Here is a 144,179-nt window from a genome sequence, read left to right on the forward strand (position 1 = left end):
TTTCCTTGAACATTCATGGAAATTTCAATAAAATAAGAAAAAGATTGTTAATCTGCATAAAGTAAAAGTGTAAGAATGCAGAAGATTGAATATTAATGTTGTCAACCATGATTTGGAAGATGGCGGGGGTGCTGGATAAAAGAAAGAAAGAAAAACTGTTGTATCCCATGTCCTTGAACATTCATGGAAATTTCAATAAAATAATAAAAATATTGTTAATCTGCATAAAGAAAAATAGTAAGAATGCAGAAGATAGAATATTAATGTTGTCAACCATGATTTCGAAGCTGGGGGCGCTGGAGGATAAAAGAAAGAAAGAAAAACTTTTTTATCCCATTTCCTTGAACATTCATGGAAATTTCAATACAATAATAAAAAGATTGTTAATCTGCATAAACAAAAAGGGTAAGAATGCAGAAGATAGAATATTAATGTTGTCAACCATGATTTGTAAACTGGGGGGGAGTGGGGGATAAAAGAAAGAAAGAAAAACAGTTGTATCCCATTTCCTTGAACATTCATTGAAATTTCAATAAAATAATAATTAGATTGTTAATCTGCATAAAGAAAAAGTGTAAGAATGCAGAAGATAGAATATTAATGTTTTCAACCATGATTTGGAAGTTGGGGGGGAGTGGGGGATAAAAGTAAGAAAGAAAAACAGTTGTATACCATTTCCTTGAACATTCATGGAATTTCACTAAAATAATGACAAGATTGTGAATCTGCATAAAGAAAAAGAGTAAGAATGCAGAAGATAGAATATTAATGTTGTCAACCATGATTTGGAAGCTGGGGTCGCTGGAGGATAAAAGAAAGAAAGAAAAACTGCTGTATCCCATTTACTGGAACATTCATGGAAATTCCAATAAAATAAAAAAAAGATTGTTAATCTGCATAAAGAAAAAGAGTAAGAATGCAGAAGATAGAATATTAATGTTGTCAACCATAATTTGTAAACTGGGGGGGAGTGGGGGATAAAAGTAAGAAAGAAAAACAGTTGTATACCATTTCCTTGAACATTCATGGAAAGTTCAATAAAATAATAAAAAGATTGGTAACCTGCATAAAGAAAAAGAATAAGAATGCAGAAGATAGAATATTAATGTTGTCAACCATGATTTGGAAGCTTGGAGCGTGGGGGATAAAAGAAAGAAAGAGAAATTGTTGTATCCCATTTCCTTGAACATTCATGGAATTTCACTAAAATAATGACAAGATTGTGAATCTGCATAAAGTAAAAGAGTATGAAGGCAGAAGATACAATATTATGTTGTCAAGCATGATTTGGAAGCTGGGGGGGTGGGGGATGAAAGAAAGAAAGAAAAACTGTTGTATCCCATTTCCTTGAACATTCATGGAAATTTCAATACAATAATAAAAAGATTGTTAATCTGCATAAAGAAAAAGAGTAAGAATGCAGAAGATAGAAAATTAACGTTGTCAACCATGTTTTGCAAGCTGGGGGGTTGTGGGGGATAAAAGAAAGAAAGAAAAACAGTTGTATTCCATTTCCTTGAACATTCATGGAAATTTCATTAAAATAATAAAAAGATTGTTCATCTGCATAAAGAAAAAGTGTAAGAATGCCGAAGATTGAATATTAATGTTGTCAACCACGATTTGGAAGCTGGGGGCGTGGCGGATAAAAGAAAGAAAGAAAAAATGTTGTATCCCATTTCCTTAAACATTCATGGAAATTTCAATAAAATAATAAATAGATTGTTATTTGCATAAAGAAAAAGTGCAAGAATACAGAAGATTGAATATTAATGTTGTCAACCATGATTTGGAAGGTGGTGGGTGGTGGGGAATTAAAGAAAGAAAGAAAAACTGTTGTATACCATTTCCTTGAACATTCATGGAAATTTCAATAATATAATAAAAAGATTGTTAATCTGCATAAAGAAAAAGAATAAGAATGCAGAAGATAGAATATTAATGTTGTCAACCATGATTTGGAAGCTTGGAGCGTGGGGGATAAAAGAAAGAAAGAGAAATTGTTGTATCCCATTTCCTTGACCATTCATGGAATTTCAATAAAATAATGACTAGATTGTGAATCTGCATAAAGTAAAAGAGTATGAAGGCAGAAGATACAATATTATGTTGTCAACCATGATTTGGAAGCTGGGGGGGTGGGGGATGAAAGAAAGAAAGAAAAACTGTTGTATCCCATTTCCTTGAACATTCATGGAAATTTCAATACAATAATAAAAAGATTGTTAATCTGCATAAAGAAAAAGAGTAAGAATGCAGAAGATAGAAAATTAATGTTGTCAACCATGTTTTGGAAGCTGGGGGGTTGTGGGGGATAAAAGAAAGAAAGAAAAACTGTTGTATCTCATTTCCTTGAACATTCATGGAAATTTCAATAAAATAAGAAAAAGATTGTTAATCTGCATAAAGTAAAAGTGTAAGAATGCAGAAGATTGAATATTAATGTTGTCAACCATGATTTGGAAGATGGCGGGGGTGCTGGATAAAAGAAAGAAAGAAAAACTGTTGTATCCCATGTCCTTGAACATTCATGGAAATTTCAATAAAATAATAAAAAGATTGTTAATCTGCATAAAGAAAAATAGTAAGAATGCAGAAGATAGAATATTAATGTTGTCAACCATGATTTGGAAGCTGGGGGCGCTGGAGGATAAAAGAAAGAAAGAAAAACTTTTTTATCCCATTTCCTTGAACATTCATGGAAATTTCAATACAATAATAAAAAGATTGTTAATCTGCATAAACAAAAAGGATAAGAATGCAGAAGATAGAATATTAATGTTGTCAACCATGATTTGTAAACTGGGGGGGAGTGGGGGATAAAAGAAAGAAAGAAAAACAGTTGTATCCCATTTCCTTGAACATTCATTGAAATTTCAATAATATAATAAATAGATTGTTAATCTGCATAAAGAAAAAGTGTAAGAATGCAGAAGATAGAATATTAATGTTTTCAACCATGATTTGGAAGATGGGGGGGAGTGGGGGGTAAAAGAAAGAAAGAAAAACTGCTGTATACCATTTCCTTGAACAATCATGGAAATTTCAGTAAAATAATAAAAAGATTGTTAATCTGCATAAAGAAAAAGAGTAAGAATGCAGAAGATAGAATATTAATGTTGTCAACCATGATTTGGAAGCTGGGGTCGCTGGAGGATAAAAGAAAGAAAGAAAAACTGCTGTATCCCATTTACTGGAACATTCATGGAAATTCCAATAAAATAAAAAAAAGATTGTTAATCTGCATAAAGAAAAAGAGTAAGAATGCAGAAGATAGAATATTAATGTTGTCAACCATGATTTGTAAACTGGGGGGGAGTGAGGGATAAAAGTAAGAAAGAAAAACAGTTGTATACCATTTCCTTGAACATTCATGGAAAGTTCAATAAAATAATAAAAAGATTGGTAACCTGCATAAAGAAAAAGAATAAGAATGCAGAAGATAGAATATTAATGTTGTCAACCATGATTTGGAAGCTTGGAGCGTGGGGGATAAAAGAAAGAAAGAGAAATTGTTGTATCCCATTTCCTTGAACATTCATGGAATTTCAATAAAATAATGACAAGATTGTGAATCTGCATAAAGTAAAAGAGTATGAAGGCAGAAGATACAATATTATGTTGCCAACCATGATTTGGAAGCTGGGGGGGTGGGGGATGAAAGAAAGAAAGAAAAACTGTTGTATCCCATTTCCTTGAACATTCATGGAAATTTCAATACAATAATAAAAAGATTGTTAATCTGCATAAAGAAAAAGAGTAAGAATGCAGAAGATAGAAAATTAATGTTGTCAACCATGTTTTGGAAGCTGGGGGGTTGTGGGGGATAAAAGAAAGAAAGAAAAACTGTTGTATCTCATTTCCTTGAACATTCATGGAAATTTCAATAAAATAAGAAAAAGATTGTTAATCTGCATAAAGTAAAAGTGTAAGAATGCAGAAGATTGAATATTAATGTTGTCAACCATGATTTGGAAGATGGCGGGGGTGCTGGATAAAAGAAAGAAAGAAAAACTGTTGTATCCCATGTCCTTGAACATTCATGGAAATTTCAATAAAATAATAAAAATATTGTTAATCTGCATAAAGAAAAATAGTAAGAATGCAGAAGATAGAATATTAATGTTGTCAACCATGATTTGGAAGCTGGGGGCGCTGGAGGATAAAAGAAAGAAAGAAAAACTTTTTTATCCCATTTCCTTGAACATTCATGGAAATTTCAATACAATAATAAAAAGATTGTTAATCTGCATAAACAAAAAGGGTAAGAATGCAGAAGATAGAATATTAATGTTGTCAACCATGATTTGTAAACTGGGGGGGAGTGGGGGATAAAAGAAAGAAAGAAAAACAGTTGTATCCCATTTCCTTGAACATTCATTGAAATTTCAATAAAATAATAATTAGATTGTTAATCTGCATAAAGAAAAAGTGTAAGAATGCAGAAGATAGAATATTAATGTTTTCAACCATGATTTGGAAGTTGGGGGGGAGTGGGGGGTAAAAGAAAGAAAGAAAAACTGTTGTATACCATTTCCTTGAACATTCATGGAAATTTCAGTAAAATAATAAAAAGATTGTTAATCTGCATAAAGAAAAAGAGTAAGAATGCAGAAGATAGAATATTAATGTTGTCAACCATGATTTGGAAGCTGGGGTCGCTGAAGGATAAAAGAAAGAAAGAGAAAATGTTGTATCCCATTTCCTTGAACATTCATGAAATTTCAATAAAATAATGACAAGATTGTTAAATGCATAAAGAAAAAGAGTGTGAAGGCAGAAGATAGAATATTATGTTGTCAACCATGATTTTGACGCTGGGGGGGTGGGGGATAAAAGAAAGAAAGAAAAACTGTTGCCTCCCATTTCCTTGAACATTCATGGAAATTTCAATAAAATAATAAAAAGATTGCTAATCTGCATAAAGAAAAAGTGTAAGAATGCAGAAGATGGAATATTAATGTTGTCAACCATGATTTGGAAGCCGGGGGTGTGGGGGATAAAAGAAAGAAAGAAAAACTGTTGTATCCCATTTCCTTGAACACTCATGGAAATTTCAATAAAGTAATAAAAAGATTGTTAATCTGCATAGAGAAAAAGTGTAAGAATGCAGAAGATGGAATATTAATGTTGTCAACCATGATTTGGAAGCTGGGGGGGTAGGGGGATGAAAGAAAGAAAGAAAAACTGTTGTATCATTTCCTTGAACATTCAAGGAAATTTCAATACAATAATAAAAAGATTGTTAATCTGCATAAAGAAAAAGAGTAAGAATGCAGAAGATAGAAAATTAATGTTGTCAACCATGTTTTGGAAGCTGGGGGGTTCTGGGGGATAAAGGAAAGAAAGAAAAACTGTTGTATCCGATTTCCTTGAACATTCATGGAAATTTCAATAAAATAAGAAAAAGATTGTTAATCTGCATAAAGTAAAAGTGTAAGAATGCTGAAGATTGAATATTAATGTTGTCAACCATGATTTGGAAGATGGCGGGGATGCTGGATAAAAGAAAGAAAGAAAAACTGTTGTATCCCATGTCCTTGAACATTCATGGAAATTTCAATAAAATAATAAAAAGATTGTTAATCTGTATAAAGAAAAAGTGTAAGAATGCAGAAGATAGAATATTAATGTTTTCAACCATGATTCGGAAGCTGGGGGGGAGTGGGAGATAAAAGAAAGAAAGAAAAACAGTTCTATACCATTTCCTTGAACATTCATGGAAAGTTCAATAAAATAATAAAAAGATTGGTAATCTGCATAAAGAAAAAGAGTAAGAATGCAGAAGATAGAATATTAATGTTGTCAACCATGATTTTGACGCTGGGGGGGGTGGGGGATAAAAGAAAGAAAGAAAAACTGTTGCCTCCTATTTCCTTGAACATTCATGGAAATTTCAATAAAATAATAAAAAGATTGCTAATCTGCATAAAGAAAAAGAGTAAGAATGCAGAAGATGGAATATTAATGTTGTCAACCATGATTTGGAAGATGGCAGGGGTGCTGGATAAAAGAAAGAAAGAAAAACTGTTGTATCCCATTTCCTTGAACATTCATGGAAATTTCAATAAAATAATAAAAAGATTGTTAATCTGCATAAAGAAAAAGAGTAAGAATGCAGAAGATAGAATATTAATGTTGTCAACCATGAATTGGAAGCGGGGGTCGCTAGAGGATAAAAGAAAGAAAGAAAAACTGCTGTATCCCATTTACTGGAACATTCATGGAAATTTCAATAAAATAATAAAAAGACTGTTAGTCTGCATAAAGAAAAAGAGTAAGAATTCAGAAGATAGAATATTAATGTTGTCAACCATGATTTGGAAGCTTGGGGAGTGGCGGATAAAAGAAAGAAAGAGAAAATGTTGTATCCCATTTCCTTGAACATTCATGAAATTTCAATAAAATAATGACAAGATTGTTAAATGCATAAAGAAAAAGAGTGTGAAGGCAGAAGATAGAATATTATGTTGTCAACAATGATTTTTACGCTGGGGGGGTGGGGGATAAAGAAAGAAAGAAAAACTGTTGCCTCCCATTTCCTTGAACATTCATGGAAATTTCAATAAAATAATAAAAAGATTGCTAATCTGCATAAAGAAAAAGTGTAAGAATGCAGAAGATGGAATATTAATGTTGTCAACCATGATTTGGAAGCCGGGGGGGTGGGGGATAAAAGAAAGAAAGAAAAACTGTTGTATCCCATTTCCTTGAACACTCATGGAAATTTCAATAAAGTAATAAAAAGATTGTTAATCTGCATAGAGAAAAAGTGTAAGAATGCAGAAGATGGAATATTAATGTTGTCAACCATGATTTGGAAGCTGGGGGGGTAGGGGGAAGAAAGAAAGAAAGAAAAACTGTTGTATCATTTCCTTGAACATTCATGGAAATTTAAATAAAATAATAAAAAGATTGTTAATCTGCATAAATAAAAAGTGTAAGAATGCAGAACATTGAATATTAATATTGTCAACCACGATTTGGAAGCTGGGGGCGTGGGGGATGACAGAAAGAAAGAAATAATGTTGTATCACATTTCCTTGAACATTCATGGAAATTTCAATAAAATAATAAAAAGATTGTTAGTCTGCATAAAGAAAAAGTGTAAGAATGCAGAAGATAGAATATGAATGTTGTCAACCATGATTTGGAAGCTCGGGGGGGTGGGGGATAAAAGAAAGTAAGAAAAAGTGTTGTAACCCATTTCCTTGAACATTCATGGAAATTTCAATAAAATAATAAAAAGATTGTTAATCTGCATAAAGAAAAAGTGCAAGAATGCAGAAGATAGAATATTAATGTTGTCAACCATGATTTAGAAGCTGCGGGCCAGTGGGGGATAAAAGAAAGAAAGAAAAACCGTTGTATCCCATTTCCTTGAACATTCATGGAAATTTTAATAAAATAATAAAAAGATTGTTAATCTGCATAATGTAAAATTGTAAGAATGCAGAAGATTGAATATTACTGTTGCCAACCATGATTTGGATGGTGGGAGGTGGTGGGGGAAAAAAGAAAGAAAGAAAAACTGTTGTATTCCATTTCCTTGAACATTCATGGAAATTTCATTAAAATAATAAAAAGATTGTTCATCTGCATAAAGAAAAAGTGTAAGAATGCCGAAGATTGAATATTAATGTTGTCAACCACGATTTGGAAGCTGGGGGCGTGGCGGATAAAAGAAAGAAAGAAAAAATGTTGTATCCCATTTCCTTAGACATTCATGGAAATTTCAATAAAATAATAAATAGATTGTTATTTGCATAAAGAAAAAGTGCAAGAATACAGAAGATTGAATATTAATGTTGTCAACCATGATTTGGAAGGTGGTGGGTGCTGGGGGATTAAAGAAAGAAAGAAAAACTGTTGTATACCATTTCCTTGAACATTCATGGAAATTTCAATAAAATAATAAAAAGATTGTTAATCTGCATAAAGAAAAAGAATAAGAATGCAGAAGATAGAATATTAATGTTGTCAACCATGATTTGGAAGCTTGGAGCGTGGGGGATAAAAGAAAGAAAGAGAAATTGTTGTATCCCATTTCCTTGACCATTCATGGAATTTCAATAAAATAATGACAAGATTGTGAATCTGCATAAAGTAAAAGAGTATGAAGGCAGAAGATACAATATTATGTTGTCAACCATGATTTGGAAGCTGGGGGGGTGGGGGATGAAAGAAAGAAAGAAAAACTGTTGTATCCCATTTCCTTGAACATTCATGGAAATTTCAATACAATAATAAAAAGATTGTTAATCTGCATAAAGAAAAAGAGTAAGAATGCAGAAGATAGAAAATTAATGTTGTCAACCATGTTTTGGAAGCTGGGGGGTTGTGGGGGATAAAAGAAAGAAAGAAAAACTGTTGTATCTCATTTCCTTGAACATTCATGGAAATTTCAATAAAATAAGAAAAAGATTGTTAATCTGCATAAAGTAAAAGTGTAAGAATGCAGAAGATTGAATATTAATTTTGTCAACCACGATTTGGAAGCTGGGGGCGTGGGGGATAAAAGAAAGAAAGAAAAAATGTTGTATCCCATTTCCTTAGACATTCATGGAAATTTCAATAAAATAATAAATAGATTGTTATTTCAATAAAGAAAAAGTGTAAGAATACAGAAGATTGAATATTAATGTTGTCAACCATGATTTGGAAGGTGGGGGGTGGTGGGGGATAAAAGAAAAAAGAAAAACTGTTGTATACAATTTCCTTGAACATTCATGGAAATTTCAATAAAATAATGAAAAGATTGTTAATCTGCATAAAGAAAAAGAGTAAGAATGCAGAAGATAGAATATTAATGTTGTCAACCATGATTTGGAAGCATGGGGAGTGGGGGATAAAAGAAAGAAAGAGAAAATGTTGTATCCCATTTCCTTGAACATTCATGAAATTTCAATAAAATAATGACAAGATTGTTAAATGCATAAAGAAAAAGAGTATGAAGGCAGAAGATAGAATATTATGTTGTCAACCATGATTTGGAAGCTGGGGGGGTGGGGGATGAAAGAAAGAAAGAAAAACTGTTGTATCCCATTTCCTTGAACATTCATGGAAATTTCAATAAAATAATAAAAAGATTGTTAATCTGCATAAAGAAAAAGAGTAAGAATGCAGAAGATAGAATATGAATGTTGTCAACCATGATTTGGAAGCTGGGGGCGCTGGAGGATAAAAGAAAGAAAGAAAAACTGTTGTATCCCATTTACTGGAACATTCATGGAAATTTCAATACAATAATAAAAAGATTGTTAATCTGCATAAAGTAAAAGTGTAAGAATGCAGACGATTGAATATTAATGTTGTCAACCATGATTTGGAAGATGGCAAGGGTGCTGCATAAAAGAAAGAAAGAAAAACTGTTGTATCCCATTTCCTTGAACATTCATGGAAATTTCAATAAAATAATAAAAAGATTGTTAATCTGCATAAAGAAAAAGAGTAAGAATGCAGAAGATAGAATATTAATGTTGTCAACCATGAATTGGAAGCTGGGGTCGCTGGAGGATAAAAGAAAGAAAGGAAAACTGCTGTATCCCATTTACTGGAACATTCATGGAAATTTCAATAAAATAATAAAAAGACTGTTAGTCTGCATAAAGAAAAAGAGTAAGAATGCAGAAGATAGAATATTAATGTTGCAACCATGATTTGTAAACTGGGGGGGAGTGGGGGATAAAAGAAAGAAAGAAAAACAGTTGTATACCATTTCCTTGAACATTCATGGAAAGTTCAATAAAATAATAAAAAGATTGGTAATCTGCATAAAGAAAAAGAATAAGAATGCAGAAGATAGAATATTAATGTTGACAACCATGATTTGGAAGGTGGGGGGTGGTGGGGGATAAAAGAAAGAAAGAAAAACTGTTGTATCCCATTTCCTTGAACATTCATGGAAATTTCAATAAAATAATAAAAAGATTGGTAATCTGCATAAAGAAAAAGAGTAAGAATTCAGAAGATAGAATATTAATGTTGTCAACCATGATTTGGAAGCTTGGGGAGTGGCGGATAAAAGAAAGAAAGAGAAAATGTTGTATCCCATTTCCTTGAACATTCATGAAATTTCAATAAAATAATGACAAGATTGTTAAATGCATAAAGAAAAAGAGTGTGAAGGCAGAAGATAGAATATTATGTTGTCAACAATGATTTTTACGCTGGGGGGGTGGGGGATAAAAGAAAGAAAGAAAAACTGTTGCCTCCCATTTCCTTGAACATTCATGGAAATTTCAATAAAATAATAAAAAGATTGCTAATCTGCATAAAGAAAAAGTGTAAGAATGCAGAAGATGGCATATTAATGTTGTCAACCATGATTTGGAAGCCGGGGGTGTGGGGGATAAAAGAAAGAAAGAAAAACTGTTGTATCCCATTTCCTTGAACACTCATGGAAATTTCAATAAAGTAATAAAAAGATTGTTAATCTGCATAGAGAAAAAGTGTAAGAATGCAGAAGATGGAATATTAATGTTGTCAACCATGATTTGGAAGCTGGGGGGGTAGGGGGAAGAAAGAAAGAAAGAAAAACTGTTGTATCATTTCCTTGAACATTCATGGAAATTTAAATAAAATAATAAAAAGATTGTTAATCTGCATAAAGAAAAAGTGTAAGAATGCAGAACATTGAATATTAATATTGTCAACCACGATTTGGAAGCTGGGGGCGTGGGGGATGACAGAAAGAAAGAAATAAAGTTGTATCACATTTCCTTGAACATTCATGGAAATTTCAATTAAATAATAAAAAGATTGTTAGTCTGCATAAAGAAAAAGTGTAAGAATGCAGAAGATAGAATATGAATGTTGTCAACCATGATTTGGAAGCTCGGGGGGGTGGGGGATAAAAGAAAGTAAGAAAAACTGTTGTAACCCATTTCCTTGAACATTCATGGAAATTTCAATAAAATAATAAAAAGATTGTTAATCTGCATAAAGAAAAAGTGCAAGAATGCAGAAGATAGAATATTAATGTTGTCAACCATGATTTAGAAGCTGCGGGCCAGTGGGGGATAAAAGAAAGAAAGAAAAACCGTTGTATCCAATTTCCTTGAACATTCATGGAAATTTTAATAAAATAATAAAAAGATTGTTAATCTGCATAATGTAAAAGTGTAAGAATGCAGAAGATTGAATATTACTGTTGCCAACCATGATTTGGATGGTGGGAGGTGGTGGGGGAAAAAAGAAAGAAAGAAAAACTGTTGTATTCCATTTCCTTGAACATTCATGGAAATTTCATTAAAATAATAAAAAGATTATTCATCTGCATAAAGAAAAAGTGTAAGAATGCCGAAGATTGAATATTAATGTTGTCAACCACGATTTGGAAGCTGGGGGCGTGGCGGATAAAAGAAAGAAAGAAAAAATGTTGTATCCCATTTCCTTAGACATTCACGGAAATTTCAATAAAATAATAAATAGATTGTTATTTGCATAAAGAAAAAGTGCAAGAATACAGAAGATTGAATATTAATGTTGTCAACCATGATTTGGAAGGTGGTGGGTGGTGGGGGATTAAAGAAAGAAAGAAAAACTGTTGTATACCATTTCCTTGAACATTCATGGAAATTTCAATAAAATAATAAAAAGATTGTTAATCTGCATAAAGAAAAAGAATAAGAATGCAGAAGATAGAATATTAATGTTGTCAACCATGATTTGGAAGCTTGGAGCGTGGGGGATAAAAGAAAGAAAGAGAAATTGTTGTATCCCATTTCCTTGACCATTCATGGAATTTCAATAAAATAATGACAAGATTGTGAATCTGCATAAAGTAAAAGAGTATGAAGGCAGAAGATACAATATTATGTTGTCAACCATGATTTGGAAGCTGGGGGGGTGGGGGATGAAAGAAAGAAAGAAAAACTGTTGTATCCCATTTCCTTGAACATTCATGGAAATTTCAATACAATAATAAAAAGATTGTTAATCTGCATAAAGAAAAAGAGTAAGAATGCAGAAGATAGAAAATTAATGTTGTCAACCATGTTTTGGAAGCTGGTGGGTTGTGGGGGATAAAAGAAAGAAAGAAAAACTGTTGTATCCCATGTCCTTGAACATTCATGGAAATTTCAATAAAATAATAAAAAGATTGTTAATCTGCATAAAGAAAAATAGTAAGAATGCAGAAGATAGAATATTAATGTTGTCAACCATGATTTGGAAGCTGGGGGCGCTGGAGGATAAAAGAAAGAAAGAAAAACTTTTTTATCCCATTTCCTTGAACATTCATGGAAATTTCAATACAATAATAAAAAGATTGTTAATCTGCATAAACAAAAAGGATAAGAATGCAGAAGATAGAATATTAATGTTGTCAACCATGATTTGTAAACTGGGGGGGAGTGGGGGATAAAAGAAAGAAAGAAAAACAGTTGTATCCCATTTCCTTGAACATTCATTGAAATTTCAATAATATAATAAATAGATTGTTAATCTGCATAAAGAAAAAGTGTAAGAATGCAGAAGATAGAATATTAATGTTTTCAACCATGATTTGGAAGGCTGGGGGGAGTGGGGGGTAAAAGAAAGAAAGAAAAACTGCTGTATACCATTTCCTTGAACAATCATGGAAATTTCAGTAAAATAATAAAAAGATTGTTAATCTGCATAAAGAAAAAGAGTAAGAATGCAGAAGATAGAATATTAATGTTGTCAACCATGATTTGTAAACTGGGGGGGAGTGGGGGATAAAAGTAAGAAAGAAAAACAGTTGTATACCATTTCCTTGAACATTCATGGAAAGTTCAATAAAATAATAAAAAGATTGGTAACCTGCATAAAGAAAAAGAATAAGAATGCAGAAGATAGAATATTAATGTTGTCAACCATGATTTGGAAGCTTGGAGCGTGGGGGATAAAAGAAAGAAAGAGAAATTGTTGTATCCCATTTCCTTGAACATTCATGGAATTTCAATAAAATAATGACAAGATTGTGAATCTGCATAAAGTAAAAGAGTATGAAGGCAGAAGATACAATATTATGTTGTCAACCATGATTTGGAAGCTGGGGGGGTGGGGGATGAAAGAAAGAAAGAAAAACTGTTGTATCCCATTTCCTTGAACATTCATGGAAATTTCAATACAATAATAAAAAGATTGTTAATCTGCATAAAGAAAAAGAGTAAGAATGCAGAAGATAGAAAATTAATGTTGTCAACCATGTTTTGGAAGCCGGGGGTTTGTGGGGGATAAAAGAAAGAAAGAAAAACTGTTGTATCTCATTTCCTTGAACATTCATGGAAATTTCAATAAAATAAGAAAAAGATTGTTAATCTGCATAAAGTAAAAGTGTAAGAATGCAGAAGATTGAATATTAATGTTGTCAACCATGATTTGGAAGATGGCGGGGGTGCTGGATAAAAGAAAGAAAGAAAAACTGTTGTATCCCATGTCCTTGAACATTCATGGAAATTTCAATAAAATAATAAAAATATTGTTAATCTGCATAAAGAAAAATAGTAAGAATGCAGAAGATAGAATATTAATGTTGTCAACCATGATTTCGAAGCTGGGGGCGCTGGAGGATAAAAGAAAGAAAGAAAAACTTTTTTATCCCATTTCCTTGAACATTCATGGAAATTTCAATACAATAATAAAAAGATTGTTAATCTGCATAAACAAAAAGGGTAAGAATGCAGAAGATAGAATATTAATGTTGTCAACCATGATTTGTAAACTGGGGGGGAGTGGGGGATAAAAGAAAGAAAGAAAAACAGTTGTATCCCATTTCCTTGAACATTCATTGAAATTTCAATAAAATAATAATTAGATTGTTAATCTGCATAAAGAAAAAGTGTAAGAATGCAGAAGATAGAATATTAATGTTTTCAACCATGATTTCGAAGTTGGGGGGGAGTGGGGGATAAAAGTAAGAAAGAAAAACAGTTGTATACCATTTCCTTGAACATTCATGGAATTTCACTAAAATAATGACAAGATTGTGAATCTGCATAAAGAAAAAGAGTAAGAATGCAGAAGATAGAATATTAATGTTGTCAACCATGATTTGGAAGCTGGGGTCGCTGGAGGATAAAAGAAAGAAAGAAAAACTGCTGTATCCCATTTACTGGAACATTCATGGAAATTCCAATAAAATAAAAAAAAGATTGTTAATCTGCATAAAGAAAAAGAGTAAGAATGCAGAAGATAGAATATTAATGTTGTCAACCATAATTTGTAAACTGGGGGGGAGTGGGGGATAAAAGTAAGAAAGAAAAACAGTTGTATACCATTTCCTTGAACATTCATGGAAAGTTCAATAAAATAATAAAAAGATTGGTAACCTGCATAAAGAAAAAGAATAAGAATGCAGAAGATAGAATATTAATGTTGTCAACCATGATTTGGAAGCTTGGAGCGTGGGGGATAAAAGAAAGAAAGAGAAATTGTTGTATCCCATTTCCTTGAACATTCATGGAATTTCACTAAAATAATGACAAGATTGTGAATCTGCATAAAGTAAAAGAGTATGAAGGCAGAAGATACAATATTATGTTGTCAAGCATGATTTGGAAGCTGGGGGGGTGGGGGATGAAAGAAAGAAAGAAAAACTGTTGTATCCCATTTCCTTGAACATTCATGGAAATTTCAATACAATAATAAAAAGATTGTTAATCTGCATAAAGAAAAAGAGTAAGAATGCAGAAGATAGAAAATTAACGTTGTCAACCATGTTTTGCAAGCTGGGGGGTTGTGGGGGATAAAAGAAAGAAAGAAAAACAGTTGTATTCCATTTCCTTGAACATTCATGGAAATTTCATTAAAATAATAAAAAGATTGTTCATCTGCATAAAGAAAAAGTGTAAGAATGCCGAAGATTGAATATTAATGTTGTCAACCACGATTTGGAAGCTGGGGGCGTGGCGGATAAAAGAAAGAAAGAAAAAATGTTGTATCCCATTTCCTTAAACATTCATGGAAATTTCAATAAAATAATAAATAGATTGTTATTTGCATAAAGAAAAAGTGCAAGAATACAGAAGATTGAATATTAATGTTGTCAACCATGATTTGGAAGGTGGTGGGTGGTGGGGAATTAAAGAAAGAAAGAAAAACTGTTGTATACCATTTCCTTGAACATTCATGGAAATTTCAATAATATAATAAAAAGATTGTTAATCTGCATAAAGAAAAAGAATAAGAATGCAGAAGATAGAATATTAATGTTGTCAACCATGATTTGGAAGCTTGGAGCGTGGGGGATAAAAGAAAGAAAGAGAAATTGTTGTATCCCATTTCCTTGACCATTCATGGAATTTCAATAAAATAATGACTAGATTGTGAATCTGCATAAAGTAAAAGAGTATGAAGGCAGAAGATACAATATTATGTTGTCAACCATGATTTGGAAGCTGGGGGGGTGGGGGATGAAAGAAAGAAAGAAAAACTGTTGTATCCCATTTCCTTGAACATTCATGGAAATTTCAATACAATAATAAAAAGATTGTTAATCTGCATAAAGAAAAAGAGTAAGAATGCAGAAGATAGAAAATTAATGTTGTCAACCATGTTTTGGAAGCTGGGGGGTTGTGGGGGATAAAAGAAAGAAAGAAAAACTGTTGTATCTCATTTCCTTGAACATTCATGGAAATTTCAATAAAATAAGAAAAAGATTGTTAATCTGCATAAAGTAAAAGTGTAAGAATGCAGAAGATTGAATATTAATGTTGTCAACCATGATTTGGAAGATGGCGGGGGTGCTGGATAAAAGAAAGAAAGAAAAACTGTTGTATCCCATGTCCTTGAACATTCATGGAAATTTCAATAAAATAATAAAAAGATTGTTAATCTGCATAAAGAAAAATAGTAAGAATGCAGAAGATAGAATATTAATGTTGTCAACCATGATTTGGAAGCTGGGGGCGCTGGAGGATAAAAGAAAGAAAGAAAAACTTTTTTATCCCATTTCCTTGAACATTCATGGAAATTTCAATACAATAATAAAAAGATTGTTAATCTGCATAAACAAAAAGGATAAGAATGCAGAAGATAGAATATTAATGTTGTCAACCATGATTTGTAAACTGGGGGGGAGTGGGGGATAAAAGAAAGAAAGAAAAACTGTTGTATCCCATTTCCTTGAACATTCATTGAAATTTCAATAATATAATAAATAGATTGTTAATCTGCATAAAGAAAAAGTGTAAGAATGCAGAAGATAGAATATTAATGTTTTCAACCATGATTTGGAAGATGGGGGGGAGTGGGGGGTAAAAGAAAGAAAGAAAAACTGCTGTATACCATTTCCTTGAACAATCATGGAAATTTCAGTAAAATAATAAAAAGATTGTTAATCTGCATAAAGAAAAAGAGTAAGAATGCAGAAGATAGAATATTAATGTTGTCAACCATGATTTGGAAGCTGGGGTCGCTGGAGGATAAAAGAAAGAAAGAAAAACTGCTGTATCCCATTTACTGGAACATTCATGGAAATTCCAATAAAATAAAAAAAAGATTGTTAATCTGCATAAAGAAAAAGAGTAAGAATGCAGAAGATAGAATATTAATGTTGTCAACCATGATTTGTAAACTGGGGGGGAGTGAGGGATAAAAGTAAGAAAGAAAAACAGTTGTATACCATTTCCTTGAACATTCATGGAAAGTTCAATAAAATAATAAAAAGATTGGTAACCTGCATAAAGAAAAAGAATAAGAATGCAGAAGATAGAATATTAATGTTGTCAACCATGATTTGGAAGCTTGGAGCGTGGGGGATAAAAGAAAGAAAGAGAAATTGTTGTATCCCATTTCCTTGAACATTCATGGAATTTCAATAAAATAATGACAAGATTGTGAATCTGCATAAAGTAAAAGAGTATGAAGGCAGAAGATACAATATTATGTTGTCAACCATGATTTGGAAGCTGGGGGGGTGGGGGATGAAAGAAAGAAAGAAAAACTGTTGTATCCCATTTCCTTGAACATTGATGGAAATTTCAATACAATAATAAAAAGATTGTTAATCTGCATAAAGAAAAAGAGTAAGAATGCAGAAGATAGAAAATTAATGTTGTCAACCATGTTTTGGAAGCTGGGGGGTTGTGGGGGATAAAAGAAAGAAAGAAAAACTGTTGTATCTCATTTCCTTGAACATTCATGGAAATTTCAATAAAATAAGAAAAAGATTGTTAATCTGCATAAAGTAAAAGTGTAAGAATGCAGAAGATTGAATATTAATGTTGTCAACCATGATTTGGAAGATGGCGGGGGTGCTGGATAAAAGAAAGAAAGAAAAACTGTTGTATCCCATGTCCTTGAACATTCATGGAAATTTCAATAAAATAATAAAAATATTGTTAATCTGCATAAAGAAAAATAGTAAGAATGCAGAAGATAGAATATTAATGTTGTCAACCATGATTTGGAAGCTGGGGGCGCTGGAGGATAAAAGAAAGAAAGAAAAACTTTTTTATCCCATTTCCTTGAACATTCATGGAAATTTCAATACAATAATAAAAAGATTGTTAATCTGCATAAACAAAAAGGGTAAGAATGCAGAAGATAGAATATTAATGTTGTCAACCATGATTTGTAAACTGGGGGGGAGTGGGGGATAAAAGAAAGAAAGAAAAACAGTTGTATCCCATTTCCTTGAACATTCATTGAAATTTCAATAAAATAATAATTAGATTGTTAATCTGCATAAAGAAAAAGTGTAAGAATGCAGAAGATAGAATATTAATGTTTTCAACCATGATTTGGAAGTTGGGGGGGAGTGGGGGGTAAAAGAAAGAAAGAAAAACTGTTGTATACCATTTCCTTGAACATTCATGGAAATTTCAGTAAAATAATAAAAAGATTGTTAATCTGCATAAAGAAAAAGAGTAAGAATGCAGAAGATAGAATATTAATGTTGTCAACCATGATTTGGAAGCTGGGGTCGCTGGAGGATAAAAGAAAGAAAGAAAAACTGCTGTATCCCATTTACTGGAACATTCATGGAAATTCCAATAAAATAAAAAAAAGATTGTTAATCTGCATAAAGAAAAAGAGTAAGAATGCAGAAGATAGAATATTAATGTTGTCAACCATAATTTGTAAACTGGGGGGGAGTGGGGGATAAAAGTAAGAAAGAAAAACAGTTGTATACCATTTCCTTGAACATTCATGGAAAGTTCAATAAAATAATAAAAAGATTGGTAAGCTGCATAAAGAAAAAGAATAAGAATGCAGAAGATAGAATATTAATGTTGTCAACCATGATTTGGAAGCTTGGAGCGTGGGGGATAAAAGAAAGAAAGAGAAATTGTTGTATCCCATTTCCTTGAACATTCATGGAATTTCACTAAAATAATGACAAGATTGTGAATCTGCATAAAGTAAAAGAGTATGAAGGCAGAAGATACAATATTATGTTGTCAAGCATGATTTGGAAGCTGGGGGGGTGGGGGATGAAAGAAAGAAAGAAAAACTGTTGTATCCCATTTCCTTGAACATTCATGGAAATTTCAATACAATAATAAAAAGATTGTTAATCTGCATAAAGAAAAAGAGTAAGAATGCAGAAGATAGAAAATTAACGTTGTCAACCATGTTTTGCAAGCTGGGGGGTTGTGGGGGATAAAAGAAAGAAAGAAAAACTGTTGTATCCCATTTCCTTGAACATTCATGGAAATTTCAATAAAATAAGAAAAAGATTGTTAATCTGCATAAAGTAAAAGTGTAAGAATGCAGAAGATTGAATATTAATGTTGTCAACCATGATTTGGAAGATGGCGGGGGTGCTGGATAAAAGAAAGAAAGAAAAACTGTTGTATCCCATGTCCTTGAACATTCATGGAAATTTCAATAAAATAATAAAAAGATTGTTAATCTGCATAAAGAAAAATAGTAAGAATGCAGAAGATAGAATATTAATGTTGTCAAAAATGATTTGGAAGCTGGGGGCACTGGAGGATAAAAGAAAGAAAGAAAAACTTTTTTATCCCATTTCCTTAAACATTCATGGATATTTCAATAAAATAATAAAAAGATTGTTAATCTGTATAAAGAAAAACTGTAAGAATGCAGAAGATAGAATATTAATGTTTTCAACCATGATTTGGAAGCTGGGGGGGAGTGGGGGATAAAAGAAAGAAAGAAAAACTGTTGTATCCCATGTCCTTGAACATTCATGGAAATTTCAATAAAATAATAAAAAGATTGTTAATCTGCATAAAGAAAAATAGTAAGAATGCAGAAGATAGAATATTAATGTTGTCAACCATGATTTGGAAGCTGGGGGCGCTGGAGGATAAAAGAAAGAAAGAAAAACTTTTTTATCCCATTTCCTTGAACATTCATGGAAATTTCAATACAATAATAAAAAGATTGTTAATCTGCATAAACAAAAAGGGTAAGAATGCAGAAGATAGAATATTAATGTTGTCAACCATGATTTGTAAACTGGGGCGGAGTGGGGGATAAAAGAAAGAAAGAAAAACTGTTGTATCCCATTTCCTTGAGCATTCATTGAAATTTCAATAAAATAATAAATAGATTGTTAATCTGCATAAAGAAAAAGTGTAAGAATGCAGAAGATAGAATATTAATGTTTTCAACCATGATTTGGAAGCTGGGGGGGAGTGGGGGGTAAAAGAAAGAAAGAAAAACTGTTGTATACCATTTCCTTGAACATTCATGGAAATTTCAGTAAAATAATAAAAAGATTGTTAATCTGCATAAAGAAAAAGAGTAAGAATGCAGAAGATAGAATATTAATGTTGTCAACCATGATTTAGAATCTGCGGGCCATGGGGTATAAAAGAAAGAAAGAAAAACCGTTGTATCCAATTTCCTTGAACATTCATGGAAATTTTAATAAAATAATAAAAAGATTGTTAATCTGCATAAAGTAAAGTGTAAGAATGCAGAAGATTGAATATTAATTTTGTCAACCATGATTTGGAAGCTGGGGGAGGTGGGGGATAAAAGAAAGAAAGAAAAAATGTTGTATCCCATTTCCTTAGACATTCATGGAAATTTCAATAAAATAATAAATAGATTGTTATTTCAATAAAGAAAAAGTGTAAGAATACAGAAGATTGAATATTAATGTTGTCAACCATGATTTGGAAGGTGGGGGGTGGTGGGGGATAAAAGAAAGAAAGAAAAACTGTTGTATACCATTTCCTTGAACATTCATGGAAATTTCAATAAAATAATGAAAAGATTGTTAATCTGCATAAAGAAAAAGAGTAAGAATGTAGAAGATAGAATATTAATGTTGTCAACCATGATTTGGAAGCTGGGGGCGCTGGAGGATAAAAGAAAGAAAGAAAAACTGTTGTATCCCATTTACTGGAACATTCATGGAAATTTCAATAAAATAAGAAAAAGATTGTTAATCTGCATAAAGTAAAAGTGTAAGAATGCAGACTATTGAATATTAATGTTGTCAACCATGATTTGGAAGATGGCAGGGGTGCTGGATAAAAGAAAGAAAGAAAAACTGTTGTATCCCATTTCCTTGAACATTCATGGAAATTTCAATAAAATAATAAAAATATTGTTAATCTGCATAAAGAAAAAGAGTAAGAATGCAGAAGATAGTATATTAATGTTGTCAACCATGATTTGAAAGCTGAGGTCGCTGGAGGATAAAAGAAAGAAAGAAAAACTGCTGTATCCCATTTACTGGAACATTCATGGAAATTTCAATACAATAATAAAAAGATTGTTAGTCTGCATAAAGAAAAAGAGTAAGAATGCAGAAGATAGAATATTAATGTTGTCAACCATGATTTGTAAACTGGGGGGGAGTGGGGGATAAAAGAAAGAAAGAAAAACAGTTGTATACCATTTCCTTGAACATTCATGGAAAGTTCAATAAAATAATAAAAAGATTGGTAATCTGCATAAAGAAAAAGATTAAGAATGCAGAAGATAGAATATTAATGTTGTCAACCATGATTTGGAATCTGGGGGGTGGTGGGGGATAAAAGAAAGAAAGAAAAACTGTTGTATACCATTTCCTTGAACATTCATGGAAATTTCAATAAAATAATAAAAAGATTGGTAATCTGCATAAAGAAAAAGAGTAAGAATTCAGAAGATAGAATATTAATGTTGTCAACCATGATTTGGAAGCTTGGGGAGTGGGGGATAAAAGAAAGAAAGAGAAAATGTTGTATCCCATTTCCTTGAACATTCATGAAATTTCAATAAAATAATGACAAGATTGTTAAATGCATAAAGAAAAAGAGTGTGAAGGCAGAAGATAGAATATTATGTTGTCAACCATGATTTGGAAGCTGGGGGGTGGGGGATGAAAGAAAGAAAGAAAAACTGTTGTATCCCATTTCCTTGAACATTCATGGAAATTTCAATAAAATAATAAAAAGATTGTTAATCTGCATAAAGAAAAAGAGTAAGAATGCAGAAGATAGAATATTAATGTTGTCAACCATGATTTGGGAGCTGGGGGCGCTGGAGGATAAAAGAAAGAAAGAAAAACTGTTGTATCCCATTTACTGGAACATTCATGGAAATTTCAATAAAATAAGAAAAAGATTGTTAATCTGCATAAAGTAAAAGTGTAAGAATGCAGAAGATTGAATATTAATGTAGTCAACCATGATTTGGAAGATGGCAGGGGTGCTGGATAAAAGAAAGAAAGAAAAACTGTTGTATCCCATTTCCTTGAACATTCATGGAAATTTCAATAAAATAATAAAAAGATTGTTAATCTGCATAAAGAAAAAGAGTAAGAATGCAGAAGATAGAATATTAATGTTGTCAACCATGATTTGGAAGCTGGGGTCGCTGGAGGATAAAAGAAAGAAAGAAAAACTGCTGTATCCCATTTACGGGAACATTCATAGAAATTTCAATAAAATAATAAAAAGATTGTTAGTCTGCATAAAGAAAAAGTGTAAGAATGCAGAAGATAGAAAATTAATGTTGTCAAACATGATTTGTAAACTGGGGGTAGTGGGGGATAAAAGAAAGAAAGAGAAACAGTTGTATACCATTTCCTTGAACATTCATGGAAATTTCAATAAAATAATAAAAAGATTGGTAATCTGCATAAAGAAAAAGAGTAAGAATTCAGAAGATAGAATATTAATGTTGTCAACCATGATTTGGAAGCTTGGGGAGTGGGGGATAAAAGAAAGAAAGAGAAAATGTTGTATCCCATTTCCTTGAACATTCATGAAATTTCAATAAAATAATGGCAAGATTGTTAAATGCATAAAGAAAAAGAGTGTGAAGGCAGAAGATAGAATATTATGTTGTCAACCATGATTTGGAAGCTGGGGCGGGTGGGGATGAAAGAAAGAAAGAAAAACTGTTGTTTCCCATTTCCTTCAACATTCATTGAAATTTCAATAAAATAATAAATAGATTGTTAATCTGCATAAAGAAAAAGTGTAAGAATGCAGAAGATAGAATATTAATCTTGTCAAGCATGATTTGGAAGCTTGGGGGGTGGGGGATAAAAGAAAGAAAGAGAAATTGTTGTCTCCCAATTCCTTGAACATTCATAAAATTTCAATAAAATAATAAAAAGACTGTCTATCTGCATAAAGAAAAAGAGTAAGAATGTAGAAGATAGAATATTAATGTTTTCAACCATGATTTGGAAGCTGGGTGTTGGAGGATGATAGAAAGAAAGAAAAAGTGTCGTATCCCATTTCCTTGAACATTCATGGAAATTACAATAAAATAACAAAAAGATTGTTAACCTGCGTAAAGAAAGAGTTAGAATGCAGAAGATAGAATATTAATGTTGGCAACCATGATTTGGAAGTTGGGGGGGGTGGGGGATGAAAGAAAGAATGAAAAACTGTTGTATCCCATTTCCTTGAACATTCATGGAAATTTCAATAAAATAATAAAAAGATTGTTAATCTGAATAAAGGAAAAGAATAAGAATGCAGAAGATAGAATATTAATGTTGTTAACCATGATTTGGAAGCTGGGGGCGCTGGAGGATAAAAGAAAGAAAGAAAAACTGTTGTATCCCAATTACTGGAATATTCATGGAAATTTCAATAAAATAAGAAAAAGATTGTTAATCTGCATAAAGTAAAAGTGTAAGAATGCAGAAGATTGAATATTAATGTTGTCAACCATGATTTGGAAGATGGCGGGGGTGCTGGATAAAAGAAAGAAAGAAAAACTGTTGTATACCATTTCCTTGAACATTCATGGAAATTTCAATAACATAATAAAAAGATTGTTCATCTGCATAAAGAAAAAGTGTAAGAATGCAGAAGATAGAATATTAATGTTGTCAACCATGATTTGGAAGCTGGGGGAGGTGGGGGATAAAAGAAAGGAAGAAAAACTGTTGTATCCCATTTCCTTGAACATTCATGGAAATTTCAATAAAATAATAAAAAGATTGTTAATATGCATAAAGAAAAAGTGTAAGAATGCAGAAGATAGACTATTAGTGTTGTGAACCATGATTTGGAAGCTTGGGGGGTGGGGGATAAAAGAAAGAAAGAAAAACTCTTGTGTCACATTTCTATGAACATTCATTGAAATTTCAATAAAATAATAAAGAGATTCTTAATCTGCATAGAGAAAAAGTGTAAGAATGCAGAAGATAGAATATTAATGTTGTCAACCATGATTTTGAAGCTGACGGGGGTGGGGGATAAAAGAAAGAAAGAATCACTGTTGTATCCCATTTCCTTGAACATTAATGGAAAGTTCAATAAAATAATAAAAAGATTGTTAATCTGCATAAAGAAAAAGAGTAAGAATGCAGAAGATAGAATATTAATGTTGTCAACCATGATTTGTAAACTGGGGGGGAGTGAGGGATAAAAGAATGAAAGAAAAACTGTTGTATACCATTTCCTTGAACATTCATGGAAATTTCAGTAAAATAATAAAAAGATTGTTATTCTGCATAAAGAAAAAGTGTAAGAATGCAGAAGATAGACTATTAATCTTGTCAACCATGATTTGGAAGCTTGGGGGGGGTGGGGGATAAAAGAATGAAAGAAAAACTGTTGTATACCATTTCCTTGAACATTCATGGAAAGTTCAATAAAATAATAAAAAGATTGGTAATCTGCATAAAGAAAAAGTGTAAGAATTCAGGAGATAGAATGTTAATGTTGTCAACCATGATTTGGAAGCTGGCGGGGGTGGGGGATAAAAGAAAGAAAGAAAAACTTTTTTATCCCATTTCCTTGAACATTCATGGAAATTTCAATAAAATAATAAAAAGATTGTTAATCTGCATAAACAAAAAGGTTAAGAATGCAGAAGATAGAATATTAATGTTGTCAACCATGATTTGGAAGCTGGGGTCGCTGGAGGATAAAAGAAAGAAAGAAAAACTGCTGTATCCCATTTACTGGAACATTCATGGAAATTTCAATAAAATAATAAAAAGATTGTTAATCTGCATAAAGAAAAAGAGTAAGAATGCAGAAGATAGAATATTAATGTTGTCAACCATGATTTGTAAACTGGGGGGGAGTGGGGGATAAAAGTAAGAAAGAAAAACAGTTGTATACAATTTCCTTGAACATTCATGGAAAGTTCAATAAAATAATAAAAAGATTGGTAACCTGCATAAAATAAAAGAATAAGAATGCAGAAGATAGAATATTATTGTTGTCAACCATGATTTGGAAGCTTGGAGCGTGGGGGATAAAAGAAAGAAAGAAAAAATGTTGTATCCCATTTCCTTAGACATTCATGGAAATTTCAATAAAATAATAAATAGATTGTTATTTCAATAAAGAAAAAGTGTAAGAATACAGAAGATTGAATATTAATGTTGTCAACCATGGTTTGGAAGGTGGGGGGTGGTGGGGGATAAAAGAAAAAAGAAAAACTGTTGTATACAATTTCCTTGAACATTCATGGAAATTTCAATAAAATAATGAAAAGATTGTTAATCTGCATAAAGAAAAAGAGTAAGAATGCAGAAGATAGAATATTAATGTTGTCAACCATGATTTGGAAGCATGGGGAGTGGGGGATAAAAGAAAGAAAGAGAAAATGTTGTATCCCATTTCCTTGAACATTCATGAAATTTCAATAAAATAATGACAAGATTGTTAAATGCATAAAGAAAAAGAGTATGAAGGCAGAAGATAGAATATTATGTTGTCAACCATGATTTGGAAGCTGGGGGGGTGGGGGATGAAAGAAAGAAAGAAAAACTGTTGTATCCCATTTCCTTGAACATTCATGGAAATTTCAATAAAATAATAAAAAGATTGTTAATCTGCATAAACAAAAAGAGTAAGAATGCAGAAGATAGAATATTAATGTTGTCAACCATGATTTGGAAGCTGGGGGCGCTGGAGGATAAAAGAAAGAAAGAAAAACTGTTGTATCCCATTTACTGGAACATTCATGGAAATTTCAATACAATAATAAAAAGATTGTTAATCTGCATAAAGTAAAAGTGTAAGAATGCAGACGATTGAATATTAATGTTGTCAACCATGATTTGGAAGATGGCAAGGGTGCTGCATAAAAGAAAGAAAGAAAAACTGTTGTATCCCATTTCCTTGAACATTCATGGAAATTTCAATAAAATAATAAAAAGATTGTTAATCTGCATAAAGAAAAAGAGTAAGAATGCAGAAGATAGAATATTAATGTTGTCAACCATGAATTGGAAGCTGGGGTCGCTGGAGGATAAAAGAAAGAAAGGAAAACTGCTGTATCCCATTTACTGGAACATTCATGGAAATTTCAATAAAATAATAAAAAGACTGTTAGTCTGCATAAAGAAAAAGAGTAAGAATGCAGAAGATAGAATATTAATGTTGCAACCATGATTTGTAAACTGGGGGGGAGTGGGGGATAAAAGAAAGAAAGAAAAACAGTTGTATACCATTTCCTTGAACATTCATGGAAAGTTCAATAAAATAATAAAAAGATTGGTAATCTGCATAAAGAAAAAGAATAAGAATGCAGAAGATAGAATATTAATGTTGACAACCATGATTTGGAAGGTGGGGGGTGGTGGGGGATAAAAGAAAGAAAGAAAAACTGTTGTATCCCATTTCCTTGAACATTCATGGAAATTTCAATAAAATAATAAAAAGATTGGTAATCTGCATAAAGAAAAAGAGTAAGAATTCAGAAGATAGAATATTAATGTTGTCAACCATGATTTGGAAGCTTGGGGAGTGGCGGATAAAAGAAAGAAAGAGAAAATGTTGTATCCCATTTCCTTGAACATTCATGAAATTTCAATAAAATAATGACAAGATTGTTAAATGCATAAAGAAAAAGAGTGTGAAGGCAGAAGATAGAATATTATGTTGTCAACAATGATTTTTACGCTGGGGGGGTGGGGGATAAAAGAAAGAAAGAAAAACTGTTGCCTCCCATTTCCTTGAACATTCATGGAAATTTCAATAAAATAATAAAAAGATTGCTAATCTGCATAAAGAAAAAGTGTAAGAATGCAGAAGATGGCATATTAATGTTGTCAACCATGATTTGGAAGCCGGGGGTGTGGGGGATAAAAGAAAGAAAGAAAAACTGTTGTATCCCATTTCCTTGAACACTCATGGAAATTTCAATAAAGTAATAAAAAGATTGTTAATCTGCATAGAGAAAAAGTGTAAGAATGCAGAAGATGGAATATTAATGTTGTCAACCATGATTTAGAAGCTGGGGGGGTAGGGGGAAGAAAGAAAGAAAGAAAAACTGTTGTATCATTTCCTTGAACATTCATGGAAATTTAAATAAAATAATAAAAAGATTGTTAATCTGCATAAAGAAAAAGTGTAAGAATGCAGAACATTGAATATTAATATTGTCAACCACGATTTGGAAGCTGGGGGCGTGGGGGATGACAGAAAGAAAGAAATAAAGTTGTATCACATTTCCTTGAACATTCATGGAAATTTCAATTAAATAATAAAAAGATTGTTAGTCTGCATAAAGAAAAAGTGTAAGAATGCAGAAGATAGAATATGAATGTTGTCAACCATGATTTGGAAGCTCGGGGGGGTGGGGGATAAAAGAAAGTAAGAAAAACTGTTGTAACCCATTTCCTTGAACATTCATGGAAATTTCAATAAAATAATAAAAAGATTGTTAATCTGCATAAAGAAAAAGTGCAAGAATGCAGAAGATAGAATATTAATGTTGTCAACCATGATTTAGAAGCTGCGGGCCAGTGGGGGATAAAAGAAAGAAAGAAAAACCGTTGTATCCAATTTCCTTGAACATTCATGGAAATTTTAATAAAATAATAAAAAGATTGTTAATCTGCATAATGTAAAAGTGTAAGAATGCAGAAGATTGAATATTACTGTTGCCAACCATGATTTGGATGGTGGGAGGTGGTGGGGGAAAAAAGAAAGAAAGAAAAACTGTTGTATTCCATTTCCTTGAACATTCATGGAAATTTCATTAAAATAATAAAAAGATTATTCATCTGCATAAAGAAAAAGTGTAAGAATGCCGAAGATTGAATATTAATGTTGTCAACCACGATTTGGAAGCTGGGGGCGTGGCGGATAAAAGAAAGAAAGAAAAAATGTTGTATCCCATTTCCTTAGACATTCACGGAAATTTCAATAAAATAATAAATAGATTGTTATTTGCATAAAGAAAAAGTGCAAGAATACAGAAGATTGAATATTAATGTTGTCAACCATGATTTGGAAGGTGGTGGGTGGTGGGGGATTAAAGAAAGAAAGAAAAACTGTTGTATACCATTTCCTTGAACATTCATGGAAATTTCAATAAAATAATAAAAAGATTGTTAATCTGCATAAAGAAAAAGAATAAGAATGCAGAAGATAGAATATTAATGTTGTCAACCATGATTTGGAAGCTTGGAGCGTGGGGGATAAAAGAAAGAAAGAGAAATTGTTGTATCCCATTTCCTTGACCATTCATGGAATTTCAATAAAATAATGACAAGATTGTGAATCTGCATAAAGTAAAAGAGTATGAAGGCAGAAGATACAATATTATGTTGTCAACCATGATTTGGAAGCTGGGGGGGTGGGGGATGAAAGAAAGAAAGAAAAACTGTTGTATCCCATTTCCTTGAACATTCATGGAAATTTCAATACAATAATAAAAAGATTGTTAATCTGCATAAAGAAAAAGAGTAAGAATGCAGAAGATAGAAAATTAATGTTGTCAACCATGTTTTGGAAGCTGGTGGGTTGTGGGGGATAAAAGAAAGAAAGAAAAACTGTTGTATCCCATGTCCTTGAACATTCATGGAAATTTCAATAAAATAATAAAAAGATTGTTAATCTGCATAAAGAAAAATAGTAAGAATGCAGAAGATAGAATATTAATGTTGTCAACCATGATTTGGAAGCTGGGGGCGCTGGAGGATAAAAGAAAGAAAGAAAAACTTTTTTATCCCATTTCCTTGAACATTCATGGAAATTTCAATACAATAATAAAAAGATTGTTAATCTGCATAAACAAAAAGGATAAGAATGCAGAAGATAGAATATTAATGTTGTCAACCATGATTTGTAACCTTGGGGGAGTGGGGGATAAAAGAAAGAAAGAAAAACAGTTGTATCCCATTTCCTTGAACATTCATTGAAATTTCAATAATATAATAAATAGATTGTTAATCTGCATAAAGAAAAAGTGTAAGAATGCAGAAGATAGAATATTAATGTTTTCAACCATGATTTGGAAGGCTGGGGGGAGTGGGGGGTAAAAGAAAGAAAGAAAAACTGCTGTATACCATTTCCTTGAACAATCATGGAAATTTCAGTAAAATAATAAAAAGATTGTTAATCTGCATAAAGAAAAAGAGTAAGAATGCAGAAGATAGAATATTAATGTTGTCAACCATGATTTGTAAACTGGGGGGGAGTGGGGGATAAAAGTAAGAAAGAAAAACAGTTGTATACCATTTCCTTGAACATTCATGGAAAGTTCAATAAAATAATAAAAAGATTGGTAACCTGCATAAAGAAAAAGAATAAGAATGCAGAAGATAGAATATTAATGTTGTCAACCATGATTTGGAAGCTTGGAGCGTGGGGGATAAAAGAAAGAAAGAGAAATTGTTGTATCCCATTTCCTTGAACATTCATGGAATTTCAATAAAATAATGACAAGATTGTGAATCTGCATAAAGTAAAAGAGTATGAAGGCAGAAGATACAATATTATGTTGTCAACGATGATTTGGAAGCTGGGGGGGTGGGGGATGAAAGAAAGAAAGAAAAACTGTTGTATCCCATTTCCTTGAACATTCATGGAAATTTCAATACAATAATAAAAAGATTGTTAATCTGCATAAAGAAAAAGAGTAAGAATGCAGAAGATAGAAAATTAATGTTGTCAACCATGTTTTGGAAGCCGGGGGTTTGTGGGGGATAAAAGAAAGAAAGAAAAACTGTTGTATCTCATTTCCTTGAACATTCATGGAAATTTCAATAAAATAAGAAAAAGATTGTTAATCTGCATAAAGTAAAAGTGTAAGAATGCAGAAGATTGAATATTAATGTTGTCAACCATGATTTGGAAGATGGCGGGGGTGCTGGATAAAAGAAAGAAAGAAAAACTGTTGTATCCCATGTCCTTGAACATTCATGGAAATTTCAATAAAATAATAAAAATATTGTTAATCTGCATAAAGAAAAATAGTAAGAATGCAGAAGATAGAATATTAATGTTGTCAACCATGATTTCGAAGCTGGGGGCGCTGGAGGATAAAAGAAAGAAAGAAAAACTTTTTTATCCCATTTCCTTGAACATTCATGGAAATTTCAATACAATAATAAAAAGATTGTTAATCTGCATAAACAAAAAGGGTAAGAATGCAGAAGATAGAATATTAATGTTGTCAACCATGATTTGTAAACTGGGGGGGAGTGGGGGATAAAAGAAAGAAAGAAAAACAGTTGTATCCCATTTCCTTGAACATTCATTGAAATTTCAATAAAATAATAATTAGATTGTTAATCTGCATAAAGAAAAAGTGTAAGAATGCAGAAGATAGAATATTAATGTTTTCAACCATGATTTGGAAGTTGGGGGGGAGTGGGGGATAAAAGTAAGAAAGAAAAACAGTTGTATACCATTTCCTTGAACATTCATGGAATTTCACTAAAATAATGACAAGATTGTGAATCTGCATAAAGAAAAAGAGTAAGAATGCAGAAGATAGAATATTAATGTTGTCAACCATGATTTGGAAGCTGGGGTCGCTGGAGGATAAAAGAAAGAAAGAAAAACTGCTGTATCCCATTTACTGGAACATTCATGGAAATTCCAATAAAATAAAAAAAAGATTGTTAATCTGCATAAAGAAAAAGAGTAAGAATGCAGAAGATAGAATATTAATGTTGTCAACCATAATTTGTAAACTGGGGGGGAGTGGGGGATAAAAGTAAGAAAGAAAAACAGTTGTATACCATTTCCTTGAACATTCATGGAAAGTTCAATAAAATAATAAAAAGATTGGTAACCTGCATAAAGAAAAAGAATAAGAATGCAGAAGATAGAATATTAATGTTGTCAACCATGATTTGGAAGCTTGGAGCGTGGGGGATAAAAGAAAGAAAGAGAAATTGTTGTATCCCATTTCCTTGAACATTCATGGAATTTCACTAAAATAATGACAAGATTGTGAATCTGCATAAAGTAAAAGAGTATGAAGGCAGAAGATACAATATTATGTTGTCAAGCATGATTTGGAAGCTGGGGGGGTGGGGGATGAAAGAAAGAAAGAAAAACTGTTGTATCCCATTTCCTTGAACATTCATGGAAATTTCAATACAATAATAAAAAGATTGTTAATCTGCATAAAGAAAAAGAGTAAGAATGCAGAAGATAGAAAATTAACGTTGTCAACCATGTTTTGCAAGCTGGGGGGTTGTGGGGGATAAAAGAAAGAAAGAAAAACAGTTGTATTCCATTTCCTTGAACATTCATGGAAATTTCATTAAAATAATAAAAAGATTGTTCATCTGCATAAAGAAAAAGTGTAAGAATGCCGAAGATTGAATATTAATGTTGTCAACCACGATTTGGAAGCTGGGGGCGTGGCGGATAAAAGAAAGAAAGAAAAAATGTTGTATCCCATTTCCTTAAACATTCATGGAAATTTCAATAAAATAATAAATAGATTGTTATTTGCATAAAGAAAAAGTGCAAGAATACAGAAGATTGAATATTAATGTTGTCAACCATGATTTGGAAGGTGGTGGGTGGTGGGGAATTAAAGAAAGAAAGAAAAACTGTTGTATACCATTTCCTTGAACATTCATGGAAATTTCAATAATATAATAAAAAGATTGTTAATCTGCATAAAGAAAAAGAATAAGAATGCAGAAGATAGAATATTAATGTTGTCAACCATGATTTGGAAGCTTGGAGCGTGGGGGATAAAAGAAAGAAAGAGAAATTGTTGTATCCCATTTCCTTGACCATTCATGGAATTTCAATAAAATAATGACTAGATTGTGAATCTGCATAAAGTAAAAGAGTATGAAGGCAGAAGATACAATATTATGTTGTCAACCATGATTTGGAAGCTGGGGGGGTGGGGGATGAAAGAAAGAAAGAAAAACTGTTGTATCCCATTTCCTTGAACATTCATGGAAATTTCAATACAATAATAAAAAGATTGTTAATCTGCATAAAGAAAAAGAGTAAGAATGCAGAAGATAGAAAATTAATGTTGTCAACCATGTTTTGGAAGCTGGGGGGTTGTGGGGGATAAAAGAAAGAAAGAAAAACTGTTGTATCTCATTTCCTTGAACATTCATGGAAATTTCAATAAAATAAGAAAAAGATTGTTAATCTGCATAAAGTAAAAGTGTAAGAATGCAGAAGATTGAATATTAATGTTGTCAACCATGATTTGGAAGATGGCGGGGGTGCTGGATAAAAGAAAGAAAGAAAAACTGTTGTATCCCATGTCCTTGAACATTCATGGAAATTTCAATAAAATAATAAAAAGATTGTTAATCTGCATAAAGAAAAATAGTAAGAATGCAGAAGATAGAATATTAATGTTGTCAACCATGATTTGGAAGCTGGGGGCGCTGGAGGATAAAAGAAAGAAAGAAAAACTTTTTTATCCCATTTCCTTGAACATTCATGGAAATTTCAATACAATAATAAAAAGATTGTTAATCTGCATAAACAAAAAGGATAAGAATGCAGAAGATAGAATATTAATGTTGTCAACCATGATTTGTAAACTGGGGGGGAGTGGGGGATAAAAGAAAGAAAGAAAAACAGTTGTATCCCATTTCCTTGAACATTCATTGAAATTTCAATAATATAATAAATAGATTGTTAATCTGCATAAAGAAAAAGTGTAAGAATGCAGAAGATAGAATATTAATGTTTTCAACCATGATTTGGAAGATGGGGGGGAGTGGGGGGTAAAAGAAAGAAAGAAAAACTGCTGTATACCATTTCCTTGAACAATCATGGAAATTTCAGTAAAATAATAAAAAGATTGTTAATCTGCATAAAGAAAAAGAGTAAGAATGCAGAAGATAGAATATTAATGTTGTCAACCATGATTTGGAAGCTGGGGTCGCTGGAGGATAAAAGAAAGAAAGAAAAACTGCTGTATCCCATTTACTGGAACATTCATGGAAATTCCAATAAAATAAAAAAAAGATTGTTAATCTGCATAAAGAAAAAGAGTAAGAATGCAGAAGATAGAATATTAATGTTGTCAACCATGATTTGTAAACTGGGGGGGAGTGAGGGATAAAAGTAAGAAAGAAAAACAGTTGTATACCATTTCCTTGAACATTCATGGAAAGTTCAATAAAATAATAAAAAGATTGGTAACCTGCATAAAGAAAAAGAATAAGAATGCAGAAGATAGAATATTAATGTTGTCAACCATGATTTGGAAGCTTGGAGCGTGGGGGATAAAAGAAAGAAAGAGAAATTGTTGTATCCCATTTCCTTGAACATTCATGGAATTTCAATAAAATAATGACAAGATTGTGAATCTGCATAAAGTAAAAGAGTATGAAGGCAGAAGATACAATATTATGTTGCCAACCATGATTTGGAAGCTGGGGGGGTGGGGGATGAAAGAAAGAAAGAAAAACTGTTGTATCCCATTTCCTTGAACATTCATGGAAATTTCAATACAATAATAAAAAGATTGTTAATCTGCATAAAGAAAAAGAGTAAGAATGCAGAAGATAGAAAATTAATGTTGTCAACCATGTTTTGGAAGCTGGGGGGTTGTGGGGGATAAAAGAAAGAAAGAAAAACTGTTGTATCTCATTTCCTTGAACATTCATGGAAATTTCAATAAAATAAGAAAAAGATTGTTAATCTGCATAAAGTAAAAGTGTAAGAATGCAGAAGATTGAATATTAATGTTGTCAACCATGATTTGGAAGATGGCGGGGGTGCTGGATAAAAGAAAGAAAGAAAAACTGTTGTATCCCATGTCCTTGAACATTCATGGAAATTTCAATAAAATAATAAAAATATTGTTAATCTGCATAAAGAAAAATAGTAAGAATGCAGAAGATAGAATATTAATGTTGTCAACCATGATTTGGAAGCTGGGGGCGCTGGAGGATAAAAGAAAGAAAGAAAAACTTTTTTATCCCATTTCCTTGAACATTCATGGAAATTTCAATACAATAATAAAAAGATTGTTAATCTGCATAAACAAAAAGGGTAAGAATGCAGAAGATAGAATATTAATGTTGTCAACCATGATTTGTAAACTGGGGGGGAGTGGGGGATAAAAGAAAGAAAGAAAAACAGTTGTATCCCATTTCCTTGAACATTCATTGAAATTTCAATAAAATAATAATTAGATTGTTAATCTGCATAAAGAAAAAGTGTAAGAATGCAGAAGATAGAATATTAATGTTTTCAACCATGATTTGGAAGTTGGGGGGGAGTGGGGGGTAAAAGAAAGAAAGAAAAACTGTTGTATACCATTTCCTTGAACATTCATGGAAATTTCAGTAAAATAATAAAAAGATTGTTAATCTGCATAAAGAAAAAGAGTAAGAATGCAGAAGATAGAATATTAATGTTGTCAACCATGATTTGGAAGCTGGGGTCGCTGAAGGATAAAAGAAAGAAAGAAAAACTGCTGTATCCCATTTACTGGAACATTCATGGAAATTCCAATAAAATAAAAAAAAGATTGTTAATCTGCATAAAGAAAAAGAGTAAGAATGCAGAAGATAGAATATTAATGTTGTCAACCATAATTTGTAAACTGGGGGGGAGTGGGGGATAAAAGTAAGAAAGAAAAACAGTTGTATACCATTTCCTTGAACATTCATGGAAAGTTCAATAAAATAATAAAAAGATTGGTAACCTGCATAAAGAAAAAGAATAAGAATGCAGAAGATAGAATATTAATGTTGTCAACCATGATTTGGAAGCTTGGAGCGTGGGGGATAAAAGAAAGAAAGAGAAATTGTTGTATCCCATTTCCTTGAACATTCATGGAATTTCACTAAAATAATGACAAGATTGTGAATCTGCATAAAGTAAAAGAGTATGAAGGCAGAAGATACAATATTATGTTGTCAAGCATGATTTGGAAGCTGGGGGGGTGGGGGATGAAAGAAAGAAAGAAAAACTGTTGTATCCCATTTCCTTGAACATTCATGGAAATTTCAATACAATAATAAAAAGATTGTTAATCTGCATAAAGAAAAAGAGTAAGAATGCAGAAGATAGAAAATTAACGTTGTCAACCATGTTTTGCAAGCTGGGGGGTTGTGGGGGATAAAAGAAAGAAAGAAAAACTGTTGTATCCCATTTCCTTGAACATTCATGGAAATTTCAATAAAATAAGAAAAAGATTGTTAATCTGCATAAAGTAAAAGTGTAAGAATGCAGAAGATTGAATATTAATGTTGTCAACCATGATTTGGAAGATGGCGGGGGTGCTGGATAAAAGAAAGAAAGAAAAACTGTTGTATCCCATGTCCTTGAACATTCATGGAAATTTCAATAAAATAATAAAAAGATTGTTAATCTGCATAAAGAAAAATAGTAAGAATGCAGAAGATAGAATATTAATGTTGTCAAAAATGATTTGGAAGCTGGGGGCACTGGAGGATAAAAGAAAGAAAGAAAAACTTTTTTATCCCATTTCCTTAAACATTCATGGAAATTTCAATAAAATAATAAAAAGATTGTTAATCTGTATAAAGAAAAACTGTAAGAATGCAGAAGATAGAATATTAATGTTTTCAACCATGATTTGGAAGCTGGGGGGGAGTGGGGGATAAAAGAAAGAAAGAAAAACTGTTGTATCCCATGTCCTTGAACATTCATGGAAATTTCAATAAAATAATAAAAAGATTGTTAATCTGCATAAAGAAAAATAGTAAGAATGCAGAAGATAGAATATTAATGTTGTCAACCATGATTTGGAAGCTGGGGGCGCTGGAGGATAAAAGAAAGAAAGAAAAACTTTTTTATCCCATTTCCTTGAACATTCATGGAAATTTCAATACAATAATAAAAAGATTGTTAATCTGCATAAACAAAAAGGGTAAGAATGCAGAAGATAGAATATTAATGTTGTCAACCATGATTTGTAAACTGGGGCGGAGTGGGGGATAAAAGAAAGAAAGAAAAACTGTTGTATCCCATTTCCTTGAGCATTCATTGAAATTTCAATAAAATAATAAATAGATTGTTAATCTGCATAAAGAAAAAGTGTAAGAATGCAGAAGATAGAATATTAATGTTTTCAACCATGATTTGGAAGCTGGGGGGGAGTGGGGGGTAAAAGAAAGAAAGAAAAACTGTTGTATACCATTTCCTTGAACATTCATGGAAATTTCAGTAAAATAATAAAAAGATTGTTAATCTGCATAAAGAAAAAGAGTAAGAATGCAGAAGATAGAATATTAATGTTGTCAACCATGATTTAGAATCTGCGGGCCATGGGGTATAAAAGAAAGAAAGAAAAACCGTTGTATCCAATTTCCTTGAACATTCATGGAAATTTTAATAAAATAATCAAAAGATTGTTAATCTGCATAAAGTAAAGTGTAAGAATGCAGAAGATTGAATATTAATTTTGTCAACCATGATTTGGAAGCTGGGGGAGGTGGGGGATAAAAGAAAGAAAGAAAAAATGTTGTATCCCATTTCCTTAGACATTCATGGAAATTTCAATAAAATAATAAATAGATTGTTATTTCAATAAAGAAAAAGTGTAAGAATACAGAAGATTGAATATTAATGTTGTCAACCATGATTTGGAAGGTGGGGGGTGGTGGGGCATAAAAGAAAGAAAGAAAAACTGTTGTATACCATTTCCTTGAACATTCATGGAAATTTCAATAAAATAATGAAAAGATTGTTAATCTGCATAAAGAAAAAGAGTAAGAATGTAGAAGATAGAATATTAATGTTGTCAACCATGATTTGGAAGCTGGGGGCGCTGGAGGATAAAAGAAAGAAAGAAAAACTGTTGTATCCCATTTACTGGAACATTCATGGAAATTTCAATAAAATAAGAAAAAGATTGTTAATCTGCATAAAGTAAAAGTGTAAGAATGCAGACTATTGAATATTAATGTTGTCAACCATGATTTGGAAGATGGCAGGGGTGCTGGATAAAAGAAAGAAAGAAAAACTGTTGTATCCCATTTCCTTGAACATTCATGGAAATTTCAATAAAATAATAAAAATATTGTTAATCTGCATAAAGAAAAAGAGTAAGAATGCAGAAGATAGTATATTAATGTTGTCAACCATGATTTGAAAGCTGAGGTCGCTGGAGGATAAAAGAAAGAAAGAAAAACTGCTGTATCCCATTTACTGGAACATTCATGGAAATTTCAATACAATAATAAAAAGATTGTTAGTCTGCATAAAGAAAAAGAGTAAGAATGCAGAAGATAGAATATTAATGTTGTCAACCATGATTTGTAAACTGGGGGGGAGTGGGGGATAAAAGAAAGAAAGAAAAACAGTTGTATACCATTTCCTTGAACATTCATGGAAAGTTCAATAAAATAATAAAAAGATTGGTAATCTGCATAAAGAAAAAGATTAAGAATGCAGAAGATAGAATATTAATGTTGTCAACCATGATTTGGAATCTGGGGGGTGGTGGGGGATAAAAGAAAGAAAGAAAAACTGTTGTATACCATTTCCTTGAACATTCATGGAAATTTCAATAAAATAATAAAAAGATTGGTAATCTGCATAAAGAAAAAGAGTAAGAATTCAGAAGATAGAATATTAATGTTGTCAACCATGATTTGGAAGCTTGGGGAGTGGGGGATAAAAGAAAGAAAGAGAAAATGTTGTATCCCATTTCCTTGAACATTCATGAAATTTCAATAAAATAATGACAAGATTGTTAAATGCATAAAGAAAAAGAGTGTGAAGGCAGAAGATAGAATATTATGTTGTCAACCATGATTTGGAAGCTGGGGGGTGGGGGATGAAAGAAAGAAAGAAAAACTGTTGTATCCCATTTCCTTGAACATTCATGGAAATTTCAATAAAATAATAAAAAGATTGTTAATCTGCATAAAGAAAAAGAGTAAGAATGCAGAAGATAGAATATTAATGTTGTCAACCATGATTTGGGAGCTGGGGGCGCTGGAGGATAAAAGAAAGAAAGAAAAACTGTTGTATCCCATTTACTGGAACATTCATGGAAATTTCAATAAAATAAGAAAAAGATTGTTAATCTGCATAAAGTAAAAGTGTAAGAATGCAGAAGATTGAATATTAATGTAGTCAACCATGATTTGGAAGATGGCAGGGGTGCTGGATAAAAGAAAGAAAGAAAAACTGTTGTATCCCATTTCCTTGAACATTCATGGAAATTTCAATAAAATAATAAAAAGATTGTTAATCTGCATAAAGAAAAAGAGTAAGAATGCAGAAGATAGAATATTAATGTTGTCAACCATGATTTGGAAGCTGGGGTCGCTGGAGGATAAAAGAAAGAAAGAAAAACTGCTGTATCCCATTTACGGGAACATTCATAGAAATTTCAATAAAATAATAAAAAGATTGTTAGTCTGCATAAAGAAAAAGTGTAAGAATGCAGAAGATAGAAAATTAATGTTGTCAAACATGATTTGTAAACTGGGGGTAGTGGGGGATAAAAGAAAGAAAGAGAAACAGTTGTATACCATTTCCTTGAACATTCATGGAAATTTCAATAAAATAATAAAAAGATTGGTAATCTGCATAAAGAAAAAGAGTAAGAATTCAGAAGATAGAATATTAATGTTGTCAACCATGATTTGGAAGCTTGGGGAGTGGGGGATAAAAGAAAGAAAGAGAAAATGTTGTATCCCATTTCCTTGAACATTCATGAAATTTCAATAAAATAATGGCAAGATTGTTAAATGCATAAAGAAAAAGAGTGTGAAGGCAGAAGATAGAATATTATGTTGTCAACCATGATTTGGAAGCTGGGGCGGGTGGGGATGAAAGAAAGAAAGAAAAACTGTTGTTTCCCATTTCCTTGAACATTCATTGAAATTTCAATAAAATAATAAATAGATTGTTAATCTGCATAAAGAAAAAGTGTAAGAATGCAGAAGATAGAATATTAATCTTGTCAAGCATGATTTGGAAGCTTGGGGGGTGGGGGATAAAAGAAAGAAAGAGAAATTGTTGTCTCCCAATTCCTTGAACATTCATAAAATTTCAATAAAATAATAAAAAGACTGTCTATCTGCATAAAGAAAAAGAGTAAGAATGTAGAAGATAGAATATTAATGTTTTCAACCATGATTTGGAAGCTGGGTGTTGGAGGATGATAGAAAGAAAGAAAAAGTGTCGTATCCCATTTCCTTGAACATTCATGGAAATTACAATAAAATAACAAAAAGATTGTTAACCTGCGTAAAGAAAGAGTTAGAATGCAGAAGATAGAATATTAATGTTGGCAACCATGATTTGGAAGTTGGGGGGGGTGGGGGATGAAAGAAAGAATGAAAAACTGTTGTATCCCATTTCCTTGAACATTCATGGAAATTTCAATAAAATAATAAAAAGATTGTTAATCTGAATAAAGGAAAAGAATAAGAATGCAGAAGATAGAATATTAATGTTGTTAACCATGATTTGGAAGCTGGGGGCGCTGGAGGATAAAAGAAAGAAAGAAAAACTGTTGTATCCCAATTACTGGAATATTCATGGAAATTTCAATAAAATAAGAAAAAGATTGTTAATCTGCATAAAGTAAAAGTGTAAGAATGCAGAAGATTGAATATTAATGTTGTCAACCATGATTTGGAAGATGGCGGGGGTGCTGGATAAAAGAAAGAAAGAAAAACTGTTGTATACCATTTCCTTGAACATTCATGGAAATTTCAATAACATAATAAAAAGATTGTTCATCTGCATAAAGAAAAAGTGTAAGAATGCAGAAGATAGAATATTAATGTTGTCAACCATGATTTGGAAGCTGGGGGAGGTGGGGGATAAAAGAAAGGAAGAAAAACTGTTGTATCCCATTTCCTTGAACATTCATGGAAATTTCAATAAAATAATAAAAAGATTGTTAATATGCATAAAGAAAAAGTGTAAGAATGCAGAAGATAGACTATTAGTGTTGTGAACCATGATTTGGAAGCTTGGGGGGTGGGGGATAAAAGAAAGAAAGAAAAACTCTTGTGTCACATTTCTATGAACATTCATTGAAATTTCAATAAAATAATAAAGAGATTCTTAATCTGCATAGAGAAAAAGTGTAAGAATGCAGAAGATAGAATATTAATGTTGTCAACCATGATTTTGAAGCTGACGGGGGTGGGGGATAAAAGAAAGAAAGAATCACTGTTGTATCCCATTTCCTTGAACATTAATGGAAAGTTCAATAAAATAATAAAAAGATTGTTAATCTGCATAAAGAAAAAGAGTAAGAATGCAGAAGATAGAATATTAATGTTGTCAACCATGATTTGTAAACTGGGGGGGAGTGAGGGATAAAAGAATGAAAGAAAAACTGTTGTATACCATTTCCTTGAACATTCATGGAAATTTCAGTAAAATAATAAAAAGATTGTTATTCTGCATAAAGAAAAAGTGTAAGAATGCAGAAGATAGACTATTAATATTGTCAACCATGATTTGGAAGCTTGGGGGGGGTGGGGGATAAAAGAATGAAAGAAAAACTGTTGTATACCATTTCCTTGAACATTCATGGAAAGTTCAATAAAATAATAAAAAGATTGGTAATCTGCATAAAGAAAAAGTGTAAGAATTCAGGAGATAGAATGTTAATGTTGTCAACCATGATTTGGAAGCTGGCGGGGGTGGGGGATAAAAGAAAGAAAGAAAAACTTTTTTATCCCATTTCCTTGAACATTCATGGAAATTTCAATACAATAATAAAAAGATTGTTAATCTGCATAAACAAAAATGTTAAGAATGCAGAAGATAGAATATTAATGTTGTCAACCATGATTTGGAAGCTGGGGTCGCTGGAGGATAAAAGAAAGAAAGAAAAACTGCTGTATCCCATTTACTGGAACATTCATGGAAATTTCAATAAAATAATAAAAAGATTGTTAATCTGCATAAAGAAAAAGAGTAAGAATGCAGAAGATAGAATATTAATGTTGTCAACCATGATTTGTAAACTGGGGGGGAGTGGGGGATAAAAGTAAGAAAGAAAAACAGTTGTATACAATTTCCTTGAACATTCATGGAAAGTTCAATAAAATAATAAAAAGATTGGTAACCTGCATAAAATAAAAGAATAAGAATGCAGAAGATAGAATATTATTGTTGTCAACCATGATTTGGAAGCTTGGAGCGTGGGGGATAAAAGAAAGAAAGAGAAATTGTTGTATCCCATTTCCTTGAACATTCATGGAATTTCAATAAAATAATGACAAGATTGTGAATCTGCATAAAGTAAAAGAGTATGAAGGCAGAAGATACAATATTATGTTGTCAACCATGATTTGGAAGCTGGGGGGGTGGGGGATGAAAGAAAGAAAGAAAAACTGTTGTATCCCATTTCCTTGAACATTCATGGAAATTTCAATACAATAATAAAAATATTGTTAATCTGCATAAAGAAAAAGAGTAAGAATGCAGAAGATAGAATATTAATGTTGTCAACCATGATTTGGAAGCTGGGGGGTTGTGGGGGATAAAAGAAAGAAAGAAAAACTTTTTTATCCCATTTCCTTGAACATTCATGGAAATTTCAATACAATAATAAAAAGATTGTTAATCTGCATAAACAAAAAGGATAAGAATGCAGAAGATAGACTATTAATGTTGTCAACCATGATTTGGAAGCTGGGGGGGGTGGGGGATGAAAGAAAGAAAGAAAAACTGTTGTATCCCATTTCCTTGAACATTCATGGAAATTTCAATAAAATAATAAAAAGATTGTTAATCTGCATAAAGAAAAAGAGTAAGAATGCAGAAGATAGAATATTAATGTTGTCAACCATGATTTGGAAGCTGGGGGCGCTGGAGGATAAAAGAAAGAAAGAAAAACTGTTGTATCCCATTTACTTGAACATTCATGGAAATTTCAATAAAATAAGAAAAAGATTGTTAATCTGCATAAAGTAAAAGTGTAAGAATGCAGAAGATTGAATATTAATGTTGTCAACCATGATTTGGAAGATGGCAGGGGTCCTGGATAAAAGAAAGAAAGAAAAACTGTTGTATCCCATTTCCTTGAACATTCATGGAAATTTCAATAAAATAATAAAAAGATTGTTAATCTGCATAAAGAAAAAGTGTAAGAATGCAGAAGATAGAATATTAATGTTGTCAACCATGATTTGTAAACTGGGGGGGAGTGGGGGATAAAAGAAAGAAAGAAAAACTGTTGTATACCATTTCCTTGAACATTCATGGAAATTTCAATAAAATAATAAAAAGATTGGTAATCTGCATAAAGAAAAAGAGTAAGAATTCAGAAGATAGAATATTAATGTTGTCAACCATGATTTGGAAGCTTGGGGAGTGGGGGATAAAAGAAAGAAAGAGAAAATGTTGTATCCCATTTCCTTGAACATTCATGAAATTTTAATAAAATAATGACAAGATTGTTAAATGCATAAAGAAAAAGAGTGTGAAGGCAGAAGATAGAATATTATGTTGTCAACCATGATTTGGAAGCTGGGGGGGTGGGGGATGAAAGAAAGAAAGAAAAACTGTTGTATCCCATTTCCTTGAACATTCATTGAAATTTCAATAAAATAATAAATAGATTGTTAATCTGCATAAAGAAAAAGTGTAAGAATGCAGAAGATAGAATATTAATCTTTTCAAGCAAGATTTGGAAGCTTGGGGGGTGGGAGATAAAAGAAAGAAAGAGAAAATGTTGTATCCCATTTCCTTGAACATTCATGAAATTTCAATAAAATAATGACAAGATTGTTAAATGCATAAAGAAAAAGAGTATGAAGGCAGAAGATAGAATATTATGTTGTCAACCATGATTTGGAAGCTGGGGGGGGTGGGGGATGAAAGAAAGAAAGAAAAACTGTTGTATCCCATTTCCTTGAACATTCATGTAAATTTCAATAAAATAATAAAAAGATTGTTAATCTGCATAAAGAAAAAGAGTAAGAATGCAGAAGATAGAATATTAATGTTGTCAACCATGATTTGGAAGCTGGGGGCGCTGGAGGATAAAAGAAAGAAAGAAAAACTGTTGTATCCCATTTACTTGAACATTCATGGAAATTTCAATAAAATAAGAAAAAGATTGTTAATCTGCATAAAGTAAAAGTGTAAGAATGCAGAAGATTGAATATTAATGTTGTCAACCATGATTTGGAAGATGGCAGGGGTCCTGGATAAAAGAAAGAAAGAAAAACTGTTGTATCCCATTTCCTTGAACATTCATGGAAATTTCAATAAAATAATAAAAAGATTGTTAATCTGCATAAAGAAAAAGAGTAAGAATGCAGAAGATAGAATATTAATGTTGTCAACCATGATTTGGAAGCTGGGGTCGCTGGAGGATAAAAGAAAGAAAGAAAAACTGCTGTATCCCATTTACTGGAACATTCATGGTAATTTCAATAAAATAATACAAAGATTGTTAGTCTGCATAAAGAAAAAGTGTAAGAATGCAGAAGATAGAAAATTAACGTTGTCAACCATGATTTGGAAGCTTGGAGCGTGGGGGATAAAAGAAAGAAAGAGAAATTGTTGTATCCCATTTCCTTGAACATTCATGGAATTTCACTAAAATAATGACAAGATTGTGAATCTGCATAAAGTAAAAGAGTATGAAGGCAGAAGATACAATATTATGTTGTCAAGCATGATTTGGAACCTGGGGGGGTGGGGGATGAAAGAAAGAAAGAAAAACTGTTGTATCCCATTTCCTTGAACATTCATGGAAATTTCAATACAATAATAAAAAGATTGTTAATCTGCATAAAGAAAAAGAGTAAGAATGCAGAAGATAGAAAATTAATGTTGTCAACCATGTTTTGCAAGCTGGGGGGTTGTGGGGGATAAAAGAAAGAAAGAAAAACTGTTGTATCCCATTTCCTTGAACATTCATGGAAATTTCAATAAAATAAGAAAAAGATTGTTAGTCTGCATAAAGTAAAAGTGTAAGAATGCAGAAGATTGAATATTAATGTTGTCAACCATGATTTGGAAGATGGCGGGGGTGCTGGATAAAAGAAAGAAAGAAAAACTGTTGTATCCCATGTCCTTGAACATTCATGGAAATTTCAATACAATAATAAAAAGATTGTTAATCTGCATAAAGAAAAATAGTAAGAATGCAGAAGATAGAATATTAATGTTGTCAAAAATGATTTGGAAGCTGGGGGCACTGGAGGATAAAAGAAAGAAAGAAAAACTTTTTTATCCCATTTCCATGAACATTCATGGAAATTTCAATAAAATAATAAAAAGATTGTTAATCTGTATAAAGAAAAAGTGTAAGAATGCAGAAGATAGAATATTAATGTTTTCAACCATGATTTGGAAGCTGGGAGGGAGTGGGGGATAAAAGAAAGAAAGAAAAACTGTTCTATACCATTTCCTTGAACATTCATGGAAAGTTCAATAAAATAATAAAAAGATTGTTAATCTGCATAAAGAAAAAGTGTAAGAATGCAGAACATTGAATATTAATATTGTCAACCACGATTTGGAAGCTGGGGGCGTGGGGGATGACAGAAAGAAAGAAATAATGTTCTATCACATTTCCTTGAACATTCATGGAAATTTCAATAAAATAATAAAAAGATTGTTAGTCTGCATAAAGAAAAAGTGTAAGAATGCAGAAGACAGAATATTAATGTTGTCAACCATGATTTGGAAGCTCGGGGGGGTGGGGGATAAAAGAAAGTAAGAAAAACTGTTGTATCCCATTTCCTTGAACATTCATGGAAATTTCAATAAAATAATAAAAAGATAGTTCATCTGCATAAAGAAAAAGAGTAAGAATGCAGAAGATAGAATATTAATGTTGTCAACCATGATTTAGAAGCTGCGGGCCATGGGGTATAAAAGAAAGAAAGAAAAACCGTTGTATCCAATTTCCTTGAACATTCATGGAAATTTTAATAAAATAATAAAAAGATTGTTAATCTGCATAAAGTAAAGTGTAAGAATGCAGAAGATTGAATATTAATTTTGTCAACCATGATTTGGAAGCTGGGGGAGGTGGGGGATAAAAGAAAGAAAGAAAAACTGCTGTATCCCATTTACTGGAACATTCATGGAAATTTCAATAAAATAATAAAAAGATTGTTAATCTGCATAAAGAAAAAGAGTAAGAATGCAGAAGATAGAATATTAATGTTGTCAACCATGATTTGTAAACTGGGGGGGAGTGGGGGATAAAAGTAAGAAAGGAAAACAGTTGTATACCATTTCCTTGAACATTCATGGAAAGTTCAATAAAATAATAAAAAGATTGGTAACCTGCATAAAATAAAAGAATAAGAATGCAGAAGATAGAATATTAATGTTGTCAACCATGATTTGGAAGCTTGGAGCGTGGGGGATAAAAGAAAGAAAGAGAAATTGTTGTATCCCATTTCCTTGAACATTCATGGAATTTCAATAAAATAATGACAAGATTGTGAATCTGCATAAAGTAAAAGAGTATGAAGGCAGAAGATACAATATTATGTTGTCAACCATGATTTGGAAGCTGGGAGGGGTGGGGGATGAAAGAAAGAAAGAAAAACTGTTGTATCCCATTTCCTTGAACATTCATGGAAATTTCAATACAATAATAAAAATATTGTTAATCTGCATAAAGAAAAAGAGTAAGAATGCAGAAGATAGAATATTAATGTTGTCAACCATGATTTGGAAACTGGGGGCGCTGGAGGATAAAAGAAAGAAAGAAAAACTTTTTTATCCCATTTCCTTGAACATTCATGGAAATTTCAATACAATAATAAAAAGATTGTTAATCTGCATAAACAAAAAGGATAAGAATGCAGAAGATAGACTATTAATGTTGTCAACCATGATTTGGAAGCTGGGGGGGTGGGGGATGAAAGAAAGAAAGAAAAACTGTTGTATCCCATTTCCTTGAACATTCATGAAATTTTAATAAAATAATGACAAGATTGTTAAATGCATAAAGAAAAAGAGTGTGAAGGCAGAAGATAGAATATTATGTTGTCAACCATGATTTGGAAGCTGGGGGGGTGGGGGATGAAAGAAAGAAAGAAAAACTGTTGTATCCCATTTCCTTGAACATTCATTGAAATTTCAATAAAATAATAAATAGATTGTTAATCTGCATAAAGAAAAAGTGTAAGAATGCAGAAGATAGAATATTAATCTTTTCAAGCAAGATTTGGAAGCTTGGGGGGTGGGAGATAAAAGAAAGAAAGAGAAAATGTTGTATCCCATTTCCTTGAACATTCATGAAATTTCAATAAAATAATGACAAGATTGTTAAATGCATAAAGAAAAAGAGTATGAAGGCAGAAGATAGAATATTAATGTTGTCAACCATGATTTGGAAGCTGGGGTCGCTGGAGGATAAAAGAAAGAAAGAAAAACTGCTGTATCTCATTTACTGGAACATTCATGGAAATTCCAATAAAATAAAAAAAAGATTGTTAATCTGCATAAAGAAAAAGAGTAAGAATGCAGAAGATAGAATATTAATGTTGTCAACCATGATTTGTAAACTGGGGGGGAGTGGGGGATAAAAGTAAGAAAGAAAAACAGTTGTATACCATTTCCTTGAACATTCATGGAAAGTTCAATAAAATAATAAAAAGATTGGTAACCTGCATAAAGAAAAAGAATAAGAATGCAGAAGATAGAATATTAATGTTGTCAACCATGATTTGGAAGATTGGAGCGTGGGGGATAAAAGAAAGAAAGAGAAATTGTTGTATCCCATTTCCTTGAACATTCATGGAATTTCACTAAAATAATGACAAGATTGTGAATCTGCATAAAGTAAAAGAGTATGAAGGCAGAAGATACAATATTATGTTGTCAAGCATGATTTGGAAGCTGGGGGGGTGGGGGATGAAAGAAAGAAAGAAAAACTGTTGTATCCCATTTCCTTGAACATTCATGGAAATTTCAATACAATAATAAAAAGATTGTTAATCTGCATAAAGAAAAAGAGTAAGAATGCAGAAGATAGAAAATTAATGTTGTCAACCATGTTTTGCAAGCTGGGGGGTTGTGGGGGATAAAAGAAAGAAAGAAAAACTGTTGTATCTCATTTCCTTGAACATTCATGGAAATTTCAATAAAATAATAAAAAGATTGTTAATCTGCATAAAGAAAAAGTGTAAGAATGCAGAACATTGAATATTAATATTGTCAACCACGATTTGGAAGCTGGGGGCGTGGGGGATGAGAGAAAGAAAGAAATAATGTTCTATCCCATTTCCTTGAACATTCATGGAAATTTCAATAAAATAAGAAAAAGATTGTTAGTCTGCATAAAGTAAAAGTGTAAGAATGCAGAAGATTGAATATTAATGTTGTCAACCATGATTTGGAAGATGGCGGGGGTGCTGGATAAAAGAAAGAAAGAAAAACTGTTGTATCCCATGTCCTTGAACATTCATGGAAATTTCAATAAAATAATAAAAAGATTGTTAATCTGCATAAAGAAAAATAGTAAGAATGCAGAAGATAGAATATTAATGTTGTCAAAAATGATTTGGAAGCTGGGGGCACTGGAGGATAAAAGAAAGAAAGAAAAACTTTTTTATCCCATTTCCTTGAACATTCATGGAAATTTCAATAAAATAATAAAAAGATTGTTAATCTGTATAAAGAAAAAGTGTAAGAATGCAGAAGATAGAATATTAATGTTTTCAACCATGATTTGGAAGCTGGGGGGGAGTGGGGGATAAAAGAAAGAAAGAAAAACTGTTCTATACCATTTCCTTGAACATTCATGGAAAGTTCAATAAAATAATAAAAAGATTGTTAATCTGCATAAAGAAAAAGTGTAAGAATGCAGAACATTGAATATTAATATTGTCAACCACGATTTGGAAGCTGGGGGCGTGGGGGATGAGAGAAAGAAAGAAATAATGTTCTATCACATTTCCTTGAACATTCATGGAAATTTCAATAAAATAATAAAAAGATTGTTAGTCTGCATAAAGAAAAAGTGTAAGAATGCAGAAGACAGAATATTAATGTTGTCAACCATGATTTGGAAGCTCGGGGGGGTGGGGGATAAAAGAAAGTAAGAAAAACTGTTGTATCCCATTTCCTTGAACATTCATGGAAATTTCAATAAAATAATAAAAAGATAGTTCATCTGCATAAAGAAAAAGAGTAAGAATGCAGAAGATAGAATATTAATGTTGTCAACCATGATTTAGAAGCTGCGGGCCATGGGGTATAAAAGAAAGAAAGAAAAACCGTTGTATCCAATTTCCTTGAACATTCATGGAAATTTTAATAAAATAATAAAAAGATTGTTAATCTGCATAAAGTAAAGTGTAAGAATGCAGAAGATTGAATATTAATTTTGTCAACCATGATTTGGAAGCTGGGGGAGGTGGGGGATAAAAGAAAGAAAGAAAAACTGCTGTATCCCATTTACTGGAACATTCATGGAAATTTCAATAAAATAATAAAAAGATTGTTAATCTGCTTAAAGAAAAAGAGTAAGAATGCAGAAGATAGAATATTAATGTTGTCAACCATGATTTGTAAACTGGGGGGGAGTGGGGGATAAAAGTAAGAAAGAAAAACAGTTGTATACCATTTCCTTGAACATTCATGGAAAGTTCAATAAAATAATAAAAAGATTGGTAACCTGCATAAAATAAAAGAATAAGAATGCAGAAGATAGAATATTAATGTTGTCAACCATGATTTGGAAGCTTGGAGCGTGGGGGATAAAAGAAAGAAAGAGAAATTGTTGTATCCCATTTCCTTGAACATTCATGGAATTTCAATAAAATAATGACAAGATGGTGAATCTGCATAAAGTAAAAGAGTATGAAGGCAGAAGATACAATATTATGTTGTCAACCATGATTTGGAAGCTGGGGGGGGTGGGGGATGAAAGAAAGAAAGAAAAACTGTTGTATCCCATTTCCTTGAACATTCATGGAAATTTCAATACAATAATAAAAATATTGTTAATCTGCATAAAGAAAAAGATTAAGAATGCAGAAGATAGAATATTAATGTTGTCAACCATGATTTGGAAGCTGGGGGCGCTGGAGGATAAAAGAAAGAAAGAAAAACTTTTTTATCCCATTTCCTTGAACATTCATGGAAATTTCAATACAATAATAAAAAGATTGTTAATCTGCATAAACAAAAATGATAAGAATGCAGAAGATAGACTATTAATGTTTTCAACCATGATTTGGAAGCTGGGGGGGGTGGGGGATGAAAGAAAGAAAGAAAAACTGTTGTATCCCATTTCCTTGAACATTCATGGAAATTTCAATAAAATAATAAAAAGATTGGTAATCTGCATAAAGAAAAAGAGTAAGAATTCAGAAGATAGAATATTAATGTTGTCAACCATGATTTGGAAGCTTGGGGAGTGGGGGATAAAAGAAAGAAAGAGAAAATGTTGTATCCCATTTCCTTGAACATTCATGAAATTTTAATAAAATAATGACAAGATTGTTAAATGCATAAAGAAAAAGAGTGTGAAGGCAGAAGATAGAATATTATGTTGTCAACCATGATTTGGAAGCTGGGGGGGTGGGGGATGAAAGAAAGAAAGAAAAACTGTTGTATCCCATTTCCTTGAACATTCATTGAAATTTCAATAAAATAATAAATAGATTGTTAATCTGCATAAAGAAAAAGTGTAAGAATGCAGAAGATAGAATATTAATCTTTTCAAGCAAGATTTGGAAGCTTGGGGGGTGGGAGATAAAAGAAAGAAAGAGAAAATGTTGTATCCCATTTCCTTGAACATTCATGAAATTTCAATAAAATAATGACAAGATTGTTAAATGCATAAAGAAAAAGAGTATGAAGGCAGAAGATAGAATATTATGTTGTCAACCATGATTTGGAAGCTGGGGTCGCTGGAGGATAAAAGAAAGAAAGAAAAACTGCTGTATCTCATTTACTGGAACATTCATGGAAATTCCAATAAAATAAAAAAAAGATTGTTAATCTGCATAAAGAAAAAGAGTAAGAATGCAGAAGATAGAATATTAATGTTGTCAACCATGATTTGTAAACTGGGGGGGAGTGGGGGATAAAAGTAAGAAAGAAAAACAGTTGTATACCATTTCCTTGAACATTCATGGAAAGTTCAATAAAATAATAAAAAGATTGGTAACCTGCATAAAGAAAAAGAATAAGAATGCAGAAGATAGAATATTAATGTTGTCAACCATGATTTGGAAGCTTGGAGCGTGGGGGATAAAAGAAAGAAAGAGAAATTGTTGTATCCCATTTCCTTGAACATTCATGGAATTTCACTAAAATAATGACAAGATTGTGAATCTGCATAAAGTAAAAGAGTATGAAGGCAGAAGATACAATATTATGTTGTCAAGCATGATTTGGAAGCTGGGGGGGTGGGGGATGAAAGAAAGAAAGAAAAACTGTTGTATCCCATTTCCTTGAACATTCATGGAAATTTCAATACAATAATAAAAAGATTGTTAATCTGCATAAAGAAAAAGAGTAAGAATGCAGAAGATAGAAAATTAATGTTGTCAACCATGTTTTGCAAGCTGGGGGGTTGTGGGGGATAAAAGAAAGAAAGAAAAACTGTTGTATCCCATTTCCTTGAACATTCATGGAAATTTCAATAAAATAAGAAAAAGATTGTTAGTCTGCATAAAGTAAAAGTGTAAGAATGCAGAAGATTGAATATTAATGTTGTCAACCATGATTTGGAAGATGGCGGGGGTGCTGGAAAAAAGAAAGGAAGAAAAACTGTTGTATCCCATGTCCTTGAACATTCATGGAAATTTCAATAAAATAATAAAAAGATTGTTAATCTGCATAAAGAAAAATAGTAAGAATGCAGAAGATAGAATATTAATGTTGTCAAAAATGATTTGGAAGCTGGGGGCACTGGAGGATAAAAGAAAGAAAGAAAAACTTTTTTATCCCATTTCCTTGAACATTCATGGAAATTTCAATAAAATAATAAAAAGATTGTTAATCTGTATAAAGAAAAACTGTAAGAATGCAGAAGATAGAATATTAATGTTTTCAACCATGATTTGGAAGCTGGGGGGGAGTGGGGGAAAAAAGAAAGAAAGAAAAACTGTTCTATACCATTTCCTTGAACATTCATGGAAAGTTCAATAAAATAATAAAAAGATTGGTAACCTGCATAAAGAAAAAGAATAAGAATGCAGAAGATAGAATATTAATGTTGTCAACCATGATTTGGAAGCTTGGAGCGTGGGGGATAAAAGAAAGAAAGAGAAATTGTTGTATCCCATTTCCTTGAACATTCATGGAATTTCACTAAAATAATGACAAGATTGTGAATCTGCATAAAGTAAAAGAGTATGAAGGCAGAAGATACAATATTATGTTGTCAAGCATGATTTGGAAGCTGGGGGGGTGGGGGATGAAAGAAAGAAAGAAAAACTGTTGTATCCCATTTCCTTGAACATTCATGGAAATTTCAATACAATAATAAAAAGATTGTTAATCTGCATAAAGAAAAAGAGTAAGAATGCAGAAGATAGAAAATTAATGTTGTCAACCATGTTTTGCAAGCTGGGGGGTTGTGGGGGATAAAAGAAAGAAAGAAAAACTGTTGTATCCCATTTCCTTGAACATTCATGGAAATTTCAATAAAATAAGAAAAAGATTGTTAGTCTGCATAAAGTAAAAGTGTAAGAATGCAGAAGATTGAATATTAATGTTGTCAACCATGATTTGGAAGATGGCGGGGGTGCTGGATAAAAGAAAGAAAGAAAAACTGTTGTATCCCATGTCCTTGAACATTCATGGAAATTTCAATAAAATAATAAAAAGATTGTTAATCTGCATAAAGAAAAATAGTAAGAATGCAGAAGATAGAATATTAATGTTGTCAAAAATGATTTGGAAGCTGGGGGCACTGGAGGATAAAAGAAAGAAAGAAAAACTTTTTTATCCCATTTCCTTGAACATTCATGGAAATTTCAATAAAATAATAAAAAGATTGTTAATCTGTATAAAGAAAAAGTGTAAGAATGCAGAAGATAGAATATTAATGTTTTCAACCATGATTTGGAAGCTGGGGGGGAGTGGGGGATAAAAGAAAGAAAGAAAAACTGTTCTATACCATTTCCTTGAACATTCATGGAAAGTTCAATAAAATAATAAAAAGATTGTTAATCTGCATAAAGAAAAAGTGTAAGAATGCAGAACATTGAATATTAATATTGTCAACCACGATTTGGAAGCTGGGGGCGTGGGGGATGACAGAAAGAAAGAAATAATGTTCTATCACATTTCCTTGAACATTCATGGAAATTTCAATAAAATAATAAAAAGATTGTTAGTCTGCATAAAGAAAAAGTGTAAGAATGCAGAAGACAGAATATTAATGTTGTCAACCATGATTTGGAAGCTCGGGGGGGTGGGGGATAAAAGAAAGTAAGAAAAACTGTTGTATCCCATTTCCTTGAACATTCATGGAAATTTCAATAAAATAATAAAAAGATAGTTCATCTGCATAAAGAAAAAGAGTAAGAATGCAGAAGATAGAATATTAATGTTGTCAACCATGATTTAGAAGCTGCGGGCCATGGGGTATAAAAGAAAGAAAGAAAAACCGTTGTATCCAATTTCCTTGAACATTCATGGAAATTTTAATAAAATAATAAAAAGATTGTTAATCTGCATAAAGTAAAGTGTAAGAATGCAGAAGATTGAATATTAATTTTGTCAACCATGATTTGGAAGCTGGGGGAGGTGGGGGATAAAAGAAAGAAAGAAAAACTGCTGTATCCCATTTACTGGAACATTCATGGAAATTTCAATAAAATAAGAAAAAGATTGTTAATCTGCATAAAGAAAAAGAGTAAGAATGCAGAAGATAGAATATTAATGTTGTCAACCATGATTTTCAAACTGGGGGGGAGTGGGGGATAAAAGTAAGAAAGAAAAACAGTTGTATACCATTTCCTTGAACATTCATGGAAAGTTCAATAAAATAATAAAAAGATTGGTAACCTGTAGAAAATAAAAGAATAAGAATGCAGAAGATAGAATATTAATGTTGTCAACCATGATTTGGAAGCTTGGAGCGTGGGGGATAAAAGAAAGAAAGAGAAATTGTTGTATCCCATTTCCTTGAACATTCATGGAATTTCAATAAAATAATGACAAGATTGTGAATCTGCATAAAGTAAAAGAGTATGAAGGCAGAAGATACAATATTATGTTGTCAACCATGATTTGGAAGCTGGGGGGGGTGCGGGATGAAAGAAAGAAAGAAAAACTGTTGTATCCCATTTCCTTGAACATTCATGGAAATTTCAATACAATAATAAAAATATTGTTAATCTGCATAAAGAAAAAGAGTAAGAATGCAGAAGATAGAATATTAATGTTGTCAACCATGATTTGGAAGCTGGGGTCGCTGGAGGATAAAAGAAAGAAAGAAAAACTGCTGTATCTCATTTACTGGAACATTCATGGAAATTCCAATAAAATAAAAAAAAGATTGTTAATCTGCATAAAGAAAAAGAGTAAGAATGCAGAAGATAGAATATTAATGTTGTCAACCATGATTTGTAAACTGGGGGGAGTGGGGGATAAAAGTAAGAAAGAAAAACAGTTGTATACCATTTCCTTGAACATTCATGGAAAGTTCAATAAAATAATAAAAAGATTGGTAACCTGCATAAAGAAAAAGAATAAGAATGCAGAAGATAGAATATTAATGTTGTCAACCATGATTTGGAAGCTTGGGGAGTGGGGGATAAAAGAAAGAAAGAGAAAATGTTGTATCCCATTTCCTTGAACATTCATGAAATTTTAATAAAATAATGACAAGATTGTTAAATGCATAAAGAAAAAGAGTGTGAAGGCAGAAGATAGAATATTATGTTGTCAACCATGATTTGGAAGCTGGGGGGGTGGGGGATGAAAGAAAGAAAGAAAAACTGTTGTATCCCATTTCCTTTAACATTCATTGAAATTTCAATAAAATAATAAATAGATTGTTAATCTGCATAAAGAAAAAGTGTAAGAATGCAGAAGATAGAATATTAATCTTTTCAAGCAAGATTTGGAAGCTTGGGGGGTGGGAGATAAAAGAAAGAAAGAGAAAATGTTGTATCCCATTTCCTTGAACATTCATGAAATTTCAATAAAATAATGACAAGATTGTTAAATGCATAAAGAAAAAGAGTATGAAGGCAGAAGATAGAATATTATGTTGTCAACCATGATTTGGAAGCTGGGGGGGGTGGGGGATGAAAGAAAGAAAGAAAAACTGTTGTATCCCATTTCCTTGAACATTCATGGAAATTTCAATAAAATAATAAAAAGATTGTTAATCTGCATAAAGAAAAAGAGTAAGAATGCAGAAGATAGAATATTAATGTTGTCAACCATGATTTGGAAGCTGGGGGCGCTGGAGGATAAAAGAAAGAAAGAAAAACTGTTGTATCCCATTTACTGGAACATTCATGGAAATTTCAATAAAATAAGAAAAAGATTGTTAATCTGCATAAAGTAAAAGTGTAAGAATGCAGAAGATTGAATATTAATGTTGTCAACCAAGATTTGGAAGATGGCAGGGGTCCTGGATAAAAGAAAGAAAGAAAAACTGTTGTATCCCATTTCCTTGAACATTCATGGAAATTTCAATAAAATAATAAAAAGATTGTTAATCTGCATAAAGAAAAAGAGTAAGAATGCAGAAGATAGAATATTAATGTTGTCAACCATGATTTGGAAGCTGGGGTCGCTGGAGGATAAAAGAAAGAAAGAAAAACTGCTGTATCCCATTTACTGGAACATTCATGGTAATTTCAATAAAATAATACAAAGATTGTTAGTCTGCATAAAGAAAAAGTGTAAGAATGCAGAAGATAGAAAATTAACGTTGTCAAAGATGTTTTGCAAGCTGGGGGGTTGTGGGGGATAAAAGAAAGAAAGAAAAACTGTTGTATCCCATTTCCTTGAACATTCATGGAAATTTCAATAAAATAAGAAAAAGATTGTTAATCTGCATAAAGTAAAAGTGTAAGAATGCAGAAGATTGAATATTAATGTTGTCAACCATGATTTGGAAGATGGCGGGGGTGCTGGATAAAAGAAAGAAAGAAAAACTGTTGTATCCCATGTCCTTGAACATTCATGGAAATTTCAATAAAATAATAAAAAGATTGTTAATCTGCATAAAGAAAAATAGTAAGAATGCAGAAGATAGAATATTAATGTTGTCAAAAATGATTTGGAAGCTGGGGGCACTGGAGGATAAAAGAAAGAAAGAAAAACTTTTTTATCCCATTTCCTTAAACATTCATGGAAATTTCAATAAAATAATTAAAAGATTGTTAATCTGTATAAAGAAAAACTGTAAGAATGCAGAAGATAGAATATTAATGTTTTCAACCATGATTTGGAAGCTGGGGGGGAGTGGGGGATAAAAGAAAGAAAGAAAAACTGTTGTATCCCATGTCCTTGAACATTCATGGAAATTTCAATAAAATAATAAAAAGATTGTTAATCTGCATAAAGAAAAATAGTAAGAATGCAGAAGATAGAATATTAATGTTGTCAACCATGATTTGGAAGCTGGGGGCGCTGGAGGATAAAAGAAAGAAAGAAAAACATCTTATCCCATTTCCTTGAACATTCATGGAAATTTCAATACAATAATAAAAAGATTGTTAATCTGCATAAACAAAAAGGGTAAGAATGCAGAAGATAGAATATTAATGTTGTCAACCATGATTTGGAAGCTGGGGTCGCTGGAGGATAAAAGAAAGAAAGAAAAACTGCTGTATCTCATTTACTGGAACATTCATGGAAATTCCAATAAAATAAAAAAAAGATTGTTAATCTGCATAAAGAAAAAGAGTAAGAATGCAGAAGATAGAATATTAATGTTGTCAACCATGATTTGGAAACTGAGGGGGAGTGGGGGATAAAAGTAAGAAAGAAAAACAGTTGTATAACATTTCCTTGAACATTCATGGAAAGTTCAATAAAACAATAAAAAGATTGGTAACCTGCATAAAGAAAAAGAATAAGAATGCAGAAGATAGAATATTAATGTTGTCAACCATGATTTGGAAGCTTGGAGCGTGGGGGATAAAAGAAAGAAAGAGAAATTGTTGTATCCCATTTCCTTGAACATTCATGGAATTTCACTAAAATAATGACAAGATTGTGAATCTGCATAAAGTAAAAGAGTATGAAGGCAGAAGATACAATATTATGTTGTCAAGCATGATTTGGAGCTGGGGGGGTGGGGGATGAAAGAAAGAAAGAAAAACTGTTGTATCCCATTTCCTTGAACATTCATGGAAATTTCAATACAATAATAAAAAGATTGTTAATCTGCATAAAGAAAAAGAGTAAGAATGCAGAAGATAGAAAATTAATGTTGTCAACCATGTTTTGCAAGCTGGGGGGTTGTGGGGGATAAAAGAAAGAAAGAAAAACTGTTGTATCCCATTTCCTTGAACATTCATGGAAATTTCAATAAAATAAGAAAAAGATTGTTAGTCTGCATAAAGTAAAAGTGTAAGAATGCAGAAGATTGAATATTAATGTTGTCAACCATGATTTGGAAGATGGCGGGGGTGCTGGATAAAAGAAAGAAAGAAAAACTGTTGTATCCCATGTCCTTGAACATTCATGGAAATTTCAATAAAATAATAAAAAGATTGTTAATCTGCATAAAGAAAAATAGTAAGAATGCAGAAGATAGAATATTAATGTTGTCAAAAATGATTTGGAAGCTGGGGGCACTGGAGGATAAAAGAAAGAAAGAAAAACTTTTTTATCCCATTTCCTTGAACATTCATGGAAATTTCAATAAAATAAAAAAAGATTGTTAATCTGTATAAAGAAAAAGTGTAAGAATGCAGAAGATAGAATATTAATGTTTTCAACCATGATTTGGAAGCTGGGGGGGAGTGGGGGATAAAAGAAAGAAAGAAAAACTGTTCTATACCATTTCCTTGAACATTCATGGAAAGTTCAATAAAATAATAAAAAGACTGTTAATCTGCATAAAGAAAAAGTGTAAGAATGCAGAACATTGAATATTAATATTGTCAACCACGATTTGGAAGCTGGGGGCGTGGGGGATGACAGAAAGAAAGAAATAATGTTCTATCACATTTCCTTGAACATTCATGGAAATTTCAATAAAATAATAAAAAGATTGTTAGTCTGCATAAAGAAAAAGTGTAAGAATGCAGAAGACAGAATATTAATGTTGTCAACCATGATTTGGAAGCTCGGGGGGGTGGGGGATAAAAGAAAGTAAGAAAAACTGTTGTATCCCATTTCCTTGAACATTCATGGAAATTTCAATAAAATAATAAAAAGATAGTTCATCTGCATAAAGAAAAAGAGTAAGAATGCAGAAGATAGAATATTAATGTTGTCAACCATGATTTAGAAGCTGCGGGCCATGGGGTATAAAAGAAAGAAAGAAAAACCGTTGTATCCAATTTCCTTGAACATTCATGGAAATTTTAATAAAATAATAAAAAGATTGTTAATCTGCATAAAGTAAAGTGTAAGAATGCAGAAGATTGAATATTAATTTTGTCAACCATGATTTGGAAGCTGGGGGAGGTGGGGGATAAAAGAAAGAAAGAAAAACTGCTGTATCCCATTTACTGGAACATTCATGGAAATTTCAATAAAATAATAAAAAGATTGTTAATCTGCATAAAGAAAAAGAGTAAGAATGCAGAAGATAGAATATTAATGTTGTCAACCATGATTTGTAAACTGGGGGGGAGTGGGGGATAAAAGTAAGAAAGAAAAACAGTTGTATACCATTTCCTTGAACATTCATGGAAAGTTCAATAAAATAATAAAAAGATTGGTAACCTGCAGAAAATAAAAGAATAAGAATGCAGAAGATAGAATATTAATGTTGTCAACCATGATTTGGAAGCTTGGAGCGTGGGGGATAAAAGAAAGAAAGAGAAATTGTTGTATCCCATTTCCTTGAACATTCATGGAATTTCAATAAAATAATGACAAGATTGTGAATCTGCATAAAGTAAAAGAGTATGAAGGCAGAAGATACAATATTATGTTGTCAACCATGATTTGGAAGCTGGGGGGGTGGGGGATGAAAGAAAGAAAGAAAAACTGTTGTATCCCATTTCCTTGAACATTCATGGAAATTTCAATACAATAATAAAAATATTGTTAATCTGCATAAAGAAAAAGAGTAAGAATGCAGAAGATAGAATATTAATGTTGTCAACCATGATTTGGAAGCTGGGGGCGCTGGAGGATAAAAGAAAGAAAGAAAAACTTTTTTATCCCATTTCCTTGAACATTCATGGAAATTTCAATACAATAATAAAAAGATTGTTAATCTGCATAAACAAAAATGATAAGAATGCAGAAGATAGACTATTAATGTTGTCAACCATGATTTGGAAGCTGGGGGGGGTGGGGGATGAAAGAAAGAAAGAAAAACTGTTGTATCCCATTTCCTTGAACATTCATGGAAATTTCAATAAAATAATAAAAAGATTGGTAATCTGCATAAAGAAAAAGAGTAAGAATTCAGAAGATAGAATATTAATGTTGTCAACCATGATTTGGAAGCTTGGGGAGTGGGGGATAAAAGAAAGAAAGAGAAAATGTTGTATCCCATTTCCTTGAACATTCATGAAATTTTAATAAAATAATGACAAGATTGTTAAATGCATAAAGAAAAAGAGTGTGAAGGCAGAAGATAGAATATTATGTTGTCAACCATGATTTGGAAGCTGGGGGGGTGGGGGATGAAAGAAAGAAAGAAAAACTGTTGTATCCCATTTCCTTGAACATTCATTGAAATTTCAATAAAATAATAAATAGATTGTTAATCTGCATAAAGAAAAAGTGTAAGAATGCAGAAGATAGAATATTAATCTTTTCAAGCAAGATTTGGAAGCTTGGGGGGTGGGAGATAAAAGAAAGAAAGAGAAAATGTTGTATCCCATTTCCTTGAACATTCATGAAATTTCAATAAAATAATGACAAGATTGTTAAATGCATAAAGAAAAAGAGTATGAAGGCAGAAGATAGAATATTATGTTGTCAACCATGATTTGGAAGCTGGGGGGGGTGGGGGATGAAAGAAAGAAAGAAAAACTGTTGTATCCCATTTCCTTGAACATTCATGGAAATTTCAATAAAATAATAAAAAGATTGTTAATCTGCATAAAGAAAAAGAGTAAGAATGCAGAAGATAGAATATTAATGTTGTCAACCATGATTTGGAAGCTGGGGGCGCTGGAGGATAAAAGAAAGAAAGAAAAACTGTTGTATCCCATTTACTGGAACATTCATGGAAATTTCAATAAAATAAGAAAAAGTTTGTTAATCTGCATGAAGTAAAAGTGTAAGAATGCAGAAGATTGAATATTAATGTTGTCAACCAAGATTTGGAAGATGGCAGGGGTCCTGGATAAAAGAAAGAAAGAAGAACTGTTGTATCCCATTTCCTTGAACATTCATGGAAATTTCAATAAAATAATAAAAAGATTGTTAATCTGCATAAAGAAAAAGAGTAAGAATGCAGAAGATAGAATATTAATGTTGTCAACCATGATTTGGAAGCTGGGGTCGCTGGAGGATAAAAGAAAGAAAGAAAAACTGCTGTATCCCATTTACTGGAACATTCATGGTAATTTCAATAAAATAATACAAAGATTGTTAGTCTGCATAAAGAAAAAGTGTAAGAATGCAGAAGATAGAAAATTAACGTTGTCAACCATGTTTTGCAAGCTGGGGGGTTGTGGGGGATAAAAGAAAGAAAGAAAAACTGTTGTATCCCATTTCCTTGAACATTCATGGAAATTTCAATAAAATAAGAAAAAGATTGTTAATCTGCATAAAGTAAAAGTGTAAGAATGCAGAAGATTGAATATTAATGTTGTCAACCATGATTTGGAAGATGGCGGGGGTGCTGGATAAAAGAAAGAAAGAAAAACTGTTGTATCCCATTTCCTTGAACATTCATGGAAATTTCAATAAAATAATAAAAAGATTGGTAATCTGCATAAAGAAAAAGAGTAAGAATTCAGAAGATAGAATATTAATGTTGTCAACCATGATTTGGAAGCTTGGGGAGTGGGGGATAAAAGAAAGAAAGAGAAAATGTTGTATCCCATTTCCTTGAACATTCATGAAATTTTAATAAAATAATGACAAGATTGTTAAATGCATAAAGAAAAAGAGTGTGAAGGCAGAAGATAGAATATTATGTTGTCAACCATGATTTGGAAGCTGGGGGGGTGGGGGATGAAAGAAAGAAAGAAAAACTGTTGTATCCCATTTCCTTGAACATTCATTGAAATTTCAATAAAATAATAAATAGATTGTTAATCTGCATAAAGAAAAAGTGTAAGAATGCAGACGATAGAATATTAATCTTTTCAAGCAAGATTTGGAAGCTTGGGGGGTGGGAGATAAAAGAAAGAAAGAGAAAATGTTGTATCCCATTTCCTTGAACATTCATGAAATTTCAATAAAATAATGACAAGATTGTTAAATGCATAAAGAAAAAGAGTATGAAGGCAGAAGATAGAATATTATGTTGTCAACCATGATTTGGAAGCTGGGGGGGGTGGGGGATGAAAGAAAGAAAGAAAAACTGTTGTATCCCATTTCCTTGAACATTCATGGAAATTTCAATAAAATAATAAAAAGATTGTTAATCTGCATAAAGAAAAAGAGTAAGAATGCAGAAGATAGAATATTAATGTTGTCAACCATGATTTGGAAGCTGGGGGCGCTGGAGGATAAAAGAAAGAAAGAAAAACTGTTGTATCCCATTTACTGGAACATTCATGGAAATTTCAATAAAATAAGAAAAAGTTTGTTAATCTGCATAAAGTAAAAGGGTAAGAATGCAGAAGATTGAATATTAATGTTGTCAACCAAGATTTGGAAGATGGCAGGGGTCCTGGATAAAAGAAAGAAAGAAGAACTGTTGTATCCCATTTCCTTGAACATTCATGGAAATTTCAATAAAATAATAAAAAGATTGTTAATCTGCATAAAGAAAAAGAGTAAGAATGCAGAAGATAGAATATTAATGTTGTCAACCATGATTTGGAAGCTGGGGTCGCTGGAGGATAAAAGAAAGAAAGAAAAACTGCTGTATCCCATTTACTGGAACATTCATGGTAATTTCAATAAAATAATACAAAGACTGTTAGTCTGCATAAAGAAAAAGTGTAAGAATGCAGAAGATAGAAAATTAACGTTGTCAACCATGTTTTGCAAGCTGGGGGGTTGTGGGGGATAAAAGAAAGAAAGAAAAACTGTTGTATCCCATTTCCTTGAACATTCATGGAAATTTCAATAAAATAAGAAAAAGATTGTTAATCTGCATAAAGTAAAAGTGTAAGAATGCAGAAGATTGAATATTAATGTTGTCAACCATGATTTGGAAGATGGCGGGGGTGCTGGATAAAAGAAAGAAAGAAAAACTGTTGTATCCCATGTCCTTGAACATTCATGGAAATTTCAATAAAATAATAAAAAGATTGTTATTCTGCATAAAGAAAAAGTGTAAGAATGCAGAAGATAGACTATTAATCTTGTCAACCATGATTTGGAAGCTTGGGGGGGTGGGGGATAAAAGAATGAAAGAAAAACTGTTGTATACCATTTCCTTGAACATTCATGGAAAGTTCAATAAAATAATAAAAAGATTGGTAATCTGCATAAAGAAAAAGTGTAAGAATTCAGGAGATAGAATGTTAATGTTGTCAACCATGATTTGGAAGCTGGCGGGGGTGGGGGATAAAAGAAAGAAAGAAAAACTTTTTTATCCCATTTCCTTGAACATTCATGGAAATTTCAATACAATAATAAAAAGATTGTTAATCTGCATAAACAAAAAGGTTAAGAATGCAGAAGATAGAATATTAATGTTGTCCACCATGATTTGTAAACTGGGGGGGAGTGGGAGATAAAAGAAAGAAAGAAAAACAGTTGTATCCCATTTCCTTGAACATTCATTGAAATTTCAATAAAATAATAAATAGATTGTTAATTTGCATAAAGAAAAAGTGTAAGAATGCAGAAGATAGAATATTAATGTTGTCAACCATGATTTGTAAACTGGGGGGGAGTGGGGGATAAAAGAAAGAAAGAAAAACTGCTGTATACCATTTCCTTGAACAATCATGGAAATTTCAGTAAAATAATAAAAAGATTGTTAATCTGCATAAAGAAAAAGAGTATGAATGCAGAAGATAGAATATTAATGTTGTCAACCATGATTTGGAAGCTGGGGTCGCTGGAGGATAAAAGAAAGAAAGAAAAACTGCTGTATCCCATTTACTGGAACATTCATGGAAATTTCAATAAAATTGAAAAAGATTGTTAATCTGCATAAAGAAAAAGAGTAAGAATGCAGAAGATAGAATATTAATGTTGTCAACCATGATTTGTAAACTGGGGGGGAGTGGGGGATAAAAGTAAGAAAGAAAAACAGTTGTATACCATTTCCTTGAACATTCATGGAAAGTTCAATAAAATAATAAAAAGATTGGTAACCTGCATAAAATAAAAGAATAAGAATGCAGAAGATAGAATATTAATGTTGTCAACCATGATTTGGAAGCTTGGAGCGTGGGGGATAAAAGAAAGAAAGAGAAATTGTTGTATCCCATTTCCTTGAACATTCATGGAATTTCAATAAAATAATGACAAGATTGTGAATCTGCATAAAGTAAAAGAGTATGAAGGCAGAAGATACAATATTATGTTGTCAACCATGATTTGGAAGCTGGGGGGGGTGGGGGATGAAAGAAAGAAAGAAAAACTGTTGTATCCCATTTCCTTGAACATTCATGGAAATTTCAATACAATAATAAAAATATTGTTAATCTGCATAAAGAAAAAGAGTAAGAATGCAGAAGATAGAATATTAATGTTGTCAACCATGATTTGGAAGCTGGGGGCGCTGGAGGATAAAAGAAAGAAAGAAAAACTTTTTTATCCCATTTCCTTGAACATTCATGGAAATTTCAATACAATAATAAAAAGATTGTTAATCTGCATAAACAAAAAGGATAAGAATGCAGAAGATAGACTATTAATGTTGTCTACCATGATTTGGAAGCTTGGGGGGGGTGGGGGATAAAAGAATGAAAGAAAAACTGTTGTATACCATTTCCTTGAACATTCATGGAAAGTTCAATAAAATAATAAAAAGATGGGTAATCTGCATAAAGAAAAAGTGTAAGAATTCAGGAGATAGAATGTTAATGTTGTCAACCATGATTTGGAAGCTGGCGGGGGTGGGGGATAAAAGAAAGAAAGAAAAACTTTTTTATCCCATTTCCTTGAACATTCATTGAAATTTCAATAAAATAATAAATTGATTGTTAATTTGCATAAAGAAAAAGAGTAAGAATGCAGAAGATAGAATATTAATGTTGTCAACCATTATTTGTAAACTGGGGGGGAGTGGGGGATAAAAGAAAGAAAGAAAAACTGCTGTATACCATTTCCTTGAACAATCATGGAAATTTCAGTAAAATAATAAAAAGATTGTTAATCTGCATAAAGAAAAAGAGTATGAATGCAGAAGATAGAATATTAATGTTGTCAACCATGATTTGGAAGCTGGGGTCGCTGGAGGATAAAAGAAAGAAAGAAAAACTGCTGTATCCCATTTACTGGAACATTCATGGAAATTTCAATAAAATAATAAAAAGATTGTTAATCTGCATAAAGAAAAAGAGTAAGAATGCAGAAGATAGAATATTAATGTTGTCAACCATGATTTGTAAACTGGGGGGGAGTGGGGGATAAAAGTAAGAAAGAAAAACAGTTGTATACCATTTCCTTGAACATTCATGGAAAGTTCAATAAAATAATAAAAAGATTGGTAACCTGCATAAAATAAAAGAATAAGAATGCAGAAGATAGAATATTAATGTTGTCAACCATGATTTGGAAGCTTGGAGCGTGGGGGATAAAAGAAAGAAAGAGAAATTGTTGTATCCCATTTCCTTGAACATTCATGGAATTTCAATAAAATAATGACAAGATTGTGAATCTGCATAAAGTAAAAGAGTATGAAGGCAGAAGATACAATATTATGTTGTCAACCATGATTTGGAAGCTGGGGGGGGTGGGGGATGAAAGAAAGAAAGAAAAACTGTTGTATCCCATTTCCTTGAACATTCATGGAAATTTCAATACAATAATAAAAATATTGTTAATCTGCATAAAGAAAAAGAGTAAGAATGCAGAAGATAGAATATTAATGTTGTCAACCATGATTTGGAAGCTGGCGGCGCTGGAGGATAAAAGAAAGAAAGAAAAACTTTTTTATCCCATTTCCTTGAACATTCATGGAAATTTCAATACAATAATAAAAAGATTGTTAATCTGCATAAACAAAAAGGATAAGAATGCAGAAGATAGACTATTAATGTTGTCAACCATGATTTGGAAGCTGGGGGGGTGGGGGATGAAAGAAAGAAAGAAAAACTGTTGTATCCCATTTCCTTGAACATTCATGGAAATTTAAATACAATAATAGAAATATTGTTAATCTGCATAAAGAAAAAGTGTAAGAATGCAGAAGATAGAATATTAATGTTGTCAACCATGATTTGTAAACTGGGGGGGAGTGGGGGATAAAAGAAAGAAAGAAAAACTGTTGTATACCATTTCCTTGAACATTCATGGAAATTTCAATAAAATAATAAAAAGATTGGTAATCTGCATAAAGAAAAAGAGTAAGAATTCAGAAGATAGAATATTAATATTGTCAACCATGATTTGGAAGCTTGGGGAGTGGGGGATAAAAGAAAGAAAGAGAAAATGTTGTATCCCATTTCCTTGAACATTCATGAAATTTTAATACAATAATGACAAGATTGTTAAATGCATAAAGAAAAAGAGTGTGAAGGCAGAAGATAGAATATTATGTTGTCAACCATGATTTGGAAGCTGGGGGGGTGGGGGATGAAAGAAAGAAAGAAAAACTGTTGTATCCCATTTCCTTGAACATTCATTGAAATTTCAATAAAATAATAAATAGATTGTTAATCTGCATAAAGAAAAAGTGTAAGAATGCAGACGATAGAATATTAATCTTTTCAAGCAAGATTTGGAAGCTTGGGGGGTGGGAGATAAAAGAAAGAAAGAGAAAATGTTGTATCCCATTTCCTTGAACATTCATGAAATTTCAATAAAATAATGACAAGATTGTTAAATGCATAAAGAAAAAGAGTATGAAGGCAGAAGATAGAATATTATGTTGTCAACCATGATTTGGAAGCTGGGGGGGGTGGGGGATGAAAGAAAGAAAGAAAAACTGTTGTATCCCATTTACTGGAACATTCATGGAAATTTCAATAAAATAAGAAAAAGATTGTTAATCTGCATAAAGTAAAAGTGTAAGAATGCAGAAGATTGAATATTAATGTTGTCAACCATGATTTGGATGATGGCAGGGGTCCTGGATAAAAGAAAGAAAGAAAAACTGTTGTATCCCATTTCCTTGAACATTCATGGAAATTTCAATAAAATAATAAAAAGATTGTTAATCTGCATAAAGAAAAAGAGTAAGAATGCAGAAGATAGAATATTAATGTTGTCAACCATGATTTGGAAGCTGGGGTCGCTGGAGGATAAAAGAAAGAAAGAAAAACTGCTGTATCCCATTTACTGGAACATTCATGGTAATTTCAATAAAATAATACAAAGATTGTTAGTCTGCATAAAGAAAAAGTGTAAGAATGCAGAAGATAGAAAATTAACGTTGTCAACCATGTTTTGCAAGCTGGGGGGTTGTGGGGGATAAAAGAAAGAAAGAAAAACTGTTGTATCCCATTTCCTTGAACATTCATGGAAATTTCAATAAAATAAGAAAAAGATTGTTAATCTGCATAAAGTAAAAGTGTAAGAATGCAGAAGATTGAATATTAATGTTGTCAACCATGATTTGGAAGATGGCGGGGGTGCTGGATAAAAGAAAGAAAGAAAAACTGTTGTATCCCATGTCCTTGAACATTCATGGAAATTTCAATAAAATAATAAAAAGATTGTTAATCTGCATAAAGAAAAATAGTAAGAATGCAGAAGATAGAATATTAATGTTGTCAAAAATGATTTGGAAGCTGGGGGCACTGGAGGATAAAAGAAAGAAAGAAAAACTTTTTTATCCCATTTCCTTAAACATTCATGGAAATTTCAATAAAATAATAAAAAGATTGTTAATCTGTATAAAGAAAAACTGTAAGAATGCAGAAGATAGAATATTAATGTTTTCAACCATGATTTGGAAGCTGGGGGGGAGTGGGGGATAAAAGAAAGAAAGAAAAACTGTTGTATCCCATGTCCTTGAACATTCATGGAAATTTCAATAAAATAATAAAAAGATTGTTAATCTGCATAAAGAAAAATAATAAGAATGCAGAAGATAGAATATTAATGTTGTCAACCATGATTTGGAAGCTGGGGGCGCTGGAGGATAAAAGAAAGAAAGAAAAACATTTTATCCCATTTCCTTGAACATTCATGGAAATTTCAATACAATAATAAAAAGATTGTTAATCTGCATAAACAAAAAGGGTAAGAATGCAGAAGATAGAATATTAATGTTGTCAACCATGATTTGAAAACTGGGGCGGAGTGGGGGATAAAAGAAAGAAAGAAAAACAGTTGTATCCCATTTCCTTGAACATTCATTGAAATTTCAATAAAATAATAAATAGATTGTTAATCTGCATAAAGAAAAAGTGTAAGAATGCAGAAGATAGAATATTAATGTTTTCAACCATGATTTGGAAGCTGGGGGGGAGTGGGGGGTAAAAGAAAGAAAGAAAAACTGTTGTATACCATTTCCTTGAACATTCATGGAAATTTCAGTAAAATAATAAAAAGATTGTTAATCTGCATAAAGAAAAAGAGTAAGAATGCAGAAGATAGAATATTAATGTTGTCAACCATGATTTGGAAGCTGGGGTCGCTGGAGGATAAAAGAAAGAAAGAAAAACTGCTGTATCTCATTTACTGGAACATTCATGGAAATTCCAATAAAATAAAAAAAAGATTGTTAATCTGCATAAAGAAAAAGAGTAAGAATGCAGAAGATAGAATATTAATGTTGTCAACCATGATTTGTAAACTGGGGCGGAGTGGGGGATAAAAGAAAGAAAGAAAAACAGTTGTATCCCATTTCCTTGAACATTCATTGAAATTTCAATAAAATAATAAATAGATTGTTAATCTGCATAAAGAAAAAGTGTAAGAATGCAGAAGATAGAATATTAATGTTTTCAACCATGATTTGGAAGCTGGGGGGGAGTGGGGGGTAAAAGAAAGAAAGAAAAACTGTTGTATACCATTTCCTTGAACATTCATGGAAAGTTCAATAAAATAATAAAAAGATTGGTAACCTGCATAAAGAAAAAGAATAAGAATGCAGAAGATAGAATATTAATGTTGTCAACCATGATTTGGAAGCTTGGAGCGTGGGGGATAAAAGAAAGAAAGAGAAATTGTTGTATCCCATTTCCTTGAACATTCATGGAATTTCACTAAAATAATGACAAGATTGTGAATCTGCATAAAGTAAAAGAGTATGAAGGCAGAAGATACAATATTATGTTGTCAAGCATGATTTGGAAGCTGGGGGGGTGGGGGATGAAAGAAAGAAAGAAAAACTGTTGTATCCCATTTCCTTGAACATTCATGGAAATTTCAATACAATAATAAAAAGATTGTTAATCTGCATAAAGAAAAAGAGTAAGAATGCAGAAGATAGAAAATTAATGTTGTCAACCATGTTTTGCAAGCTGGGGGGTTGTGGGGGATAAAAGAAAGAAAGAAAAACTGTTGTATCCCATTTCCTTGAACATTCATGGAAATTTCAATAAAATAAGAAAAAGATTGTTAGTCTGCATAAAGTAAAAGTGTAAGAATGCAGAAGATTGAATATTAATGTTGTCAACCATGATTTGGAAGATGGCGGGGGTGCTGAATAAAAGAAAGAAAGAAAAACTGTTGTATCCCATGTCCTTGAACATTCATGGAAATTTCAATAAAATAATAAAAAGATTGTTAATCTGCATAAAGAAAAATAGTAAGAATGCAGAAGATAGAATATTAATGTTGTCAAAAATGATTTGGAAGCTGGGGGCACTGGAGGATAAAAGAAAGAAAGAAAAACTTTTTTATCCCATTTCCTTGAACATTCATGGAAATTTCAATAAAATAATAAAAAGATTGTTAATCTGTATAAAGAAAAAGTGTAAGAATGCAGAAGATAGAATATTAATGTTTTCAACCATGATTTGGAAGCTGGGGGGGAGTGGGGGATAAAAGAAAGAAAGAAAAACTGTTCTATACCATTTCCTTGAACATTCATGGAAAGTTCAATAAAATAATAAAAAGATTGGTAATCTGCATAAAGAAAAAGTGTAAGAATGCAGAACATTGAATATTAATATTGTCAACCACGATTTGGAAGCTGGGGGCGTGGGGGATGACAGAAAGAAAGAAATAATGTTCTATCACATTTCCTTGAACATTCATGGAAATTTCAATAAAATAATAAAAAGATTGTTAGTCTGCATAAAGAAAAAGTGTAAGAATGCAGAAGACAGAATATTAATGTTGTCAACCATGATTTGGAAGCTCGGGGGGGTGGGGGATAAAAGAAAGTAAGAAAAACTGTTGTATCCCATTTCCTTGAACATTCATGGAAATTTCAATAAAATAATAAAAAGATAGTTCATCTGCATAAAGAAAAAGAGTAAGAATGCAGAAGATAGAATATTAATGTTGTCAACCATGATTTAGAAGCTGCGGGCCATGGGGTATAAAAGAAAGAAAGAAAAACCGTTGTATACAATTTCCTTGAACATTCATGGAAATTTTAATAAAATAATAAAAAGATTGTTAATCTGCAGAAAGTAAAGTGTAAGAATGCAGAAGATTGAATATTAATTTTGTCAACCATGATTTGGAAGCTGGGGGAGGTGGGGGATAAAAGAAAGAAAGAAAAAATGTTGTATCCCATTTCCTTAGACATTCATGGAAATTTCAATAAAATAATAAATAGATTGTTATTTCAATAAAGAAAAAGTGTAAGAATACAGAAGATTGAATATTAATGTTGTCAACCATGATTTGGTAGGTGGGGGGTGGTGGGGGATAAAAGAAAGAAAGAAAAACTGTTGTATACCATTTCCTTGAACATTCATGGAAATTTCAATAAAATAATGAAAAGATTGTTAATCTGCATAAAGTAAAAGTGTAAGAATGTAGACTATTGAATATTAATGTTGTCAACCATGATTTGGAAGATGGCAGGGGTGCTGGATAAAAGAAAGAAAGAAAAACTGTTGCATCCCATTTCCTTGAACATTCATGGAAATTTCAATAAAATAATAAAAATATTGTTAATCTGCATAAAGAAAAAGAGTAAGAATGCAGAAGATAGAATATTAATGTTGTCATCCATGATTTGGAAGCTGGGGGCGCTGGAGGATAAAAGAAAGAAAGAAAAACTGCTGTATCCCATTTACTGGAACATTCATGGAAATTTCAATACAATAATAAAAAGGTTGTTAGTCTGCATAAAGAAAAAGAGTAAGAATGCAGAAGATAGAATATTAATGTTGTCAACCATGATTTGTAAACTGGGGGGGAGTGGGGGATAAAAGAAAGAAAGAAAAACAGTTGTATACCATTTACTTGAACATTCATGGAAAGTTCAATAAAATAATAAAAAGATTGGTAATCTGCATAAAGAAAAAGATTAAGAATGCAGAAGATAGAATATTAATATTGTCAACCATGATTTGGAATCTGGGGGGTGGTGGGGGATAAAAGAAAGAAAGAAAAACTGTTGTATACCATTTCCTTGAACATTCATGGAAATTTCAATAAAATAATAAAAAGATTGGTAATCTGCATAAAGAAAAAGAGTAAGAATTCAGAAGATAGAATATTAATGTTGTCAACCATGATTTGGAAGCTTGGGGAGTGGTGGATAAAAGAAAGAAAGAGAAAATGTTGTATCCCATTTCCTTGAACATTCATGAAATTTCAATAAAATAATGGCAAGATTGTTAAATGCATAAAGAAAAAGAGTGTGAAGGCAGAAGATAGAATATTATGTTGTCAACCATGATTTGGAAGCTGGGGTGGTGGGGGATGAAAGAAAGAAAGAAAAACTGTTGTATCCCATTTCCTTGAACATTCATTGAAATTTCAATAAAATAATAAATAGATTGTTAATCTGCATAAAGAAAAAGTGTAAGAATGCAGAAGATAGAATATTAATCTTTTCAAGCAAGATTTGGAAGCTTGGGGGGTGGGAGATAAAAGAAAGAAAGAGAAAATGTTGTATCCCATTTCCTTGAACATTCATGAAATTTCAATAAAATAATGACAAGATTGTTAAATGCATAAAGAAAAAGAGTATGAAGGCAGAAGATAGAATATTATGTTGTCAACCATGATTTGGAAGCTGGGGGGGGTGGGGGATGAAAGAAAGAAAGAAAAACTGTTGTATCCCATTTCCTTGAACATTCATGGAAATTTCAATAAAATAATAAAAAGATAGTTAATATGCATAAAGAAAAAGAGTAAGAATGCAGAAGATAGAATATTAATGTTGTCAACCATGATTTGGGAGCTGGGGGCCCTGGAGGATAAAAGAAAGAAAGAAAAACTATTGTATCCCATTTACTGGAACATTCATGGAAATTTCAATAAAATAAGAAAAAGATTGTTAATCTGCATAAAGTAAAAGTGTAAGAATGCAGAAGATTGAATATTAATGTTGTCAACCATGATTTGGAAGCTGGGGTCGCTGGAGGATAAAAGAAAGAAAGAAAAACTGCTGTATCCCATTTACGGGAACATTCATAGAAATTTCAATAAAATAATAAAAAGATTGTTAGTCTGCATAAAGAAAAAGTGTAAGAATGCAGAAGATAGAAAATTAATGTTGTCAAACATGATTTGTAAACTGGGGGTAGTGGGTTATAAAAGAAAGAAAGAAAAACAGTTGTATACCATTTCCTTGAACATTCATGGAAATTTCAATAAAATAATAAAAAGATTGGTAATCTGCATAAAGAAAAAGAGTAAGAATGCAGAAGATAGAATATTAATGTTGTCAACCATGATTTGGAAGCTTGGGGAGTGGGGGATAAAAGAAAGAAAGAGAAAATGTTGTATCCCATTTCCTTGAACATTCATGAAATTTCAATAAAATAATGGCAAGATTGTTAAATGCATAAAGAAAAAGAGTGTGAAGGCAGAAGATAGAATATTATGTTGTCAACCATGATTTGGAAGCTGGGGGGGGTGGGGATGAAAGAAAGAAAGAAAAACTGTTGTATCCCATTTCCTTGAACATTCATTGAAATTTCAATAAAATAATAAATAGATTGTTAATCTGCATAAAGAAAAAGTGTAAGAATGCAGAAGATAGAATATTAATCTTGTCAAGCATGATTTGGAAGCTTGGGGGGTGGGGGATAAAAGAAAGAAAGAGAAATTGTTGTATCCCAATTCCTTGAACATTCATAAAATTTCAATAAAATAATAAAAAGATTGTCTATCTGCATAAAGAAAAAGAGTAAGAATGTAGAAGATAGAATATTAATGTTTTCAACAATGATTTGGAAGCTGGGTGTTGGAGGATGATAGAAAGAAAGAAAAAGTGTCGTATCCCATTTCCTTGAACATTCATGGAAATTTCAATAAAATAACAAAAAGATTGTTAACCTGCGTAAAGAAAGAGTTAGAATGCAGAAGATAGAATATTAATGTTGGCAACCATGATTTGGAAGTTGGGGGGGGTGGGGGATGAAAGAAAGAATGAAAAACTGTTGTATCCCATTTCCTTGAACATTCATGGAAATTTCAATAAAATAATAAAAAGATTGTTAATCTGAATAAAGAAAAAGAATAAGAATGCAGAAGATAGAATATTAATGTTGTCAACCATGATTTGGAAGCTGGGGGCGCTGGAGGATAAAAGAAAGAAAGAAAAACTGTTGTATCCCAATTACTGGAATATTCATGGAAATTTCAATAAAATAAGAAAAAGATTGTTAATCTGCATAAAGTAAAAGTGTAAGAATGCAGAAGATTGAATATTAATGTTGTCAACCATGATTTGGAAGATGGCGGGGGTGCTGGATAAAAGAAAGAAAGAAAAACTGTTGTATACCATTTCCTTGAACATTCATGGAAATTTCAATAAAATAATAAAAAGATTGTTCATCTGCATAAAGAAAAAGTGTAAGAATGCAGAAGATAGAATATTAATGTTGTCAACCATGATTTGGAAGCTGGGGGAGGTGGGGGATAAAAGAAAGGAAGAAAAACTGTTGTATCCCATTTCCTTGAACATTCATGGAAATTTCAATAAAATAATAAAAAGATTGTTAATATGCATAAAGAAAAAGTGTAAGAATGCAGAAGATAGACTATTAGTGTTGTGAACCATGATTTGGAAGCTTGGGGGGTGGGGGATAAAAGAAAGAAAGAAAAACTCTTGTGTCACATTTCTATGAACATTCATTGAAATTTCAATAAAATAATAAAGAGATTCTTAATCTGCATAGAGAAAAAGTGTAAGAATGCAGAAGATAGAATATTAATGTTGTCAACCATGATTTTGAAGCTGACGGGGGTGGGGGATAAAAGAAAGAAAGAATCACTGTTGTATCCCATTTCCTTGAACATTCATGGAAAGTTCAATAAAATAATAAAAAGATTGTTAATCTGCATAAAGAAAAAGAGTAAGAATGCAGAAGATAGAATATTAATGTTGTCAACCATGATTTGTAAACTGGGGGGGAGTGAGGGATAAAAGAAAGAAAGAGAAACTGTTGTATACCATTTCCTTGAACATTCATGGAAATTTCAGTAAAATAATAAAAAGATTGTTATTCTGCATAAAGAAAAAGTGTAAGAATGCAGAAGATAGACTATTAATCTTGTCAACCATGATTTGGAAGCTTGGGGGGGGTGGGGGATAAAAGAATGAAAGAAAAACTGTTGTATACCATTTCCTTGAACATTCATGGAAAGTTCAATAAAATAATAGAAAGATTGGTAATCTGCATAAAGAAAAAGTGTAAGAATTCAGGAGATAGAATGTTAATGTTGTCAACCATGATTTGGAAGCTGGCGGGGGTGGGGGATAAAAGAAAGAAAGAAAAACTTTTTTATCCCATTTCCTTGAACATTCATGGAAATTTCAATACAATAATAAAAAGATTGTTAATCTGCATAAACAAAAAGGTTAAGAATGCAGAAGATAGAATATTAATGTTGTCAACCATGATTTGTAAACTGGGGGGGAGTGGGGGATAAAAGAAAGAAAGAAAAACAGTTGTATCCCATTTCCTTGAACATTCATTGAAATTTCAATAAAATAATAAATAGATTGTTAATTTGCATAAAGAAAAAGTGTAAGAATGCAGAAGATAGAATATTAATGTTGTCAACCATGATTTGTAAACTGGGGGGTAGTGGGGGATAAAAGAAAGAAAGAAAAACTGCTGTATACCATTTCCTTGAACAATCATGGAAATTTCAGTAAAATAATAAAAAGATTGTTAATCTGCATAAAGAAAAAGAGTAAGAATGCAGAAGATAGAATATTAATGTTGTCAACCATGATTTGGAAGCTGGGGTCGCTGGAGGATAAAAGAAAGAAAGAAAAACTGCTGTATCCCATTTACTGGAACATTCATGGAAATTTCAATAAAATAATAAAAAGATTGTTAATCTGCATAAAGAAAAAGAGTAAGAATGCAGAAGATAGAATATTAATGTTGTCAACCATGATTTGTAAACTGGGGGGGAGTGGGGGATAAAATTAAGAAAGAAAAACAGTTGTATACCATTTCCTTGAACATTCATGGAAAGTTCAATAAAATAATAAAAAGATTGGTAACCTGCATAAAATAAAAGAATAAGAATGCAGAAGATAGAATATTAATGTTGTCAACCATGATTTGGAAGCTTGGAGCGTGGGGGATAAAAGAAAGAAAGAGAAATTGTTGTATCCCATTTCCTTGAACATTCATGGAATTTCAATAAAATAATGACAAGATTGTGAATCTGCATAAAGTAAAAGAGTATGAAGGCAGAAGATACAATATTATGTTGTCAACCATGATTTGGAAGCTGGGGGGGGTGGGGGATGAAAGAAAGAAAGAAAAACTGTTGTATCCCATTTCCTTGAACATTCATGGAAATTTCAATACAATAATAAAAATATTGTTAATCTGCATAAAGAAAAAGAGTAAGAATGCAGAAGATAGAATATTAATGTTGTCAACCATGATTTGGAAGCTGGGGGCGCTGGAGGATAAAAGAAAGAAAGAAAAACTTTTTTATCCCATTTCCTTGAACATTCATGGAAATTTCAATACAATAATAAAAAGATTGTTAATCTGCATAAACAAAAAGGATAAGAATGCAGAAGATAGACTATTAATGTTATCAACCATGATTTGGAAGCTGGGGGTGGTGGGGGATGAAAGAAAGAAAGAAAAACTGTTGTATCCCATTTCCTTGAACATTCATGGAAATTTCAATACAATAATAAAAATATTGTTAATCTGCATAAAGAAAAAGTGTAAGAATGCAGAAGATAGAATATTAATGTTGTCAACCATGATTTGTAAACTGGGGGGGAGTGGGGGATAAAAGAAAGAAAGAAAAACTGTTGTATACCATTTCCGTGAACATTCATGGAAATTTCAATAAAATAATAAAAAGATTGGTAATCTGCATAAAGAAAAAGAGTAAGAATTCAGAAGATAGAATATTAATGTTGTCAACCATGATTTGGAAGCTTGGGGAGTGGGGGATAAAAGAAAGAAAGAGAAAATGTTGCATCCCATTTCCTTGAACATTCATGAAATTTTAATAAAATAATGACAAGATTGTTAAATGCATAAAGAAAAAGAGTGTGAAGGCAGAAGATAGAATATTATGTTGTCAACCATGATTTGGAAGCTGGGGGGGGTGGGGGATGAAAGAAAGAAAGAAAAACTGTTGTATCCCATTTCCTTGAACATTCATTGAAATTTCAATAAAATAATAAATAGATTCTTAATCTGCATAAAGAAAAAGTGTAAGAATGCAGAAGATAGAATATTAATCTTTTCAAGCAAGATTTGGAAGCTTGGGGGGTGGGGGATAAAAGAAAGAAAGAAAAACTGTTGTATCCCATTTCCTTGAACACTCATGGAAATTTCAATAAAGTAATAAAAAGATTGTTAATCTGCATAGAGAAAAAGTGTAAGAATGCAGAAGATGGAATATTAATGTTGTCAACCATGATTTGGAAGCTGGGGGGGTAGGGGCATGAAAGAAAGAAAGAAAAACTGTTGTATCATTTCCTTGAACATTCATGGAAATTTCAATAAAATAATAAAAAGATTGTTAATCTGCATAAATAAAAAGTGTAAGAATGCAGAACATTGAATATTAATATTGTCAACCACGATTTGGAAGCTGGGGGCGTGGGGGATGACAGAAAAAAAGAAATAATGTTGTATCACATTTCCTTGAACATTCATGGAAATTTCAATAAAATAATAAAAAGATTGTTAGTCTGCATAAAGAAAAAGTGTAAGAATGCAGAAGATAGAATATTAATGTTGTCAACCATGATTTGGAAGCTCCGGGCGGTGGGGGATAAAAGAAAGTGAGAAAAACTGTTGTATCCCATTTCCTTGAACATTCATGGAAATTTCAATAAAATAATAAAAAGATAGTTCTTCTGCATAAAGAAAAAGAGTAAGAATGCAGAAGATAGAATATTAATGTTGTCAACCATGATTTAGAAGCTGCGGGCCAGTGGGGGATAAAAGAAAGAAAGAAAAACCGTTGTATCCAATTTCCTTGAACATTCATGGAAATTTTAATAAAATAATAAAAAGATTATTAATCTGCATAAAGTAAAAGTGTAAGAATGCAGAAGATTGAATATTACTGTTGCCAACCATGATTTGGAAGGTGGGAGGTGGTGGGGGATAAAAGAAAGAAAGAAAAACTGTTGTATTCCATTTCCTTGAACATTCATGTAAATTTCATTAAAATAATAAAAAGATTGTTCATCTGCATAAAGAAAAAGTGTAAGAATGCCGAAGATTGAATATTAATTTTGTCAACCACGATTTGGAAGCTGGGGGCGTGGGGGATAAAAGAAAGAAAGAAAAAATGTTGTATCCCATTTCCTAAGACATTCATGGAAATTTCAATAAAAAAATAAATAGATTGTTATTTGCATAAAGAAAAAGTGTAAGAATACAGAAGATTGAATATTAATGTTGTCAACCATGATTTGGAAGGTGGGGGGTGGTGGGGGATAAAAGAAAGAAAGAAAAACTGTTGTATACCATTTCCTTGAACATTCATGGAAATTTCAATAAAATAATGAAAAGATTGTTAATCTGCATAAAGAAAAAGAGTAAGAATGCAGAAGATACAATATTAATGTTGTCAACCATGATTTGGAAGCATGGGGAGTAGGGGATAAAAGAAAGAAAGAGAAAATGTTGTATCCCATTTCCTTGAACATTCATGAAATTTCAATAAAATAATGACAAGATTGTTAAATGCATAAAGAAAAAGAGTATGAAGGCAGAAGATAGAATATTATGTTGTCAACCATGATTTGGAAGCTGGGGGGGGTGGGGGATGAAAGAAAGAAAGAAAAACTGTTGTATCCCATTTCCTTGAACATTCATGGAAATTTCAATAAAATAATAAAAAGATTGTTCATCTGCATAAAGAAAAAGTGTAAGAATGCAGAAGATAGAATATTAATGTTGTCAACCATGATTTGGAAGCTGGGGGGGAGTGGGGGATAACAGTAAGAAAGAAAAACAGTTGTATACCATTTCCTTGAACATTCATGGAAAGTTCAATAAAATAATAAAAAGATTGGTAACCTGCATAAAGAAAAAGAATAAGAATGCAGAAGATAGAATATTAATGTTGTCAACCACGATTTGGAAGCTTGGAGCGTGGGGGATAAAAGAAAGAAAGAGAAATTGTTGTATCCCATTTCCTTGAACATTCATGGAATTTCAATAAAATAATGACAAGATTGTGAATCTGCATAAAGTAAAAGAGTATGAAGGCAGAAGATACAATATTATGTTGTCAACCATGATTTGGAAGCTGGGGTGGTGGGGGATGAAAGAAAGAAAGAAAAACTGTTGTATCCCATTTCCTTGAACATTCATGGAAATTTCAATACAATAATAAAAAGATTGTTAATCTGCATAAAGAAAAAGAGTAAGAATGCAGAAGATAGAAAATTAATGTTGTCAACCATGTTTTGGAAGCTGGGGGGTTGTGGGGGATAAAAGAAAGAAAGAAAAACTGTTGTATCCCATTTCCTTGAACATTCATGGAAATTTCAATGAAATAAGAAAAAGATTGTTAATCTGCATAAAGTAAAAGTGTAAGAATGCAGAAGATTGAATATTAATGTTGTCAACCATGATTTGGAAGATGGCGGGGGTGCTGGACAAAAGAAAGAAAGAAAAACTGTTGTATCCCATGTCCTTGAACATTCATAGAAATTTCAATAAAATAATAAAAAGATTGTTAATCTGCATAAAGAAAAATAGTAAGAATGCAGAAGATAGAATATTAATGTTGTCAACCATGATTTGGAAGCTGGGGGAGCTGGAGGATAAAAGAAAGAAAGAAAAACTTTTTTATCCAATTTCCTTGAACATTCATGGAAATTTCAATAAAATAATAAAAAGATTGTTAATCTGTATAAAGAAAAAGTGTAAGAATGCAGAAGATAGAATATTAATGTTTTCAACCATGATTTGGAAGCTGGGGGGGAGTGGGGGATAAAAGAAAGAAAGAAAAACAGTTCTATACCATTTCCTTGAACATTCATGGAAAGTTCAATAAAATAATAAAAAGATTGTTAATCTGCATAAAGAAAAAGTGTAAGAATGCAGAACATTGAATATTAATATTGTCAACCACGATTTGGAAGCTGGGGGCATGGGGGATGACAGAAAGAAAGAAATAATGTTGTATCACATTTCCTTGAACATTCATGGAAATTTCAATAAAATAATAAAAAGATTGTTAGTCTGCATAAAGAAAAAGTGGAAGAATGCAAAAGACAGAATATTAATGTTGTCAACCATGATTTGGAAGCTCGGGGGGGTGGGGGATGAAAGAAAGAAAGAAAAACTGTTGTATCCCATTTCCTTGAACATTCATGGAAATTTCAATAAAATAATAAAAAGATAGTTCATCTGCATAAAGATAAAGAGTAAGAATGCAGAAGATAGAATATTAATGTTGTCAACCATGATTTAGAAGCTGTGGGCCATGGGGTATAAAAGAAAGAAAGAAAAACCGTTGTATCCAATTTCCTTGAACATTCATGGAAATTTCAATAAAATAATAAAAAGATTGTTAATCTGCATAAAGTAAAGTGTAAGAATGCAGAAGATTGAATATTAATTTTGTCAACCACGATTTGGAAGCTGGGGGCGTGGGGGATAAAAGAAAGAAAGAAAAAATGTTGTATCCCATTTCCTTAGACATTCATGGAAATTTCAATAAAATAATAAATAGATTGTTATTTCAATAAAGAAAAAGTGTAAGAACACAGAAGATTGAATATTAATGTTGTCAACCATGATTTGGAAGGTGGGGGGTGGTGGGGGATAAAAGAAAGAAAGAAAAACTGTTGTATACAATTTCCTTGAACATTCATGGAAATTTCAATAAAATAATGAAAAGATTGTTAATCTGAATAAAGAAAAAGAGTAAGAATGCAGAAGATAGAATATTAATGTTGTCAACCATGATTTGGAAGCATGGGGAGTGGGGGATAAAAGAAAGCAAGAGAAAATGTTGTATCCCATTTCCTTGAACATTCATGAAATTTCAATAAAATAATGACAAGATTGTTAAATGCATAAAGAAAAAGAGTATGAAGGCAGAAGATAGAATATTATGTTGTCAACCATGATTTGGAAGCTGGGGGGGTGGGGGATGAAAGAAAGAAAGAAAAACTGTTGTATCCCATTTCCTTGAACATTCATGGAAATTTCAATAAAATAATAAAAAGATTGTTAATCTGCATAAAGAAAAAGAGTAAGAATGCAGAAGATAGAATATTAATGTTGTCAACCATGATTTGGAAGCTGGGGGCGCTGGAGGATAAAAGAAAGAAAGAAAAACTGTTGTATCCCATTTACTGGAACATTCATGGAAATTTCAATACAATAATAAAAAGATTGTTAATCTGCATAAAGTAAAAGTGTAAGAATGCAGACGATTGAATATTAATGTTGTCAACCATGATTTGGAAGATGGCAGGGGTGCTGCATAAAAGAAAGAAAGAAAAACTGTTGTATCCCATTTCCTTGAACATTCATGGAAATTTCAATAAAATAATAAAAAGATTGTTAATCTGCATAAAGAAAAAGAGTAAGAATGCAGAAGATAGAATATTAATGTTGTCAACCATGATTTGGAAGCTGAGGTCGCTGGAGGATAAAAGAAAGAAAGAAAAACTGCTGTATCCCATTTACTGGAACATTCATGGAAATTTCAATACAATAATAAAAAGATTGTTAGTCTGCATAAAGAAAAAGAGTAAGAATGCAGAAGATAGAATATTAATGTTGTCAACCATGATGTGTAAACTGGGGGGGAGTGGGGGATAAAAGAAAGAAAGAAAAACAGTTGTATACAATTTCCTTGAACATTCATGTAAAGTTAAATAAAATAATAAAAAGATTGGTAATCTGCATAAAGAAAAAGAATAAGAATGCAGAAGATAGAATATTAATGTTGTCAACCATGATTTGGAAGTTGGGGGGTGGTGGGGGATAAAAGAAAGAAAGAAAAACTGTTGTATACCATTTCCTTGAACATTCATGGAAATTTCAATAAAATAATAAAAAGATTGGTAATCTGCAAAAAGAAAAAGAGTAAGAATTCTGAAGATAGAATATTAATGTTGTCATCAATGATTTGGAAGCTTGGGGAGTGGGGGATAAAAGAAAGAAAGAGAAAATGTTGTATCCCATTTCCTTGAACATTCATGAAATTTCAATAAAATAATGACAAGATTGTTAAATGCATAAAGAAAAAGAGTGTGAAGGCAGAAGATAGAATATTATGTTGTCAACCATGATTTTGACGCTGGGGGGGTGGGGGATAAAAGAAAGAAAGAAAAACTGTTGCCTCCCATTTCCTTGAACATTCATGGAAATTTCAATAAAATAATAAAAAGATTGCTAATCTGCATAAAGAAAAAGTGTAAGAATGCAGAAGATGGAATATTAATGTTGTCAACCATGATTTGGAAGCCGGGGGTGTGGGGGATAAAAGAAAGAAAGAAAAACTCTTGTATCCCATTTCCTTGAACACTCATGGAAATTTCAATAAAGTAATAAAAAGATTGTTAATCTGCATAGAGAAAAAGTGTAAGAATGCAGAAGATGGAATATTAATGTTGTCAACCATGATTTGGAAGCTGGGGGGCTAGGGGGATGAAAGAAAGAAAGAAAAACTGTTGTATCATTTCCTTGAACATTCATGGAAATTTCAATACAATAATAAAAAGATTGTTAATCTGCATAAAGAAAAAGAGTAAGAATGCAGAAGATAGAAAATTAATGTTGTCAACCATGTTTTGGAAGCTGGGGGGTTCTGGGGGATAAAGGAAAGAAAGAAAATCTGTTGTATCCGATTTCCTTGAACATTCATGGAAATTTCAATAAAATAAGAAAAAGATTGTTAATCTGCATAAAGTAAAAGTGTAAGAATGCTGAAGATTGAATATTAATGTTGTCAACCATGATTTGGAAGATGGCGGGGGTGCTGGATAAAAGAAAGAAAGAAAAACTGTTGTATCCCATGTCCTTGAATATTCATGGAAATTTCAATAAAATAATAAAAAGATTGTTAATCTGTATAAAGAAAAAGTGTAAGAATGCAGAAGATAGAATATTAATGTTTTCAACCATGATTCGGAAGCTGGGGGGGAGTGGGGGATAAAAGAAAGAAAGAAAAACAGTTCTATACCATTTCCTTGAACATTCATGGAAAGTTCAATAAAATAATAAAAAGATTGTTAATCTGCATAAAGAAAAAGTGTAAGAATGCAGAACATTGAATATTAATATTGTCAACCACGATTTGGAAGGTGGGGGCATGGGGGATGACAGAAAGAAAGAAAAACTGTTGTATCCCATTTCCTTGAACATTCATGGAAATTTCAATAAAATAATAAAAAGATTGTTAATCTGCATAAAGAAAAAGAGTAAGAATGCAGAAGATAGAATATTAATGTTGTCAACCATGATTTGGAAGCTGGGGGCGCTGGAGGATAAAAGAAAGAAAGAAAAACTGTTGTATCCCATTTACTGGAACATTCATGGAAATTTCAATACAATAATAAAAAGATTGTTAATCTGCATAAAGTAAAAGTGTAAGAATGCAGACGATTGAATATTAATGTTGTCAACCATGATTTGGAAGATGGCAGGGGTGCTGCATAAAAGAAAGAAAGAAAAACTGTTGTATCCCATTTCCTTGAACATTCATGGAAATTTCAATAAAATAATAAAAATATTGTTAATCTGCATAAAGAAAAAGAGTAAGAATGCAGAAGATAGAATATTAATGTTGTCAACCATGATTTGGAAGCTGAGGTCGCTGGAGGATAAAAGAAAGAAAGAAAAACTGCTGTATCCCATTTACAGGAACATTCATGGAAATTTCAATACAATAATAAAAAGATTGTTAGTCTGCTTAAAGAAAAAGAGTAAGAATGCAGAAGATAGAATATTAATGTTGTCAACCATGATGTGTAAACTGGGGGGGAGTGGGGGATAAAAGAAAGAAAGAAAAACAGTTGTATACCATTTCCTTGAACATTCATGTAAAGTTCAATAAAATAATAAAAAGATTGGTAATCTGCATAAAGAAAAAGAATAAGAATGCAGAAGATAGAATATTAATGTTGTCAACCATGATTTGGAAGGTGGGGGGTGGTGGGGGATAAAAGAAAGAAAGAAAAACTGTTGTATACAATTTCCTTGAACATTCATGGAAATTTCAATAAAATAATGAAAAGATTGTTAATCTGCATAAAGAAAAAGAGTAAGAATGCAGAAGATAGAATATTAATGTTGTCAACCATGATTTGGAAGCATGGGGAGTGGGGGATAAAAGAAAGAAAGAAAAACTGTTGTATCCCATTTCCTTGAACATTCATGGAAATTTCAATAAAATAATAAAAAGATAGTTCATCTGCATAAAGAAAAAGAGTAAGAATGCAGAAGATAGAATATTAATGTTGTCAACCATGATTTTGACGCTGGGGGGGTGGGGGATAATAGAAAGAAAGAAAAACTGTTGTATCCCATTTCCTTGAACACTCATGGAAATTTCAATAAAGTAATAAAAAGATTGTTAATCTGCATAGAGAAAAAGTGTAAGAATGCAGAAGATGGAATATTAATGTTGTCAACCATGATTTGGAAGCTGGGGGGGTAGGGGGATGAAAGAAAGAAAGAAAAACTGTTGTATCATTTCCTTGAACATTCATGGAAATTTCAATACAATAATAAAAAGATTGTTAATCTGCATAAAGAAAAAGAGTAAGAATGCAGAAGATAGAAAATTAATGTTGTCAACCATGTTTTGGAAGCTGGGGGGTTCTGGGGGATAAAGGAAAGAAAGAAAAACTGTTGTATCCGATTTCCTTGAACATTCATGGAAATTTCAATAAAATAAGAAAAAGATTGTTAATCTGCATAAAGTAAAAGTGTAAGAATGCTGAAGATTGAATATTAATGTTGTCAACCATGATTTGGAAGATGGCGGGGGTGCTGGATAAAAGAAAGAAAGAAAAACTGTTGTATCCCATGTCCTTGAACATTCATGGAAATTTCAATAAAATAATAAAAAGATTGTTAATCTGTATAAAGAAAAAGTGTAAGAATGCAGAAGATAGAATATTAATGTTTTCAACCATGATTCGGAAGCTGGGGGGGAGTGGGGGATAAAAGAAAGAAAGAAAAACAGTTCTATACCATTGCCTTGAACATTCATGGAAAGTTCAATAAAATAATAAAAAGATTGTTAATCTGCATAAAGAAAAAGTGTAAGAATGCAGAACATTGAATATTAATATTGTCAACCACGATTTGGAAGCTGGGGGCATGGGGGATGACAGAAAGAAAGAAATAATGTTGTATCACATTTCCTTGAACATTCATGGAAATTTCAATAAAATAATAAATAGATTGTTAGTCTGTATAAAGAAAAAGTGGAAGAATGCAAAAGACAGAATATTAATGTTGTCAACCATGATTTGGAAGCTCGGGGGGGTGGGGGATAAAAGAAAGTAAGAAAAACTGTTGTATCCCATTTCCTTGAACATTCATGGAAATTTCAATAAAATAATAAAAAGATAGTTCATCTGCATAAAGAAAAAGAGTAAGAATGCAGAAGATAGAATATTAATGTTGTCAACCATGATTTAGAAGCTGCGGGCCATGGGGTATAAAAGAAAGAAAGAAAAACCGTTGTATCCAATATCCTTGAACATTCATGGAAATTTCAATAAAATAATAAAAAGATTGTTAATCTGCATAAAGTAAAGTGTAAGAATGCAGAAGATTGAATATTAATTTTGTCAACCACGATTTGGAAGCTGGGGGCGTGGGGGATAAAAGAAAGAAAGAAAAAATGTTGTATCCCATTTCCTTAGACATTCATGGAAATTTCAATAAAATAATAAATAGATTGTTATTTCAATAAAGAATAAGTGTAAGAATACAGAAGATTGAATATTAATGTTGTCAACCATGATTTGGAAGGTGGGGGTTGGTGGGGGATAAAAGAAAGAAAGAAAAACTGTTGTATACAATTTCCTTGAACATTCATGGAAATTTCAATAAAATAATGAAAAGATTGTTAATCTGCATAAAGAAAAAGAGTAAGAATGCAGAAGATAGAATATTAATGTTGTCAACCATGATTTGGAAGCATGGGGAGTGGGGGTTAAAAGAAAGAAAGAGAAAATGTTGTATCCCATTTCCTTGAACATTCATGAAATTTCAATAAAATAATGACAAGATTGTTAAATGCATAAAGAAAAAGAGTATGAAGGCAGAAGATAGAATATTATGTTGTCAACCATGATTTGGAAGCTGGGGGGGTGGGGGATGAAAGAAAGAAAGAAAAACTGTTGTATCCCATTTCCTTGAACATTCATGGAAATTTCAATAAAATAATAAAAAGATTGTTAATCTGCATAAAGAAAAAGTGTAAGAATGCAGAAGATAGAATATTAATGTTGTCAACCATGATTTGGAAGCTGGGGGCGCTGGAGGATAAAAGAAAGAAAGAAAAACTGTTGTATCCCATTTACTGGAACATTCATGGAAATTTCAATACAATAATAAAAAGATTGTTAATCTGCATAAAGTAAAAGTGTAAGAATGCAGAAGATTGAATATTAATGTTGTCAACCATGATTTGGAAGATGGCAGGGGTGCTGCATAAAAGAAAGAAAGAAAAACTGTTGTATCCCATTTCCTTGAACATTCATGGAAATTTCAATAAAATAATAAAAATATTGTTAATCTGCATAAAGAAAAAGAGTAAGAATTCAGAAGATAGAATATTAATGTTGTCCACCATGATTTGGAAGCTGAGGTCGCTGGAGGATAAAAGAAAGAAAGAAAAACTGCTGTATCCCATTTACTGGAACATTCATGGAAATTTCAATACAATAATAAAAAGATTGTTAGTCTGCATAAAGAAAAAGAGTAAGAATGCAGAAGATAGAATATTAATGTTGTCAACCATGATGTGTAAACTGGGGGGGAGTGGGGGATAAAAGAAAGAAAGAAAAACAGTTGTATACCATTTCCTTGAACTTTCATGTAAAGTTCAATAAAATAATAAAAAGGTTGGTAATCTGCATAAAGAAAGAGAATAAGAATGCAGAAGATAGAATATTAATGTTGTCAACCATGATTTGGAACGTGGGGGGTGGTGGGGGATAAAAGAAAGAAAGAAAAACTGTTGTATACCATTTCCTTGAACATTCATGGAAATTTCAATAAAATAATAAAAAGATTGGTAATCTGCATAAAGAAAAAGAGTAAGAATTCTGAAGATAGAATATTAATGTTGTCAACAATGATTTGGAAGCTTGGGGAGTGGGGGATAAAAGAAAGAAAGAGAAAATGTTGTATCCCATTTCCTTGAACATTCATGAAATTTCAATAAAATAATGACAAGATTGTTAAATGCATAAAGAAAAAGTGTGTGAAGGCAGAAGATAGAATATTATGTTGTCAACCATGATTTTGACGCTGGGGGGGTGGGGGATAAAAGAAAGAAAGAAAAACTGTTGCCTCCCATTTCCTTGAACATTCATGGAAATTTCAATAAAATAATAAAAAGATTGCTAATCTGCATAAAGAAAAAGTGTAAGAATGCAGAAGATGGAATATTAATGTTGTCAACCATGATTTGGAAGCCGGGGGTGTGGGGGATAAAAGAAAGAAAGAAAAACTGTTGTATCCCATTTCCTTGAACACTCATGGAAATTTCAATAAAGTAATAAAAAGATTGTTAATCTGCATAGAGAAAAAGTGTAAGAATGCAGAAGATGGAATATTAATGTTGTCAACCATGATTTGGAAGCTGGGGGGGTAGGGGGATGAAAGAAAGAAAGAAAAACTGTTGTATCATTTCCTTGAGCATTCATGGAAATTTCAATACAATAATAAAAAGATTGTTAATCTGCATAAAGAAAAAGAGTAAGAATGCAGAAGATAGAAAATTAATGTTGTCAACCATGTTTTGGAAGCTGGGGGGTTCTGGGGGATAAAGGAAAGAAAGAAAAACTGTTGTATCCGATTTCCTTGAACATTCATGGAAATTTCAATAAAATAAGAAAAAGATTGTTAATCTGCATAAAGTAAAAGTGTAAGAATGCTGAAGATTGAATATTAATGTTGTCAACCATGATTTGGAAGATGGCGGGGGTGCTGGATAAAAGAAAGAAAGAAAAACTGTTGTATCCCATGTCCTTGAACATTCATGGAAATTTCAATAAAATAATAAAAAGATTGTTAATCTGTATAAAGAAAAAGTGTAAGAATGCAGAAGATAGAATATTAATGTTTTCAACCATGATTCGGAAGCTGGGGGGGAGTGGGGGATAAAAGAAAGAAAGAAAAACAGTTCTATACCATTTCCTTGACCATTCATGGAAAGTTCAATAAAATAATAAAAAGATTGTTAATCTGCATAAAGAAAAAGTGTAAGAATGCAGAACATTGAATATTAATATTGTCAACCACGATTTGGAAGCTGGGGGCATGGGGGATGACAGAAAGAAAGAAATAATGTTGTATCACATTTCCTTGAACATTCATGGAAATTTCAATAAAATAATAAATAGATTGTTAGTCTGCATAAAGAAAAAGTGGAAGAATGCAAAAGACAGAATATTAATGTTGTCAACCATGATTTGGAAGCTCGGGGGGGTGGGGGATAAAAGAAAGTAAGAAAAACTGTTGTATCCCATTTCCTTGAACATTCATGGAAATTTCAATAAAATAATAAAAAGATAGTTCATCTGCATAAAGAAAAAGAGTAAGAATGCAGAAGATAGAATATTAATGTTGTCAACCATGATTTAGAAGCTGCGGGCCATGGGGTATAAAAGAAAGAAAGAAAAACCGTTGTATCCAATATCCTTGAACATTCATGGAAATTTCAATAAAATAATAAAAAGATTGTTAATCTGCATAAAGTAAAGTGTAAGAATGCAGAAGATTGAATATTAATTTTGTCAACCACGATTTGGAAGCTGGGGGCGTGGGGGATAAAAGAAAGAAAGAAAAAATGTTGTATCCCATTTCCTTAGACATTCATGGAAATTTCAATAAAATAATAAATAGATTGTTATTTCAATAAAGAATAAGTGTAAGAATACAGAAGATTGAATATTAATGTTGTCAACCATGATTTGGAAGGTGGGGGTTGGTGGGGGATAAAAGAAAGAAAGAAAAACTGTTGTATACAATTTCCTTGAACATTCATGGAAATTTCAATAAAATAATGAAAAGATTGTTAATCTGCATAAAGAAAAAGAGTAAGAATGCAGAAGATAGAATATTAATGTTGTCAACCATGATTTGGAAGCATGGGGAGTGGGGGTTAAAAGAAAGAAAGAGAAAATGTTGTATCCCATTTCCTTGAACATTCATGAAATTTCAATAAAATAATGACAAGATTGTTAAATGCATAAAGAAAAAGAGTATGAAGGCAGAAGATAGAATATTATGTTGTCAACCATGATTTGGAAGCTGGGGGGGTGGGGGATGAAAGAAAGAAAGAAAAACTGTTGTATCCCATTTCCTTGAACATTCATGGAAATTTCAATAAAATAATAAAAAGATTGTTAATCTGCATAAAGAAAAAGTGTAAGAATGCAGAAGATAGAATATTAATGTTGTCAACCATGATTTGGAAGCTGGGGGCGCTGGAGGATAAAAGAAAGAAAGAAAAACTGTTGTATCCCATTTACTGGAACATTCATGGAAATTTCAATACAATAATAAAAAGATTGTTAATCTGCATAAAGTAAAAGTGTAAGAATGCAGACGATTGAATATTAATGTTGTCAACCATGATTTGGAAGATGGCAGGGGTGCTGCATAAAAGAAAGAAAGAAAAACTGTTGTATCCCATTTCCTTGAACATTCATGGAAATTTCAATAAAATAATAAAAATATTGTTAATCTGCATAAAGAAAAAGAGTAAGAATTCAGAAGATAGAATATTAATGTTGTCAACCATGATTTGGAAGCTGAGGTCGCTGCAGGATAAAAGAAAGAAAGAAAAACTGCTGTATCCCATTTACTGGAACATTCATGGAAATTTCAATACAATAATAAAAAGATTGTTAGTCTGCATAAAGAAAAAGAGTAAGAATGCAGAAGATAGAATATTAATGTTGTCAACCATGATGTGTAAACTGGGGGGGAGTGGGGGATAAAAGAAAGAAAGAAAAACAGTTGTATACCATTTCCTTGAACTTTCATGTAAAGTTCAATAAAATAATAAAAATGTTGGTAATCTGCATAAAGAAAAAGAATAAGAATGCAGAAGATAGAATATTAATGTTGTCAACCATGATTTGGAAGGTGGGGGGTGGTGGGGGATAAAAGAAAGAAAGAAAAACTGTTGTATACCATTTCCTTGAACATTCATGGAAATTTCAATAAAATAATAAAAAGATTGGTAATCTGCATAAAGAAAAAGAGTAAGAATTCTGAAGATAGAATATTAATGTTGTCAACAATGATTTGGAAGCTTGGGGAGTGGGGGATAAAAGAAAGAAAGAGAAAATGTTGTATCCCATTTCCTTGAACATTCATGAAATTTCAATAAAATAATGACAAGATTGTTAAATGCATAAAGAAAAAGAGTGTGAAGGCAGAAGATAGAATATTATGTTGTCAACCATGATTTTGACGCTGGGGGGGTGGGGGATAAAAGAAAGAAAGAAAAACTGTTGCCTCCCATTTCCTTGAACATTCATGGAAATTTCAATAAAATAATAAAAAGATTGCTAATCTGCATAAAGAAAAAGTGTAAGAATGCAGAAGATGGAATATTAATGTTGTCAACCATGATTTGGAAGCCGGGGGTGTGGGGGATAAAAGAAAGAAAGAAAAACTGTTGTATCCCATTTCCTTGAACACTCATGGAAATTTCAATAAAGTAATAAAAAGATTGTTAATCTGCATAGAGAAAAAGTGTAAGAATGCAGAAGATGGAATATTAATGTTGTCAACCATGATTTGGAAGCTGGGGGGGTAGGGGGATGAAAGAAAGAAAGAAAAACTGTTGTATCATTTCCTTGAACATTCATGGAAATTTCAATACAATAATAAAAAGATTGTTAATCTGCATAAAGAAAAAGAGTAAGAATGCAGAAGATAGAAAATTAATGTTGTCAACCATGTTTTGGAAGCTGGGGGGTTCTGGGGGATAAAGGAAAGAAAGAAAAACTGTTGTATCCGATTTCCTTGAACATTCATGGAAATTTCAATAAAATAAGAAAAAGATTGTTAATCTGCATAAAGTAAAAGTGTAAGAATGCTGAAGATTGAATATTAATGTTGTCAACCATGATTTGGAAGATGGCGGGGGTGCTGGATAAAAGAAAGAAAGAAAAACTGTTGTATCCCATGTCCTTGAACATTCATGGAAATTTCAATAAAATAATAAAAAGATTGTTAATCTGTATAAAGAAAAAGTGTAAGAATGCAGAAGATTGAATATTAATGTTTTCAACCATGATTCGGAAGCTGGGGGGGAGTGGGGGTTAAAAGAAAGAAAGAAAAACAGTTCTATACCATTTCCTTGAACATTCATGGAAAGTTCAATAAAATAATAAAAAGATTGGTAATCTGCATAAAGAAAAAGAGTAAGAATGCAGAAGATAGAATATTAATGTTGTCAACCATGATTTTGACGCTGGGGGGGTGGGGGATAAAAGAAAGAAAGAAAAACTGTTGCCTCCTATTTCCTTGAACATTCATGGAAATTTCAATAAAATAAAAAAAAGATTGCTAATCTGCATAAAGAAAAAGAGTAAGAATGCAGAAGATGGAATATTAATGTTGTCAACCATGATTTGGAAGCCGGGGGGGGTGGGGGATAAAAGAAAGAAAGAAAAACTGTTGTATCCCATTTACTGGAACATTCATGGAAATTTCAATAAAATAAGAAAAAGATTGTTAATCTGCATAAAGAAAAAGTGTAAGAATGCAGAAGATAGAATATTAATGTTGTCAACCATGATTTGGAAGCTGGGGGCGCTGGAGGATAAAAGAAAGAAAGAAAAACTGTTGTATCCCATTTACTGGAACATTCATGGAAATTTCAATACAATAATAAAAAGATTGTTAATCTGCATAAAGTAAAAGTGTAAGAATGCAGACGATTGAATATTAATGTTGTCAACCATGATTTGGAAGATGGCAGGGGTGCTGCATAAAAGAAAGAAAGAAAAACTGTTGTATCCCATTTCCTTGAACATTCATGGAAATTTCAATAAAATAATAAAAATATTGTTAATCTGCATAAAGAAAAAGAGTAAGAATTCAGAAGATAGAATATTAATGTTGTCAACCATGATTTGGAAGCTGAGGTCGCTGCAGGATAAAAGAAAGAAAGAAAAACTGCTGTATCCCATTTACTGGAACATTCATGGAAATTTCAATACAATAATAAAAAGATTGTTAGTCTGCATAAAGAAAAAGAGTAAGAATGCAGAAGATAGAATATTAATGTTGTCAACCATGATGTGTAAACTGGGGGGGAGTGGGGGATAAAAGAAAGAAAGAAAAACAGTTGTATACCATTTCCTTGAACTTTCATGTAAAGTTCAATAAAATAATAAAAAGGTTGTTAATCTGCATAAAGAAAAAGAATAAGAATGCAGAAGATAGAATATTAATGTTGTCAACCATGATTTGGAACGTTGGGGGTGGTGGGGGATAAAAGAAAGAAAGAAAAACTGTTGTATACCATTTCCTTGAACATTCATGGAAATTTCAATAAAATAATAAAAAGATTGGTAATCTGCATAAAGAAAAAGAGTAAGAATTCTGAAGATAGAATATTAATGTTGTCAACAATGATTTGGAAGCTTGGGGAGTGGGGGATAAAAGAAAGAAAGAGAAAATGTTGTATCCCATTTCCTTGAACATTCATGAAATTTCAATAAAATAATGACAAGATTGTTAAATGCATAAAGAAAAAGTGTGTGAAGGCAGAAGATAGAATATTATGTTGTCAACCATGATTTTGACGCTGGGGGGGTGGGGGATAAAAGAAAGAAAGAAAAACTGTTGCCTCCCATTTCCTTGAACATTCATGGAAATTTCAATAAAATAATAAAAAGATTGCTAATCTGCATAAAGAAAAAGTGTAAGAATGCAGAAGATGGAATATTAATGTTGTCAACCATGATTTGGAAGCCGGGGGTGTGGGGGATAAAAGAAAGAAAGAAAAACTGTTGTATCCCATTTCCTTGAACACTCATGGAAATTTCAATAAAGTAATAAAAAGATTGTTAATCTGCATAGAGAAAAAGTGTAAGAATGCAGAAGATGGAATATTAATGTTGTCAACCATGATTTGGAAGCTGGGGGGGTAGGGGGATGAAAGAAAGAAAGAAAAACTGTTGTATCATTTCCTTGAGCATTCATGGAAATTTCAATACAATAATAAAAAGATTGTTAATCTGCATAAAGAAAAAGAGTAAGAATGCAGAAGATAGAAAATTAATGTTGTCAACCATGTTTTGGAAGCTGGGGGGTTCTGGGGGATAAAGGAAAGAAAGAAAAACTGTTGTATCCGATTTCCTTGAACATTCATGGAAATTTCAATAAAATAAGAAAAAGATTGTTAATCTGCATAAAGTAAAAGTGTAAGAATGCTGAAGATTGAATATTAATGTTGTCAACCATGATTTGGAAGATGGCGGGGGTGCTGGATAAAAGAAAGAAAGAAAAACTGTTGTATCCCATGTCCTTGAACATTCATGGAAATTTCAATAAAATAATAAAAAGATTGTTAATCTGTATAAAGAAAAAGTGTAAGAATGCAGAAGATAGAATATTAATGTTTTCAACCATGATTCGGAAGCTGGGGGGGAGTGGGGGATAAAAGAAAGAAAGAAAAACAGTTCTATACCATTTCCTTGAACATTCATGGAAAGTTCAATAAAATAATAAAAAGATTGTTAATCTGCATAAAGAAAAAGTGTAAGAATGCAGAACATTGAATATTAATATTGTCAACCACGATTTGGAAGCTGGGGGCATGGGGGATGACAGAAAGAAAGAAATAATGTTGTATCACATTTCCTTGAACATTCATGGAAATTTCAATAAAATAATAAAAAGATAGTTCATCTGCATAAAGAAAAAGAGTAAGAATGCAGAAGATAGAATATTAATGTTGTCAACCATGATTTAGAAGCTGCGGGCCATGGGGTATAAAAGAAAGAAAGAAAAACCGTTGTATCCAATATCCTTGAACATTCATGGAAATTTCAATAAAATAATAAAAAGATTGTTAATCTGCATAAAGTAAAGTGTAAGAATGCAGAAGATTGAATATTAATTTTGTCAACCACGATTTGGAAGCTGGGGGCGTGGGGGATAAAAGAAAGAAAGAAAAAATGTTGTATCCCATTTCCTTAGACATTCATGGAAATTTCAATAAAATAATAAATAGATTGTTATTTCAATAAAGAATAAGTGTAAGAATACAGAAGATTGAATATTAATGTTGTCAACCATGATTTGGAAGGTGGGGGTTGGTGGGGGATAAAAGAAAGAAAGAAAAACTGTTGTATACAATTTCCTTGAACATTCATGGAAATTTCAATAAAATAATGAAAAGATTGTTAATCTGCATAAAGAAAAAGAGTAAGAATGCAGAAGATAGAATATTAATGTTGTCAACCATGATTTGGAAGCATGGGGAGTGGGGGTTAAAAGAAAGAAAGAGAAAATGTTGTATCCCATTTCCTTGAACATTCATGAAATTTCAATAAAATAATGACAAGATTGTTAAATGCATAAAGAAAAAGAGTATGAAGGCAGAAGATAGAATATTATGTTGTCAACCATGATTTGGAAGCTGGGGGGGTGGGGGATGAAAGAAAGAAAGAAAAACTGTTGTATCCCATTTCCTTGAACATTCATGGAAATTTCAATAAAATAATAAAAAGATTGTTAATCTGCATAAAGAAAAAGTGTAAGAATGCAGAAGATAGAATATTAATGTTGTCAACCATGATTTGGAAGCTGGGGGCGCTGGAGGATAAAAGAAAGAAAGAAAAACTGTTGTATCCCATTTACTGGAACATTCATGGAAATTTCAATACAATAATAAAAAGATTGTTAATCTGCATAAAGTAAAAGTGTAAGAATGCAGACGATTGAATATTAATGTTGTCAACCATGATTTGGAAGATGGCAGGGGTGCTGCATAAAAGAAAGAAAGAAAAACTGTTGTATCCCATTTCCTTGAACATTCATGGAAATTTCAATAAAATAATAAAAATATTGTTAATCTGCATAAAGAAAAAGAGTAAGAATTCAGAAGATAGAATATTAATGTTGTCAACCATGATTTGGAAGCTGAGGTCGCTGCAGGATAAAAGAAAGAAAGAAAAACTGCTGTATCCCATTTACTGGAACATTCATGGAAATTTCAATACAATAATAAAAAGATTGTTAGTCTGCATAAAGAAAAAGAGTAAGAATGCAGAAGATAGAATATTAATGTTGTCAACCATGATGTGTAAACTGGGGGGGAGTGGGGGATAAAAGAAAGAAAGAAAAACAGTTGTATACCATTTCCTTGAACTTTCATGTAAAGTTCAATAAAATAATAAAAAGGTTGGTAATCTGCATAAAGAAAAAGAATAAGAATGCAGAAGATAGAATATTAATGTTGTCAACCATGATTTGGAAGGTGGGGGGTGGTGGGGGATAAAAGAAAGAAAGAAAAACTGTTGTATACCATTTCCTTGAACATTCATGGAAATTTCAATAAAATAATAAATAGATTGGTAATCTGCATAAAGAAAAAGAGTAAGAATTCTGAAGATAGAATATTAATGTTGTCAACAATGATTTGGAAGCTTGAGGAGTGGGGGATAAAAGAAAGAAAGAGAAAATGTTGTATCCCATTTCCTTGAACATTCATGAAATTTCAATAAAATAATGACAAGATTGTTAAATGCATAAAGAAAAAGAGTGTGAAGGCAGAAGATAGAATATTATGTTGTCAACCATGATTTTGACGCTGGGGGTGTGCGGGATAAAAGAAAGAAAGAAAAACTGTTGTATCCCATTTCCTTGAACACTCATGGAAATTTCAATAAAGTAATAAAAAGATTGTTAATCTGCATAGAGAAAAAGTGTAAGAATGCAGAAGATGGAATATTAATGTTGTCAACCATGATTTGGAAGCTGGGGGGGTAGGGGGATGAAAGAAAGAAAGAAAAACTGTTGTATCATTTCCTTGAACATTCATGGAAATTTCAATACAATAATAAAAAGATTGTTAATCTGCATAAAGAAAAAGAGTAAGAATGCAGAAGATAGAAAATTAATGTTGTCAACCATGTTTTGGAAGCTGGGGGGTTCTGGGGGATAAAGGAAAGAAAGAAAAACTGTTGTATCCGATTTCCTTGAACATTCATGGAAATTTCAATAAAATAAGAAAAAGATTGTTAATCTGCATAAAGTAAAAGTGTAAGAATGCTGAAGATTGAATATTAATGTTGTCAACCATGATTTGGAAGATGGCGGGGGTGCTGGATAAAAGAAAGAAAGAAAAACTGTTGTATCCCATGTCCTTGAACATTCATGGAAATTTCAATAAAATAATAAAAAGATTGTTAATCTGTATAAAGAAAAAGTGTAAGAATGCAGAAGATTGAATATTAATGTTTTCAACCATGATTCGGAAGCTGGGGGGGAGTGGGGGTTAAAAGAAAGAAAGAAAAACAGTTCTATACCATTTCCTTGAACATTCATGGAAAGTTCAATAAAATAATAAAAAGATTGGTAATCTGCATAAAGAAAAAGAGTAAGAATGCAGAAGATAGAATATTAATGTTGTCAACCATGATTTTGACGCTGGGGGGGTGGGGGATAAAAGAAAGAAAGAAAAACTGTTGCCTCCTATTTCCTTGAACATTCATGGAAATTTCAATAAAATAAAAAAAAGATTGCTAATCTGCATAAAGAAAAAGAGTAAGAATGCAGAAGATGGAATATTAATGTTGTCAACCATGATTTGGAAGCCGGGGGGGGTGGGGGATAAAAGAAAGAAAGAAAAACTGTTGTATCCCATTTACTGGAACATTCATGGAAATTTCAATAAAATAAGAAAAAGATTGTTAATCTGCATAAAGAAAAAGTGTAAGAATGCAGAAGATAGAATATTAATGTTGTCAACCATGATTTGGAAGCTGGGGGCGCTGGAGGATAAAAGAAAGAAAGAAAAACTGTTGTATCCCATTTACTGGAACATTCATGGAAATTTCAATACAATAATAAAAAGATTGTTAATCTGCATAAAGTAAAAGTGTAAGAATGCAGACGATTGAATATTAATGTTGTCAACCATGATTTGGAAGATGGCAGGGGTGCTGCATAAAAGAAAGAAAGAAAAACTGTTGTATCCCATTTCCTTGAACATTCATGGAAATTTCAATAAAATAATAAAAATATTGTTAATCTGCATAAAGAAAAAGAGTAAGAATTCAGAAGATAGAATATTAATGTTGTCAACCATGATTTGGAAGCTGAGGTCGCTGCAGGATAAAAGAAAGAAAGAAAAACTGCTGTATCCCATTTACTGGAACATTCATGGAAATTTCAATACAATAATAAAAAGATTGTTAGTCTGCATAAAGAAAAAGAGTAAGAATGCAGAAGATAGAATATTAATGTTGTCAACCATGATGTGTAAACTGGGGGGGAGTGGGGGATAAAAGAAAGAAAGAAAAACAGTTGTATACCATTTCCTTGAACTTTCATGTAAAGTTCAATAAAATAATAAAAAGGTTGTTAATCTGCATAAAGAAAAAGAATAAGAATGCAGAAGATAGAATATTAATGTTGTCAACCATGATTTGGAACGTTGGGGGTGGTGGGGGATAAAAGAAAGAAAGAAAAACTGTTGTATACCATTTCCTTGAACATTCATGGAAATTTCAATAAAATAATAAAAAGATTGGTAATCTGCATAAAGAAAAAGAGTAAGAATTCTGAAGATAGAATATTAATGTTGTCAACAATGATTTGGAAGCTTGGGGAGTGGGGGATAAAAGAAAGAAAGAGAAAATGTTGTATCCCATTTCCTTGAACATTCATGAAATTTCAATAAAATAATGACAAGATTGTTAAATGCATAAAGAAAAAGTGTGTGAAGGCAGAAGATAGAATATTATGTTGTCAACCATGATTTTGACGCTGGGGGGGTGGGGGATAAAAGAAAGAAAGAAAAACTGTTGCCTCCCATTTCCTTGAACATTCATGGAAATTTCAATAAAATAATAAAAAGATTGCTAATCTGCATAAAGAAAAAGTGTAAGAATGCAGAAGATGGAATATTAATGTTGTCAACCATGATTTGGAAGCCGGGGGTGTGGGGGATAAAAGAAAGAAAGAAAAACTGTTGTATCCCATTTCCTTGAACACTCATGGAAATTTCAATAAAGTAATAAAAAGATTGTTAATCTGCATAGAGAAAAAGTGTAAGAATGCAGAAGATGGAATATTAATGTTGTCAACCATGATTTGGAAGCTGGGGGGGTAGGGGGATGAAAGAAAGAAAGAAAAACTGTTGTATCATTTCCTTGAGCATTCATGGAAATTTCAATACAATAATAAAAAGATTGTTAATCTGCATAAAGAAAAAGAGTAAGAATGCAGAAGATAGAAAATTAATGTTGTCAACCATGTTTTGGAAGCTGGGGGGTTCTGGGGGATAAAGGAAAGAAAGAAAAACTGTTGTATCCGATTTCCTTGAACATTCATGGAAATTTCAATAAAATAAGAAAAAGATTGTTAATCTGCATAAAGTAAAAGTGTAAGAATGCTGAAGATTGAATATTAATGTTGTCAACCATGATTTGGAAGATGGCGGGGGTGCTGGATAAAAGAAAGAAAGAAAAACTGTTGTATCCCATGTCCTTGAACATTCATGGAAATTTCAATAAAATAATAAAAAGATTGTTAATCTGTATAAAGAAAAAGTGTAAGAATGCAGAAGATAGAATATTAATGTTTTCAACCATGATTCGGAAGCTGGGGGGGAGTGGGGGATAAAAGAAAGAAAGAAAAACAGTTCTATACCATTTCCTTGAACATTCATGGAAAGTTCAATAAAATAATAAAAAGATTGTTAATCTGCATAAAGAAAAAGTGTAAGAATGCAGAACATTGAATATTAATATTGTCAACCACGATTTGGAAGCTGGGGGCATGGGGGATGACAGAAAGAAAGAAATAATGTTGTATCACATTTCCTTGAACATTCATGGAAATTTCAATAAAATAATAAAAAGATAGTTCATCTGCATAAAGAAAAAGAGTAAGAATGCAGAAGATAGAATATTAATGTTGTCAACCATGATTTAGAAGCTGCGGGCCATGGGGTATAAAAGAAAGAAAGAAAAACCGTTGTATCCAATATCCTTGAACATTCATGGAAATTTCAATAAAATAATAAAAAGATTGTTAATCTGCATAAAGTAAAGTGTAAGAATGCAGAAGATTGAATATTAATTTTGTCAACCACGATTTGGAAGCTGGGGGCGTGGGGGATAAAAGAAAGAAAGAAAAAATGTTGTATCCCATTTCCTTAGACATTCATGGAAATTTCAATAAAATAATAAATAGATTGTTATTTCAATAAAGAATAAGTGTAAGAATACAGAAGATTGAATATTAATGTTGTCAACCATGATTTGGAAGGTGGGGGTTGGTGGGGGATAAAAGAAAGAAAGAAAAACTGTTGTATACAATTTCCTTGAACATTCATGGAAATTTCAATAAAATAATGAAAAGATTGTTAATCTGCATAAAGAAAAAGAGTAAGAATGCAGAAGATAGAATATTAATGTTGTCAACCATGATTTGGAAGCATGGGGAGTGGGGGTTAAAAGAAAGAAAGAGAAAATGTTGTATCCCATTTCCTTGAACATTCATGAAATTTCAATAAAATAATGACAAGATTGTTAAATGCATAAAGAAAAAGAGTATGAAGGCAGAAGATAGAATATTATGTTGTCAACCATGATTTGGAAGCTGGGGGGGTGGGGGATGAAAGAAAGAAAGAAAAACTGTTGTATCCCATTTCCTTGAACATTCATGGAAATTTCAATAAAATAATAAAAAGATTGTTAATCTGCATAAAGAAAAAGTGTAAGAATGCAGAAGATAGAATATTAATGTTGTCAACCATGATTTGGAAGCTGGGGGCGCTGGAGGATAAAAGAAAGAAAGAAAAACTGTTGTATCCCATTTACTGGAACATTCATGGAAATTTCAATACAATAATAAAAAGATTGTTAATCTGCATAAAGTAAAAGTGTAAGAATGCAGACGATTGAATATTAATGTTGTCAACCATGATTTGGAAGATGGCAGGGGTGCTGCATAAAAGAAAGAAAGAAAAACTGTTGTATCCCATTTCCTTGAACATTCATGGAAATTTCAATAAAATAATAAAAATATTGTTAATCTGCATAAAGAAAAAGAGTAAGAATTCAGAAGATAGAATATTAATGTTGTCAACCATGATTTGGAAGCTGAGGTCGCTGCAGGATAAAAGAAAGAAAGAAAAACTGCTGTATCCCATTTACTGGAACATTCATGGAAATTTCAATACAATAATAAAAAGATTGTTAGTCTGCATAAAGAAAAAGAGTAAGAATGCAGAAGATAGAATATTAATGTTGTCAACCATGATGTGTAAACTGGGGGGGAGTGGGGGATAAAAGAAAGAAAGAAAAACAGTTGTATACCATTTCCTTGAACTTTCATGTAAAGTTCAATAAAATAATAAAAAGGTTGGTAATCTGCATAAAGAAAAAGAATAAGAATGCAGAAGATAGAATATTAATGTTGTCAACCATGATTTGGAAGGTGGGGGGTGGTGGGGGATAAAAGAAAGAAAGAAAAACTGTTGTATACCATTTCCTTGAACATTCATGGAAATTTCAATAAAATAATAAATAGATTGGTAATCTGCATAAAGAAAAAGAGTAAGAATTCTGAAGATAGAATATTAATGTTGTCAACAATGATTTGGAAGCTTGAGGAGTGGGGGATAAAAGAAAGAAAGAGAAAATGTTGTATCCCATTTCCTTGAACATTCATGAAATTTCAATAAAATAATGACAAGATTGTTAAATGCATAAAGAAAAAGAGTGTGAAGGCAGAAGATAGAATATTATGTTGTCAACCATGATTTTGACGCTGGGGGTGTGCGGGATAAAAGAAAGAAAGAAAAACTGTTGTATCCCATTTCCTTGAACACTCATGGAAATTTCAATAAAGTAATAAAAAGATTGTTAATCTGCATAGAGAAAAAGTGTAAGAATGCAGAAGATGGAATATTAATGTTGTCAACCATGATTTGGAAGCTGGGGGGGTAGGGGGATGAAAGAAAGAAAGAAAAACTGTTGTATCATTTCCTTGAACATTCATGGAAATTTCAATACAATAATAAAAAGATTGTTAATCTGCATAAAGAAAAAGAGTAAGAATGCAGAAGATAGAAAATTAATGTTGTCAACCATGTTTTGGAAGCTGGGGGGTTCTGGGGGATAAAGGAAAGAAAGAAAAACTGTTGTATCCGATTTCCTTGAACATTCATGGAAATTTCAATAAAATAAGAAAAAGATTGTTAATCTGCATAAAGTAAAAGTGTAAGAATGCTGAAGATTGAATATTAATGTTGTCAACCATGATTTGGAAGATGGCGGGGGTGCTGGATAAAAGAAAGAAAGAAAAACTGTTGTATCCCATGTCCTTGAACATTCATGGAAATTTCAATAAAATAATAAAAAGATTGTTAATCTGTATAAAGAAAAAGTGTAAGAATGCAGAAGATTGAATATTAATGTTTTCAACCATGATTCGGAAGCTGGGGGGGAGTGGGGGATAAAAGAAAGAAAGAAAAACAGTTCTATACCATTTCCTTGAACATTCATGGAAAGTTCAATAAAATAATAAAAAGATTGGTAATCTGCATAAAGAAAAAGAGTAAGAATGCAGAAGATAGAATATTAATGTTGTCAACCATGATTTTGACGCTGGGGGGGTGGGGGATAAAAGAAAGAAAGAAAAACTGTTGCCTCCTATTTCCTTGAACATTCATGGAAATTTCAATAAAATAAAAAAAAGATTGCTAATCTGCATAAAGAAAAAGAGTAAGAATGCAGAAGATGGAATATTAATGTTGTCAACCATGATTTGGAAGCCGGGGGGGTTGGGGGATAAAAGAAAGAAAGAAAAACTGTTGTATCCCATTTACTGGAACATTCATGGAAATTTCAATAAAATAAGAAAAAGATTGTTAATCTCCATAAAGTAAAAGTGTAAGAATGCAGAAGATTGAATATTAATGTTGTCAACCATGATTTGGAAGATGGCAGGGGTGCTGGATAAAAGAAAGAAAGAAAAACTGTTGTATCCCATTTCCTTGAACATTCATGGAAATTTCAATAAAATAATAAAAAGATTGTTAATCTGCATAAAGAAAAAGAGTAAGAATGCAGAAGATAGAATCTTAATGTTGTCAACCATGAATTGGAAGCTGGGGTCGCTGGAGGATAAAAGAAAGAAAGAAAAACTGCTGTATCCCATTTACTGGAACATTCATGGAAATTTCAATAAAATAATAAAAAGACTGTTAGTCTGCATAAAGAAAAAGAGTAAGAATGCAGAAGATAGACTATTAATGTTGCAACCATGATTTGTAAACTGGGGGGGAGTGGGGGATAAAAGAAAGAAAGAAAAACAGTTGTATACCATTTCCTTGAACATTCATGGAAAGTTCAATAAAATAATAAAAAGATTGGTAATCTGCATAAAGAAAAAGAATAAGAATGCAGAAGATAGAATATTAATGTTGACAACCATGATTTGGAAGGTGGGGGGTGGTGGGGGATAAAAGAAAGAAAGAAAAACTGTTGTATCCCATTTCCTTGAACATTCATGGAAATTTCAATAAAATAATAAAAAGATTGGTAATCTGCATAAAGAAAAAGAGTAAGAATTCAGAAGATAGAATATTAATGTTGTCAACCATGATTTGGAAGCTTGGGGAGTGGCGGATAAAAGAAAGAAAGAGAAAATGTTGTATCCCATTTCCTTGAACATTCATGAAATTTCAATAAAATAATGACAAGATTGTTAAATGCATAAAGAAAAAGAGTGTGAAGGCAGAAGATAGAATATTATGTTGTCAACAATGATTTTTACGCTGGGGGGGTGGGGGATAAAAGAAAGAAAGAAAAACTGTTGCCTCCCATTTCCTTGAACATTCATGGAAATTTCAATAAAATAATAAAAAGATTGCTAATCTGCATAAAGAAAAAGTGTAAGAATGCAGAAGATGGAATATTAATGTTGTCAACCATGATTTGGAAGCCGGGGGTGTGGGGGATAAAAGAAAGAAAGAAAAACTGTTGTATCCCATTTCCTTGAACACTCATGGAAATTTCAATAAAGTAATAAAAAGATTGTTAATCTGCATAGAGAAAAAGTGTAAGAATGCAGAAGATGGAATATTAATGTTGTCAACCATGATTTGGAAGCTGGGGGGGTAGGGGGATGAAAGAAAGAAAGAAAAACTGTTGTATCATTTCCTTGAACATTCATGGAAATTTCAATACAATAATAAAAAGATTGTTAATCTGCATAAAGAAAAAGAGTAAGAATGCAGAAGATAGAAAATTAATGTTGTCAACCATGTTTTGGAAGCTGGGGGGTTCTGGGGGATAAAGGAAAGGAAGAAAATCTGTTGTATCCGATTTCCTTGAACATTCATGGAAATTTCAATAAAATAATGAAAAGATTGTTAATCTGCATAAAGAAAAAGAGTAAGAATGCAGAAGATAGAATATTAATGTTGTCAACCATGATTTGGAAGCATGGGGAGTGGGGGTTAAAAGAAAGAAAGAGAAAATGTTGTATCCCATTTCCTTGAACATTCATGAAATTTCAATAAAATAATGACAAGATTGTTAAATGCATAAAGAAAAAGAGTATGAAGGCAGAAGATAGAATATTATGTTGTCAACCATGATTTGGAAGCTGGGGGGGTGGGGGATGAAAGAAAGAAAGAAAAACTGTTGTATCCCATTTCCTTGAACATTCATGGAAATTTCAATAAAATAATAAAAAGATTGTTAATCTGCATAAAGAAAAAGAGTAAGAATGCAGAAGATAGAATATTAATGTTGTCAACCATGATTTGGAAGCTGGGGGCGCTGGAGGATAAAAGAAAGAAAGAAAAACTGTTGTATCCCATTTACTGGAACATTCATGGAAATTTCAATACAATAATAAAAAGATTGTTAATCTGCATAAAGTAAAAGTGTAGGAATGCAGACGATTGAATATTAATGTTGTCAACCATGATTTGGAAGATGGCAGGGGTGCTGCATAAAAGAAAGAAAGAAAAACTGTTGTATCCCATTTCCTTGAACATTCATGGAAATTTCAATAAAATAATAAAAATATTGTTAATCTGCATAAAGAAAAAGAGTAAGAATTCAGAAGATAGAATATTAATGTTGTCCACCATGATTTGGAAGCTGAGGTCGCTGCAGGATAAAAGAAAGAAAGAAAAACTGCTGTATCCCATTTACTGGAACATTCATGGTAATTTCAATACAATAATAAAAAGATTGTTAGTCTGCATAAAGAAAAAGAGTAAGAATGCAGAAGATAGAATATTAATGTTGTCAACCATGATGTGTAAACTGGGGGGGAGTGGGGGATAAAAGAAAGAAAGAAAAACAGTTGTATACCATTTCCTTGAACTTTCATGTAAAGTTCAATAAAATAATAAAAAGGTTGGTAATCTGCATAAAGAAAAAGAATAAGAATGCAGAAGATAGAATATTAATGTTGTCAACCATGATTTGGAAGGTGGGGGGTGGTGGGGGATAAAAGAAAGAAAGAAAAACTGTTGTATACCATTTCCTTGAACATTCATGGAAATTTCAATAAAATAATAAAAAGATTGGTAATCTGCATAAAGAAAAAGAGTAAGAATTCTGAAGATAGAATATTAATGTTGTCAACAATGATTTGGAAGCTTGGGGAGTGGGGGATAAAAGAAAGAAAGAGAAAATGTTGTATCCCATTTCCTTGAACATTCATGAAATTTCAATAAAATAATGACAAGTTTGTTAAATGCATAAAGAAAAAGAGTGTGAAGGCAGAAGATAGAATATTATGTTGTCAACCATGATTTTGACGCTGGGGGGGTGGGGGATAAAAGAAAGAAAGAAAAACTGTTGCCTCCCATTTCCTTGAACATTCATGGAAATTTCAATAAAATAATAAAAAGATTGCTAATCTGCATAAAGAAAAAGTGTAAGAATGCAGAAGATGGAATATTAATGTTGTCAACCATGATTTGGAAGCCGGGGGTGTGGGGGATAAAAGAAAGAAAGAAAAACTGTTGTATCCCATTTCCTTGAACACTCATGGAAATTTCAATAAAGTAATAAAAAGATTGTTAATCTGCATAGAGAAAAAGTGTAAGAATGCAGAAGATGGAATATTAATGTTGTCAACCATGATTTGGAAGCTGGGGGGGTAGGGGGATGAAAGAAAGAAAGAAAAACTGTTGTATCATTTCCTTGAACATTCATGGAAATTTCAATACAATAATAAAAAGATTGTTAATCTGCATAAAGAAAAAGAGTAAGAATGCAGAAGATAGAAAATTAATGTTGTCAACCATGTTTTGGAAGCTGGGGGGTTCTGGGGGATAAAGGAAAGAAAGAAAAACTGTTGTATCCGATTTCCTTGAACATTCATGGAAATTTCAATAAAATAAGAAAAAGATTGTTAATCTGCATAAAGTAAAAGTGTAAGAATGCTGAAGATTGAATATTAATGTTGTCAACCATGATTTGGAAGATGGCGGGGGTGCTGGATAAAAGAAAGAAAGAAAAACTGTTGTATCCCATGTCCTTGAACATTCATGGAAATTTCAATAAAATAATAAAAAGATTGTTAATCTGTATAAAGAAAAAGTGTAAGAATGCAGAAGATAGAATATTAATGTTTTCAACCATGATTCGGAAGCTGGGGGGGAGTGGGGGATAAAAGAAAGAAAGAAAAACAGTTCTATACCATTTCCTTGAACATTCATGGAAAGTTCAATAAAATAATAAAAAGATTGGTAATCTGCATAAAGAAAAAGAGTAAGAATGCAGAAGATAGAATATTAATGTTGTCAACCATGATTTTGACGCTGGGGGGGTGGGGGATAAAAGAAAGAAAGAAAAACTGTTGCCTCCTATTTCCTTGAACATTCATGGAAATTTCAATAAAATAAAAAAAAGATTGCTAATCTGCATAAAGAAAAAGAGTAAGAATGCAGAAGATGGAATATTAATGTTGTCAACCATGATTTGGAAGCCGGGGGGGGTGGGGGATAAAAGAAAGAAAGAAAAACTGTTGTATCCCATTTACTGGAACATTCATGGAAATTTCAATAAAATAAGAAAAAGATTGTTAATCTGCATAAAGTAAAAGTGTAAGAATGCAGAAGATTGAATATTAATGTTTTCAACCATGATTTGGAAGATGGCAGGGGTGCTGGATAAAAGAAAGAAAGAAAAACTGTTGTATCCCATTTCCTTGAACATTCATGGAAATTTCAATAAAATAATAAAAAGATTGTTAATCTGCATAAAGAAAAAGAGTAAGAATGCAGAAGATAGAATCTTAATGTTGTCAACCATGAATTGGAAGCTGGGGTCGCTGGAGGATAAAAGAAAGAAAGAAAAACTGCTGTATCCCATTTACTGGAACATTCATGGAAATTTCAATAAAATAATAAAAAGACTGTTAGTCTGCATAAAGAAAAAGAGTAAGAATGCAGAAGATAGAATATTAATGTTGCAACCATGATTTGTAAACTGGGGGGGAGTGGGGGATAAAAGAAAGAAAGAAAAACAGTTGTATACCATTTCCTTGAACATTCATGGAAAGTTCAATAAAATAATAAAAAGATTGGTAATCTGCATAAAGAAAAAGAATAAGAATGCAGAAGATAGAATATTAATGTTGACAACCATGATTTGGAAGGTGGGGGGTGGTGGGGGATAAAAGAAAGAAAGAAAAACTGTTGTATCCCATTTCCTTGAACATTCATGGAAATTTCAATAAAATAATAAAAAGATTGGTAATCTGCATAAAGAAAAAGAGTAAGAATTCAGAAGATAGAATATTAATGTTGTCAACCATGATTTGGAAGCTTGGGGAGTGGTGGATAAAAGAAAGAAAGAGAAAATGTTGTATCCCATTTCCTTGAACATTCATGAAATTTCAATAAAATAATGGCAAGATTGTTAAATGCATAAAGAAAAAGAGTGTGACGCAGAAGATAGAATATTATGTTGTCAACCATGATTTGGAAGCTGGGGTGGTGGGGGATGAAAGAAAGAAAGAAAAACTGTTGTATCCCATTTCCTTGAACATTCATTGAAATTTCAATAAAATAATAAATAGATTGTTAATCTGCATAAAGAAAAAGTGTAAGAATGCAGAAGATAGAATATTAATCTTTTCAAGCAAGATTTGGAAGCTTGGGGGGTGGGAGATAAAAGAAAGAAAGAGAAAATGTTGTATCCCATTTCCTTGAACATTCATGAAATTTCAATAAAATAATGACAAGATTGTTAAATGCATAAAGAAAAAGAGTATGAAGGCAGAAGATAGAATATTATGTTGTCAACCATGATTTGGAAGCTGGGGGGGGTGGGGGATGAAAGAAAGAAAGAAAAACTGTTGTATCCCATTTCCTTGAACATTCATGGAAATTTCAATAAAATAATAAAAAGATAGTTAATATGCATAAAGAAAAAGAGTAAGAATGCAGAAGATAGAATATTAATGTTGTCAACCATGATTTGGGAGCTGGGGGCCCTGGAGGATAAAAGAAAGAAAGAAAAACTATTGTATCCCATTTACTGGAACATTCATGGAAATTTCAATAAAATAAGAAAAAGATTGTTAATCTGCATAAAGTAAAAGTGTAAGAATGCAGAAGATTGAATATTAATGTTGTCAACCATGATTTGGAAGCTGGGGTCGCTGGAGGATAAAAGAAAGAAAGAAAAACTGCTGTATCCCATTTACGGGAACATTCATAGAAATTTCAATAAAATAATAAAAAGATTGTTAGTCTGCATAAAGAAAAAGTGTAAGAATGCAGAAGATAGAAAATTAATGTTGTCAAACATGATTTGTAAACTGGGGGTAGTGGGTTATAAAAGAAAGAAAGAAAAACAGTTGTATACCATTTCCTTGAACATTCATGGAAATTTCAATAAAATAATAAAAAGATTGGTAATCTGCATAAAGAAAAAGAGTAAGAATGCAGAAGATAGAATATTAATGTTGTCAACCATGATTTGGAAGCTTGGGGAGTGGGGGATAAAAGAAAGAAAGAGAAAATGTTGTATCCCATTTCCTTGAACATTCATGAAATTTCAATAAAATAATGGCAAGATTGTTAAATGCATAAAGAAAAAGAGTGTGAAGGCAGAAGATAGAATATTATGTTGTCAACCATGATTTGGAAGCTGGGGGGGGTGGGGATGAAAGAAAGAAAGAAAAACTGTTGTATCCCATTTCCTTGAACATTCATTGAAATTTCAATAAAATAATAAATAGATTGTTAATCTGCATAAAGAAAAAGTGTAAGAATGCAGAAGATAGAATATTAATCTTGTCAAGCATGATTTGGAAGCTTGGGGGGTGGGGGATAAAAGAAAGAAAGAGAAATTGTTGTATCCCAATTCCTTGAACATTCATAAAATTTCAATAAAATAATAAAAAGATTGTCTATCTGCATAAAGAAAAAGAGTAAGAATGTAGAAGATAGAATATTAATGTTTTCAACAATGATTTGGAAGCTGGGTGTTGGAGGATGATAGAAAGAAAGAAAAAGTGTCGTATCCCATTTCCTTGAACATTCATGGAAATTTCAATAAAATAACAAAAAGATTGTTAACCTGCGTAAAGAAAGAGTTAGAATGCAGAAGATAGAATATTAATGTTGGCAACCATGATTTGGAAGTTGGGGGGGGTGGGGGATGAAAGAAAGAATGAAAAACTGTTGTATCCCATTTCCTTGAACATTCATGGAAATTTCAATAAAATAATAAAAAGATTGTTAATCTGAATAAAGAAAAAGAATAAGAATGCAGAAGATAGAATATTAATGTTGTCAACCATGATTTGGAAGCTGGGGGCGCTGGAGGATAAAAGAAAGAAAGAAAAACTGTTGTATCCCAATTACTGGAATATTCATGGAAATTTCAATAAAATAAGAAAAAGATTGTTAATCTGCATAAAGTAAAAGTGTAAGAATGCAGAAGATTGAATATTAATGTTGTCAACCATGATTTGGAAGATGGCGGGGGTGCTGGATAAAAGAAAGAAAGAAAAACTGTTGTATACCATTTCCTTGAACATTCATGGAAATTTCAATAAAATAATAAAAAGATTGTTCATCTGCATAAAGAAAAAGTGTAAGAATGCAGAAGATAGAATATTAATGTTGTCAACCATGATTTGGAAGCTGGGGGAGGTGGGGGATAAAAGAAAGGAAGAAAAACTGTTGTATCCCATTTCCTTGAACATTCATGGAAATTTCAATAAAATAATAAAAAGATTGTTAATATGCATAAAGAAAAAGTGTAAGAATGCAGAAGATAGACTATTAGTGTTGTGAACCATGATTTGGAAGCTTGGGGGGTGGGGGATAAAAGAAAGAAAGAAAAACTCTTGTGTCACATTTCTATGAACATTCATTGAAATTTCAATAAAATAATAAAGAGATTCTTAATCTGCATAGAGAAAAAGTGTAAGAATGCAGAAGATAGAATATTAATGTTGTCAACCATGATTTTGAAGCTGACGGGGGTGGGGGATAAAAGAAAGAAAGAATCACTGTTGTATCCCATTTCCTTGAACATTCATGGAAAGTTCAATAAAATAATAAAAAGATTGTTAATCTGCATAAAGAAAAAGAGTAAGAATGCAGAAGATAGAATATTAATGTTGTCAACCATGATTTGTAAACTGGGGGGGAGTGAGGGATAAAAGAAAGAAAGAGAAACTGTTGTATACCATTTCCTTGAACATTCATGGAAATTTCAGTAAAATAATAAAAAGATTGTTATTCTGCATAAAGAAAAAGTGTAAGAATGCAGAAGATAGACTATTAATCTTGTCAACCATGATTTGGAAGCTTGGGGGGGGTGGGGGATAAAAGAATGAAAGAAAAACTGTTGTATACCATTTCCTTGAACATTCATGGAAAGTTCAATAAAATAATAGAAAGATTGGTAATCTGCATAAAGAAAAAGTGTAAGAATTCAGGAGATAGAATGTTAATGTTGTCAACCATGATTTGGAAGCTGGCGGGGGTGGGGGATAAAAGAAAGAAAGAAAAACTTTTTTATCCCATTTCCTTGAACATTCATGGAAATTTCAATACAATAATAAAAAGATTGTTAATCTGCATAAACAAAAAGGTTAAGAATGCAGAAGATAGAATATTAATGTTGTCAACCATGATTTGTAAACTGGGGGGGAGTGGGGGATAAAAGAAAGAAAGAAAAACAGTTGTATCCCATTTCCTTGAACATTCATTGAAATTTCAATAAAATAATAAATAGATTGTTAATTTGCATAAAGAAAAAGTGTAAGAATGCAGAAGATAGAATATTAATGTTGTCAACCATGATTTGTAAACTGGGGGGTAGTGGGGGATAAAAGAAAGAAAGAAAAACTGCTGTATACCATTTCCTTGAACAATCATGGAAATTTCAGTAAAATAATAAAAAGATTGTTAATCTGCATAAAGAAAAAGAGTAAGAATGCAGAAGATAGAATATTAATGTTGTCAACCATGATTTGGAAGCTGGGGTCGCTGGAGGATAAAAGAAAGAAAGAAAAACTGCTGTATCCCATTTACTGGAACATTCATGGAAATTTCAATAAAATAATAAAAAGATTGTTAATCTGCATAAAGAAAAAGAGTAAGAATGCAGAAGATAGAATATTAATGTTGTCAACCATGATTTGTAAACTGGGGGGGAGTGGGGGATAAAATTAAGAAAGAAAAACAGTTGTATACCATTTCCTTGAACATTCATGGAAAGTTCAATAAAATAATAAAAAGATTGGTAACCTGCATAAAATAAAAGAATAAGAATGCAGAAGATAGAATATTAATGTTGTCAACCATGATTTGGAAGCTTGGAGCGTGGGGGATAAAAGAAAGAAAGAGAAATTGTTGTATCCCATTTCCTTGAACATTCATGGAATTTCAATAAAATAATGACAAGATTGTGAATCTGCATAAAGTAAAAGAGTATGAAGGCAGAAGATACAATATTATGTTGTCAACCATGATTTGGAAGCTGGGGGGGGTGGGGGATGAAAGAAAGAAAGAAAAACTGTTGTATCCCATTTCCTTGAACATTCATGGAAATTTCAATACAATAATAAAAATATTGTTAATCTGCATAAAGAAAAAGAGTAAGAATGCAGAAGATAGAATATTAATGTTGTCAACCATGATTTGGAAGCTGGGGGCGCTGGAGGATAAAAGAAAGAAAGAAAAACTTTTTTATCCCATTTCCTTGAACATTCATGGAAATTTCAATACAATAATAAAAAGATTGTTAATCTGCATAAACAAAAAGGATAAGAATGCAGAAGATAGACTATTAATGTTATCAACCATGATTTGGAAGCTGGGGGTGGTGGGGGATGAAAGAAAGAAAGAAAAACTGTTGTATCCCATTTCCTTGAACATTCATGGAAATTTCAATACAATAATAAAAATATTGTTAATCTGCATAAAGAAAAAGTGTAAGAATGCAGAAGATAGAATATTAATGTTGTCAACCATGATTTGTAAACTGGGGGGGAGTGGGGGATAAAAGAAAGAAAGAAAAACTGTTGTATACCATTTCCGTGAACATTCATGGAAATTTCAATAAAATAATAAAAAGATTGGTAATCTGCATAAAGAAAAAGAGTAAGAATTCAGAAGATAGAATATTAATGTTGTCAACCATGATTTGGAAGCTTGGGGAGTGGGGGATAAAAGAAAGAAAGAGAAAATGTTGCATCCCATTTCCTTGAACATTCATGAAATTTTAATAAAATAATGACAAGATTGTTAAATGCATAAAGAAAAAGAGTGTGAAGGCAGAAGATAGAATATTATGTTGTCAACCATGATTTGGAAGCTGGGGGGGGTGGGGGATGAAAGAAAGAAAGAAAAACTGTTGTATCCCATTTCCTTGAACATTCATTGAAATTTCAATAAAATAATAAATAGATTCTTAATCTGCATAAAGAAAAAGTGTAAGAATGCAGAAGATAGAATATTAATCTTTTCAAGCAAGATTTGGAAGCTTGGGGGGTGGGGGATAAAAGAAAGAAAGAAAAACTGTTGTATCCCATTTCCTTGAACACTCATGGAAATTTCAATAAAGTAATAAAAAGATTGTTAATCTGCATAGAGAAAAAGTGTAAGAATGCAGAAGATGGAATATTAATGTTGTCAACCATGATTTGGAAGCTGGGGGGGTAGGGGCATGAAAGAAAGAAAGAAAAACTGTTGTATCATTTCCTTGAACATTCATGGAAATTTCAATAAAATAATAAAAAGATTGTTAATCTGCATAAATAAAAAGTGTAAGAATGCAGAACATTGAATATTAATATTGTCAACCACGATTTGGAAGCTGGGGGCGTGGGGGATGACAGAAAAAAAGAAATAATGTTGTATCACATTTCCTTGAACATTCATGGAAATTTCAATAAAATAATAAAAAGATTGTTAGTCTGCATAAAGAAAAAGTGTAAGAATGCAGAAGATAGAATATTAATGTTGTCAACCATGATTTGGAAGCTCCGGGCGGTGGGGGATAAAAGAAAGTGAGAAAAACTGTTGTATCCCATTTCCTTGAACATTCATGGAAATTTCAATAAAATAATAAAAAGATAGTTCTTCTGCATAAAGAAAAAGAGTAAGAATGCAGAAGATAGAATATTAATGTTGTCAACCATGATTTAGAAGCTGCGGGCCAGTGGGGGATAAAAGAAAGAAAGAAAAACCGTTGTATCCAATTTCCTTGAACATTCATGGAAATTTTAATAAAATAATAAAAAGATTATTAATCTGCATAAAGTAAAAGTGTAAGAATGCAGAAGATTGAATATTACTGTTGCCAACCATGATTTGGAAGGTGGGAGGTGGTGGGGGATAAAAGAAAGAAAGAAAAACTGTTGTATTCCATTTCCTTGAACATTCATGTAAATTTCATTAAAATAATAAAAAGATTGTTCATCTGCATAAAGAAAAAGTGTAAGAATGCCGAAGATTGAATATTAATTTTGTCAACCACGATTTGGAAGCTGGGGGCGTGGGGGATAAAAGAAAGAAAGAAAAAATGTTGTATCCCATTTCCTAAGACATTCATGGAAATTTCAATAAAAAAATAAATAGATTGTTATTTGCATAAAGAAAAAGTGTAAGAATACAGAAGATTGAATATTAATGTTGTCAACCATGATTTGGAAGGTGGGGGGTGGTGGGGGATAAAAGAAAGAAAGAAAAACTGTTGTATACCATTTCCTTGAACATTCATGGAAATTTCAATAAAATAATGAAAAGATTGTTAATCTGCATAAAGAAAAAGAGTAAGAATGCAGAAGATACAATATTAATGTTGTCAACCATGATTTGGAAGCATGGGGAGTAGGGGATAAAAGAAAGAAAGAGAAAATGTTGTATCCCATTTCCTTGAACATTCATGAAATTTCAATAAAATAATGACAAGATTGTTAAATGCATAAAGAAAAAGAGTATGAAGGCAGAAGATAGAATATTATGTTGTCAACCATGATTTGGAAGCTGGGGGGGGTGGGGGATGAAAGAAAGAAAGAAAAACTGTTGTATCCCATTTCCTTGAACATTCATGGAAATTTCAATAAAATAATAAAAAGATTGTTCATCTGCATAAAGAAAAAGTGTAAGAATGCAGAAGATAGAATATTAATGTTGTCAACCATGATTTGGAAGCTGGGGGGGAGTGGGGGATAACAGTAAGAAAGAAAAACAGTTGTATACCATTTCCTTGAACATTCATGGAAAGTTCAATAAAATAATAAAAAGATTGGTAACCTGCATAAAGAAAAAGAATAAGAATGCAGAAGATAGAATATTAATGTTGTCAACCACGATTTGGAAGCTTGGAGCGTGGGGGATAAAAGAAAGAAAGAGAAATTGTTGTATCCCATTTCCTTGAACATTCATGGAATTTCAATAAAATAATGACAAGATTGTGAATCTGCATAAAGTAAAAGAGTATGAAGGCAGAAGATACAATATTATGTTGTCAACCATGATTTGGAAGCTGGGGTGGTGGGGGATGAAAGAAAGAAAGAAAAACTGTTGTATCCCATTTCCTTGAACATTCATGGAAATTTCAATACAATAATAAAAAGATTGTTAATCTGCATAAAGAAAAAGAGTAAGAATGCAGAAGATAGAAAATTAATGTTGTCAACCATGTTTTGGAAGCTGGGGGGTTGTGGGGGATAAAAGAAAGAAAGAAAAACTGTTGTATCCCATTTCCTTGAACATTCATGGAAATTTCAATGAAATAAGAAAAAGATTGTTAATCTGCATAAAGTAAAAGTGTAAGAATGCAGAAGATTGAATATTAATGTTGTCAACCATGATTTGGAAGATGGCGGGGGTGCTGGACAAAAGAAAGAAAGAAAAACTGTTGTATCCCATGTCCTTGAACATTCATAGAAATTTCAATAAAATAATAAAAAGATTGTTAATCTGCATAAAGAAAAATAGTAAGAATGCAGAAGATAGAATATTAATGTTGTCAACCATGATTTGGAAGCTGGGGGAGCTGGAGGATAAAAGAAAGAAAGAAAAACTTTTTTATCCAATTTCCTTGAACATTCATGGAAATTTCAATAAAATAATAAAAAGATTGTTAATCTGTATAAAGAAAAAGTGTAAGAATGCAGAAGATAGAATATTAATGTTTTCAACCATGATTTGGAAGCTGGGGGGGAGTGGGGGATAAAAGAAAGAAAGAAAAACAGTTCTATACCATTTCCTTGAACATTCATGGAAAGTTCAATAAAATAATAAAAAGATTGTTAATCTGCATAAAGAAAAAGTGTAAGAATGCAGAACATTGAATATTAATATTGTCAACCACGATTTGGAAGCTGGGGGCATGGGGGATGACAGAAAGAAAGAAATAATGTTGTATCACATTTCCTTGAACATTCATGGAAATTTCAATAAAATAATAAAAAGATTGTTAGTCTGCATAAAGAAAAAGTGGAAGAATGCAAAAGACAGAATATTAATGTTGTCAACCATGATTTGGAAGCTCGGGGGGGTGGGGGATGAAAGAAAGAAAGAAAAACTGTTGTATCCCATTTCCTTGAACATTCATGGAAATTTCAATAAAATAATAAAAAGATAGTTCATCTGCATAAAGATAAAGAGTAAGAATGCAGAAGATAGAATATTAATGTTGTCAACCATGATTTAGAAGCTGTGGGCCATGGGGTATAAAAGAAAGAAAGAAAAACCGTTGTATCCAATTTCCTTGAACATTCATGGAAATTTCAATAAAATAATAAAAAGATTGTTAATCTGCATAAAGTAAAGTGTAAGAATGCAGAAGATTGAATATTAATTTTGTCAACCACGATTTGGAAGCTGGGGGCGTGGGGGATAAAAGAAAGAAAGAAAAAATGTTGTATCCCATTTCCTTAGACATTCATGGAAATTTCAATAAAATAATAAATAGATTGTTATTTCAATAAAGAAAAAGTGTAAGAACACAGAAGATTGAATATTAATGTTGTCAACCATGATTTGGAAGGTGGGGGGTGGTGGGGGATAAAAGAAAGAAAGAAAAACTGTTGTATACAATTTCCTTGAACATTCATGGAAATTTCAATAAAATAATGAAAAGATTGTTAATCTGAATAAAGAAAAAGAGTAAGAATGCAGAAGATAGAATATTAATGTTGTCAACCATGATTTGGAAGCATGGGGAGTGGGGGATAAAAGAAAGCAAGAGAAAATGTTGTATCCCATTTCCTTGAACATTCATGAAATTTCAATAAAATAATGACAAGATTGTTAAATGCATAAAGAAAAAGAGTATGAAGGCAGAAGATAGAATATTATGTTGTCAACCATGATTTGGAAGCTGGGGGGGTGGGGGATGAAAGAAAGAAAGAAAAACTGTTGTATCCCATTTCCTTGAACATTCATGGAAATTTCAATAAAATAATAAAAAGATTGTTAATCTGCATAAAGAAAAAGAGTAAGAATGCAGAAGATAGAATATTAATGTTGTCAACCATGATTTGGAAGCTGGGGGCGCTGGAGGATAAAAGAAAGAAAGAAAAACTGTTGTATCCCATTTACTGGAACATTCATGGAAATTTCAATACAATAATAAAAAGATTGTTAATCTGCATAAAGTAAAAGTGTAAGAATGCAGACGATTGAATATTAATGTTGTCAACCATGATTTGGAAGATGGCAGGGGTGCTGCATAAAAGAAAGAAAGAAAAACTGTTGTATCCCATTTCCTTGAACATTCATGGAAATTTCAATAAAATAATAAAAAGATTGTTAATCTGCATAAAGAAAAAGAGTAAGAATGCAGAAGATAGAATATTAATGTTGTCAACCATGATTTGGAAGCTGAGGTCGCTGGAGGATAAAAGAAAGAAAGAAAAACTGCTGTATCCCATTTACTGGAACATTCATGGAAATTTCAATACAATAATAAAAAGATTGTTAGTCTGCATAAAGAAAAAGAGTAAGAATGCAGAAGATAGAATATTAATGTTGTCAACCATGATGTGTAAACTGGGGGGGAGTGGGGGATAAAAGAAAGAAAGAAAAACAGTTGTATACAATTTCCTTGAACATTCATGTAAAGTTAAATAAAATAATAAAAAGATTGGTAATCTGCATAAAGAAAAAGAATAAGAATGCAGAAGATAGAATATTAATGTTGTCAACCATGATTTGGAAGTTGGGGGGTGGTGGGGGATAAAAGAAAGAAAGAAAAACTGTTGTATACCATTTCCTTGAACATTCATGGAAATTTCAATAAAATAATAAAAAGATTGGTAATCTGCAAAAAGAAAAAGAGTAAGAATTCTGAAGATAGAATATTAATGTTGTCATCAATGATTTGGAAGCTTGGGGAGTGGGGGATAAAAGAAAGAAAGAGAAAATGTTGTATCCCATTTCCTTGAACATTCATGAAATTTCAATAAAATAATGACAAGATTGTTAAATGCATAAAGAAAAAGAGTGTGAAGGCAGAAGATAGAATATTATGTTGTCAACCATGATTTTGACGCTGGGGGGGTGGGGGATAAAAGAAAGAAAGAAAAACTGTTGCCTCCCATTTCCTTGAACATTCATGGAAATTTCAATAAAATAATAAAAAGATTGCTAATCTGCATAAAGAAAAAGTGTAAGAATGCAGAAGATGGAATATTAATGTTGTCAACCATGATTTGGAAGCCGGGGGTGTGGGGGATAAAAGAAAGAAAGAAAAACTGTTGTATCCCATTTCCTTGAACACTCATGGAAATTTCAATAAAGTAATAAAAAGATTGTTAATCTGCATAGAGAAAAAGTGTAAGAATGCAGAAGATGGAATATTAATGTTGTCAACCATGATTTGGAAGCTAGGGGGCTAGGGGGATGAAAGAAAGAAAGAAAAACTGTTGTATCATTTCCTTGAACATTCATGGAAATTTCAATACAATAATAAAAAGATTGTTAATCTGCATAAAGAAAAAGAGTAAGAATGCAGAAGATAGAAAATTAATGTTGTCAACCATGTTTTGGAAGCTGGGGGGTTCTGGGGGATAAAGGAAAGAAAGAAAATCTGTTGTATCCGATTTCCTTGAACATTCATGGAAATTTCAATAAAATAAGAAAAAGATTGTTAATCTGCATAAAGTAAAAGTGTAAGAATGCTGAAGATTGAATATTAATGTTGTCAACCATGATTTGGAAGATGGCGGGGGTGCTGGATAAAAGAAAGAAAGAAAAACTGTTGTATCCCATGTCCTTGAATATTCATGGAAATTTCAATAAAATAATAAAAAGATTGTTAATCTGTATAAAGAAAAAGTGTAAGAATGCAGAAGATAGAATATTAATGTTTTCAACCATGATTCGGAAGCTGGGGGGGAGTGGGGGATAAAAGAAAGAAAGAAAAACAGTTCTATACCATTTCCTTGAACATTCATGGAAAGTTCAATAAAATAATAAAAAGATTGTTAATCTGCATAAAGAAAAAGTGTAAGAATGCAGAACATTGAATATTAATATTGTCAACCACGATTTGGAAGGTGGGGGCATGGGGGATGACAGAAAGAAAGAAAAACTGTTGTATCCCATTTCCTTGAACATTCATGGAAATTTCAATAAAATAATAAAAAGATTGTTAATCTGCATAAAGAAAAAGAGTAAGAATGCAGAAGATAGAATATTAATGTTGTCAACCATGATTTGGAAGCTGGGGGCGCTGGAGGATAAAAGAAAGAAAGAAAAACTGTTGTATCCCATTTACTGGAACATTCATGGAAATTTCAATACAATAATAAAAAGATTGTTAATCTGCATAAAGTAAAAGTGTAAGAATGCAGACGATTGAATATTAATGTTGTCAACCATGATTTGGAAGATGGCAGGGGTGCTGCATAAAAGAAAGAAAGAAAAACTGTTGTATCCCATTTCCTTGAACATTCATGGAAATTTCAATAAAATAATAAAAATATTGTTAATCTGCATAAAGAAAAAGAGTAAGAATGCAGAAGATAGAATATTAATGTTGTCAACCATGATTTGGAAGCTGAGGTCGCTGGAGGATAAAAGAAAGAAAGAAAAACTGCTGTATCCCATTTACAGGAACATTCATGGAAATTTCAATACAATAATAAAAAGATTGTTAGTCTGCTTAAAGAAAAAGAGTAAGAATGCAGAAGATAGAATATTAATGTTGTCAACCATGATGTGTAAACTGGGGGGGAGTGGGGGATAAAAGAAAGAAAGAAAAACAGTTGTATACCATTTCCTTGAACATTCATGTAAAGTTCAATAAAATAATAAAAAGATTGGTAATCTGCATAAAGAAAAAGAATAAGAATGCAGAAGATAGAATATTAATGTTGTCAACCATGATTTGGAAGGTGGGGGGTGGTGGGGGATAAAAGAAAGAAAGAAAAACTGTTGTATACAATTTCCTTGAACATTCATGGAAATTTCAATAAAATAATGAAAAGATTGTTAATCTGCATAAAGAAAAAGAGTAAGAATGCAGAAGATAGAATATTAATGTTGTCAACCATGATTTGGAAGCATGGGGAGTGGGGGATAAAAGAAAGAAAGAAAAACTGTTGTATCCCATTTCCTTGAACATTCATGGAAATTTCAATAAAATAATAAAAAGATAGTTCATCTGCATAAAGAAAAAGAGTAAGAATGCAGAAGATAGAATATTAATGTTGTCAACCATGATTTTGACGCTGGGGGGGTGGGGGATAAAAGAAAGAAAGAAAAACTGTTGTATCCCATTTCCTTGAACACTCATGGAAATTTCAATAAAGTAATAAAAAGATTGTTAATCTGCATAGAGAAAAAGTGTAAGAATGCAGAAGATGGAATATTAATGTTGTCAACCATGATTTGGAAGCTGGGGGGGTAGGGGGATGAAAGAAAGAAAGAAAAACTGTTGTATCATTTCCTTGAACATTCATGGAAATTTCAATACAATAATAAAAAGATTGTTAATCTGCATAAAGAAAAAGAGTAAGAATGCAGAAGATAGAAAATTAATGTTGTCAACCATGTTTTGGAAGCTGGGGGGTTCTGGGGGATAAAGGAAAGAAAGAAAAACTGTTGTATCCGATTTCCTTGAACATTCATGGAAATTTCAATAAAATAAGAAAAAGATTGTTAATCTGCATAAAGTAAAAGTGTAAGAATGCTGAAGATTGAATATTAATGTTGTCAACCATGATTTGGAAGATGGCGGGGGTGCTGGATAAAAGAAAGAAAGAAAAACTGTTGTATCCCATGTCCTTGAACATTCATGGAAATTTCAATAAAATAATAAAAAGATTGTTAATCTGTATAAAGAAAAAGTGTAAGAATGCAGAAGATAGAATATTAATGTTTTCAACCATGATTCGGAAGCTGGGGGGGAGTGGGGGATAAAAGAAAGAAAGAAAAACAGTTCTATACCATTGCCTTGAACATTCATGGAAAGTTCAATAAAATAATAAAAAGATTGTTAATCTGCATAAAGAAAAAGTGTAAGAATGCAGAACATTGAATATTAATATTGTCAACCACGATTTGGAAGCTGGGGGCATGGGGGATGACAGAAAGAAAGAAATAATGTTGTATCACATTTCCTTGAACATTCATGGAAATTTCAATAAAATAATAAATAGATTGTTAGTCTGTATAAAGAAAAAGTGGAAGAATGCAAAAGACAGAATATTAATGTTGTCAACCATGATTTGGAAGCTCGGGGGGGTGGGGGATAAAAGAAAGTAAGAAAAACTGTTGTATCCCATTTCCTTGAACATTCATGGAAATTTCAATAAAATAATAAAAAGATAGTTCATCTGCATAAAGAAAAAGAGTAAGAATGCAGAAGATAGAATATTAATGTTGTCAACCATGATTTAGAAGCTGCGGGCCATGGGGTATAAAAGAAAGAAAGAAAAACCGTTGTATCCAATATCCTTGAACATTCATGGAAATTTCAATAAAATAATAAAAAGATTGTTAATCTGCATAAAGTAAAGTGTAAGAATGCAGAAGATTGAATATTAATTTTGTCAACCACGATTTGGAAGCTGGGGGCGTGGGGGATAAAAGAAAGAAAGAAAAAATGTTGTATCCCATTTCCTTAGACATTCATGGAAATTTCAATAAAATAATAAATAGATTGTTATTTCAATAAAGAATAAGTGTAAGAATACAGAAGATTGAATATTAATGTTGTCAACCATGATTTGGAAGGTGGGGGTTGGTGGGGGATAAAAGAAAGAAAGAAAAACTGTTGTATACAATTTCCTTGAACATTCATGGAAATTTCAATAAAATAATGAAAAGATTGTTAATCTGCATAAAGAAAAAGAGTAAGAATGCAGAAGATAGAATATTAATGTTGTCAACCATGATTTGGAAGCATGGGGAGTGGGGGTTAAAAGAAAGAAAGAGAAAATGTTGTATCCCATTTCCTTGAACATTCATGAAATTTCAATAAAATAATGACAAGATTGTTAAATGCATAAAGAAAAAGAGTATGAAGGCAGAAGATAGAATATTATGTTGTCAACCATGATTTGGAAGCTGGGGGGGTGGGGGATGAAAGAAAGAAAGAAAAACTGTTGTATCCCATTTCCTTGAACATTCATGGAAATTTCAATAAAATAATAAAAAGATTGTTAATCTGCATAAAGAAAAAGTGTAAGAATGCAGAAGATAGAATATTAATGTTGTCAACCATGATTTGGAAGCTGGGGGCGCTGGAGGATAAAAGAAAGAAAGAAAAACTGTTGTATCCCATTTACTGGAACATTCATGGAAATTTCAATACAATAATAAAAAGATTGTTAATCTGCATAAAGTAAAAGTGTAAGAATGCAGAAGATTGAATATTAATGTTGTCAACCATGATTTGGAAGATGGCAGGGGTGCTGCATAAAAGAAAGAAAGAAAAACTGTTGTATCCCATTTCCTTGAACATTCATGGAAATTTCAATAAAATAATAAAAATATTGTTAATCTGCATAAAGAAAAAGAGTAAGAATTCAGAAGATAGAATATTAATGTTGTCCACCATGATTTGGAAGCTGAGGTCGCTGGAGGATAAAAGAAAGAAAGAAAAACTGCTGTATCCCATTTACTGGAACATTCATGGAAATTTCAATACAATAATAAAAAGATTGTTAGTCTGCATAAAGAAAAAGAGTAAGAATGCAGAAGATAGAATATTAATGTTGTCAACCATGATGTGTAAACTGGGGGGGAGTGGGGGATAAAAGAAAGAAAGAAAAACAGTTGTATACCATTTCCTTGAACTTTCATGTAAAGTTCAATAAAATAATAAAAAGGTTGGTAATCTGCATAAAGAAAGAGAATAAGAATGCAGAAGATAGAATATTAATGTTGTCAACCATGATTTGGAACGTGGGGGGTGGTGGGGGATAAAAGAAAGAAAGAAAAACTGTTGTATACCATTTCCTTGAACATTCATGGAAATTTCAATAAAATAATAAAAAGATTGGTAATCTGCATAAAGAAAAAGTGTAAGAATTCTGAAGATAGAATATTAATGTTGTCAACAATGATTTGGAAGCTTGGGGAGTGGGGGATAAAAGAAAGAAAGAGAAAATGTTGTATCCCATTTCCTTGAACATTCATGAAATTTCAATAAAATAATGACAAGATTGTTAAATGCATAAAGAAAAAGTGTGTGAAGGCAGAAGATAGAATATTATGTTGTCAACCATGATTTTGACGCTGGGGGGGTGGGGGATAAAAGAAAGAAAGAAAAACTGTTGCCTCCCATTTCCTTGAACATTCATGGAAATTTCAATAAAATAATAAAAAGATTGCTAATCTGCATAAAGAAAAAGTGTAAGAATGCAGAAGATGGAATATTAATGTTGTCAACCATGATTTGGAAGCCGGGGGTGTGGGGGATAAAAGAAAGAAAGAAAAACTGTTGTATCCCATTTCCTTGAACACTCATGGAAATTTCAATAAAGTAATAAAAAGATTGTTAATCTGCATAGAGAAAAAGTGTAAGAATGCAGAAGATGGAATATTAATGTTGTCAACCATGATTTGGAAGCTGGGGGGGTAGGGGGATGAAAGAAAGAAAGAAAAACTGTTGTATCATTTCCTTGAGCATTCATGGAAATTTCAATACAATAATAAAAAGATTGTTAATCTGCATAAAGAAAAAGAGTAAGAATGCAGAAGATAGAAAATTAATGTTGTCAACCATGTTTTGGAAGCTGGGGGGTTCTGGGGGATAAAGGAAAGAAAGAAAAACTGTTGTATCCGATTTCCTTGAACATTCATGGAAATTTCAATAAAATAAGAAAAAGATTGTTAATCTGCATAAAGTAAAAGTGTAAGAATGCTGAAGATTGAATATTAATGTTGTCAACCATGATTTGGAAGATGGCGGGGGTGCTGGATAAAAGAAAGAAAGAAAAACTGTTGTATCCCATGTCCTTGAACATTCATGGAAATTTCAATAAAATAATAAAAAGATTGTTAATCTGTATAAAGAAAAAGTGTAAGAATGCAGAAGATAGAATATTAATGTTTTCAACCATGATTCGGAAGCTGGGGGGGAGTGGGGGATAAAAGAAAGAAAGAAAAACAGTTCTATACCATTTCCTTGACCATTCATGGAAAGTTCAATAAAATAATAAAAAGATTGTTAATCTGCATAAAGAAAAAGTGTAAGAATGCAGAACATTGAATATTAATATTGTCAACCACGATTTGGAAGCTGGGGGCATGGGGGATGACAGAAAGAAAGAAATAATGTTGTATCACATTTCCTTGAACATTCATGGAAATTTCAATAAAATAATAAATAGATTGTTAGTCTGCATAAAGAAAAAGTGGAAGAATGCAAAAGACAGAATATTAATGTTGTCAACCATGATTTGGAAGCTCGGGGGGGTGGGGGATAAAAGAAAGTAAGAAAAACTGTTGTATCCCATTTCCTTGAACATTCATGGAAATTTCAATAAAATAATAAAAAGATAGTTCATCTGCATAAAGAAAAAGAGTAAGAATGCAGAAGATAGAATATTAATGTTGTCAACCATGATTTAGAAGCTGCGGGCCATGGGGTATAAAAGAAAGAAAGAAAAACCGTTGTATCCAATATCCTTGAACATTCATGGAAATTTCAATAAAATAATAAAAAGATTGTTAATCTGCATAAAGTAAAGTGTAAGAATGCAGAAGATTGAATATTAATTTTGTCAACCACGATTTGGAAGCTGGGGGCGTGGGGGATAAAAGAAAGAAAGAAAAAATGTTGTATCCCATTTCCTTAGACATTCATGGAAATTTCAATAAAATAATAAATAGATTGTTATTTCAATAAAGAATAAGTGTAAGAATACAGAAGATTGAATATTAATGTTGTCAACCATGATTTGGAAGGTGGGGGTTGGTGGGGGATAAAAGAAAGAAAGAAAAACTGTTGTATACAATTTCCTTGAACATTCATGGAAATTTCAATAAAATAATGAAAAGATTGTTAATCTGCATAAAGAAAAAGAGTAAGAATGCAGAAGATAGAATATTAATGTTGTCAACCATGATTTGGAAGCATGGGGAGTGGGGGTTAAAAGAAAGAAAGAGAAAATGTTGTATCCCATTTCCTTGAACATTCATGAAATTTCAATAAAATAATGACAAGATTGTTAAATGCATAAAGAAAAAGAGTATGAAGGCAGAAGATAGAATATTATGTTGTCAACCATGATTTGGAAGCTGGGGGGGTGGGGGATGAAAGAAAGAAAGAAAAACTGTTGTATCCCATTTCCTTGAACATTCATGGAAATTTCAATAAAATAATAAAAAGATTGTTAATCTGCATAAAGAAAAAGTGTAAGAATGCAGAAGATAGAATATTAATGTTGTCAACCATGATTTGGAAGCTGGGGGCGCTGGAGGATAAAAGAAAGAAAGAAAAACTGTTGTATCCCATTTACTGGAACATTCATGGAAATTTCAATACAATAATAAAAAGATTGTTAATCTGCATAAAGTAAAAGTGTAAGAATGCAGACGATTGAATATTAATGTTGTCAACCATGATTTGGAAGATGGCAGGGGTGCTGCATAAAAGAAAGAAAGAAAAACTGTTGTATCCCATTTCCTTGAACATTCATGGAAATTTCAATAAAATAATAAAAATATTGTTAATCTGCATAAAGAAAAAGAGTAAGAATTCAGAAGATAGAATATTAATGTTGTCAACCATGATTTGGAAGCTGAGGTCGCTGCAGGATAAAAGAAAGAAAGAAAAACTGCTGTATCCCATTTACTGGAACATTCATGGAAATTTCAATACAATAATAAAAAGATTGTTAGTCTGCATAAAGAAAAAGAGTAAGAATGCAGAAGATAGAATATTAATGTTGTCAACCATGATGTGTAAACTGGGGGGGAGTGGGGGATAAAAGAAAGAAAGAAAAACAGTTGTATACCATTTCCTTGAACTTTCATGTAAAGTTCAATAAAATAATAAAAAGGTTGGTAATCTGCATAAAGAAAAAGAATAAGAATGCAGAAGATAGAATATTAATGTTGTCAACCATGATTTGGAAGGTGGGGGGTGGTGGGGGATAAAAGAAAGAAAGAAAAACTGTTGTATACCATTTCCTTGAACATTCATGGAAATTTCAATAAAATAATAAAAAGATTGGTAATCTGCATAAAGAAAAAGAGTAAGAATTCTGAAGATAGAATATTAATGTTGTCAACAATGATTTGGAAGCTTGGGGAGTGGGGGATAAAAGAAAGAAAGAGAAAATGTTGTATCCCATTTCCTTGAACATTCATGAAATTTCAATAAAATAATGACAAGATTGTTAAATGCATAAAGAAAAAGAGTGTGAAGGCAGAAGATAGAATATTATGTTGTCAACCATGATTTTGACGCTGGGGGGGTGGGGGATAAAAGAAAGAAAGAAAAACTGTTGCCTCCCATTTCCTTGAACATTCATGGAAATTTCAATAAAATAATAAAAAGATTGCTAATCTGCATAAAGAAAAAGTGTAAGAATGCAGAAGATGGAATATTAATGTTGTCAACCATGATTTGGAAGCCGGGGGTGTGGGGGATAAAAGAAAGAAAGAAAAACTGTTGTATCCCATTTCCTTGAACACTCATGGAAATTTCAATAAAGTAATAAAAAGATTGTTAATCTGCATAGAGAAAAAGTGTAAGAATGCAGAAGATGGAATATTAATGTTGTCAACCATGATTTGGAAGCTGGGGGGGTAGGGGGATGAAAGAAAGAAAGAAAAACTGTTGTATCATTTCCTTGAACATTCATGGAAATTTCAATACAATAATAAAAAGATTGTTAATCTGCATAAAGAAAAAGAGTAAGAATGCAGAAGATAGAAAATTAATGTTGTCAACCATGTTTTGGAAGCTGGGGGGTTCTGGGGGATAAAGGAAAGAAAGAAAAACTGTTGTATCCGATTTCCTTGAACATTCATGGAAATTTCAATAAAATAAGAAAAAGATTGTTAATCTGCATAAAGTAAAAGTGTAAGAATGCTGAAGATTGAATATTAATGTTGTCAACCATGATTTGGAAGATGGCGGGGGTGCTGGATAAAAGAAAGAAAGAAAAACTGTTGTATCCCATGTCCTTGAACATTCATGGAAATTTCAATAAAATAATAAAAAGATTGTTAATCTGTATAAAGAAAAAGTGTAAGAATGCAGAAGATTGAATATTAATGTTTTCAACCATGATTCGGAAGCTGGGGGGGAGTGGGGGTTAAAAGAAAGAAAGAAAAACAGTTCTATACCATTTCCTTGAACATTCATGGAAAGTTCAATAAAATAATAAAAAGATTGGTAATCTGCATAAAGAAAAAGAGTAAGAATGCAGAAGATAGAATATTAATGTTGTCAACCATGATTTTGACGCTGGGGGGGTGGGGGATAAAAGAAAGAAAGAAAAACTGTTGCCTCCTATTTCCTTGAACATTCATGGAAATTTCAATAAAATAAAAAAAAGATTGCTAATCTGCATAAAGAAAAAGAGTAAGAATGCAGAAGATGGAATATTAATGTTGTCAACCATGATTTGGAAGCCGGGGGGGGTGGGGGATAAAAGAAAGAAAGAAAAACTGTTGTATCCCATTTACTGGAACATTCATGGAAATTTCAATAAAATAAGAAAAAGATTGTTAATCTGCATAAAGAAAAAGTGTAAGAATGCAGAAGATAGAATATTAATGTTGTCAACCATGATTTGGAAGCTGGGGGCGCTGGAGGATAAAAGAAAGAAAGAAAAACTGTTGTATCCCATTTACTGGAACATTCATGGAAATTTCAATACAATAATAAAAAGATTGTTAATCTGCATAAAGTAAAAGTGTAAGAATGCAGACGATTGAATATTAATGTTGTCAACCATGATTTGGAAGATGGCAGGGGTGCTGCATAAAAGAAAGAAAGAAAAACTGTTGTATCCCATTTCCTTGAACATTCATGGAAATTTCAATAAAATAATAAAAATATTGTTAATCTGCATAAAGAAAAAGAGTAAGAATTCAGAAGATAGAATATTAATGTTGTCAACCATGATTTGGAAGCTGAGGTCGCTGCAGGATAAAAGAAAGAAAGAAAAACTGCTGTATCCCATTTACTGGAACATTCATGGAAATTTCAATACAATAATAAAAAGATTGTTAGTCTGCATAAAGAAAAAGAGTAAGAATGCAGAAGATAGAATATTAATGTTGTCAACCATGATGTGTAAACTGGGGGGGAGTGGGGGATAAAAGAAAGAAAGAAAAACAGTTGTATACCATTTCCTTGAACTTTCATGTAAAGTTCAATAAAATAATAAAAAGGTTGTTAATCTGCATAAAGAAAAAGAATAAGAATGCAGAAGATAGAATATTAATGTTGTCAACCATGATTTGGAACGTTGGGGGTGGTGGGGGATAAAAGAAAGAAAGAAAAACTGTTGTATACCATTTCCTTGAACATTCATGGAAATTTCAATAAAATAATAAAAAGATTGGTAATCTGCATAAAGAAAAAGAGTAAGAATTCTGAAGATAGAATATTAATGTTGTCAACAATGATTTGGAAGCTTGGGGAGTGGGGGATAAAAGAAAGAAAGAGAAAATGTTGTATCCCATTTCCTTGAACATTCATGAAATTTCAATAAAATAATGACAAGATTGTTAAATGCATAAAGAAAAAGTGTGTGAAGGCAGAAGATAGAATATTATGTTGTCAACCATGATTTTGACGCTGGGGGGGTGGGGGATAAAAGAAAGAAAGAAAAACTGTTGCCTCCCATTTCCTTGAACATTCATGGAAATTTCAATAAAATAATAAAAAGATTGCTAATCTGCATAAAGAAAAAGTGTAAGAATGCAGAAGATGGAATATTAATGTTGTCAACCATGATTTGGAAGCCGGGGGTGTGGGGGATAAAAGAAAGAAAGAAAAACTGTTGTATCCCATTTCCTTGAACACTCATGGAAATTTCAATAAAGTAATAAAAAGATTGTTAATCTGCATAGAGAAAAAGTGTAAGAATGCAGAAGATGGAATATTAATGTTGTCAACCATGATTTGGAAGCTGGGGGGGTAGGGGGATGAAAGAAAGAAAGAAAAACTGTTGTATCATTTCCTTGAGCATTCATGGAAATTTCAATACAATAATAAAAAGATTGTTAATCTGCATAAAGAAAAAGAGTAAGAATGCAGAAGATAGAAAATTAATGTTGTCAACCATGTTTTGGAAGCTGGGGGGTTCTGGGGGATAAAGGAAAGAAAGAAAAACTGTTGTATCCGATTTCCTTGAACATTCATGGAAATTTCAATAAAATAAGAAAAAGATTGTTAATCTGCATAAAGTAAAAGTGTAAGAATGCTGAAGATTGAATATTAATGTTGTCAACCATGATTTGGAAGATGGCGGGGGTGCTGGATAAAAGAAAGAAAGAAAAACTGTTGTATCCCATGTCCTTGAACATTCATGGAAATTTCAATAAAATAATAAAAAGATTGTTAATCTGTATAAAGAAAAAGTGTAAGAATGCAGAAGATAGAATATTAATGTTTTCAACCATGATTCGGAAGCTGGGGGGGAGTGGGGGATAAAAGAAAGAAAGAAAAACAGTTCTATACCATTTCCTTGAACATTCATGGAAAGTTCAATAAAATAATAAAAAGATTGTTAATCTGCATAAAGAAAAAGTGTAAGAATGCAGAACATTGAATATTAATATTGTCAACCACGATTTGGAAGCTGGGGGCATGGGGGATGACAGAAAGAAAGAAATAATGTTGTATCACATTTCCTTGAACATTCATGGAAATTTCAATAAAATAATAAAAAGATAGTTCATCTGCATAAAGAAAAAGAGTAAGAATGCAGAAGATAGAATATTAATGTTGTCAACCATGATTTAGAAGCTGCGGGCCATGGGGTATAAAAGAAAGAAAGAAAAACCGTTGTATCCAATATCCTTGAACATTCATGGAAATTTCAATAAAATAATAAAAAGATTGTTAATCTGCATAAAGTAAAGTGTAAGAATGCAGAAGATTGAATATTAATTTTGTCAACCACGATTTGGAAGCTGGGGGCGTGGGGGATAAAAGAAAGAAAGAAAAAATGTTGTATCCCATTTCCTTAGACATTCATGGAAATTTCAATAAAATAATAAATAGATTGTTATTTCAATAAAGAATAAGTGTAAGAATACAGAAGATTGAATATTAATGTTGTCAACCATGATTTGGAAGGTGGGGGTTGGTGGGGGATAAAAGAAAGAAAGAAAAACTGTTGTATACAATTTCCTTGAACATTCATGGAAATTTCAATAAAATAATGAAAAGATTGTTAATCTGCATAAAGAAAAAGAGTAAGAATGCAGAAGATAGAATATTAATGTTGTCAACCATGATTTGGAAGCATGGGGAGTGGGGGTTAAAAGAAAGAAAGAGAAAATGTTGTATCCCATTTCCTTGAACATTCATGAAATTTCAATAAAATAATGACAAGATTGTTAAATGCATAAAGAAAAAGAGTATGAAGGCAGAAGATAGAATATTATGTTGTCAACCATGATTTGGAAGCTGGGGGGGTGGGGGATGAAAGAAAGAAAGAAAAACTGTTGTATCCCATTTCCTTGAACATTCATGGAAATTTCAATAAAATAATAAAAAGATTGTTAATCTGCATAAAGAAAAAGTGTAAGAATGCAGAAGATAGAATATTAATGTTGTCAACCATGATTTGGAAGCTGGGGGCGCTGGAGGATAAAAGAAAGAAAGAAAAACTGTTGTATCCCATTTACTGGAACATTCATGGAAATTTCAATACAATAATAAAAAGATTGTTAATCTGCATAAAGTAAAAGTGTAAGAATGCAGACGATTGAATATTAATGTTGTCAACCATGATTTGGAAGATGGCAGGGGTGCTGCATAAAAGAAAGAAAGAAAAACTGTTGTATCCCATTTCCTTGAACATTCATGGAAATTTCAATAAAATAATAAAAATATTGTTAATCTGCATAAAGAAAAAGAGTAAGAATTCAGAAGATAGAATATTAATGTTGTCAACCATGATTTGGAAGCTGAGGTCGCTGCAGGATAAAAGAAAGAAAGAAAAACTGCTGTATCCCATTTACTGGAACATTCATGGAAATTTCAATACAATAATAAAAAGATTGTTAGTCTGCATAAAGAAAAAGAGTAAGAATGCAGAAGATAGAATATTAATGTTGTCAACCATGATGTGTAAACTGGGGGGGAGTGGGGGATAAAAGAAAGAAAGAAAAACAGTTGTATACCATTTCCTTGAACTTTCATGTAAAGTTCAATAAAATAATAAAAAGGTTGGTAATCTGCATAAAGAAAAAGAATAAGAATGCAGAAGATAGAATATTAATGTTGTCAACCATGATTTGGAAGGTGGGGGGTGGTGGGGGATAAAAGAAAGAAAGAAAAACTGTTGTATACCATTTCCTTGAACATTCATGGAAATTTCAATAAAATAATAAATAGATTGGTAATCTGCATAAAGAAAAAGAGTAAGAATTCTGAAGATAGAATATTAATGTTGTCAACAATGATTTGGAAGCTTGAGGAGTGGGGGATAAAAGAAAGAAAGAGAAAATGTTGTATCCCATTTCCTTGAACATTCATGAAATTTCAATAAAATAATGACAAGATTGTTAAATGCATAAAGAAAAAGAGTGTGAAGGCAGAAGATAGAATATTATGTTGTCAACCATGATTTTGACGCTGGGGGTGTGCGGGATAAAAGAAAGAAAGAAAAACTGTTGTATCCCATTTCCTTGAACACTCATGGAAATTTCAATAAAGTAATAAAAAGATTGTTAATCTGCATAGAGAAAAAGTGTAAGAATGCAGAAGATGGAATATTAATGTTGTCAACCATGATTTGGAAGCTGGGGGGGTAGGGGGATGAAAGAAAGAAAGAAAAACTGTTGTATCATTTCCTTGAACATTCATGGAAATTTCAATACAATAATAAAAAGATTGTTAATCTGCATAAAGAAAAAGAGTAAGAATGCAGAAGATAGAAAATTAATGTTGTCAACCATGTTTTGGAAGCTGGGGGGTTCTGGGGGATAAAGGAAAGAAAGAAAAACTGTTGTATCCGATTTCCTTGAACATTCATGGAAATTTCAATAAAATAAGAAAAAGATTGTTAATCTGCATAAAGTAAAAGTGTAAGAATGCTGAAGATTGAATATTAATGTTGTCAACCATGATTTGGAAGATGGCGGGGGTGCTGGATAAAAGAAAGAAAGAAAAACTGTTGTATCCCATGTCCTTGAACATTCATGGAAATTTCAATAAAATAATAAAAAGATTGTTAATCTGTATAAAGAAAAAGTGTAAGAATGCAGAAGATTGAATATTAATGTTTTCAACCATGATTCGGAAGCTGGGGGGGAGTGGGGGATAAAAGAAAGAAAGAAAAACCGTTCTATACCATTTCCTTGAACATTCATGGAAAGTTCAATAAAATAATAAAAAGATTGGTAATCTGCATAAAGAAAAAGAGTAAGAATGCAGAAGATAGAATATTAATGTTGTCAACCATGATTTTGACGCTGGGGGGGTGGGGGATAAAAGAAAGAAAGAAAAACTGTTGCCTCCTATTTCCTTGAACATTCATGGAAATTTCAATAAAATAAAAAAAAGATTGCTAATCTGCATAAAGAAAAAGAGTAAGAATGCAGAAGATGGAATATTAATGTTGTCAACCATGATTTGGAAGCCGGGGGGGTTGGGGGATAAAAGAAAGAAAGAAAAACTGTTGTATCCCATTTACTGGAACATTCATGGAAATTTCAATAAAATAAGAAAAAGATTGTTAATCTCCATAAAGTAAAAGTGTAAGAATGCAGAAGATTGAATATTAATGTTGTCAACCATGATTTGGAAGATGGCAGGGGTGCTGGATAAAAGAAAGAAAGAAAAACTGTTGTATCCCATTTCCTTGAACATTCATGGAAATTTCAATAAAATAATAAAAAGATTGTTAATCTGCATAAAGAAAAAGAGTAAGAATGCAGAAGATAGAATCTTAATGTTGTCAACCATGAATTGGAAGCTGGGGTCGCTGGAGGATAAAAGAAAGAAAGAAAAACTGCTGTATCCCATTTACTGGAACATTCATGGAAATTTCAATAAAATAATAAAAAGACTGTTAGTCTGCATAAAGAAAAAGAGTAAGAATGCAGAAGATAGACTATTAATGTTGCAACCATGATTTGTAAACTGGGGGGGAGTGGGGGATAAAAGAAAGAAAGAAAAACAGTTGTATACCATTTCCTTGAACATTCATGGAAAGTTCAATAAAATAATAAAAAGATTGGTAATCTGCATAAAGAAAAAGAATAAGAATGCAGAAGATAGAATATTAATGTTGACAACCATGATTTGGAAGGTGGGGGGTGGTGGGGGATAAAAGAAAGAAAGAAAAACTGTTGTATCCCATTTCCTTGAACATTCATGGAAATTTCAATAAAATAATAAAAAGATTGGTAATCTGCATAAAGAAAAAGAGTAAGAATTCAGAAGATAGAATATTAATGTTGTCAACCATGATTTGGAAGCTTGGGGAGTGGCGGATAAAAGAAAGAAAGAGAAAATGTTGTATCCCATTTCCTTGAACATTCATGAAATTTCAATAAAATAATGACAAGATTGTTAAATGCATAAAGAAAAAGAGTGTGAAGGCAGAAGATAGAATATTATGTTGTCAACAATGATTTTTACGCTGGGGGGGTGGGGGATAAAAGAAAGAAAGAAAAACTGTTGCCTCCCATTTCCTTGAACATTCATGGAAATTTCAATAAAATAATAAAAAGATTGCTAATCTGCATAAAGAAAAAGTGTAAGAATGCAGAAGATGGAATATTAATGTTGTCAACCATGATTTGGAAGCCGGGGGTGTGGGGGATAAAAGAAAGAAAGAAAAACTGTTGTATCCCATTTCCTTGAACACTCATGGAAATTTCAATAAAGTAATAAAAAGATTGTTAATCTGCATAGAGAAAAAGTGTAAGAATGCAGAAGATGGAATATTAATGTTGTCAACCATGATTTGGAAGCTGGGGGGGTAGGGGGATGAAAGAAAGAAAGAAAAACTGTTGTATCATTTCCTTGAACATTCATGGAAATTTCAATACAATAATAAAAAGATTGTTAATCTGCATAAAGAAAAAGAGTAAGAATGCAGAAGATAGAAAATTAATGTTGTCAACCATGTTTTGGAAGCTGGGGGGTTCTGGGGGATAAAGGAAAGGAAGAAAATCTGTTGTATCCGATTTCCTTGAACATTCATGGAAATTTCAATAAAATAATGAAAAGATTGTTAATCTGCATAAAGAAAAAGAGTAAGAATGCAGAAGATAGAATATTAATGTTGTCAACCATGATTTGGAAGCATGGGGAGTGGGGGTTAAAAGAAAGAAAGAGAAAATGTTGTATCCCATTTCCTTGAACATTCATGAAATTTCAATAAAATAATGACAAGATTGTTAAATGCATAAAGAAAAAGAGTATGAAGGCAGAAGATAGAATATTATGTTGTCAACCATGATTTGGAAGCTGGGGGGGTGGGGGATGAAAGAAAGAAAGAAAAACTGTTGTATCCCATTTCCTTGAACATTCATGGAAATTTCAATAAAATAATAAAAAGATTGTTAATCTGCATAAAGAAAAAGAGTAAGAATGCAGAAGATAGAATATTAATGTTGTCAACCATGATTTGGAAGCTGGGGGCGCTGGAGGATAAAAGAAAGAAAGAAAAACTGTTGTATCCCATTTACTGGAACATTCATGGAAATTTCAATACAATAATAAAAAGATTGTTAATCTGCATAAAGTAAAAGTGTAGGAATGCAGACGATTGAATATTAATGTTGTCAACCATGATTTGGAAGATGGCAGGGGTGCTGCATAAAAGAAAGAAAGAAAAACTGTTGTATCCCATTTCCTTGAACATTCATGGAAATTTCAATAAAATAATAAAAATATTGTTAATCTGCATAAAGAAAAAGAGTAAGAATTCAGAAGATAGAATATTAATGTTGTCCACCATGATTTGGAAGCTGAGGTCGCTGCAGGATAAAAGAAAGAAAGAAAAACTGCTGTATCCCATTTACTGGAACATTCATGGTAATTTCAATACAATAATAAAAAGATTGTTAGTCTGCATAAAGAAAAAGAGTAAGAATGCAGAAGATAGAATATTAATGTTGTCAACCATGATGTGTAAACTGGGGGGGAGTGGGGGATAAAAGAAAGAAAGAAAAACAGTTGTATACCATTTCCTTGAACTTTCATGTAAAGTTCAATAAAATAATAAAAAGGTTGGTAATCTGCATAAAGAAAAAGAATAAGAATGCAGAAGATAGAATATTAATGTTGTCAACCATGATTTGGAAGGTGGGGGGTGGTGGGGGATAAAAGAAAGAAAGAAAAACTGTTGTATACCATTTCCTTGAACATTCATGGAAATTTCAATAAAATAATAAAAAGATTGGTAATCTGCATAAAGAAAAAGAGTAAGAATTCTGAAGATAGAATATTAATGTTGTCAACAATGATTTGGAAGCTTGGGGAGTGGGGGATAAAAGAAAGAAAGAGAAAATGTTGTATCCCATTTCCTTGAACATTCATGAAATTTCAATAAAATAATGACAAGTTTGTTAAATGCATAAAGAAAAAGAGTGTGAAGGCAGAAGATAGAATATTATGTTGTCAACCATGATTTTGACGCTGGGGGGGTGGGGGATAAAAGAAAGAAAGAAAAACTGTTGCCTCCCATTTCCTTGAACATTCATGGAAATTTCAATAAAATAATAAAAAGATTGCTAATCTGCATAAAGAAAAAGTGTAAGAATGCAGAAGATGGAATATTAATGTTGTCAACCATGATTTGGAAGCCGGGGGTGTGGGGGATAAAAGAAAGAAAGAAAAACTGTTGTATCCCATTTCCTTGAACACTCATGGAAATTTCAATAAAGTAATAAAAAGATTGTTAATCTGCATAGAGAAAAAGTGTAAGAATGCAGAAGATGGAATATTAATGTTGTCAACCATGATTTGGAAGCTGGGGGGGTAGGGGGATGAAAGAAAGAAAGAAAAACTGTTGTATCATTTCCTTGAACATTCATGGAAATTTCAATACAATAATAAAAAGATTGTTAATCTGCATAAAGAAAAAGAGTAAGAATGCAGAAGATAGAAAATTAATGTTGTCAACCATGTTTTGGAAGCTGGGGGGTTCTGGGGGATAAAGGAAAGAAAGAAAAACTGTTGTATCCGATTTCCTTGAACATTCATGGAAATTTCAATAAAATAAGAAAAAGATTGTTAATCTGCATAAAGTAAAAGTGTAAGAATGCTGAAGATTGAATATTAATGTTGTCAACCATGATTTGGAAGATGGCGGGGGTGCTGGATAAAAGAAAGAAAGAAAAACTGTTGTATCCCATGTCCTTGAACATTCATGGAAATTTCAATAAAATAATAAAAAGATTGTTAATCTGTATAAAGAAAAAGTGTAAGAATGCAGAAGATAGAATATTAATGTTTTCAACCATGATTCGGAAGCTGGGGGGGAGTGGGGGATAAAAGAAAGAAAGAAAAACAGTTCTATACCATTTCCTTGAACATTCATGGAAAGTTCAATAAAATAATAAAAAGATTGGTAATCTGCATAAAGAAAAAGAGTAAGAATGCAGAAGATAGAATATTAATGTTGTCAACCATGATTTTGACGCTGGGGGGGTGGGGGATAAAAGAAAGAAAGAAAAACTGTTGCCTCCTATTTCCTTGAACATTCATGGAAATTTCAATAAAATAAAAAAAAGATTGCTAATCTGCATAAAGAAAAAGAGTAAGAATGCAGAAGATGGAATATTAATGTTGTCAACCATGATTTGGAAGCCGGGGGGGGTGGGGGATAAAAGAAAGAAAGAAAAACTGTTGTATCCCATTTACTGGAACATTCATGGAAATTTCAATAAAATAAGAAAAAGATTGTTAATCTGCATAAAGTAAAAGTGTAAGAATGCAGAAGATTGAATATTAATGTTTTCAACCATGATTTGGAAGATGGCAGGGGTGCTGGATAAAAGAAAGAAAGAAAAACTGTTGTATCCCATTTCCTTGAACATTCATGGAAATTTCAATAAAATAATAAAAAGATTGTTAATCTGCATAAAGAAAAAGAGTAAGAATGCAGAAGATAGAATCTTAATGTTGTCAACCATGAATTGGAAGCTGGGGTCGCTGGAGGATAAAAGAAAGAAAGAAAAACTGCTGTATCCCATTTACTGGAACATTCATGGAAATTTCAATAAAATAATAAAAAGACTGTTAGTCTGCATAAAGAAAAAGAGTAAGAATGCAGAAGATAGAATATTAATGTTGCAACCATGATTTGTAAACTGGGGGGGAGTGGGGGATAAAAGAAAGAAAGAAAAACAGTTGTATACCATTTCCTTGAACATTCATGGAAAGTTCAATAAAATAATAAAAAGATTGGTAATCTGCATAAAGAAAAAGAATAAGAATGCAGAAGATAGAATATTAATGTTGACAACCATGATTTGGAAGGTGGGGGGTGGTGGGGGATAAAAGAAAGAAAGAAAAACTGTTGTATCCCATTTCCTTGAACATTCATGGAAATTTCAATAAAATAATAAAAAGATTGGTAATCTGCATAAAGAAAAAGAGTAAGAATTCAGAAGATAGAATATTAATGTTGTCAACCATGATTTGGAAGCTTGGGGAGTGGCGGATAAAAGAAAGAAAGAGAAAATGTTGTATCCCATTTCCTTGAACATTCATGAAATTTCAATAAAATAATGACAAGATTGTTAAATGCATAAAGAAAAAGAGTGTGAAGGCAGAAGATAGAATATTATGTTGTCAACAATGATTTTTACGCTGGGGGGGTGGGGGATAAAAGAAAGAAAGAAAAACTGTTGCCTCCCATTTCCTTGAACATTCATGGAAATTTCAATAAAATAATAAAAAGATTGCTAATCTGCATAAAGAAAAAGTGTAAGAATGCAGAAGATGGAATATTAATGTTGTCAACCATGATTTGGAAGCCGGGGGTGTGGGGGATAAAAGAAAGAAAGAAAAACTGTTGTATCCCATTTCCTTGAACACTCATGGAAATTTCAATAAAGTAATAAAAAGATTGTTAATCTGCATAGAGAAAAAGTGTAAGAATGCAGAAGATGGAATATTAATGTTGTCAACCATGATTTGGAAGCTGGGGGGGTAGGGGGATGAAAGAAAGAAAGAAAAACTGTTGTATCATTTCCTTGAACATTCATGGAAATTTCAATACAATAATAAAAAGATTGTTAATCTGCATAAAGAAAAAGAGTAAGAATGCAGAAGATAGAAAATTAATGTTGTCAACCATGTTTTGGAAGCTGGGGGGTTCTGGGGGATAAAGGAAAGAAAGAAAATCTGTTGTATCCGATTTCCTTGAACATTCATGGAAATTTCAATAAAATAAGAAAAAGATTGTTAATCTGCATAAAGTAAAATTGTAAGAATGCTGAAGATTGAATATTAATGTTGTCAACCATGATTTGGAAGATGGCGGGGGTGCTGGATAAAAGAAAGAAAGAAAAACTGTTGTATCCCATGTCCTTGAACATTCATGGAAATTTCAATAAAATAATAAAAAGATTGTTAATCTGTATAAAGAAAAAGTGTAAGAATGCAGAAGATAGAATATTAATGTTTTCAACCATGATTCGGAAGCTGGGGGGGAGTGGGGGATAAAAGAAAGAAAGAAAAACAGTTCTATACCATTTCCTTGAACATTCATGGAAAGTTCAATAAAATAATAAAAAGATTGTTAATCTGCATAAAGAAAAAGTGTAAGAATGCAGAACATTGAATATTAATATTGTCAACCACGATTTGGAAGCTGGGGGCATGGGGGATGACAGAAAGAAAGAAAAACTGTTGTATCCCATTTCCTTGAACATTCATGGAAATTTCAATAAAATAATAAAAAGATTGTTAATCTGCATAAAGAAAAAGAGTAAGAATGCAGAAGATAGAATCTTAATGTTGTCCACCATGAATTGGAAGCTGGGGTCGCTGGAGGATAAAAGAAAGAAAGAAAAACTGCTGTATCCCATTTACTGGAACATTCATGGAAATTTCAATAAAATAATAAAAAGACTGTTAGTCTGCATAAAGAAAAAGAGTAAGAATGCAGAAGATAGAATATTAATGTTGCAACCATGATTTGTAAACTGGGGGGGAGTGGGGGATAAAAGAAAGAAAGAAAAACAGTTGTATACCATTTCCTTGAACATTCATGGAAAGTTCAATAAAATAATAAAAAGATTGGTAATCTGCATAAAGAAAAAGAATAAGAATGCAGAAGATAGAATATTAATGTTGACAACCATGATTTGGAAGGTGGGGGGTGGTGGGGGATAAAAGAAAGAAAGAAAAACTGTTGTATCCCATTTCCTTGAACATTCATGGAAATTTCAATAAAATAATAAAAAGATTGGTAATCTGCATAAAGAAAAAGAGTAAGAATTCAGAAGATAGAATATTAATGTTGTCAACCATGATTTGGAAGCTTGGGGAGTGGCGGATAAAAGAAAGAAAGAGAAAATGTTGTATCCCATTTCCTTGAACATTCATGAAATTTCAATAAAATAATGACAAGATTGTTAAATGCATAAAGAAAAAGAGTGTGAAGGCAGAAGATAGAATATTATGTTGTCAACAATGATTTTTACGCTGGGGGGGTGGGGGATAAAAGAAAGAAAGAAAAACTGTTGCCTCCCATTTCCTTGAACATTCATGGAAATTTCAATAAAATAATAAAAAGATTGCTAATCTGCATAAAGAAAAAGTGTAAGAATGCAGAAGATGGAATATTAATGTTGTCAACCATGATTTGGAAGCCGGGGGTGTGGGGGATAAAAGAAAGAAAGAAAAACTGTTGTATCCCATTTCCTTGAACACTCATGGAAATTTCAATAAAGTAATAAAAAGATTGTTAATCTGCATAGAGAAAAAGTGTAAGAATGCAGAAGATGGAATATTAATGTTGTCAACCATGATTTGGAAGCTGGGGGGGTAGGGGGATGAAAGAAAGAAAGAAAAACTGTTGTATCATTTCCTTGAACATTCATGGAAATTTCAATACAATAATAAAAAGATTGTTAATCTGCATAAAGAAAAAGAGTAAGAATGCAGAAGATAGAAAATTAATGTTGTCAACCATGTTTTGGAAGCTGGGGGGTTCTGGGGGATAAAGGAAAGAAAGAAAATCTGTTGTATCCGATTTCCTTGAACATTCATGGAAATTTCAATAAAATAAGAAAAAGATTGTTAATCTGCATAAAGTAAAATTGTAAGAATGCTGAAGATTGAATATTAATGTTGTCAACCATGATTTGGAAGATGGCGGGGGTGCTGGATAAAAGAAAGAAAGAAAAACTGTTGTATCCCATGTCCTTGAACATTCATGGAAATTTCAATAAAATAATAAAAAGATTGTTAATCTGTATAAAGAAAAAGTGTAAGAATGCAGAAGATAGAATATTAATGTTTTCAACCATGATTCGGAAGCTGGGGGGGAGTGGGGGATAAAAGAAAGAAAGAAAAACAGTTCTATACCATTTCCTTGAACATTCATGGAAAGTTCAATAAAATAATAAAAAGATTGTTAATCTGCATAAAGAAAAAGTGTAAGAATGCAGAACATTGAATATTAATATTGTCAACCACGATTTGGAAGCTGGGGGCATGGGGGATGACAGAAAGAAAGAAAAACTGTTGTATCCCATTTCCTTGAACATTCATGGAAATTTCAATAAAATAATAAAAAGATTGTTAATCTGCATAAAGAAAAAGAGTAAGAATGCAGAAGATAGAATATTAATGTTGTCAACCATGATTTGGAAGCTGGGGGCGCTGGAGGATAAAAGAAAGAAAGAAAAACTGTTGTATCCCATTTACTGGAACATTCATGGAAATTTCAATACAATAATAAAAAGATTGTTAATCTGCATAAAGTAAAAGTGTAAGAATGCAGACGATTGAATATTAATGTTATCAACCATGATTTGGAAGATGGCAGGGGTGCTGCATAAAAGAAAGAAAGAAAAACTGTTGTATCCCATTTCCTTGAACATTCATGGAAATTTCAATAAAATAATAAAAAGATTGTTAATCTGCATAAAGAAAAAGAGTAAGAATGCAGAAGATAGAATATTAATGTTGTCAACCATGATTTGGAAGCTGAGGTCGCTGGAGGATAAAAGAAAGAAAGAAAAACTGCTGTATCCCATTTAATGGAACATTCATGGAAATTTCAATACAATAATAAAAAGATTGTTAATCTGCATAAAGAAAAAGAGTAAGAATGCAGAAGATAGAATATTAATGTTGTCAACCATGATGTGTAAACTGGGGGGGAGTGGGGGATAAAAGAAAGAAAGAAAAACAGTTGTATACCATTTCCTTGAACATTCATGTAAAGTTCAATAAAATAATAAAAAGATTGGTAATCTGCATAAAGAAAAAGAATAAGAATGCAGAAGATAGAATATTAATGTTGTCAACCATGATTTGGAAGGTGGGGGGTGGTGGGGGATAAAAGAAAGAAAGAAAAACTGTTGTATACAATTTCCTTGAACATTCATGGAAATTTCAATAAAATAATGAAAAGATTGTTAATCTGCATAAAGAAAAAGAGTAAGAATGCAGAAGATAGAATATTAATGTTGTCAACCATGATTTGGAAGCATGGGGAGTGGGGGATAAAAGAAAGAAAGAAAAACTGTTGTATCCCATTTCCTTGAACATTCATGGAAATTTCAATAAAATAATAAAAAGATAGTTCATCTGCATAAAGAAAAAGAGTAAGAATGCAGAAGATAGAATATTAATGTTGTCAACCATGATTTTGACGCTGGGGGGTGGGGGATAAAAGAAAGAAAGAAAAACTGTTGTATCCCATTTCCTTGAACACTCATGGAAATTTCAATAAAGTAATAAAAAGATTGTTAATCTGCATAGAGAAAAAGTGTAAGAATGCAGAAGATGGAATATTAATGTTGTCAACCATGATTTGGAAGCTGGGGGGGTAGGGGGATGAAAGAAAGAAAGAAAAACTGTTGTATCATTTCCTTGAACATTCATGGAAATTTCAATACAATAATAAAAAGATTGTTAATCTGCATAAAGAAAAAGAGTAAGAATGCAGAAGATAGAAAATTAATGTTGTCAACCATGTTTTGGAAGCTGGGGGGTTCTGGGGGATAAAGGAAAGAAAGAAAAACTGTTGTATCCGATTTCCTTGAACATTCATGGAAATTTCAATAAAATAAGAAAAAGATTGTTAATCTGCATAAAGTAAAAGTGTAAGAATGCTGAAGATTGAATATTAATGTTGTCAACCATGATGTGGAAGATGGCGGGGGTGCTGGATAAAAGAAAGAAAGAAAAACTGTTGTATCCCATGTCCTTGAACATTCATGGAAATTTCAATAAAATAATAAAAAGATTGTTAATCTGTATAAAGAAAAAGTGTAAGAATGCAGAAGATAGAATATTAATGTTTTCAACCATGATTCGGAAGCTGGGGGGGAGTGGGGGATAAAAGAAAGAAAGAAAAACAGTTCTATACCATTTCCTTGAACATTCATGGAAAGTTCAATAAAATAATAAAAAGATTGTTAATCTGCATAAAGAAAAAGTGTAAGAATGCAGAACATTGAATATTAATATTGTCAACCACGATTTGGAAGCTGGGGGCATGGGGGATGACAGAAAGAAAGAAATAATGTTGTATCACATTTCCTTGAACATTCATGGAAATTTCAATAAAATAATAAATAGATTGTTAGTCTGCATAAAGAAAAAGTGGAAGAATGCAAAAGACAGAATATTAATGTTGTCAACCATGATTTGGAAGCTCGGGGGGGTGGGGGATAAAAGAAAGTAAGAAAAACTGTTGTATCCCATTTCCTTGAACATTCATGGAAATTTCAATAAAATAATAAAAAGATAGTTCATCTGCATAAAGAAAAAGAGTAAGAATGCAGAAGATAGAATATTAATGTTGTCAACCATGATTTAGAAGCTGCGGGCCATGGGGTATAAAAGAAAGAAAGAAAAACCGTTGTATCCAATATCCTTGAACATTCATGGAAATTTCAATAAAATAATAAAAAGATTGTTAATCTGCATAAATAAAGTGTAAGAATGCAGAAGATTGAATATTAATTTTGTCAACCACGATTTGGAAGCTGGGGGCGTGGGGGATAAAAGAAAGAAAGAAAAAATGTTGTATCCCATTTCCTTAGACATTCATGGAAATTTCAATAAAATGATAAATAGATTGTTATTTCAATAAAGAATAAGTGTAAGAATACAGAAGATTGAATATTAATGTTGTCAACCATGATTTGGAAGGTGGGGGTTGGTGGGGGATAAAAGAAAGAAAGAAAAACTGTTGTATACAATTTCCTTGAACATTCATGGAAATTTCAATAAAATAATGAAAAGATTGTTAATCTGCATAAAGAAAAAGAGTAAGAATGCAGAAGATTGAATATTAATGTTGTCAACCATGATTTGGAAGGTGGGGGTTGGTGGGGGATAAAAGAAAGAAAGAAAAACTGTTGTATACAATTTCCTTGAACATTCATGGAAATTTCAATAAAATAATGAAAAGATTGTTAATCTGCATAAAGTAAAAGTGTAAGAATGCAGACGATTGAATATTAATGTTGTCAACCATGATTTGGAAGATGGCAGGGGTGCTGCATAAAAGAAAGAAAGAAAAACTGTTGTATCCCATTTCCTTGAACATTCATGGAAATTTCAATAAAATAATAAAAAGATTGTTAATCTGCATAAAGAAAAAGAGTAAGAATGCAGAAGATAGAATATTAATGTTGTCAACCATGATTTGGAAGCTGAGGTCGCTGGAGGATAAAAGAAAGAAAGAAAAACTGCTGCATCCCATTTACTGGAACATTCATGGAAATTTCAATACAATAATAAAAAGATTGTTAATCTGCATAAAGAAAAAGTGTAAGAATGCAGAACATTGAATATTAATATTGTCAACCACGATTTGGAAGCTGGGGGCATGGGGGATGACAGAAAGAAAGAAATAATGTTGTATCACATTTCCTTGAACATTCATGGAAATTTCAATAAAATAATAAATAGATTGTTAGTCTGCATAAAGAAAAAGTGGAAGAATGCAAAAGACAGAATATTAATGTTGTCAACCATGATTTGGAAGCTCGGGGGGGTGGGGGATAAAAGAAAGTAAGAAAAACTGTTGTATCCCATTTCCTTGAACATTCATGGAAATTTCAATAAAATAATAAAAAGATAGTTCATCTGCATAAAGAAAAAGAGTAAGAATGCAGAAGATAGAATATTAATGTTGTCAACCATGATTTAGAAGCTGCGGGCCATGGGGTATAAAAGAAAGAAAGAAAAACCGTTGTATCCAATATCCTTGAACATTCATGGAAATTTCAATAAAATAATAAAAAGATTGTTAATCTGCATAAAGTAAAGTGTAAGAATGCAGAAGATTGAATATTAATTTTGTCAACCACGATTTGGAAGCTGGGGGCGTGGGGGATAAAAGAAAGAAAGAAAAAATGTTGTATCCCATTTCCTTAGACATTCATGGAAATTTCAATAAAATGATAAATAGATTGTTATTTCAATAAAGAATAAGTGTAAGAATACAGAAGATTGAATATTAATGTTGTCAACCATGATTTGGAAGGTGGGGGTTGGTGGGGGATAAAAGAAAGAAAGAAAAACTGTTGTATACAATTTCCTTGAACATTCATGGAAATTTCAATAAAATAATGAAAAGATTGTTAATCTGCATAAAGAAAAAGAGTAAGAATGCAGAAGATTGAATATTAATGTTGTCAACCATGATTTGGAAGGTGGGGGTTGGTGGGGGATAAAAGAAAGAAAGAAAAACTGTTGTATACAATTTCCTTGAACATTCATGGAAATTTCAATAAAATAATGAAAAGATTGTTAATCTGCATAAAGTAAAAGTGTAAGAATGCAGACGATTGAATATTAATGTTGTCAACCATGATTTGGAAGATGGCAGGGGTGCTGCATAAAAGAAAGAAAGAAAAACTGTTGTATCCCATTTCCTTGAACATTCATGGAAATTTCAATAAAATAATGAAAAGATTGTTAATCTGCATAAAGTAAAAGTGTAAGAATGCAGACGATTGAATATTAATGTTGTCAACCATGATTTGGAAGATGGCAGGGGTGCTGCATAAAAGAAAGAAAGAGAAAATGTTGTATCCCATTTCCTTGAACATTCATGAAATTTCAATAAAATAATGACAAGATTGTTAAATGCATAAAGAAAAAGAGTGTGAAGGCAGAAGATAGAATATTATGTTGTCAACAATGATTTTTACGCTGGGGGGGTGGGGGATAAAAGAAAGAAAGAAAAACTGTTGCCTCCCATTTCCTTGAACATTCATGGAAATTTCAATAAAATAATAAAAAGATTGCTAATCTGCATAAAGAAAAAGTGTAAGAATGCAGAAGATGGAATATTAATGTTGTCAACCATGATTTGGAAGCCGGGGGTGTGGGGGATAAAAGAAAGAAAGAAAAACTGTTGTATCCCATTTCCTTGAACACTCATGGAAATTTCAATAAAGTAATAAAAAGATTGTTAATCTGCATAGAGAAAAAGTGTAAGAATGCAGAAGATGGAATATTAATGTTGTCAACCATGATTTGGAAGCTGGGGGGGTAGGGGGATGAAAGAAAGAAAGAAAAACTGTTGTATCATTTCCTTGAACATTCATGGAAATTTCAATACAATAATAAAAAGATTGTTAATCTGCATAAAGAAAAAGAGTAAGAATGCAGAAGATAGAAAATTAATGTTGTCAACCATGTTTTGGAAGCTGGGGGGTTCTGGGGGATAAAGGAAAGAAAGAAAATCTGTTGTATCCGATTTCCTTGAACATTCATGGAAATTTCAATAAAATAAGAAAAAGATTGTTAATCTGCATAAAGTAAAATTGTAAGAATGCTGAAGATTGAATATTAATGTTGTCAACCATGATTTGGAAGATGGCGGGGGTGCTGGATAAAAGAAAGAAAGAAAAACTGTTGTATCCCATGTCCTTGAACATTCATGGAAATTTCAATAAAATAATAAAAAGATTGTTAATCTGTATAAAGAAAAAGTGTAAGAATGCAGAAGATAGAATATTAATGTTTTCAACCATGATTCGGAAGCTGGGGGGGAGTGGGGGATAAAAGAAAGAAAGAAAAACAGTTCTATACCATTTCCTTGAACATTCATGGAAAGTTCAATAAAATAATAAAAAGATTGTTAATCTGCATAAAGAAAAAGTGTAAGAATGCAGAACATTGAATATTAATATTGTCAACCACGATTTGGAAGCTGGGGGCATGGGGGATGACAGAAAGAAAGAAAAACTGTTGTATCCCATTTCCTTGAACATTCATGGAAATTTCAATAAAATAATAAAAAGATTGTTAATCTGCATAAAGAAAAAGAGTAAGAATGCAGAAGATAGAATCTTAATGTTGTCAACCATGAATTGGAAGCTGGGGTCGCTGGAGGATAAAAGAAAGAAAGAAAAACTGCTGTATCCCATTTACTGGAACATTCATGGAAATTTCAATAAAATAATAAAAAGACTGTTAGTCTGCATAAAGAAAAAGAGTAAGAATGCAGAAGATAGAATATTAATGTTGCAACCATGATTTGTAAACTGGGGGGGAGTGGGGGATAAAAGAAAGAAAGAAAAACAGTTGTATACCATTTCCTTGAACATTCATGGAAAGTTCAATAAAATAATAAAAAGATTGGTAATCTGCATAAAGAAAAAGAATAAGAATGCAGAAGATAGAATATTAATGTTGACAACCATGATTTGGAAGGTGGGGGGTGGTGGGGGATAAAAGAAAGAAAGAAAAACTGTTGTATCCCATTTCCTTGAACATTCATGGAAATTTCAATAAAATAATAAAAAGATTGGTAATCTGCATAAAGAAAAAGAGTAAGAATTCAGAAGATAGAATATTAATGTTGTCAACCATGATTTGGAAGCTTGGGGAGTGGCGGATAAAAGAAAGAAAGAGAAAATGTTGTATCCCATTTCCTTGAACATTCATGAAATTTCAATAAAATAATGACAAGATTGTTAAATGCATAAAGAAAAAGAGTGTGAAGGCAGAAGATAGAATATTATGTTGTCAACAATGATTTT

This window comes from Cynocephalus volans, chromosome 4, assembly GCF_027409185.1.
Source record: "Cynocephalus volans isolate mCynVol1 chromosome 4, mCynVol1.pri, whole genome shotgun sequence".
NCBI lineage: Eukaryota > Metazoa > Chordata > Mammalia > Dermoptera > Cynocephalidae > Cynocephalus > Cynocephalus volans.